Here is a 144,179-nt window from a genome sequence, read left to right as displayed (position 1 = left end):
CCTTCCACTAACCCCGATGTCTTCTTGGGAAAGGGCCCTCAGGAGCCCCCCTGGAAAGACAGCAAGACATCCAACCGTTTCACACGGCCGTTTAGACTAACAAGACCTGTGGGGCAGAGAGCGTAGTGGGCGCAGGGTGGGCCCCACGCGCCCTGGTCCAGGAGCCTGCGGACGCCGCAGGCCGGGGGGCAAGGCTCGGGCAACAAACGCGGTCTCCCAGGGCGGCGAGGCCAGTGCGTCTTTGAGGGACCCCAGCGTCTTCACCTGGCCGGGCGTCGGGGGGCGCTGGACCTGCGGGGCTCCGTGCAGCCCCGCTCCCGAACCCCACTCCCAGACCCCAGTCCCCGGCCCCCCGGGCGCCCCCAGTCCCGCCGCCGAGCCAGAAGCGCCCGCCTGTTCCTGGAAGCCCAGCAAAAGCCCCCACAGCCGATGAATAACTGCTCCGCGATTAGAAAGCACCGACCGGCAGCAGTCAAACCTCAGGCGGGGAAACACGGACCTTCTTCCTGCGACAGCCGGGCCCCACCCCCACCCCATCCGCACCCATCCCCATCCCTCAACTCCCCATCCCCATCCCCCTAACCCATCATCCCCCACCCCCATCCCCTCATCTCCTTAACCCCTTCCCTCAACTCCCCATCCCCCAACCCATCATCCCCCACCCCCATCCCCTCATCTCCTTAACCCCCATCCCTCAACTCCCCACCCTCATCCCCCGACCCCCCATCCCCCATCTCCCTAACCCCCAACCCTCAACTCCCCACCCCCACCCCACCCCACCCCACCCCACCCCACCCCATCCCTCAACTCCCCACCCATCCCTCAACTCCCCACCCCCCTAACCCATGAACCCCCCCACCCCCCACCCCCCATCCCTCTGACCCCCACCCCCGTGGCTCTAGGTCCCTGGGGGCCACGAGAGGGAAGAGCCCCCCGCCCCCATCTGAGGGTTCCGCACCCCCTCCGTGGGGGTCCCGCAGGGTGTCCACCGTCCCCCTCCCCCTCTCCTGGGATCGGGGGCCCAGGCTTTCTCAGGCCACCAGGCCTCCTGGGACTTCTGTGGGGCTGCAAGGCCCGTGGGGAGGGCCTGAGGGACCGGGGTGCTGGCCAGAGAGGGAGGTCTGAGGCAGGAAAGAGCGGCAGCTGGACAGGCCCCCGGGGTGCAGCTGGGCCGCCGGCTGGGCAGCGCTGGACACAGGGAGCCAGGTCCAGGAAGGCGCCCGCTGAACCGGAACCGGAAACTCCGGTCTGCCCTCCCAGGTGTGTCTCCGCGTGTCTCCAGGGGTCTCCGCCGCCTCCTTGCAGGGGGGAAAATGACTGCCACGAGAGGTTTCCTGTGAGTCAGAAGCCGGAGTGCCCTCTGCCCAGACAGCCCAGCTCTGCTGGTGCCGCCCTGAGGGCCCGGGAGGAGGAGGTGGAGGACACGCGTGGCTGAGCCCGAGCGGGCATCACTGGTCCAGCCTCCACCTCCTCCCATCTCGGGGCTGGGCTAGGTCTGCTGGCTCCAGGGTCATTAAACAGAGCCATTATTGAAAATTAAATATCATAAATTATAGTAAAAGAAAAAGAGCAAATTCTCATTATTTGCAAGTTACCTGGCTACTCTTTACCGCCATCTCTGCTCTGGAATTTACGGGTAGTGTGTGCTGTGGTACACGGCGCGGCCCCGAGTCACTTTCTGCGTCTGTGAGCACAGATGGAGGTGGGGTGTTCGCCCCACAGCCCCTGGCCCTGGGGGCATCCCCTCCAGCCCCGCTCAGAGAGAGGAAGGTGGAAGACAGGAACAGCCGTGGTGTCTCCTGAGGGCCCGGGAGGGGGCGGGTTGAGTGGGGGTGCTCCAGGCCACAGACGCTTCTGCATGCCCGACAGTGGCCGCCCCGCCCTGGACATTGCCGGCCTCCCTGCCCTGGGCATTGCCGGCCTCCCTCTGGGGCCTTCTCCTGGCTGCAGAAATGCACTACGAGTCTCTCCCAGGGTAGGCTCTCCAGCCCCCCAGGTGTTTCCTGGAGCCCCTCCCCAGGCACAGAAGAGACACCCCCCGGACTGTCACCCCAACTCTAGGAAGCAGGAGAGGGTGTGCCCCGGGCAGGGTGACCGAGGGCCAGCGGTGGGCTCTGCCCAGAGTGTGTGCCACTTTCTCTCCTTGACAGCGTCTGCTTGCCCCTGGTCCCTGGCTGCCTCACCACCTGGCGCCCACAGAGAGGAGGCGAGCTCTGGAGAGAAGGGGGGCAGGTGTGGATGGACACTGAGCCTCGTCCGTCGGGGGCGGGCGGTGCTCTGGGGGGTTCCCCTGGTGGCTGGGCGGAGGGCTAACCCAGAGGGCGAGTGTGGACCAGGGCACCGGCCGCCTGGGCTCCGCCCTTGCAGGGTGGACCACGCCTGGGTGACCTGTCTGGTCTCCCCCCACTTCCTGCTCCTGAGACGCTGATGGTCAAGGCCAGCTCTCCAGGTGCAGACAGAGCCTCTCAAAACAAGGAGGGACTACTGCAGTCCTGTTTGTAGAGGCCGAGGTTTTACCAAGTGTCTGAACTAACGTGCAGAGTCCCGTGCAGACAGAGGGGTCAGTTTCAGAGGGTGTGCATCTGGGGTCACAGGGGGTGTAATTTGTTTTCTAGTTTATTCCAGTGATGCTATTCTAATGTGGACACCTTAAGTTCAGCTGCCCACCCACACCACCGATATGTCATTATTAGTAATCCCAATTTCTTGCTTAATTTCCATGCAAGATAGGGCTTGCCTGTAAAATGCATTGACAGAGGCACATTCTATATTTAGTGAAAGAGATGTTATCTCCAGATTACAGGGAAATGATTACATCAAGGTCCTCTGTTGATGAAATAAATAAACCACAAGAAAGAAATAAACTGTATGAGTCGCTGAGAACCAAAGCGAGCTGGCTTTCTCGCATCTAAAGGTCCCTTTGCCCACAAGTGTCGTCCAAGTGAATGGGCCACGTGCCCTCTGTGGTTCAGGGAACAGCAGCTGACAATCCTCTAGGTCCAGAGGAAGCCTCGACCACAAGCCACTGGGGCCATGGGCCATGTTAGGGGCGGAGAGAAGCAGGTGTCATTTGCCTTTAGCATAAGACTCAAGGTGGACATCCTTCCGCTTTTCTGGACATGGAGACGGCGGTGCAGGGCGGGGAGGCCGTGGAGACTCTCGAGCTTGGGTTCCACTTCCGAGGGGTCACCTAGACAGCCTCGTGACCTCCTCAGGCTCAGTGCTCCCTGGTACAGAGCAAGGCGTGGGGGCCCTTACGGGGTGACCTCCCCAGTGTTCTGAGAAGGGTGTCGCTTCCTCAGACGATCAATCACTCCAAGTTGTTAAAAACATGTTATCAGAAACCTCCTGTATGTCTTTTCTCTGATAATTAGTGATGTCAAGCATCTTTCTATGTGTTTTTGGCCACCTGTATGTCTTCTTGGGAGAAATGTCTATTTAGATCTGCTCTTGTTTCGATTGGGCTGTTTGCGTTTTTGACACAGAGCTGTGTGAGCTGTTTGTATGTTTTGGAGATGAATCTGTTGTCCGCTTTGTTTGCAGATACTTTCCCCCATTCTGAGGGTTGTCTTTTCCTTTTGTTTGCTTTGGCACATCCAGACGAGCTTGGGTACGGCAGAGGATAAGGAGACAACATTGAATAAATGTCAGAGGTAGGAAGTGGGGAGCAGGTGAATGGAGTGACTCGCCCAGGTCTGCGGCCGCTGTTAGGGCGAGCTGAGGCTCAGCTGACGGGCTCTGGCCTGTGTCCAAGGGTGGAGGCTCACACCACAAGGGCATGTGAGCACGAGACCGCGTGCCTCTCCGGGGCGACACTAGGAAACGCCTTCTCTCCATTTTGAGTGTCGTCCCCCGCCCTCAAGCAGCCTTGAACCATGCTCTGCCTATGGGGCTTGCGTACAGCTGCCTCCTGACGGCCGGGCCTCCTCCCACCCGCCTTCTGCTCAGATGCGCGTGGACACACTCTGGGCCCAAGAGAGCTTATGGGCGGTGGGGGCTGAGGACAGACAGGAGGGGGAATGGCAGGGCCGGGGCTCGCCGGTCACCAAGCTCTCGCGGCCCTTTCCCGGCCCTTTCCCGGCCCTTGGCCTTTCTCTCTGGCTGCACAGAGTGCAGAAGGCCGGGATTCAGGAAATCAGCAGCAACTCCAGTCAGGTACCTGGAGCACAGAGGAGTCCAGGTCTGTGGGCCCTCCTCTCCTGGCCAGCACCCCGCAGGCTCCCTGAGCCCCTGGCAGGCCGTGCTGTGCAGATGCGGGTCCCTGGGTGTAGGTGTCCTCTGTCCACCGCGTCCTGGGGCTGTGGGCTTTGTCTGACTGGACCCGCATCCTCAGGGACCGACGCGTGGTTCCAGCATCGCTGACTCTGAGGACGTACGTGCAGGAAGAAAGCAGACAGGGCGACGGTCTGGCCTCCTGTCCTGGCTCTGCCTCTTCCAGGAAGGGGGAAACTCCAGAGGGGAAAGGTGAGCAACCTCAAATGAGTTCTTTGCACAGCGCCTCTGACCACACACACTCAGAATGGATATTTCATAACTGACATGAGAATTACCTTAATCACAGAACTGGCCAAGTGACACTAAAAGGGGTGCGTTCCGCTCCCCCCGGGCTGGGCAGGAGCACCCAGGGACCCTTTGTGTGCTGTGTGTCTGTTCTCTACGCTAGGGCGGGGGCTTGCCTGGGGGGGATGCAGCTAGGAGGAGCCATAGCCAGAACGAGTGGTCAGAGCAGTGACTCATCCCGCTCTGTAGGAGCGATCAACGTTCGCTTTCAGAGGAAAACGCCCAGGTCAAACGCAGTTCTTCAGTTATTGAAAACACTGTGTGGTTCCCCATCCTTGGCCTGAGTCACTGGCACGAGCCAAGTGTGCGAAGAGAGCTGCCCGCTCACTGGCCTCACTTGTTTTTGATTTAAGATGAACTTTGTGTTAGAAACGAGAAATAGCAGGTCTTTCTGAGGTTCTAGGGCCACGTCTGGCTCAGGACCGGCAGAGGCAGTTCTGACCCAGAGGCTCCCGCTCGGAGGTCTGCCAGCCACAGACGAGCCCCCACGACCGGCCTCGGGGCCTGCGGGCTGGCCTGGGCACCCGGGCTCAAGACGCTGAGATAGCCCGACGTATGAGCCGAACACTGCACCGCCTGGACCCTGAGTAATACTTGGCTGCCTCCCCAAATCAATCTCATAGACGACTGCTGTGAATTCTCAGAAGAACCTGCAATACTGTGCCCTGGAAAGACTCTCAGGGCGGGGACGTCGGCTCTGACCCCAGGGCTTTATACACAGAACGCCAAACCGACCGTCCTGACCGCTCTGACGTGACGGCTCGGTGACCAAACGCACATCCACCCTGCAGTGCGGCCATCACCACACAGAGCTCTCCTCCGAAACTCAGAGGGACGGCCTGCCCTGCCCCAGCCCCGGGCCCCCACCCTCCTGCCCTCCAGCTGCCTGGATCTGACTCCTCCAGGGACCTCCTGTGAGCAGAACCACACTGTGTTTGTCTCATGGCGACTGGTTTACTTCAATGGGCATCGTGTTCTCAGAGTCATCCACGGTGCAGCTTGGGTCGGGATTTCCCTCCTTTTGAAGGCTGAGCGATACCGCGCTATGTGGATGGACCACATTGTCTGTCTTTCTGCGGACGGGCACGGGGCTTGCCCCCACCTCCTAGCTGCTGTGAACGTGCGAGCATGAATAGCTCCTGAGTCCCCACTCTCCTGTCCTTTGGGTGCACGCCCAGCGTGGAATTGCTGGACCACGGGGTCCTTCCTCGTTCAGCATCTTGAGGAGTCGTCATGCTGCTGTCCGCGGTGGCTACGCTGTGTCACCCCTGCTCGTCTTGTTCCGTGGGCTGCTGCAGAGCTGCTGCCTGTTGAGAAAAAAGAAGCGTCTGCTCTGCACGGTTCTGGGGTGGGGGCTGAAGGCCAGAACAGCAGTGTGGGCAGGGGTGGTGTCTGGGAGGACCTTTCCGGTGCATAGGTCTCTGCTTGTGTCCTCACGTGGTGGATGCCCATGGTGCGGGAGCTTTCAGGGTCCCACTGACCAGGCTGCTAGCCCTAAGGGTTGAGCCTTGAGACCCAGCCCTCTCCCAGAGGCCCCTTGTCCTGAGACCATTCCCTTCAGTCAGTTCAGTCCCTCAGTCATGTTTGACTCTCTGCGACCCCATGGACCGCAGCACACCAGGCCTCCCTGTCCATCACCAACTCCCGGAGTTTACTCAAACTCATGTCCATTGAGTCAGCGATGCCATCCAACCATCTCATCCTCTGTCGTCCCCTTCTCCTCCCACCTTCAATCTTGCCCAGCATCAGGGTCTTTACTGGAAAACACCCTGAGGATCAGGATTTCAGCAGATGAACTCAGAGACATGGGCATCCAGACCACAGCTCCCCAGGACCGAATCTTCTCTAAGTTAGAGACAGGAAGGTGCGGTTTTAACCAAATGGAGCTGGAAGGTAGTTGTGGGGGAGCAGGAACCCCAGGAGAGCCGGCCAGCTGACCAGCATTTCTGGGGCCTCTTCAGATGTGTCCTTGTGAAGGAGGGCACTCTGGCAGGAGGTGGCGAGGGTCACCCGTGCACTGGGCGGCGTCCTCGATGGGATGAGGGAAGCCCGGGAGGTGAAGTGCAGCCACTTGAACCTGGTGAGACTGGGGAGGAGGACCACGCGCCTGGGGAACATGTGGGGTTTCAGATTTTGGGGGCCTTTTTGACCTGGAGGTAGTTCTTGGGGAGTCAACTCAAGGGACCTGCTGATAGGAGTTCAGACACTTCAAGGGTAATAATCACAGTAAACCTGCAAAGAGCTGTGATTTACGGGTGTCAGCGTACTCACTCCCTTCACAGCTCCACGAGGGAGGAGCTACAAGCCCCCACTTACCCAAGTGAAGAGTCACCCGAGGTCCCACGGGGGACGGGGAGGGGCCCGGCTCAGGCTCTGCGCTGGGCTCTGCCTTCTCTGCTTGCACCCGGACGCCCACCCCCAAGGAGAGCAGACACACAGCCTGGGGCGGGGCGGGGCGGAAAGCCCGGAATGTTCTGTCCATCCATCTCTGCCGCAGCTCCTCGAGGGCCCGCTGGGTGGGGACCGCGTCAGACAACACTGCCAAGGGCCCGGTGACCGCGGCTCCAGTTGGACTCTGTTTGTGGAAACTGATATTTCAAGTCTGATGAGTCTGGGCCCCCAGGATGGGGTGGGGGTCTTGTGCCCTTATTTTTGTCTCAGATGTGTCTCTACCAGGTACTATAGCAGGGTCTGCACACCACAGTCCGCAGGGCCGGTCTGTTTGACTGGGTTTGAAGTTTTCACCAGCCTTTAAAAAAAATGTGAAACACTTCTTAGACCTCATTGAATGTGATTTGACCTCATCAAACAATTTCCGTTATCGACAGCAGCACTAGGAATTGCTCTGAGGCCTTAAAGGACCTTGTCTGCCCAAAGTGTAAATAAAACGACTGTTCCGACCATTCCCAGCACACAGCCCAGGGCTCTGTGCCCGCAGCATCTCCGACGGGTCCCTGTGTGTGTCGGGGGGGCATCTTGCGCCATCTGTGACCACGCCACTACTCTCACTCCCAGGATTAGTGTGAAATGACTCCCAGGCATCACACCAAGAAATAAATGAGTTTTAAAAGCACATATGTCTTAGAAAACTTTTTATTCATAACATATCATGCAAATCAATTAAGGATTATATTAAAACTCCATGATTTTGTATTGTTCAGATTCATCTGGGTTTACCTTAACATTTCCTGACATAAATGTGCCAGAGACATCTTTCTAATCTAGTTGAACTGAAATCAGATTCCAGTGCAATTTCATTTTCCAAAAAAAAAACAACAAAAAAAGAATGGTCAAAGAGAACATCACGCAATATTAGAAACAGGAAAGGCTAATTTCCCTGGAGAGCCCTGCGGATGTGCGGCGGGGATGGAACAAGGCCGCTCCCTGCCGAGCTGCGTGGGGTCGGGAGGCGGCCCCAACATGGATGGCTGCCGCCCGCCCCCCGGAACGTCATGCTCACAGGCAACACAGCTCAGACCAGCATCATCCCTGATTGTCAGCGCTTTATGCCCGGAGCCCAGGGCGCGAGGCGCGTGTGTGATGCCCACGAGCGGGCTGGCAGGCACCCCCTGGCCCCGGGAGTCCGCCGCACAGCGGCCGTGCGGGCTGCCTGTCCCCGCCTGCGTTCCCAAGGCACCCACATTGCGTGACAAGAGCGCCTGGCGCATCCGCTCTGTTGGGGGCTTCCTCGTGGGCGAAGGAAGGTCGCTCAGCCCTGCTCTGAAGAGGGAGCATTTCAAAGCCCCCAGTTTCACCTTCGTGCCAGCTGGGGTCTCCCACCTCCATCTGCGCTGTGTCCACACCAGACACGGCCCGGATGTGGAGGGCGACCAGCCCCCCTTTGCCCAAGCCTGAGGGTCCCGGGATGCAGGCTGGCCCCCACGTCCAGGCTCTGGGAGAGCAGCCTCCTCACTGCTGGTGTGCCGTCTCCACAGCAGGACTGGGCACCCGTCAACCCCGTCTGGATGTTTGGGGCACAGGCGGGTTCAGAGCACCCGGAGGAGCGGGAGTGGGGGGTGGGGGGGAAGAAGCCCCCCTGCTGCCTCACTGGGGGCAGTGCCAGCCTCAAAGGGGCAACAGGGGGGCGTCAAGCCTGGTGGGTCTGGGGGGAGCCTGGAGGGTCTGGGGGCCTGGGGGGATCTGGGGGGCCTAGGGGGCAGTTTGGGGGGAGCCTGGGGGGAGTCTGGGGGGAGTCTGGGGGGCCCGGGGGGCACAGAGCAGGTACGAGGGGAGTCCATGTGACAATGTTGTGCTGAGTGTTGAATGAACTTGAAATCAAAGACGAAACCACAGCCCATGAGAGGAAGCTGAGAGGCTGCAGAGAGAGTGAGGCTGCAGGGATGGAAAAGTGGGCCTGCAGGGGGCGGGGCCTCAGAAACCCAGAGACACGCGGCTCTGCTTTTTCCTTCCCTGATGACAGCGGTGATTGTTTTGTTGTTTTTCTGGTTTTTCAGACTTTGAAGTGATCCGTTAGGGGATTCGTAAGAATCAGGGCAAATAAGCAGCCCAGCACATCTTCACGACCTGCCACTGGCCTCTGTGGTTTCAGAGCAGGTGTTACGACAGAGTCTGGAACAAACACGATTGAGGCGTGGAGCTTCGCCTGGAGCCCAGGTCTGGCCTTTGCAGAAGCTGTCGTGGGAACCGATCAAAGAAACTGCAGGAAAACGGCAGCAAGTGGATCAGCCATGATGAGCACACCTGCCCTTGGCGAGCACAGCCGGAATGAGTAACAGAATCAGAGACCGGTGGGGAGGCACAGCAGGCCCCTCAGGGACCCTGGGGCAGAGACCCCTGAGTCTCCAAGCGCACAGCCCTCGTGGGCCCCAGGGTAGGGAGGTCCAGCCCTCGAGGAGGTCCAGCCCTGGGTGCTGGACCCCAGCAGATCCAGCCCTCGAGGAGGCGGCGGCAGGGGTCTTGCTCACCGCACATGCAAGGGCATCGGAGGGCTCTGCAGGCTCAGCACCAAGCCACGGTTTTAAGGGATGTATTTGCGGCCTGTCCCTGAATGCCTGCCCGATTCAGACCCTGTGTCCCCTCTGGGCTGGGGCTCCCTGTCCCTCCCTGGCTGATTCCCAGGACACGGAGCCTGCCGGCCCCCTCCCCTGGCCTGCCTGGGAGGGCCCATGGGGCAGGGGGCACATGCCGGGGAGGGAAGGTTCTAGAGCAGCATGAGGAGGGGGCTGCAGGCGGAGTGACTGGAGGGGCCCCGCTGTTGTGCGGGGCCGCAGCCGCCCGCTGGGGGTCCCGGGCTCCCAAGGCTCCTATTGCCGCGGACGCAGGCATCACCCCCGGCCTGTCCAGAGCCGGGGTCGGGGGGCGCTCTACTGTGTTGGGAAGGTAGATGGTGGGTGAAGAGGAGCGCTCACCCCTGAGAACCCACCCGGTGCCTTTAACACAGCACTGGACAAACACAAACAGCCCCCCTCTCCTGAAGGTCCCAGGAGAGTGGCTGCCTCGGTGGAAACAGTGATGGAGCCGCGAGGTGCCCGGGCAGCAGAGCCGCGGCCCCGGCCTGACTCAGGGAGGAAGTCGTGTTTCCACTCAGCTCAAAACAAGTGGTTTCAGGACGGCGCGTGTGTCACCGGCATTTCCCTGTTGTGTTTATGAGATGAGGTGGGAATAGGCCCCGTGGTTACTCTAATCTTGTCTTTTACAAGAAACAAGAAGCCCCCAGTGGAACACTGGGAGGGGGCTGAGAGGCGGGAGGCGCTGGGGAAACCCAAGGACGCCCGCAGGGAGGGGGCGCGCTCCGGGCTGGAACTGGGCCGAGCCCTCTGTCCAGCGGCGCCTTCTCAAGATGGGCCGTGCCAACAGCCGACATCCAGGGGGCGGGGGACACAGGCCACCCCAGGGCCAGGCTGGGCCGGGTGCCCTGGAGGATGGTCAGCATGCAGCAGGTGTGTGGGGTGTGGGGACGCTTGAAAGGCTGGGGCTCGGGAGTCCTAGGGGCCCTGAGGTCGGCAATTTCCCCAGAAACCAGTTCAGAGGTCACAGCTCCTACTCTGTGGGGACAGGGCTGCACTGGTAAGGGCCAAAGCGAGAAAGTGGCTATTTCGGTGACATGTGAATGGTATCCGCCACCCTGGGGAGGCGGCCACACTCCTCGAACACAGCGCCCGTGGAGGCCCAGCCCCAGGCCCCGGCTGTGGAATGTGGACCATGGTCTGGGGGCTGGTGGCCGGGAACTGGGGGCCGGGGGCCATGGGCTGGGGTCCGGGGGCCATGGGCTGGGGGCTGGGGGTTGGGGTCAATGGGCTGGAGGCTTGAGGCTGGGGGGCCCGGCCTCCTGCCCTCGGAAGCAGAGTTCATAGGAGGCTCCAGGATGAGCAGCCCGAGTGAGCTGCCTTTGAAGTGACACGCTGGGTTCATGTCTATATTTAAACCAGAGTGAAAGACAATAAACCAGATGAAAGAATTCGCTGAAAACAGCCTCCTCAGCAGCGGTGACGCCAGGCAGCCACGCCGTCTGGGCGAAGCGCGTGTTCCACTCACCTGTTTGGGTGGTGATCAGGCAGCAAAACAACGGGAGGAAAAAAATCCCCACTTTTTCACAAGGAGGCTTTACTGGAAAATCTAATAAACAGAGTCGGAAGCACAGCAATCTTGAAACCGCCTTCTCTTCACCCAGTGCTGTTTTCATGATCGGCTCTCTCATGGCCGCCCTGAGGCCTGGGCACCGGGCCCACTCCGGTGGCCAGCGGTCACACGCTGCACCCCCGTCATCTGTCAGGGGCTGAACTGGTCCCCTGAAAATTCATGCGCTGCAGCCCTAACCCCGCACCTCGGGTCTGGAGACGGGCCTGTAAAGAGGTGAGGTGGGGTCACTAGGGTGGGTCCTGACCCCACAGGACTGGTGTCTCAGGCCAAGAGGAGGTGAGGACACTGGCAACACGGCACGCACCGGGCAACGAGCCCCTGGGGGCAGGGGCGCGGGCAGCATGCCCAGGCTCAGGACAGCGGCCTCCGGACGGACACCCTGGGCCCAGCCGGCCAGCCTCCAGGACTGAGTGCGGACAACTTTTCTGGCTTCAGCCGCCCCGTCTGTGGTACTGCTATTTGTGGCGGCCTTGGCAGACCCACACCATCTCTCTAGAGACTTTTTTTTAAGAAAAAGGATACTTGGAAGACAGCGAGTCCCCCTCATTTTATAGACAAGGAAAATGAGCCCCCAAATCTGTGATGCATCTGAGCTCAATCCACAACCACTGAGCAAGTTGACGGGCTCCCCCTTCCAGGAGGCTCCCCAGGGCAGCGTGAGAACTGAGGGTGCTGGGGGCAAGTTCTGGAAACACTTTAAAGGGAGACAACAGGATCTGCCAATAGATCAGATGTAGCGCCAAGTCCTGAGACCTGGCTGCAGAGACCCGAGGTCCTGGGCTCAGACAAGGTACCAAGGTCCCGGCTGGGCTAGGGGGGTTCTGGGCGAAGCCAAGAGGGAGCGTGGGGCTGGCAAGAGGGTCGCGGGCGGGGCGAGGATGCCGGGAGGGACCGAGACTTGCGGGTTCTGGGCCGGGACTTGCGCCCCGCAGGCGGCACACCCAGCCCTCTCGGTTTGGGAAGAGCTGCAGGCCACTCCTCCACCCCGGGCTCTGTCGTGAATCCTGCACCTGCAGGTTACAGACCCGTTTTCCTACTTTTGGTTTAGACAGGCTTTTAAAGCAATTAAAAATAAGAAAAAATGTCTTTGATGTATATTCTTTCTCATTTTTAAAACATTCAGTATTCTTCAGCATGTGTGTAGGTAATAATTTCCACCTAGCATCTTCCCCTTTGATTGAAAATCTTCCTTGAACATTTCTTATAACATAGGTCTTTGTTTGCTGGAAACGAATTGCCTCAGCTTTACTTTATCTGAAAACACCTATACTTTACCCCCTCATTTTGGAGAGCTACGCTGACTTGGTAAAGAATTTCAGAAGGGCAATTTGTTTCAGTACTAAAGATGTTTATCTACTGTCTTTGGCAAGGTTAGTCCTCCTATAATTTCCTCTCATTAAATCCACCTGTTTAGGCTAAAAATAAGTTCAATACATCTTCTATGAGATAGCCATCCAAATACTTGAAGACAAGTATTATTCAACAGTATATTAAAGACTCAGTGCCAAGGTGCCAGGTACTGTCACATGAAATCAGTGTAACTCTCACTTTCCAAGACGGTGAGGCAGGTGAACCTCCACAGAGCCAGCGAGGCCTGGCGGGTGAGGCTGTCAGGGGCCGAGACTGCCCTATCCGTGGGGAACCGCCACCCCAGCCTCACTCAGCATCGTGTGTCCTGCTAAGAAGTGGCCTCAGAGGCTGGCCAGGCCTTACCCAACTGGCTTGAGGCTGGAGAGGCTTAGAATGTGGGGAATTTATACGGGAAGCCTGAAAGTGAAAGTGAAGTCACTCAGTCTTGTCCGACTCTTTTGTGACCTTATGGACTGTAGCCTACCAGGCTCCGCCATCCATGGAATTTTCCAGGCAAGAGTACTGGTGGGTTGCCATTTCCTTCTCCAGGGGATCTTCTTGACCCAGGGATTGAACCCAGGTCTCCCACATTGCAGGCAGACGCTTTACCACCTGAGCCACCTGGGAAGAGCCACTGGAAGCCTGGCTGGAGCCTCTCGGGTTCACTGCCCTGGACTTAATGGAACAGGATCCCGGCAGGGAGAGGCACGAGGTAGGGGGAGGACTGGGGACCAATGTCTGTAAAGGGCACAGATGCTCAGAGCAGGGACGCCGTCATCCCAGGACGTGGGTCAGCTAAGGCGCCAGGTCTGAACACTTCTAAAGAGTGGACTTTGGTGTCACCCCTTCCAGAGCCCCTGTGTCCGCCGGGACCCCTGGTGCCTCCTGAACCTGCCCTGACCGCTGACCCAGGAGTTCTGCCCTGGACCTGCCGGACTTCCTGGCCAATGGGTCCCATCCCTCCGTGCCTTCCCGTGCTCACGGCCCTGGGGGCCCTGAGTGGTACATCCAGCTTCTTCAAACGCAAACAGAAGCGCCGGGCTGCTGGGCGCGAAGAGGATGAACGCTGCCAAGTGTCCTCTCAGGCGAGCCTGACGGGAAGGGCCCCTGACCACGGGGCGCAGGGTCTGGGGGGCGCAGGCCTTGCGGCCTGGGGCTTCTGCGCCTGGGCCCGTCCGTGCTGGCGTCAGAAGGTGGGCGAGCGGCTGGGCGCAGGTGGGGCTGGAGGAGAAGGGGCCGGTGCAGGACGCACACCTCTCTCGCGTCACCAGCAGGCGAAGACAGCTCGGTCCTTCACCACATGGCAGTTTTCCGAGGCCCCGAGAGGAGCCCGCAGGCGCCGTTTCCATGGTCGGTGCGGGTGGCTCCTTGGGCACCGTCTCCCGAGCGTGGGCTCCACGCTCTGAGCTGAGCCAGCCCCGGGGCCGGCCTGGGGACACTCTGCCCGCCGCTGCCTCACAGCTCTCTCCTCTGATGGGAGGAGGTTCTGGCGGAGGGGCTGTGCGCGCCTCCCTCCCCGCTTACCATCAAATCCAGGGCCAGGGGTCCCGTTTGAGTACAGAACCACCTTGTTTTTGAGAAGTAGCTTGCGTTTCCCATTTCCCCTCCATTTGGCTCCAGTCTCCACCGCTTCTCATGCCGCCCACCTCCGGGTCCGCCTCTGTCCAGCCTTCGGACCCGACTGCCCCTGTCGAATCTGTTTTTGATTCCTTTGGGATCGTTTTTCCTTTTTACCTTTGTGTTTGACGCTTAGCTCATGTTCAACATGTGAGCTGCATCTCACGTTTTGGTGTGGAATTATTATTATTCAGCTCTCGATTTTTTCTAATTTTTGTGATGGTTTCTTCTTGACCAATGTGTTCTTCAGAAATCGGGTCGAAAATTCACACGTGTACAGTTTTTTTTTTTTTAAAGTTACCTTCTCATCACTAATTTCTAATACAGTTTTATTGTGGTTAGGAAACATGATGCTGATTCTTCGTTATTTCTTGACACTTGGTTTGTGGCTACTATATGGTTAATTCTCTATCTAATAGATAGAGATAGTAGGCTTCTATAAATTTCTGCCAGATTGCATTCTAATTGTGCTTTTCAAGTTTTCTTTAAATTTTATAATTATTTTGCCTTCTTAATCCATGAATACTGAGAAGAATGTGTTAAAAAAAAAACAAACTACCAATCTGACTGTGGATTTCAGCAGTTTTTAAATTATATTTCTTGAGATTATATCATTAAGTGTACCCTAAGTTTAGAACTATTTTATTTCCCTTGAGAATTATTACTTTTACCATTACATAGTAACTATTTTTATTCCTGAGCACATTTTGCTTTAAAGTCTCCTTTATTTGATATCAAATTAGCACTACTGCCTTCATCAATATTTTCCTGGCATACTGTTTTATTTATTTTTTTCCCTGGCCTGGCATTCTTTTGCTTTTAATCTTTATGAATCTTTATCTTTTAGGACCGGTGTCTGTCTAGGCACTCAGTCATGTCTGACTGTTTGCGACCCTGTGGACTGTAGCTTGCCAGGCTCCTCTGTCCTTGGGATTCTCCAGGCAAGAATACTGGAGTGGGTTGCCATGCCCTCCTCCAGGGGATCTTCCTGACCCTGGAATCGAACCCACATCTCCTGTCTCCTGCACTGCCGGCAGATTCTTTACCTGGTGGGCCATCAGGGAAGCCCACTTAGGACCCAGAAATAACATATTTAAAAATACCATGTACATGGAATTTGTTATTGTTCTAATCTGAGGTTCTAGTTTATCTGAAAACATTGTAATATTGTTTTAATTCGTTTAAAAATATTTTTACTTTCATGTTCACATTTTCTATTTATTTTTTATACTTCACTTTCCCCTAATTCCACTGTTTAATTCCTCACCAACATACACTGATTTGAAAGTTATCTGTATTTTTCTTTTAGAAAAAAAGGGCAATTTTTCATTTTTAAATAATTTAAGACATAAAAAGCTTCAAAAAATAGTATGAAGGATTCACGTATTCCTTCTCTTCACCCAACTTCTCCAAATATTAGCCACTGCACAATGACCCAAACCAGGAAATCCCAGGCAAAGATTTATTATTAATGCATCTGCAGATCTTATTCCAGCATCACCAAGTATCCATGGAGGTCTTTTTCCTGGCTCAGGACCACCCAGGACCACATGTCTCAGGTAACTGTCATGCCTCCAGCCTGGGACAGTGCCTGGTCATCTTCCGTGACTGCACTCTGGAGATGATCCGTGCGGTACTTTGCGGACTGTCCCTTAGTCGTGCTTGTTTTGTGTTTCTTTTTGATTAAATTTATGAGTATTGCTTCTCTGACATTTTTGCCAAAAAGTATGTTAATGCTGCCAGTTGGCAAACTGGGTGTTTCGTTCCAAATACTGTGCTTATCACATACCGTTCTGACCGTACCTCCTGATTCAGTGGGACAAGGTCAGCCCCAGGCAGCCCGTGGCCTCCCACAGCCCAGAGAGGCTGCTGGGGTGGCTGTTGGGGCAGCCTCCTGGGAGCTGGTCTGGAGAATTTAACTTGAGATGGTCTGGTACTACTCAGAAGGGTGGTTTATTCAAGTGTAAGATCCAGTGAGGTGTGCTTCCTTCTAGACATTAAACCATATTCTAAATTGTTATTGCAGGAATCCAGTAACTTTGAGAAAGAACCTCCTTTAATGAGAGCTGGGGACAAATCAGAGATGCTCCTTATACCTGTCTCACCAGAATTTATTTTAAGGCAGAAAATTTTGACTTTGCTCAGGATCTGATTAAATCTTAAAAATCATGCAGGCAACTTATAAGGGGAAGATAGACCCAAAGAACAAAGACAGTGACTTTCCAAGGGCCTCAGGAGCAAGTCAAACAGAAATCAGCTTGGACCTCCTGCCTCTGGTTTGAGAACAAGTTCACTGGCGGAGAAGTCAACCATCTGGTGCTTGAGGCAGAACTGACTGACTGTGCCACGTCTGCCCCCGGAAAACATCTGAGTGCTGAGAGAACACATGCCAGGTGATCTTGTAGCCTGGAGACGGGATTGTACTTGGAGGTTCATTTATTTGGCATCTTCACTGAGCAACTATCAGCACTTGCTTACAGTTACAATTCCACTCCTGTTGCTTTTCTGCCTTGGAAGCACCTAGCAACCTAGAGCACTGCGTGTGTCGTCTGAGCCCGACCACGTGCTACAGATGAGTCAACAGAGGCATTGGGAGGTGACGCGCTCCCGGCTGCTGCAGAGCTGAGGCGGAGGCTGGACAGGGGGGCCACCTGGAGCCTCCCGTGCTGTCCTCACGTGGGGGCTTGCTCTGCTCTTCCCGACCACGGGCACAGAGAGCGTCCATCCATGGCCACCTCCTGCCTAAAACGAGCCTTTAAAGCCTGCAACCCTCCTCTAAGCACTCCCCTAGCTGCATTTTCTTTTTTCATTCAGTTCATTTCCTTTCCATTCCATTTCAAAGTATTTTCTGAATTCTCTGGTGATTTCCTCCTTGAGTTAGCTTCCAAATATTTGGAATGTGTTAACTTCCAAATACTTAGCTTTATTTTATTGACTTCTAATAAAAGTTAACACAGTTTATTGACTTCTTAATTCTCCATACGATGTACATATGTTGTGTGTTAGATCTGCCTGCAGCCCTGTGTAAGGCATGGTGAATGTTCTGTCCTGGTGAATGTTCTGTGGACCTTAACAGCGTGTATCCTACAGGTGCTGAATGTAGAGTTTCATGAATCCACTCAGGTTAAGATAGTTGGTGGTATTACTAAGAACCTACATCTTTCCTGATTTTTTTTGTTGTTGTTGTTCAGTTTTGTCAATTGCTAAGGAGTTTAACAGGAAAAGGAGTACGTCAAGGCTGTATATTGTCACCCTGCTTATTTAACTTATATGCAGAGTATATCATGAAAAACGCTGGGCTGGAAGAAGCACAAGCTGGAATCAAGATTGCCGGGAGAAATATCAATAACCTCAGATATGCAGATGACACCACCCTTATGGCAGAAAGTGAAGAGGAACTAAAATCCTCTTGATGAAAGTGAAAGAGGAGAGGGGAAAAGTTGGCTTAAAGCTCAACATTCAGAAAACTAAGATTATGGCATCTGGTCACATCACCTCATGGTAAATAGATGGGGAGACAGTGGAAACAGTATCAGACTTTATTTTTTTGGGCTCCAAAATCACTGCAGATGGTGACTGAAGCCATGAAATTAAAAGACGCTTACTCCTTGGAAGGAAAGTTATGACCAACCTAGATAGCATATTAAAAAGCAGAGACATTACTTTTCCAACAAAGGTCCGTCTGGTCAAGGCTATGGTTTTTCCAGTGGTCATGTATGGATGTGAGAGTTGAACTGTGAAGAAAGCTGAGTGCCGAAAAATTGATGCTTTTGAACTATGGTGTTGGAGAAGACTCTTGAGAGTCCCTTGGACTGCAAGGAGATCCAACCAGTCCATCCTATGGGAGAGCAGTCCTGGGTGTTCATTGGAAGGACTGATGCTGAAGCTGAAACTCCAGTACTTTGGCCACCTCATGCGAAGAGTTGACTCATTGGAAAAGACCCTGATGCTGGGAGGGATTGGGGGCAGGAGGAGAAGGGGACGACAAGAGGATGAGATGGCTGGATGGCATCACCGACTCGATGGGCATGAGTTTGAGTAAACTCTGGGAGTTGGTGATGGAAAGGGAGGCCTGGTGTGCTGCGATGCATGGGGTCGCAAAGAGTTGGACACGACTGAGTGACTGAACTGAACTGAACTGAGTTTAACTCTCCAAATATGGTAACATCAGAATTGCCCATTTCTTCCTTTCTCATTTTTTCTTCATGTATTTCAATGCTCTATTCGTTCTATTAGGTCAGACACATGCAGAATCATCTTTTTGAATGCTTTATAATTATGAAGAGTCCTTCCTTGTTGCTTCTGAGATTTTTGTCTTGAGATCGACTTTATCTCGTACCAGCAGAGCCACTTGAGCCTCCTTGCGCGTCACTGCATGGTGTACCTTTTCCATCCAGCTACCTTCAGTCTAGGCTTCCCCGATGGCTCAGCTGGTGAAGAATCTGCCTGCGATGCAGGAGACCTGGGTTTGTTCCCTGGGTTGGGAAGATCCCCTGGAGAAGGGAAGGGCTACCCACTCCAGTATTCTGGCCTAGAGAATTCCATGAACTGTATAGGCCATGGGATTGCAAAGAGTCGGATACGACTAAGCAACTTTCACTTCACTTTCAACCTATCTGTGGTTTTAATTATAAAGTACATCTTTTTTTCTGTGTCTTTAAATATAAAGTGAATCTCTGTATATAGCATAATTTGGATTTATGTTGCTTAATATCCATTTTGACATCCTTTTTGCCCTTTTAATTGACATTTAGCCTATTAATGTTTAATGAAACAATTGCTATGGTTTTGTTTGGGTAAACCACTCTATTGTTTGTTTTCTATTCTTTCAAACATTTTAAATATTATTTGAATACAAAATATTATTTCAATTGTAACTGAATTCTTCAGTTTTCCGATTGCTTTTCAGCTGTATTTCTCTATATAATTATCTTAGTGATTGTTGTGGGATTACAATGCATCCCCTTTGCACAGTCCATTTGCAATCAATATACTATTTCATGTAACTTGCAGAAATCTTGCAACTGTATGTCCATACCTTGTTCTCTCATGTAACATCTACAAATGTTATAGACCCACATGAAAAAAATTGTTAGTTTTTACTCTAAACAATCAGATATGTTATGTGTATGGCATATCTATTATGTCTTAACAGAAAAGGAAAAAAAACCCCAAAACCTTTGCATTTCCTGAGATGTAGTTACACGATGTATGCAGGTGTCTGTACAAATACTGGGCTGTAACCACCCCAGATGCCCTCCGTCCACAGCTGAGGGACTGAGGCCTCATCAGAAGTCACCTCCTCTCAGTCTGAAAAACTTCCTTTAGCACTCCTTATGGTCCAGTTCTGCTGGCAACACGTCCTCTGAGTTTTATCTGAAAATGTATTTTGATTTCATTCTGGAAGAGTATTTTCACTTGATGTGGAATTCTGGTTGACTTTAGACACGGCCATCTCACTGTCCTGGGTCTGTGGTTTTTGATGTGAGGCCAGAGTGAATCCAAAATTTGCTCGCCTGAGACACCTTGTTTCTCCGCTGCTGCTACTGGATTTGCTCTTTATCTTTTTGCCTCTCACTGTTATCCTTCTAGAAGTCCAAATACACATGGCATACTATCTGACAACATCTAACACTTTATCCCAAGTATTTCCCCCCCATTCTACATTTTAGATCAAACCCAGTGACCTGTAGACGTCGGTCTCAGTTGATTTTTCTGTTCTCTTGAAAATGTCCTCCATTTTCCTTGTTCATGTGTTAGGTGATTTGGGGGTTTTAATTATAGATCAGTTCAGTTGTTCAGTTGTGTCCAACTCTTTGCAACCCCACGGACTGCAGCACACCAGCTTCCCTGTCCATCACCAACTCCTGGAGATAAACTGCTAATAATCTGGATCAACAACCAACTGCAGCTAATTGGTTAGACTTACATTCAAAGAGTCTGTGCGAGTTTCTTGACTGTAGCTTTAATCTCAGGCTGCATCTTCCTCTTTAGCTCAACTGCTCTACTTCACTCAGGTGTTCAAGGATGTTGGCCAGAGAGTTAGGCAGCAGAATTTGGGGGTCTCATCTCTGGCTCCTTCTTTCCTAAAATCCCTCCTCTCTTTCCAGTAGGGGTACTTTTCCGGACACAATCTTCTAAGAGCAGAAACACATCAGTTCCCGCCGGCGCCCCTTGCCACCCTCCTCGCCGTGCCAACTGCACCTGGTTCCCAGCTACAGGCCACAGAACAGGAGCGGCTCCAGGTGCCGTGATCCTGAGTGGATGCCGCCTGCTCTGTCCACTCCTCAGGGCCTTCAGGGGGTTGCCTTATGGATGATGGCCAGAGTTCTTGGTTGTTAACCCCGAGAGTCGTCTGAGAGGATTTTACCCAGCAAGAATTAGAACTCTACCTTTTGAAAGACTAAGCTTCACTTTGACGGTAATTATTATGCCCTAAAACACTAATAATTCAAGGATGCATAAGAGAAATACCTGTTTTTTAATGTAAATTTGTCTTTCATAGAGCTCATCTTTTTTTCTGAGTCACTTTCAGAATATATCCACAATTTGGGAGAAGGACTGTTCCACCTGTCGGAATCTGTGACTGGTGCCGTGGCAGCAGCCATCAGCGCCCTTATCATGCTGAGGCAAGACTGCAGCTTTGACTGCTCAGGTCGTGACCCAGGCAATGTGCCTTAACCAAGAGCCTCAGCCACACCTTCTTGCTTGGCAGCGCGGCCCCTCCCTGGGTCTGAGGCCCCCTCACCCTCCAGGCATCTTTTCAATCACAAAGGGGCTTCCCATCAGTCTCCTCTCCCAGCTCAACTGATCGTTGTTCAGTCGCTCAGTCATGTCCAACTCTGTGACCCCATGCACTGCAGCCCGCCAGGCTTCCCTGTCCTTAACCATCCCCCGGAGTTTGCTCAAGCTCATGGCCATCGAGTTGGTGATGCCATCCATCTCATCCTCTGTCACCCTCTTCTCTTCCTGCCCTCAATGTTTCTCGGCATCAGGGTCTTTTCCAACCGATTACACTTCAGTATAACTGAGCTGGGCTACTCTGTGGCTATCTTTGTGTCTTTCCTGTTTAAAACTTTACTATGGACAATTTCAAATGTATCAAAAGTGAAGAGAATGCTATATATATATGTATGTCTCTCACTTTAAGCTTAGTGAGGAAGGCGCACTGAAAGGCAAGGTGGGCCTCTTGTGCCAGCTAGCCAAGCTGTAACAGTGAATGAAAAGTCCTTAAAGGAAACGAAGAGAGCTGCTCCACTGAACACACGGGTGATGAGAAAGTGAAACAGCCTCACTGCTGATACGGAGAAAGTGGAGAGAAGACCGACCAGCCGCATCATCCCCTTCAGCGGACGTGTGATCCACAGCAAGGCCCAGCTCCCTTCACTGTGAGGCGGCTGCCGGGTAGGAGTGTGAGACCAGAGGCTGGCTCGCGGGGTCGCCGGGAGGCCGCTGCCTCCGGAACGGGAGTGCTCCCTGAGGGCTGAGCCGGAGCACAGGCAGGTGCCCAAAGGACGGAGCCAGGGAGGCCGCGATGAGCCACCAGCCACTGTCCACTGGAAGGAGTGCTGCCCAGGACTCTGGTGGCCAAGTGAGGCCAGGGCTCATTTACCATCTGAACATCCCAGGGCCCTTAGAACCATGTTAAATCTACTCTGCCTGTGCTCTGTAAATGGAACAACAAAGTTGGGATGACAGCGTATCTATTTACTGATAGTTTACTATTTTAAAAAATTTCCTGGTGACTCAGATGGTAGAGGATCTTGCAGGAGACCCAGGTTTGATCCCTGGGTCAGGAAGATCCCTTGGAGAAGGAAACAGCAACCCACTCCAGTAATCTTGCCTGGAGAATTCCATGGACAGAGGAGCCTGGTGGGCTACAGTCCATGGGGGTCACAAAGAGTCGGACATGACTGAGCGACAAACACGTTTTGTTTTTTTTTTTGAACTATTTTAAGCCCACTGTTGAGACCTACTGCTCAGAAAACAAAATTCTTTCCCAATTACTGCTCGCTGACAGGTACCTTCTCACCCAAGAGCTCTGACGGACGATGAGGCTTGTGCTGTTTTCACACCTACTAACACAGCCCCAACCTGCAGCCCATGGAGCAAGGAGTCATCCTGACTTTCAAGTCTTGTCATTTAAGAAGCACATCTCACAAGGCTACAGCTGCCAGAGAGCAGTTCTTCGAAGGATCTGGGCAACCCTCTGGAGAGGAGTTGGCATTCCAGATGCCGTGAAGGACATTCGTGATTTGTGCAAAAATGTCAGAATGTCCACAGTAACAGGAGCTGGAGAAAGTGGATCCCAGCCCTCAGGGATAGCTTCTCAGGGCTCAAGATTTTTGTTCATGTATGACAAAAAGCCACAAAATTCTGTAAAGAAATATCCTTCAATTTAAAAAAAAGAGGGGGGGGGGAGAGGAAGAAGAGACTTCAGTGGAAGAAGCAGCAGTAGGTGAGGGGGAACAGCATGAGGACTGCAGTCATGCACGGAGCCTGAAGACGGGACCGAAGTGCATGGATCTCAGGATGAAGTCTGAACAGAGGAGGAGCTGCTTCCCATGGATAAGCAAAGGAAGCGGTTGCTTGAGACAGAATTTACTCCTGGTGAAGATGCTGTGAAGACTGTGGAAATTATAACAAGGGTTTAGGATATTCTATAAAGCTTAAAAGCTAAAACAGTGGCAGAGTTTGAGAGGATGGACTCCCATTTTGAAAGAAGTTCTACTATGGGTAAAATTCCACCGAACAGCACTGATACTGCAGAGAAGGCACTGGTGAAAGGCAGAGTCAATCCATGAGGCAAAGTTCACTGACTCATCTTAAGGAACAGCCGCAGCCACTACGACTTTCAGTGAACACCACTCGGACAGCCGGCAGCTGTCAACACAGAGGCAAGACCCTCCACCAGCAGAAAGACTGTGCTCACTGAGGCCTAGATGATATTCGGGTAGCACTGTCTAGCAATAAATCATGCTTTAACTGAAGTATGTACAGTTTTTAGGTATGCTATTGCAACTTAAGAGTGCAAACACACTCTGAGAACCCAACAATCTGTATGCTTGCCCCTTCTACTGCGGGGGTCTGGGCTGAGCCCACGGTCGAGGCCGACTGTAGCAATTCTGCTCATCGTCCATGGTGCGTTCTTCACTCCCCTGTATTTCCTGTAGATTATGAGGCAGACAAATCCAGACTTCAAGTCTCTTTTTAGCAAGAATTCGTCATAGTACTGTGAGATGTATTTCTGATTACGGGATAAAAGATATGTTGTGCACACTCTGTCTGACTTGGTACCATCAGCCCCTGGCATGGGGAGTGGGGTCGTCAAAACAGGAGGCTCATGGCTCCTTTTTCAACTTTTAAAAGTTGCCGTAAATGCTCACGTTTGTGAGCAAGAAATATGAAGCACGCACATGTAAGCAGTTTGGTGTTATGATCAAACAAAACAAAAAAACAAAAAGTTAACCTGAACTTTCAGTTACAGAAGGCAGATTGAAACCACACATTAACCTTACCTCTAACCAAAGCCCTACGAAAATGACAGAGCAGCGTGTGTATACACACAGCGTTCATGCCCAGGGCATTCAGAGTCCACCTTTTGCACACAACACAGATGTAATTATACAGACGGAGTTAACACCACAGTTAAACAGACACACAGGAGTTTAAAAGCTGCCGAGAATATGGGTGAGTGGAAACTGATGGGGTCAAACTTAGATCGTAAATTGGCAGCATGAGAACAAAGATGCAACCTAGTTCACACTGCAGAATTGAGCCCAAGAGTCAAGAACTTATGCTATGGGAACTCCCCAAATGGGGATAAAGTCCAATGGTCCATAAAGGCTGTTAAGAAAGAGACAGCTGTCCCCACCCCACGCCCACCAACCCACCACAGTGGAGCCAGTGCTTCCTTCTCCTCGACGGTGACGCAGGAGCCTGTGTGGCACCAGGGCCAGAGCAGCGTGGACACCTGCGTGAAAAGCTCTGCTACAGCCCTGCCAGAGAGCTGACTCGGGACAGCCACTTCACACGCGTATTAGTACATGAGACACACTCAACTCTACCTATTTTAGGAAACTTGTCTTCATTAAAAGTTGGTGGGGACACGTTTTGACCCTCAACCACCAGCCAATCCCTTAAGCACATGAGCAGGACAGAGGCAGGGGTGTCTGGAACCACCTCAGAGTAGAAGACAATCTCTTCAGTTCACCTTCAAGAAAACCAACTGCAGGACGGGGCTGGACTGCCTTGGGTACCACACCCACGGCAGTGACACTTGTCTTCCATGATGGGGTCATTTCTGGAATGCGCGTTCACGGACACCAAGGTCTTGCAAACCCAGACTGCTTCCAGGACTCTCCTCGCGCAGAAGGCCAGGCCGATGTGCAGCCCTGGCTGTGCCAAGCCCACGGGGCTCTGTGCGCCTCACTTCTCGGCAGCCAGGCCGATGTGCAGCCCTGGCTGTGCCAAGCCCACGGGGCTCTGTGCGCCTCACTTCTCGGCAGCCAGGCCGATGTGCAGCCCTGGCTGTGCCAAGCCCACGGGGCTCTGTGCGCCTCACTTCTCGGCACCTCTTTTTCCCTCCATGTCCTGCTCTACCTCTTGGCTTCCTCCACACCACCGCGTCCAGCCATCTCCTCTACTGAATTCCCTCCTGCAGCCCAAGCAGGTCTTCTCCAGGAGCTGCTTCCTCCGTGAGCCCGGCTTTGAGTCTGGAGTTTGTGTGTGCCCACGCTCCACTCAGAGCTGGAGATGCTGAGTCTCTGCATCACTGGCACTGTCCTCGGCCACCGTGTCTCTGAGCCCGACACTCTCGTCTGGCTACCAGGGGCCCGGCAGGGTGGAGCCACCGACGAGAGGACAGGTAGCAGGTGATGCCGTCCAACAACGATCAGAAGACACGGGGAAACCGGGGTTTAAGTATTTATTCTGGGTGTTAAAATTAGACATACAAAAAAATTACATAGCAAATGAAAGTGTTGAAATAAAGATGCTTAGGGAAAAAATATCAACGAAATTATTTTGTAGTAAAGACACCTTCTTTATTGGCTGAAGGGTCTTCATCATACACTTAAAATAAGACAAATGCTCAGGACTGTGGTTTTGTCATTTGAGTCACAGACGCAGGGGATACAGGGGTGAACATGCCTAGGAGAGACTACCTTCAGTGTATTTCTTCATAAGTTTTGTTCAAGACAAAACCTTCCTTGACACCAAATGAACAAACACAAGACTGACTTACTTCAAATGATGGACACAGCACATGGCCATGGAGGACCTCAGAGCTCCCTGTACTAATACATCAACGCCAGCACTGAAAACGGGACTGTGGCATCGGGGAAAAATCTAAAATCTGACTCAGTTTTCTGAAGCAAATGGTGTGACGAAGGCAGGTCAGGGAAGCCGAGTCTGCAGGAGGACACGGCGGCCTGACCTGTTCTGGTGACACAGACACCACCACAGCAGAGACTCCGAACCACCAAGCAGCACCCTGGAGAGGCCAGAAAGGTGGTGCGGGTGGGCAGCAGGGCTCCCGGTTCTGGAGGAGGCGCTGACTGCAGCCCCTCACGTGTGCGGGGCTCAGGGGGGCAGGAGGCCCATGTTGGGTTCAGGGCGAGTCCCACAGAGGAGGCCTGACAACGTCAGCGCCATGCACATAGAAGCCAAGCAGCAGAGGTAACTCTGAACCCGAGGCCACAGGCAGCCTCCCCCGCGTAACACCGTGGGGGGCGGGCCTCATGCTCTTCTCAAAGTCCACTTGGGTTAGGGCTGGGGGCGCCAGAGCCATCGGTGTGAAAGGAAGGCGTTCACACAGCTGCACAGCTCAGGGCAGCTCCAGGTGCTCACGTAACCCACGCATCCCCTCCCAAGGTGTCCTGGAAGCTGCAGGACACTCGGGAAGACACCCAGGGCCTGAGCTGCCCTACCTTCTGTAGCCTTCACCACGCAGCACGTAGCTTTGAGACGCTCCCTAATTTTTAGAAAGGTATAAAGTCATACTGTTAAAGTCGCTCAATCACATCTGACTCTTTGCAACCCCATGCACTGTACAGTCCATGGGATTCTCCAGGCCAGAATACTGGAGTGGGTAGCCTTTCCCTTCTCCAGGCAATCTTCCCAACCCAGGGATCGAACCCAGGTCTCCCATGTTGCAGGTGGATTGTTTACCAGCTGAGTCATACAAGAATGGCAAAGCAAATACTTCCTGGGCATTTTAAATCAGGTCAGTTTGGTTGAAATAAAACATACACCAACTTCTTTCTAAGCTCCCCAATGAGGGGAAAGAAAAGAGAGAGGGCCAGCTAGGCTTCCACGCAGACACCTGTGGGCGCTCAGTGGAGCATCGGCTGGAGGCTCTACGTCTTCACGGCAGGTGGGGGGGCAGCCTGGAAGCAGGCCAGCTGCAGGTGCATGCCACTCTTGACCCGGCTCAGCAGCTCCTCCAGCAGCCTGTGGGAGAGACACAGACAGCCACGTGGCTCCTGCCCCGTGGTGCTTCTCCAGCCAGAAAAGTCACTTTTCTATGGGCTCTGAATTCCAAGACAGAAGAAACTCAAATAAAGAAGGTCCTCTATGGGAACATCTATCTGTAGACATACTTACGTTTATACATGAAACCGTCCTTCTGCCCCTTCCCCTGGATTAACTGGACCCCTCCCTAAGCAGACTGACGTTTGCGGTCTAGCACTCCAGAGCTCTGACATGCACTGTCTGTGACTCTGATAACACAGCGCAGCGTCTCACGACCCCTACGTCAGGACAAACCCTCTTGTGCTGCCCATCTGTAGTCACCTTTGCCCTCACCCCACTCCTTGGCAATGACTGATCTATCTTCCATTCTCCTTATTTTGCATTTCTGCCTTTAACAAATATTGGAGAGGTGAACTGAAGGCATGAAGAGGCACCCACAGAGTTGGGGTAGTCCAAGCTGCAGCAGTGACTCCACCTGGCCCCTATGCTGGCCAGATACAACTGGATAACTTCAGGGCCATGAGGGGTCTGACAGCTCCCTGGGCTCAGATGACGCAATCAAGAAATGAGCTTGCTGGTACTTGGGTCAAGGGATTGCTTCCTGGTTTAACGATGCTCCCAGCAGACCTAAAACAGCCCCGTCTGGCCTTCATCACTGTATCTGTGGCTCTCAATCGCCCCAAACCACTGGTCTTCTGAGGAGATGAGTGAGCACTACTTGCATGGGTTGACGGTAAGTGAGGCTTTAAATCTTTCACTTAATTATATTAAAGGACAGAACAGCATTTGAACATAGGTCAGTGAGGAGGCGGGACTGGAAGCCAGGGCTGCCCAGCTCCTCTTAGACAGACCAGGTCACCCTGCTCTCCCAGCCCTGTCCACGCCTCCAGGGCCCCCTCTGCCTGTGCAGGTCCGCCACACTTCCCTACGCCGTCATAGCTGACCCTGAGGGCTGCACGCGGTCGGGGCTCCCTAACTGTCCACGACCCGTCCGGCAGCTGCAGGGTGGGGGACCTCTGCTGGGCTGGGGAAGGAGCTCAGGCACGCTGACATCTGCCTGGCCTAGATTTTGTTACATGAGTAGCAAAGTTGAAGATCAGGCTGAGACTATTAATACAGTACTAGTGGAACATATGTAACTTCATTTTGTCACGTGTGCACATTTACTCTTAATGCTTCACATCACCCGGAGCACAAATGTACACTGCTGACCTACTTGAAAGACAAAGTCTCTGAGTCCTGCATTTTACTCTGCTGTCCTCTCTTTTACATTTCTCTAAGTATTGTTTTCTTACAAATTTCAGATAATAATAGTTTTCTGAGTCAAAATAAACTTTCTCATAAAAAAGTTTAAGTGACTAGTATAGTTACTTAAAACAAGGAAAGAAGTAATTTCTGAAACGTCATAAACCAGGTTCCACCTCCTCCTGCCACGTGGGAGACGGGCTAACGCCAGGCACGCCCAAGGGCCACCGAGTCCCACCTCCCTCCAGGCTCCACCTGAAGACGTGTCCAGGTGACAACACGTCACCCGAGAACAGCACGAGACTTACTTTCTATCTGCTCCGCTTGAGAGCTGAGGCAGGGCTTCCAGGGCCTGCTTGAAACTGGATCTGTAAGAGACAGCATCCCAGGCAGAGACACGCCGGCCCCACCGGGAACAGGGACGTTAGAGAAGAGCATGTCTTATGTTCAGAGGAACTCACAGGCCGGTGAAGCAAGTAGAGCAGGAGGGAAAGTGAAAATGAAAGCAAGGGTTTGCAGAAGCAGGGCCAGAAGAACTAAAGCAGGAAATAAAACATGACTTGAAAAGCAAAGGAGAAACTGAATTTTACCCAAGGTGCTTCTAATAGTAGATGAGAGCTTGGTGTGGAGTTGTTAAATTAAAAAAGGTTTTTACTTTCAAAACAAAACTGAACTATACAGATAAAGCAGTTGCTAAGAAAGGAAGAGAGCTAGGTAGGAACAGGGGTGATCTTGTGCAAAATGAGACAAAGGGGCACTTTTGGAATTGACACATTCCAGGCCTGATGTACAGCCAACTTCTTATAATAATTGAACATGTCTTAAGAGCACTTAGCTATTATATCTAAAATTTGTATAATAATGGAGAGGTATATGTATATATACGCATAACTCGATATCATTTCATTTCAAATATGGAAAAGGGAGAGAATTTAACAAATGATTTGGTATGTCTAACTTTCTAAAGTAGGAGGTGCCAGCAGAGTAACTAAATCAAGTAGTAACGCGGAGCAGACGGCGGCGGGAGCCGTCAGAAAGGCTCCTGGTGAATATCCTCATGCGTTAGGAAGAAAAGGAAGTCTTCCCAGCCACATGGTGGCAGTCAGGTTGAGGGCCTGAGCTCGCCATCCAGAGCTGGAAACAAACGGCAAGTGCATCGTGGGACACGTTTAAACAGCTTCCTCGTGGACCCGGCACTTCCCAGGCGGCACTGCCAATGAGGTAAACAGTCTTGTGTAGGCAGAGCTGTTTCAGTTCGCCTAATGATGTTTCAATGATAGGAAATCCTGACTTTCATTCAAAACAGCTAGAAATTATCATCAAATTTCCACTACAAAATTTTGCAGAGAAACCACAAGGCTTCCTCTTATGCTGACATTCATTAAGAGTCTGCGATGAGTAAACTGACTCGATTCTTATTTTCTCCTTTTCAAAGGAAGTACAGGATGCTCTGTGACAGCGCTCACAGACCGAGGCTCATCTCCACCATGAGGAAGCGCCTATGCACCCTTGGCTTGGTGTCGCTCAGTGCTTTTCAACAAGACAGCTGGTCAGATGCAAACATGACGTCACCGAGTCACGAGCGCGCGTGCGGGACCACCACCCATACCGAGAGCCTCGTGGGGGCTCTCGGGGCGCCCGGGACGCAGCACGGAGCTCCTCACCTGCTCTCCGGTGTCAGGTGGGCCGCCACAGTGTCCCGCAGGGTGCAGATTTCAAGCCTGGCCTGGAGGTGAGAAAGGGACAGGTGACCACGGGGAACCATGCCGACTGTCCAGCAGAAAGCAGCAAGGGTGAGCTCCAACCTGCTCCCCGCAGAGCAGACCGCCACGGCCACGGCAGCAGCTCCTTAGCGCAGACCTTCTAAATCAGCCCAGGGAGACCAGCCGTGGAAACGCTCCCTGTTACTCAACAAGGGTGTGAGCTGTCAAGTCTGACTCCATAGAGGCAGGGGTCTTGCTCTGAAAGGTACAGACTGTGCCAGGGCCGTCCAGCCCCAGGCCTCACCATTCAACAGCACCTCCCCTGGTCTCCTCGGGGCGGAAGCGAGGTCTCACTGCCCCGAGGCTGACGGGGACGGAAGCACACAGGCTGCCTCACGGTCCCCATGCTGCCCTCCAGCACCGTGGCTCCCCCTGGCGCTAAGTGCTGCAGGCTCCGTGCCGCGCTGTTAAAACTACAGCTGACTTTTCTCTTTTGTTTTTTCTTTTCTTTTTAAAAACAAAATATGACAAGTTGGTCCCAGACAAACAACATTGAAAAGGAATAGCACAGTCAGAGAAACTCAGACCTTCAGACTTCAAAATGTCCTGCAGAGCTACAATAATTCCAACAGTGTGGCGCTGGCACATGGCCTGACACGTGGAACAGGACAGGACTGAGTGGCAGAAACAAACCTTTACATTTACAATCAAACCACTTCCAACAAGGCGCCAGGGCCATCTGGTGGGGGAGATGGTCTCTCTAATACATGGTGCTGGGACAGCAGGGCAACTGGATGTCCACACTCCAAGGACTGCAAGTGAGCCTCTTCCTTAAAACAAAAACTGACTCCAAGGAGAGCACAGACCGCGTACGTGATAAAACTGCACAATGCCTGGAGGAAAACCAGAGTGGGCCTTTGTGACGTCAGGCTAGGCCTGCCTTCTTAGGAATGACAACAGAAGTACAAGTGACAAAAGAAAAAAGAGAAAACTTGGAATTCCTCAGAATTAAAACATCCTGTGCTACAAAGGACATCATCACAGGTGTGATGATCACACAGAACAAGACACCCTTGGCAGACATGGGCATGGCCACGACCAGCCAGTCACACACTGCCGATGAGGATGTGGGAAATCTGGGTTCTTCATACACAGCGGTAGGAAAGCAGCTGCACCTCCTCTGAAAGCAGTCTGGAGTTCATCCAGTGATTCCAGGAGCCACCATAACCCAGTGATTCTAGTCCCTGCTATATGCGCAAGAGAATGAGAACATGTGGCCACAGAGAATCTGCACACAAGTGTTCACAGAACCATTCTTCCTATCAGCCAAAAAGTGCAAACCCTAGTGTCCATCAAACGATGGGCAGACAGACACGAGGCAGCAAACCTACACAGTGGAATGCTAGCCACAAAAAGGCGCGATGCAGGCTACAGCACCGAAGGGCCTGGAGCTGCCCGGGAGGCTGTCTAAGACACACACAGGCAAGGATGAGTGCCAGGCTGGGTTTAGATTCGCCCACAGAGAGGAAGGCTGACTTACATAAGATACATGTGCAGTCTAGAAAGCAGATGTTTGGGCCCATTTTTCAGGGGGTCAGAAGCCTGAAACAGCTCATGATGAGAAAGTGTTCATGTGACTATCTGTCTTTACTGTTTATGTTCTATATATATAAAAACGGACCTACAAAGAGAATATCAAGAGAAAAAATAAGGTAGAACTTTCAGCTCACTATTTTAGGAGATGGATTAAATCACTATAAAATTAATCTTTGCTAGAAACTTTATTCAGACAAAGTGACAAGGTGTTTTAATTAACCTATGAATTATACCTATTATAAGAGCTGTGATGATTCACACAAAACACATGGGCTGTTGGCCAGCAAACGCTCCTCCTGGCCGGCTCTTGGGAAGGTCTGAGGCTGGTGGCCACTCAGCTCTTCATGCTAGGCCCTCTCTGTTACCTGCTAAGGTGGAGGTCACACACGGGCAGCTGCAAGGGCAGTGGGCAGAGGTTTTCAGAACAGAACTGACTGTCTCCAGGGAGCACAGGGCATGGGAGACCAGGCAGGTATGGAGGCTGGGCCTCCAGCTGATTCAGACATCTCTTCTGGCCCCTTCCTGTCAGCCATGAGAGAAACTCAGCCATCAGCTAAATGGGCTGCAGAGAAGGTGTGGGGAGGGGGGATTTTGTTCTAATTCCAAGACCCCTTGGGCTTCCCTGGTGGCTCTGCTGCTAAAGAATCTGCCTGCAATGTGGGAGACCTGGCTTCGATCCCTGGGTTGGGAAGATCTGCTGGAGAAGGGAACAGCCACCCACTCCAGTATTCTGGTCTGGAGAATTCCATGGACTGTACAGTCCACGGGGTCGCAAAGAGTCAGAGACGACTGAGCAATTTTCACTTTCACTTTCAAGACCCCTTAGGCCCAAAGCAGATACTGCAACTTCCCTTTAGTTCATCTTCACACACACAAGGTTCCTGTTATGAGTCTTCAGGTTTTTCTTTTTACTGATACATTTTCTTATTTTTATTATTACTCAGGTTTAAGTTGTTATCTGTAGGGGGTTGGCCTGAAAGTAGGGCCTCAGCCAGTACTAGAAGCAACACTTCCAGGACTTTTAGAAAAACTCTCACGAGGCCCTTGCCATGAGGCCCATGGGTGGGGCTCAGGCCCCCACAAGTCTGCAGTCCTGGCTCCTACAATCTGGCCACATGTAAACTCGGACCCATCTGACTTGGATATCCAAGTTACATTTGTTACTGTAATTATGCAATTCCATGAAATACAACATAAACCAATGGAGTATGAGTAGAAAGAAATAGCTGTCATTTCTATGCAAATCGCACTGATTGCTCTGGAAAGACTATTTACAAGTAAGTTGCTAAAAATTCCCTGTTAAATTAGATGTAGTGAAGACATCTGTAAAACAAACAACAAGAAGAACACGACAGAGCGGCAGGACTCTGCATTCAGACAGGCGCATAAGCACCGCCACACTCTGAAGGGAGAGCAGCTCTGGGGCCACTGACGTCCTGGATGTGGTCCCAGGGGACGGTGCACCCCGCAACTGGCAGAGCCACCGGGAAATAACACAAAGCCTGTGTGGACCTCCTGGGGCTACAACCGACACATGTCTCCGTGGTTTAAAAACTGTGTCCAGATGCACAGGACTGGCGTGGTACCTGTAAAGCTCCATTTTTGCTGAAGGATGAGACGCACTGCATGAGCCGACTCAGCTCCTCAGAGACCGCCTCCACCACCCTGGACAGCACCCGGGGCACCAGGTCCTTGGAGACAGTGAACACCTGACGGAAGGTTGAAAATACGAAGAAATGGTGTGTTAGGGGGACTTTCCTTGACCTGAATGTGTTAGACACAAAGGGATGCGCGAAGCAAAACCGCCCCCAGGCCTCCTGAGCCAGGAATGGGAGGGAGACGCGGCCGACTCTCCCGAATGGGAGGGAGACGCGGCTGACTCTCCTGCCGGGTTCCCCGACCCACGATAAAAGGTAACCTCCAAAAACAGATCGGCAGAGAGAACTCTGAAAGGTACTGCTGCTGATGGTGACAAGGTGAAACAGTTTTAAGGATTTTTTCCTCCTCTTACCCTTTTCACAAGAAGAAATGTGATTTCTAAAGAGGAAATTGTAGACACAAAAACATACTGGGTCAGACTCTCCTTGGATCAAAACAACTGCTACTTCATACTGGGTACATAACTCTGTATTGCACAAGACTTTCCAATTTTACTATTTGCTGAATTAAAAGTATATTTCCTTTCATTTGACAAAAACACCATTTTCAAGTTTTGAATTTTGATAGTTTCAAACTAAGAATTACTATATTTGGTGAAACATTACTATCCTGACATATATTAAACTAAATCATATTTTCTTTTTAGCTTTTCCATTTTTCAGATTTAATCACTAGTCTTAAACCTTCAGATCAACCCAAACATAACCTTAGCATTGAAGAAAATTCTGGGCAAGGTAAGACTGTTTGGGAACAGTAAACAGTAAATGTTACGTACAGAATTCTACTTTCAGCCCCTGGGATGTGTGGAAAAGGGACCGGAAAAGCCTCTTTTGTTTGTTTGTTTGTAAACAATGACAGTGGGTGCCTCAGTAGGAGTCACCACCATCACTCAAAGGCCCACGCACCCTGCAGCGCCCTTGGCACCGCCTGCGACGGGCTGTCTCCACCGCCTGAGGATCTAATGCCGCACTGACTTTTCCAGAAGCTAACCTAACAGAAGAGCGTTTTTATAAAGATCTCTGATGTATAAAAAGCATCAAAGTTTAAAGTATGCCACTCATCATAAAAAGGTGTATGTGGTAAATTCCCGCCTGAGCTAAACCATGTAAAACTTTATCTCACGGAAAATGAGTGTACCATGCCACACAAGGACCTGAGAAGGATGGACACCACGGCCCGCTCTCTGCAGAGGCTGCTGGACGTGGCTGCCTCGGCAAGCAGGCAACTGTGTCCTTCGCTCACGCTCTGGTTCAGCCTCCATGACCATGTGTCTCCAGGTCACCGAGGTGACCCAGACAGCACGTGTGGGTACAGAGGGTGATGCAGACCTCACCCCCTGATGCACCTGCACAGAGGAAGACACTCAGAAGGAGGTTTTTTGGCAGTGGTCACTGCAACAGCAGTCTTCTACTGAGAACCTCTTTGCTGGGCGCACCTCATCTACTGGACGATGGCCCACGGGCTGCAGCTGAGCCAGAAGTCCACAACTGTGAACTGCAAAGGCAGCCACAGTGGGGACAATGGTGGATGGGACACTAGCGGAAAGCTCCCTGGGGAGCGGGCCATGCGTGACTGGCAGCACCGGTGTCCGGGAACCCTCATCAGTCACAGAGGGGAGGCCACCGCCTGCGCCCTGCCACAGGCTGAGCCTGTCCCTCCAGCACGCCCCACGGCTGCCAGAGTAAGATGCCAACGCTCACTGGTACCTGGTGTAAACCAGGGCAACGGGTACCCAAGGTGGAGAAAACATCCTTTCACTCTCTAACCTCTTTACCTTCCAAATATCCATTAGTTTTAATTATGAGAAAAAAACATACCAAATTTCAGAAAAAATACTCTCATAGTTAAAACACGCACATATGGGCATTGAAACCAGATACTGTGTTTTATTCAGTAAAACTCAGTAAAACACTCAAATCTGTGTTTTAGTCAGACTAAAAATACATTCTGAAGGAAGAAGACCCCCTTAAGAACCACTGAATTTGCCCCTGCTTTCTTGCCCAGTTACCCACACCCCTTAGGAATAGTTAGCGACAGCTTACCTCTGCATGCACGGCGATTATATTCACCAATGCTTCTTTCAAGTAGTTTCTGACACCTGCAATCAGACGGGGGAGGGAAAGGCATTCAGTGGAGACGCGAGTGCCTCGCACCTTCCATGAGGCAGATGGACAGCACAGGCCCAAAGCTCCTGGGGGCAAATGGCCAGAGGGCTACGCTCATACAAGTCTTTAAAAGGGCGGAACTGCAAGTTTTCTTTCATAGTTCTTCCATTTCTCTCATTGTTCTGTCCTCTGTAATCAGTCTGCTTCAAAAGTGAAATTTAAAACTGCCCGTCGATGTCTTCATACACGTTCTTCATATGTATGTATGTAAACACACACACACCAGACCAAGACCAAAGGAGAATATTTACCAGAGTTTATGAAACACCTGCTACACACCTGCTGCAGCATCGGCTTCCAAATTTAAAGTCAAATTATGCAGAATAACTATTTTGATCTTAGAAATGTAAGTTCTGGGAGAAACTTCTGAAAAAGATACATTCCACCTGATTCTGTAAGCAAGTTAGAGACTGGACAAACCCAGGACTTGAGGCTGGCAGGGCTGCCCTCCAGTGCGGGCACACGCTGGGGAGGGGTGGTCAGCAGGTGAGAGCATGGGTCCAGCCCCATCTCCTCCCCACAAGCCAGGACCTGCGGCAGGAGGGCTGGGAGACCACCCCAGCCCCCACCCACAAGTGTGAGGTTCACACCCTTTGTGGGGTTGCAGTGAGGAGGCCCTGGTGCTCACAGGGCTCCTAAGAGCCCCAGTGCTATTTTGTAAGAAAAAGTATAAAAACAAAATACTGCTCTAGTAACTCCAAAACAATTACTTTCACTTGGAGGAGAACAGTATTTCAGGACGCCTTCCACAGTTAACAGCATGAACTGAGAATTTCTTCTGTATGAAACAGAAAATTGTGTTGCAAAGTCACTTTCCCCACAATCTGCCCAAGCTGCTGATGAGTTAGGAGGGCTGAACCACAACCCTCGTGAGGGCCCGGCATGTGTGGATTCTAAACACACAGCTGCGTCAGAGGCCGTTGTGTTCCGGGCCGTGTGTGGATGCTCACAAATTTTGAGGAGCCAATCTCATAAATATTTCTTTGGTTCTATTTTGCTGATGGAATAACTGAGAAAACAGATTGAAACATAATTAAATACAAGTATGTTGATTCTTCCTGAGAACAAGGACAGCTGCAGGGTGGTAACAAGTCCTATTTAGGAGGAAACAGCCATACCAGTGAAGGTTAAAGGTGAAATGTGTGACTAGTGCGATGACCAGCAGAGCTGGCTCCCCGAGAGGATGCCCCCTAGGCCAGGCAGGGGCTTGTGGGCCTCAGCGCTGTGCTCTGGTCAACCCGACCACTGGGCTTAAGACTCGAGTCTTTAAATTGAACCGTGTGGAGGGCTGGCTTCTGCACACCCAGAGGTAAAAGCAGTCCCTGGGCCCGCCACAGTGACCACACACACACATGCATGTGCACACACAGAGTCCTCGGGAGGCTATGAGCCCGCCGGAACTCTCTGCTCACACTCTGCACGGGTTTGGGAAGGATGGTGCATGTCGCCTGCCCCGTGGAAGGGGCGCCTGGCTCCCAGGTGACATCGGGGAGATGGGCTGAGTGAACGAGAACCGCAGCCGGCCCTGACCTCAGGCCTCCCCGGAGCTCCTGGACGGCCCTGACTGGTGAGCTGCAGCAGAGGTGCTGCCTGCTCCACACGGGGCATCTCTCAGAGGACAGCGAGGCAGGGAGCTCTCCCCGGTGCGGCCGGGCCAGCACGCAGGCTCCACCAGGCCTCCCGGCCAAGTTGGCTGACGCCGTCTCCCTGCTGGACTGTCAGCTCCGTGGGCATGGGGCTTGCCCCCTTCACTGCACCTCTGGGGCCTCACACCCACCACACAGGCTGGGCGGCAGCTCAAGAATGTTTACGCATAAGAAACAAGAGGGCAAAGGCAGCATGTGCTTACTCACGATGATGCTCCCAGGGTTGAGTCCTCTTAGGCTAAAAAGTGAACGCGTGAGTGAACAAACGTGAGAGAAAAAGCACAGGCAGGATTCTGCAGTATCCACAAAGAGGGTCAACGCTGGGTGTCTGTGTGAAGGGGATGTCTGCTAAAGCAAGTCTCTCCCCTTTCACAGGATTTAAGAAAACAAAGGCAGCCTTCTGAAGTTAAGTTTTCAGGATCCATTTGGAAAATATAACTTGAATAAACAAAGTACAGCAGAATACAATACTGCTGAGGCTAAATACATCTGTTTTTCAGCCTGATTTTTCCGGCTGTATCCCTGAGCAAACGGCCTGCTCCAAAGAACAGAACATCAACACGGCCTGAACGCTCACTATGCCAGGTACCTAGAAGACGCCCGCCTCCTAGAACCGTGAACACTCGGGATGGGTGCTGGCTCTCGGGTCGGCCCAGCAGAGCGGGTCATGAATGCCAACCTCGCGGGCCTCGAGCAGGCAGGCACGCACACAGGAAGGCAGAGCAAGCACCGCTCTGTTGTGATGCGGCAGTCGGTGTTGTTTGTAAGAAGGTTCCTCTTAGATGAACGCCCACGACTTTCCATGTTCTTCAGACACAGAATGAGAAGAGCTTCTGAGTATTTACAATCTTGCCTCCTCAACTCCGAACGTGGAATCAGAGTGTGTCATGGTATTTGACGAGAGAAGTGTCCCCACCCACACAGCACCAGTCCAGACTGTCGCCGAGCAGCGTGCCCAGTGGTGCAGCGGGAATTCCCCACGGAGTGGCAGAGCCTAGCTCTTCTGGGCAAGAGTCCCCGGGCCCCCCGCAGGATGGGCTTCTCACACGGGGGCCTGGACCTCAGAGCATCTTTGCCAACAATGAAGGTCTTGTTTTTCATACATTAAAGTGGAAAAGAAGTCTCTCTTCTAGCTGTATTTATTGGTTTCCTGTTTTAATCAAATAGGGAGGACACCATTTTGGAATAACTAGCAGAATTTTTATTGAATGCCTATTACTGTTACCTGCCAGACTCTGTTCCACGTGCTGGGGACAGGGGAGTGGCCTCAAGAACAAACTCACAAAAAACAAAGCCCCCTCCTCACAGGGCTACATGCCCCTCGTGTTTCCCCACAGGAGAGAGCCTTACCGGGTCTCGGAAGCAGCCCTCAGAAAGCAGGCTCCAGGGACAGAACCGTTCGCAGCAGTAAAACGGCGCTTCTGCTTGACAAGACCCCTCAGCGCTGTCTGTGGAGAAACGGGCCCTACCAGCGGAAAAGCAAGCAGAGCCGTTCTGTGCCTCCCTCAGGAACGACACCCAGCGACAGCCTGAAACACAGGTGCACCGGGGCACACACTGACTGAAGCTTCGGGTTTTCTCCTTGAAATACGGGACACTGTTTTTTCCAATTAAAAAGTGTTATTCAGGCAGACTCGAGTTTTCCTATGATAATTTGGACAAATGGGAAACTGTCTATTCAGTTCAAGAGTGCTATATAGGCAGACTTGAGTCTTCCTATAATAATTTGGACAAGTGGTTAGGCAGTCCTCTCTAGAGAGTATCCACATTAAAGACCAGAATAGTGAAAACTTTGGATTGATCAAGACTATATTCTTGTTTTGAAAATATTAAATGCACACTGAAAAGAAGACACAGAATTGTAAGTTTTCCTAATAACAAATAAAAGTCCAGTAAGCTTCCCCTTTATCTTTCTCCCTAGCATGGTGTGTCTTCTACGAATATAATTTTTTTTCCTAAAAAGTAAGCTGACAGTGCTCATTCCTGAGTCTTGCGTCTTTCCCTGATGTCCATGCACTCTTCAGTGCTGGTGTGCACTCACTGACCTTATCATCACTGGCTGCTGAGGGTTTTTTAGCATGGATGTGCCGTAATTTACTCATCTTATTTATTCTAAGTTGTTTCATTACTTCTACTCACTCATAACTTACCCTACTACTCAGCAGTCACGCTACCTTTCAGTATACAACATCATAAACAACACCACGAGGCTACCGGTCCTTACACTCTCATAGAATAATTTACTCAGATACCTTCCAGAAGTGAAATTGCTGAGTCAAAGATTTTGATCCATTCTGCCAACTTGAAATTGAAAAGGCCACTCAAAATTAAACCCCCACTTCCTCATGCTATTTTACTTTCTACTTGGATTCTCTACTTACTATAATTAATAAAAACCATAATATACGCTTCTCAACTATGATGATGACAAAACTTTCCATCAAAACACTATAAGAAAAATTCAAGCAAAATGCAAAGGTCAAAGGAAATTTACTTTGTTATACAAGACTTAGACCGACAGAATAAACTGTCTGAGCGAGAGGTGGACAGAGACACTGCAAGTACAGAAGACACTGGTCCCCCCTCCCCAACACCCAGCTTTCCTCCAAGGCACTTCCTGCTAAATCCTCCACACACGGCTGGTCTCAGGCACCCTGCCTCTTGTTGTTCTGAAACACTGCACTCAGTAATAAAAGTCTGACTCTGGAAACTCTGGAGAGACTGCCTACTTTATAAACCACATTTCCTGTTTTTAACCCTTGTGCCCTAAATCAGTTACCAGTCCTAGTCTACAGATAAAAATAGATTGAAAAATACTATAAATATCCCACAATGTACTTTTTTTTTGGTCAAACTGAAACACTACATGAAAGAACTTTGGGGTATTTCTTTTCAAGTAAATCATCTATTCAATTACAGTGTGAAGACACATTATTGAAATTACGGCCTATTAAAGGCAACCAGAAACGGCATCAACACTGTCAGTTAGAAAGGCTTAAAACTTCTGCAGCAAAACCACTTGTGCTGGAGCAGAGAACAGCTTCAGGTCCAGGTCTTTATGTTTAATTCACTCTTTCTTGACATATCTGGGATTTGTAAATGAATGCTTGGGGTCAAAAGAACCCATTTCATATGTAGTATATGAATGAATAAATAGGTCTCTACAGTTTTCTATTTTCTTTCTCAGAATCCTTTTTTTTTGGGGCTTTAATTAATATATCTCAGATCATGAACTCCTTATTGCCAAATTCAGACTTAAATTGAAGTAGGGAAAACCACTAGACCATTCAGGTATGACCTAAATCAAATCCCTAACGATCATACAGTGGAAGTGAGAAATAGATTTAAGGGACTAGATCTGATAGAGTGCCTGATGAACTATGGACGGAGGTTCGTGACGTTGTACAGGAGACAGGGAGCAAGACCATCCGCAAGAAAAAGAAATGCAAAAAAGCAAAATGGCTGTCTGACGACGCCTTACAAATAGCTGTGAAAAGAAGAGAAGCCAAAAGCAAAGGAGAAATGGAAAGATATACCCATTTGAATGCAGAGTTCCAAAGAATAGCAAGGAGAGATAAGAAAGCCTTCCTCAGTGATCAATGCAAAGAAATAGAGGAAAGCAATAGAATGGGAAAGACTAAAGATCTCTTCAAGAAAATCTGAGATACCAAGGGAACATTTCAGGCAAAGATGGGCTCAATATAGGACAGAAATGGTATGGGCCTAACAGAAGCAGAAGACATTAAGAAGAGGTGGTAGGAATACACAGAAGAACTGTACAAAAAAGATCTTCACAACCCAGATAACCACGATGGTGTGATCACTCACCTAGAGCCAGACACCCTGGAATGTGAAGTCAAGTGGGCCTTAGGAAGCATCACTACGAACAAAGCTAGTGGAGGTGATGGAATTCCAGTTGAGCTATTTTAAATCCTGAAAGATGATGCTGTGAAAGTGCTGCACTCAATATGCCAGCAAATTTGGAAAACTCAGCAGTGGCCATAGGACTGGAAAAGGTCAGTTTTCATTCCAATCCCTAAGAAAGGCAATGCCAAAGAATGCTCAAACTATCACACAATTGCACTCATCTCACATGCTAGCAAAGTAATGCTCAAAATTCTCCAAGCCAGGCTTCAACAATATGTGAACTGTGCACATCCAGATGTTCAAACTGGTTTTAGAAAAGGCAGAGGAACCAGAGATCAAATTGCCAACATCTGCTGGATCATCAAAAAAACAAGAGAGTTCCAGAAAAACATCTATTTCTGCTTTATTGACTATGCCAAAGCCTTTGACTGTGTGGATCACAATAAACTCTGGAAAATTCTGAAAGAGATGGGAATACCAGACCACCTGTCCTGCCTCTTGAGAAATCTGTATACAGGTCAGGAAGCAACAGTTAGAACTGAACATGGAACAAGACTGGTTCCAAATAGGAAAAGGAGTACATCAAGGCTGTATGTACGAGGCTGTAAATAAGTCACCCTTCTTATTTGACTTATGTGCAGAGTACATCATGAGAAATGCTGGGCTGGATGAAGCACAAGCTGGAATCAAGATTGCTGGGAGAAATATCAATAACCTCAGATATGCAGATGACACCACCCTTATGGCAGAAAACAAAGAAGAACTAAAGAGCCTCTTGAAGAAAGTCAAAGAGGAGAGTGAAAAAGTTGGCTTTAAGCTCAACATTCAGAAAACAAAGATCATGGGATCCAGTCCCATCACTTCATGGCAAATAGATGGGGAAACAGTGGCAGACTTTATTTTTTGGGGCTCCAAAATCATTGCAGATGGTGACTGCAGCCATGAAATTAAAAGACGCTTACTCTTTGGAAGGAAAGTTATGACCAACCTAGACAACATGTTTTTTTTTCTTTTTTTTTTTTATTTATTTATTTTTTTTTTCCAGTGGGTTTTGTCATACATTGATATGAATCAGCCATGGATTTACATGTATTCCCATTCCCGATCCCCCCTCCCTCTCCACCCGATTCCTCTGGGTCTTCCCAGTGCACCAGGCCGGAGCACTTGTCTCATGCATCCCACCTGGGCTGGTGATCTGTTTCACCATAGATAGTATACATGCTGTTCTTTTGAAATATCCCACCCTCACATTCTCCCACAAAGTTCAAAAGTCTGTTCTGTATTTCTGTGTCTCTTTTTCTGTTTTGCATATAGGGTTATCGTTATCACCTTTCTAAATTCCATATATATGTGTTAGTATGCTGTAATGTTCTTTATCTTTCTAGCTTACTTCACTCTGTATAATGGGCTCCAGCTTCATCCATCTCATTAGGACTGGTTCAAATGAATTCTTTTTAATGGCTGAATAATATTCCATGGTGTATATGTACCACAGCTTCCTTATCCATTCATCTGCTGATGGGCATCTAAGTTGCTTCCATGTCCTGGCTATTATAAACAGTGCTGCTATGAACATTGGGGTGCACGTGTCTCTTTCAGATCTGGTTTCCTCAGTGTGTATGCCCAGAAGTGGGATTGCTGGGTCATATGGCAGTTCTATTTCCAGTTTTTTAAGAAATCTCCACACTGTTTTCCATAGCGGCTGTACTAGTTTGCATTCCCACCAACAGTGTAAGAGGGTTCCCTTTTCTCCACACCCTCTCCAGCATTTATTGCTTGTAGACTTTTGGATAGCAGCCATCCTGACTGGCGTGTAATGGTACCTCATTGTGGTTTTGATTTGCATTTCTCTGATAATGAGTGATGTTGAGCATCTTTTCATGTGTTTGTTAGCCATCTGTATGTCTTCTTTGGAGAAATGTCTGTTTAGTTCTTTGGCCCATTTTTTGATTGGGTCATTTATTTTTCTGGAATTGAGCTGCAGGAGTTGCTTGTATATTTTTGAGATTAATCCTTTGTCTGTTGCTTCATTTGCTATTATTAAGCAGAGATATTACTTTGCCAACAAAGGTCCATCTAGTCAAGGCTATGGTTTTTCCAGTAGTCATGTATGGATGTGAGAGTTGGACCATAAAGAAAGCTGAATGCCAAAGAATTGATGCTTTTGAACTGTGGTGCTGGAGAAGACTCTTGAGAGTCCCTTGGACTGCAAGGAGATTCAACCAGTCAATCCTAAAGGAAATCAGTCCTGAATGTTCACTGGAAGGACTGATGTTGAAGCTGAAACTCCAATACTTTGGCCACCTGATGCGAAGAACTGACTCATTTGAAAAGACCCTGATGCTGGGAAAGATTGAAGGTGGGAGGAGAAGGGGACGACAGAGGATGAGATGATTGGATGGCATCTCTGACTCAATGGACATGAGTCTGAGTAAACTCCGGGAGTTGGTGATGGACAGGGAGGCCTGGCGTGCTGCAGTCCATGGGATTGCAAAGAGTCGGACACGACTGAACAACTGAACTGAATATATCTCCTAGTTTTTAAATATGAATAGGAAAACTCTGTCCTATGAAAACAGAAAATAAAATATCACCATCCATGAAAATAACAGTAAATTTATTTCACGGCTTACTTTTTCCATTTCTAAGAGGATTTATATTCATAAGAGTTTAGCTTTCATAAACTTCAGAGACAAACTTTACCTTTGAAGATTCTAATACAGGCAAGGGAGTCATAATCTCTCCGATTTCAAAGTCAGAATCTGATGTGTAAAATAGTCTGTGAACTTATTCTAACCTAAAATATTATAGAACACGATACATTTAGCATGAAGTATCAGTTTCAACATTCAAAACTGATACTGAATTTTAGACTTAAAGGTATAAAAATTTAATTAATATTAATATAAATCAATTTTATTTGCTTCAATTTCTTCTTTTGGCAGGAAAAAAATGTTTTCATTAGAAGGCAACTTCAATTAGAAAAGTAAAAATGAATGAATCAGTTGGGCGAACCGAGAGCCTGTCATACAGAATGACGTAAAATAAAAAGATACTGTATATTACTGCATAAATACGGAATCTAGAAAAATGGTACTGACGAGTCTATTTGCAGGGCAGGAACAGAGAGGCAGACATGGAGAACAGACTTGTGGACAGAGCGGAGGGCGGGCAGGGTGGGACGAGTCGAGACAGTAGCACTGACGTGTACACACAACCACGTGTAACAGCTAGCGGGGACCGCTGTGCAACCCGAGCTCAGCTCAGGGCTCCGTGACAACCTCCCTCCCCGCGCTGGATGGGAGGGAGGCGAAAGTGGGAAGCTGATACACGTTGCTGCATGGCAGAAATCAACACAACATTATAAAGCAATTACCCTTCAATTAAAAATAAAAAATATAAAGGTGACAAGAAAACAGAACTCATTCTACATATGCAAATGTGTTTGTTTCACACTGTGAGGTGTTACAGTTATATATATACTTCATAAAGGTCTGTAGAATCTTCAGATTTCACAACCTCTAGGAGCCCGGCCCCAGCCCTCAACAAGAATGACCTCAAAGGAAATCAAACTAATAAACGCTTGTGAGGGAAGCCGGACTGCAGACCACAGCTCTGGAGCCTGACGGCCTGCTTCAGGACGGCAGCCCCACTGTCTAAGCCGTGGCCGTGGCAGAGGGTGCACGTGTGTGGCCGCTGCAGGTGGCCTGGTCCTGTGCAGCTCTGCTTCCAATGCTGGAGCCGGCATGGTGAGCAGAGCACGGAGCGTCCACTCTCAGGACCAGGTTCCACCCACAGTGTAAGCAGCAAGGTTCAACTAGGCCAAGCTTCTGCTATTAAACCAAAGAAAAGGCCTTGGAATCAAAAAGAGAGGAGTTGTAATAAAATCAAAGGCAGAAAAAACATGAAAGCCAAGAGTTAACCTGGAGCTTCGTCTTCATGTATATCAGAAGGGATCTCTGGAGTCAGCACATGGAGAAGTATAATTGTGAGGAGGGGCTGCAGGCCTGGCCAGTTGCAGTGGAGACCTGGACCTTGCGGCTATCAGAGCTGAGAGACTGCAAAGCACCACCACAAGATGTGAGCTTGGAAACAGCGCCAATGGTCATCCTTGCTAATTGTGATGTTCTGCTGTTAAGGTTTCTAAGTCTGCAAGTAGGAGTTGTCCCCTCTTTTCCAGTTAAACAGAACTCTCAGCTAGGAAAGCACATATATCCTGTTTCCTGCACACACATGTACCAGCATCTCAGTGGAGACACGGCAGCCTGCTCCCCACAGGCGCTCCTGCACCTCGTCCCTGTCGGCCCAGGACTGGGAGGTGGCCCCGCCTGCCCGCGCCTCCCCGTGCAGACTGCCCGCACTCCCCAGCAGAGGAGGGAGCAGCGTGCCGCTCTTCGGGCTCTATCCAACGTCAGGGCCTGGCCTCGGGTGGGACAGGCCTCCCTGCCTGGATGAGCATGTCACGCTCACATGCCCACTCCATGCTGTGGGCACTAACTGGTCTCCAGCTTCCAGTTACTTCAGACAGAGCTGCAGTGGAGACGCTGTCTGCTGGTGCAGAGACGCTTGCTCCCCTCGGGGACATCCTGGGAGGGAGTGGGCCCCCGCCAAGCGCACCGCTGCCTCTGCCAGCCTTCTCCAGGGGAAGGCAGAGCAACCCTGCTTCCCAAACCACGTCAGCAGCAGTCTACATGCTATCTAGGTGGATATGGACCCATCAATGTGTCTAAAAGGAGCACTTGCTCTAGTTTAAAAAAAAAAAAAAGGATTTCCACACCTATTTTCCTCAGCATAAGATAAAAAAGTCACAGCACAGCACAGAGGAAAAAAGAGAAAAGTCTAAGAATGTATACCAATTTTTCTTTTCACTAACACAACCCAACTGTGCAATACAAGAAGGTGCGTGCCTTTCATTTCCATCACGTCTGAAGTCCCTGAAAGTACCTTTGTGGTTTCATAAAGCCTACCATCATCTCTCCTTCAATACACAAACTTGCTCAGAGTGACATGCACTCCACGTACAATCTCAGGTCCTTATTACTGCAATCACAGGCTGCCACAGCATTTGCAATCAGAAGTGAAAGCAACTGCAAAGCTGAAAACTGCGTTTTCAAATGTATCATGCTTGGGAATATACTTTGGTTGTCACTCAAACATTTTGATTACTAGTATGAGATATTAACAGAGAACTGAAGTAAAATGACCCAGAAGAAAACTCATACTCAAGCACCCTCCTGCACAACATGAAGGCTCTATTCACAGTCTCTTCCATTTGCTCCTGTGGGGGACACCTGCCCTGCAGCTGTGGGTGCCCTGTCACCAACACCTGGTCCCAAACTGACTGCGGGCAAGCTGTCCCGCTGCCCCACATGAGTGGAGGAGACGGGGGGCTGCCGGAGCACCGGCTCACGGAGGAGCCGAGCCACAGGGCAGCCCAGCTTCTGTCAGCCACACGTCCTCGGCTTCAGGGAGGGAGGCCAGCCTGAAAATTTCCTTTCTGTCGTGGGCTTCCAGGAAATTCTCGAGACGCTGCTTTAAAACACACACTCACAAGTTTTCCACCAGAATGTGCAGAATAAAGGGCCATCCAAATGGCTAACTGTTAAGCTATACTCAGAATAGCCAAGGGTTGGCTTTCTTGGCTCATTAAGAGAAGACGGTCACGAAAGTTCACCTGGTGTTGGGAGAGACACAGAGAGCTGGCATTTCTGGTCTGGCTGTGACAGGTCAGAGGAGGTGAAACATCCAAAGATCACGCCGTGGTTTGGTGTTCTCACAAGATCTGGCAGGTGTGCGTGCTCTGCTGGAACCAGTGAACTTGGCAGTTTCCGAGTGTGCAGTACACTCAGGTAACGACACTCCCCAGGTGCACAAGACTCCGGGCCAGGTTGCAAAGGCTGGTCTTGCAGAGGAGGAAGGGCCGGAAATGCCAAGCGAGGGTGAAAAGGCGTCCCCAAGCACGCCCTGCGAGAGACCTGAGTGGGTGGGAGCGTTGAAGCTAAGCGTAGCAGAGGCTCGGGGCCGTTCTCCCCCAGCCTACGGTGGGGAAGGTTCACGGATGCACAACTTAAATGACACGACACATCCTGGGGTTCACAGCAAACCCTCCGAACAGTCACCGCTGTTCCAGCACAGAGAAGGGCAGCTCTGCCTAGAAGACAGCAACTGGGGCCCTGACTGACCCACCCCATTCCAGAAACCAAAGTGAAATGTGAAGTTCAAAACAGAACATTTAGGAAGGTAGGTGAGAGAACTTCCACGCAGGCAGTGGAAGTGAATATGGAAGTATGAAAAAAGTTCTGTCCTTAACGTCTCTCTACCCTTTCTACACTGAGTCTTCAGACCTGTCTACCCATGGCTGTTCTGTAATTTCTCCTACTCCCTTTGAAATCAAAACTCCTGCACCACGGTTGGAGGTAAGCTGTCTTGGGAGGCGGAAGTGGTGTGCTGACAAGGCTCACTAGTCCTGGGGGAGGGGTAACAACTACATAATGTCATTAACAATGATTGTCAGTAAAGAGAGGAGACCATGTGCACATACACAGACACGCACGCACCTGTGCGCCGTCCTCGGGTATCTGCCCTGAGCACAAAGATGCTTCCTGGGTTTCCGTTAGACACAGTCTATCCTCAGTTTGACTACTGTGACTTCAGTCCTTTAGAGTCTGTTAACCGCTAATTTATTAAAACACTTTTGATGGTGACCTAATTTGTTAAGAAGTCAAAATACAACAACTGGAATCATCTGAACTTCACCCTTCCCATTGTGGTGCATGTTTTAAACAACTGGGAAAGTGAGCGTTTGCCACCGTTTTCAGGTGAAAGCAACAATTTGGAGCCGTCTTGTTACCATGCCCCTCAGGCACCCCATGCCCCCAAATCCAGGGGCACTCCAGCACTCTGAGGGAACCCGCACCCGACGCTGGGCACGGGGACCAGTGCTGTGCAGCGCCAGGAGGACAGGGGCATGCCTCTGGTTCTGAGGAGGAATCCGAGTGCAGACAGCGTGGCTCCAACAGCCAGGCCAGACTTGCTCAATGACGGGCCAGCGCCTCCTGGGCCAAGCCGCGGTGTCCGCTCCGTGGACGCGTGGGGTGCCTGCCTGCTCGTGGGCTGGGCTTGTGGACAAATGGAGGGGCCAGTGCCGCTGTCAGCTTAGCATGCTGGGCCACGGCCTCCACCAGCCTCCAGGTCGTGCGCTGAGCTGGAGACCAGAGCCGGGGCAGACCCTTTGGCGCCCTTTCAAACTCCTCACCCAGAACCGTCTGCAGACAAACACCTGTGAGTTCGGAATGAGCACTAAGCTCACAGCAGCCAAGGTCACCGGAGATAGCAAGTAGCTGGGAAGCAGAACGGAGCGCACCAACGGCAGGATGTGCACGAGGTTCCCCCGCTATCTCCCACGGCGCACACAAGTTTTAGAAAAAGACTCTTGGTCATAATTAGACAAAATCAGGTGAAGTGAGTGAAAAAACCTCGGATACTGTTCACAGGACCTAGAAACGGAAGTTCTGCAGACTCACAATTACGAGATGTCCACACAGTTTCCCGAACACCAGAGGGGACACAGCCTGGCAGGACCATGTGGTTAAGGAATGGGCCAGCTGATGTGACTGAACAGAAGCGATGGTGCTGCTGAGACGTAAGAAACCAAAGGGAACGCAGTGCTTGTCCAATCGTGCAGGACTTCTGGGTGCGGTTTAACGAGAGCAAAAGGGATTACAAAAGGCAAGGGGGGGATCTAGGGAGGACAGACACATACATGGAAAGAATAAGACAAATTTGACAGAGGGAAGTTTTTCCGTATTTCGTATCATTTCATACCCGACTGATGGCCGGCTGCACATCTGAGGAGAGAAGGGACTCAGTGGGTGTGGCACCTGGACACAGAGAGCAGGCAGGCCTGGAGCCCCTGTGGAAAGACTCCCAGCCAGAGAGGGAACAGTTTGATTACTATGATAATGAATTGACACTCAATTAAATATGCTCAAGCTGAGTTAGAAAAATATGCTCAAGCCATGATAATTAGAAAACATCTCCACAACTTAGCGACTGAACAACAACTAGGAGATAAAAGATCATGGCAACAATTACCAATGGTGCTAAAACTACTGATGAAAAGCTTGACAGTTTTAAAGGGTGGAGAGAGCTGATAACACTTGAATCCAGTTTTCAATCTCAACATCACAAAGAGGGGAACAATCAAACATTACGGACGTCCTGGTGACAAAATCCAAATTAAAATCAAGCCTGAAACTGATAAAGCTTCATTAATCATAAGTTCGGAAACACAAGGGGCAGAGAAACATGGCAGATGACACAAGGAGGAAACAATATGAAAACTCCAGAAAATGAGAGTATCTATAGAACCGTCTGATTTATTCAACAAATAAGCTGAAGAGAGGGCCATCAGTCAGTTCAATCACTCAGTCGTGTCCGACTCTTTGCGACCCCATAGACTGCAGCACGCCAGGCTTCCCTGTCCATCACTAACTCACGGAGCTTGCTCAAACTCACGTCCATCAAGTTGGTGATGCCATCTGATCATCTCAACCTCTGTGTCACCCCCTTTTTTTCCTGCCTTCAATCTTTCCCAGCATCAGGGTATTTCCCAGCGAGTCAGTTCTTTGAATCAGGTAGCCAAAGTATTAAGAGTTTCAGCTTCAGCATCAGTCCTTCCAATGACTATTCAGGACTGATTTCCTTTAGGATTGAAAAGGCCCTAGAGAAGGGAAAAATTACTTCAGAGACACGCGAGTAAAAAGCAACACATAGACCCTGACAGGAGCCCTGATCTGACCGAACTGTCTAAACAACATTTATGAAAATTCTGGACACTGACTGTGTTCTGGAGTCTAAGCTCAGACTGCTTGCTGCAAAACAGGCCAGTAACTGAGAGGTGAGCTGTCAGGACAAGGAACACAGCTGAATTCGGAAAGCTGGCAAACGAGAGGAGGGTGGGCTCGTGCCCCAAAGGGCCTTCTTGCCTGAGTCAGGACTCAGGCTCCTTCTACACTGAAAAGGGAGAGGGCAAAGCCAAACACGTCCCTGTTTCCGTCAGCCTCCAGAGGGCATGAGTGAATTCCTCCCTGCAGCCACTCACAGGGGGCCTGGTCAGGAGGCTTTCTGTGAGCTAAACCAAAGCATTTTACTAGCTCGATGCTCATGACCCAAGAGGCAAAATTCCCAGAGATGAGCCACGTACAATCTAAGCTTACAGGCACCATCCCTTTAGTGATTAATCTGTAACAGAATACAAAAGGTTCTTTCCTATTGCAATTGGATATTTGATAAAATTAATGGATTGTTACATTTTTTTCCAGATCTGGTAATAGCATTGGGACTGTGTTTTCAAAGACATCATCCTTATCTGATCCGTGTGTGGATGAAATGACCCTTCATCCAGAGAGGGCAGGGGACTGGCCGTGAGCTCAGGGCTGCTGAAGCCGCCACGAAGTCAGCTCCGCACTTCCCTGTTCTGCTGTGATCAACCTCTAGGAATGTCCAAAATAAGTTCAAACAATGACCTTTTGCACAACAGCACATTAATTCACCCTGGTGCCAAATAGCTATCAGTTTAAGACACAATAAAATAAATACTTCAACAGATAATACATGCAATGATGAAAGTATGTAGGCCATAGGTCATCTTAAGGTTAATACATTTCACATTGAATACCATCAGAGCCAACACTTAGCTTTACTGAAAATGCTTGGCAGACACTCTGCAACCAAATGTCCAAAGCACTGTACAGTTTTACAGCACTGACAGTGATGCAGTAAACTGCTTATGAAAAAGGAAAAATGGCTGGGAAAAAAGTAAAGTTAAATAATGAAAGTGCAATTTAAAAAAAGAGGACTGACTAGGGTCATCCTCCTTTGAAAAATGTAAAACTGCCTTTCTCCTATAAATAGATGAAATACAAATTTATTAAAATCTTCCTGACAGTATTTTTGAAATGAAATTAGGAAAAACAGGTCAAGAAATTGATAAAACTACTCTGAGTTCAGCACCAGGAAAGACCACTGAGTTGGATGTCTCTTCAAAGGTGGAATTCACTTGACTGGGATCTCTTTCAGTTAAAAGCAGAATCAGTAAGGTGGCAGACTGGTCTGTGAGTAGGGCACAGGAAACCTGTGGAGGATGATCAAGAGAACGGCAGGTCACCAGGCATTACCACTTGGGTTCCACGTTAAGAGACAAGAACAGATGTGCACAGGGTCTAACAAATAGCACCAGGAATGTGATGCTCATAAAGGCGCCCTCAGAATTCTGCAAGGCTCGGTCTTCAGAATAAATCTGGAAAGGTGAAATGACACTCAGAGACCTTTGGGTTACACCTATTTTGTAAAAATCTAATTACTTCTAAATGAATAGTTCACATGGTGTTTTTGGTAACTGTTTTCTTATTTAATCACCCAAAATTCTCTTCTTCAACATTAACTGAATTAAAGGATAATTCAATCTGATATTCTGTTGAAAATACCTACTAGGGTAAAAACCAAACTTCAAATTAGTATTTTACTTGGTGTGTTTTCCCTGTCATCTCCGGCCCGAGTAATTTATGCCAAGGTGTTTCTCACTAATCAACCACCTGGTGGAGGAAATGTACTGGGGACGGCTTTCTCCACACTGGCACCCAGGAGGGCCACGGCACGGAGATGGAGACGGAGGAGGGAGGGCTGGAGACGGTGGGGCGGGGCCGGAGGGGAGGGAGAGGTGGTGGGAGTGGCGGGGGAAGCCACTGCTGGGCCCCTGTCTAGTTCCACACATGCTGTGAACTGACCCTTGAATGGCCGGCTCGGGTATTTTATAAAACACAGAACTAATATTTGGATGCTGAAATAACTCCTCTTCTTTATTAATGGGACAAAACAAACTTTTTATTTGCTCAACTCAGCTCTTATCTTTTGCCTGCACACCTGGAGCCAGCCCTGGCGGTAGACTGGGTTTAAGGAGAATGGTGTCTCCCGGCACTGCTGGGTTTCGAGTGGGGCTTCCCTGCGGGAGGGAGGAGAGCCTTCGTCCACCTCTGGGGGGATGGCAGCGCACGGGCTCTGTGCCCTTCTCCACTCCCCGCCCGGCCTGTGGGAGGCGGCGAGAGGGCAGAGCAGCTACTTGCAGGAGGAGCTGGTGAGAGCTGGGCTTGCTCGGACCCCGCAGCCCCCGCTTTCCCGCAGCCCCCACTTCCCCGCCTGCTGGCGCCTGTGTCTTTTCCTGCGATTGGTGTCAGATCGGGAGAGAGGACTGTCCTTCACCAGTTCCCGGGGCCCAGAGATTCTAATGGTGTTTCCTGCCTTTCCTTCGTGCAGGCTGAGGCAGCAATGGATGAGAGTCCCTCCGACGTGGGACACGACCACTCCTCTCTTAGGAGGATCCAAGGAGCTGTCCTCACACTTGGTAAACCTCCCCACATGCTCCAGGAAAGCATTCTCCCTAGGGGTGTGCACAGTTTGACAAGGAGTGAGATGGGTGTTTCCATGGTGGTACTGATTTGATGAGACAAATGGCAGGCAGCCTGCCCACCAGCCCAGTGTTCTTCACTTGAGGTAAGTGCAATTAGCTCACTGGAATACAAGGGTCTGGTTAAATCACAAAAGAGTATAAGAAAAGTGTTGAGGAAAAAAAGAGACATACAACAGGCAATCAAGATACTCTTCACATGGCAGTGGAAATGCATTTACAGGCAGGAATAGGCGATCAGCCAGGATGAAGAGCGTGACTGCAGACTGGTCTCAGCCTTCGCGCCGGATCCACAGCGACCGAGGGAAGCACAGTGCATCCCACGCGAGCCGGCTGCCCTCCCCATGCACCTGGCCCCCAAGCTCACAGCGTCCACCACACAGATGTCTTCCCTCCTCACAGCATCCACCACACAGATGTCTTCCCTCCCCCGGTACTTCCAATGACTACAGTTAACAGGAAAGCATTTTGAGGCAAAAATCAGTCAAGTACTTATTAAAAAATGGTTGATTTTAAATTAATCTTTTACCTTTACGAGTATATGTAAACATATATGTTCTAGATAGAAAACAAATATTTAAGTGAAAATTTAAAGAAAGATTACTTTTTTTGTTTAGTACGTTTTTAAGATTTAAACTTTCAAGTGTACTTGTAAATGAGATTATTTTTAACTGAGCTAAAACTTATCAAATGCAAATACTCAGAGCCCTTAATAACTGAGGATAACAGAAAAATGACACAATCAGTTAAGTGACTCAGAACTAACCAGAATAATCTTTCCTGATATATATATACATAAAATTAAAGAGGTGATCAACCGGATTTTTTTTAAAAATTAGTACAGTGTCAGAAACTATATTTTTTTAAAATTTATTTCTAACTACAGCAATACACAGGTAGCTATATGATTTGCAAAATTCAGCTCTGAAATGAAAAATGAAATTGGAGATGAAAATTCTAAAGATAATACTAAGGTAACTGAAATTCTTTTGGAGGACTAAAGTCAAACTACTGTGGCTGCTCAGCTAGGTCTCAAAACTTCAGTCAACTTTAAAGAAACGAAAAGTTGCTCTATGACTATAAGAGACTGAGGTTCAGCTGGGGATCCAGTCAAAACCACACTGAGAACAGAACTAGATACAGCTTAGAAAAGTGAAACCGACATCGACAATTTCTAAGAGGTTTTGGCACCAGAGGAATGGCGCGTGAATGGCGGGCGGGGCAGTGGTGTGTGCACATGCCGAGGAGAGGATGCTAACCTGAAAGAAAGCACCACGGGCCTCCATGCCACACAGCCAGCAGCACCTCAATTTGCACAAAAAGCTCCCTGGGTAACCATGACGTCACTCTGCATCCATCATCACTCACACTGTGGGCTGGGAAGACGCGAGGGGCAGAGAAGGACCCCAGACCTGGACACTGAGTCAGGCCACACCTGGCAGCAGGGAAGACCCAAAGAGCCTGGCGATGCCCACCCCGCCCCCTTGCCCTCCTGAGTCCTCACAAGGACTGAGCAAGATGCACCTCAACTGTCCCTGAATAGCAGGTTATGTTGTGCACAGAGATGCCATGCAGAAACGTGCTCACATCAGGTATCCCTGACACTCATGTTTAAATCAAATGCAATTACTTATGACTGAGGGATTGCACATAGCTTCCACAGGGCACAAGCGCTAAAATGTTCACCTCAATTAAACAAATGCCAACATTCACTGTGTACTATTTGTTAAAAAGTGAACAAGATTAATGGAAACTAGAATATCACACGATTTACTTTCCTATCAAAAAACAACAGAGAAAAATCACTGCCGAAGCACAGAGCAAATACTCGAAAGATAAACTAAAGCATGACACATGTTTGCTGAGACTTGAGAACTATGAATTCCCACTGCACGACTGGAGCTTGGTGGACAGGTGGGGCCTGGGAACCAGGAGAGGCCCTGGCTGCCTGGAGGCGGCGTGGGAGGAACCAGGAGCAGGATGAGCAGGAGCCGTGCCCATGAGTGAAGGGGCATCTCTCCCAGGGGTGGGACCAGCCTGGGAGCACCCCACAGAGCACCAAGGCCAGCACGTCCATGGACCCCAGGATGGCTAGAGACGTGAGAAAGACACGAGAGGACACAGGGGCCTCAGGCGGAATCTCTGAGGCGCCGCCCAGACAGCTATTTCATGCCAGACTGTAAAGTGGAACCTGTCGGGCTGTGAGTAGTCAGAGTGACAGGAGCTCAAGGGGTTCTGAGCCTGATGTCCTGGCCACCTCTCCCCCACCCTCCGGAGGGAATGAGGATTTGTCTTAAGACAGCTGAAATTTAGGAAATTGTAATAAGTTGGCTTAAAGCTCAACATTCAGAAAACAAACATCATGGGATCCAGTCCCATCACTTCATGGCAAATCGATGGGGAAACAGTGGAAACCGTGGCTGACTTTGTATTTCTGGGCTCCAAAATCACTGCAGATGGTGTCTGCAGCCATGAAATTAAAAGACGCTTACTCTTTGGAAGGAAAGTTATGACCAACCTAGACAGCATATTAAAAAGCAGAGACATTACTTTGCCAACAAAGGTCCATCTAGTCAAGGCTATGGTTTTTCCAGTGGTCATGTATGGATCTGAGAGTTGGACTATAAAGAAAGCCGAGTGCTGAAGAATTGATGCTTTTGAACTGTGGTGTTGGAGAAGACTCTTGAGAGTCCCTTGGACTGCAAGGAGATCCAACCAGTCCATCCTAGAGATCATCAGTCCTGGGTGTTCACTGGAAGGACTGATGTTGAAGCTGAAACTCCGGTACTTTGGCCACCTGATGCGGAGAGCTGACTCATTTGAAAAGACCCTGATGCTGGGAAAGATTGAGGGCAGGAGAAGGGGACGACAGAGGATGAGATGGTTGGATGACATCACCGACTTGATGGACATGAGTCTGAGTAAACTCCAGGAGTTGGTGAAGGACAGGGAGGCCTGGCGTGCTGTGGTTCATGGGGTCGCAAAGAGTCGGACACGACTGAGCGACTGAACTGAACTGAGTATTAAGAGCTAAGTATACATGAGGCACATGCATTACAGGCACACAAATGACTGAAACCGCAAGGAGTTAAAGCACTTGGAGTGCGTATGAGTGTGCATGTGCACAGGTGTGCAGGGCCTGCTGCGCAACAAGTCCTTCATTTGTGAACCAGGGATTGGTTACCTGTTGGTACAAGCGTTCGGTACAGCTGGGCCCAAATCATTTGTTTGTGAATGTGCAAACTCCCAATAAACCTTCATGGTGGCACATGTCACCTGAACTGGTAAGGATCTTGATATCTCTCCTAATCTAATTTCACCCATTTCCCTGCCGCAATCGCTACTGGGATGTAACATGAACTGTGGCATATGCCATTATATTACCTTCCTAAAGCTCCCAAATGTTGAAATTCCCAAAGTCACCTAGCCCAAGAGTTTTGAAAAAGACTGCAGATCGAAAGCTCCAGAGGCTGTTGACAGACCGCCTTGAGACCAGTGATCCACCCAGGGAGTTAGGTTTGCTCATGCGAAGTCAGGAACTCAGCTTACACAGAAGGTGCATGTCATCAACGGCCCTGGATAACTGATCACTACCCCTGAGCTCATGGACTGGGCTATAAGACACTCCACCAACGTAAAGGGCAGTGCTGGGAACTAATGGACAGGATACTCCCTCGTAGATAATTATCTTGCACATAAAACACATGTAATTCCCATAGGTTCCATCTAAAACACCACGCCTACCCTCCAGTGGCCATATCACATATGCAGAGTAGACGGCTGGAGTCTTGACACTTGAGCAGATGCCTGAGGACAAAGGACTCATGACCATATGGCAAAGGGAGGACCCTGCAGGGAGGATGTGGGAAGTCTTCCCTGTGCGCTGTGGGCAGCTGGTGAGGCCATGGGGTAGAGTGTAGGGTCAGTACTGACCACGTTGCAGATTTTACTGTAAGACACTACAAAAATTTTAAGCAAGTTTCTGACAGGATCTGACATACTGTAAAAGGATGTATTTGGGATGTGAGCTGTCATCCAGTCTGGACACAGAAAAGAATGTATACCTGAACGAACCTAATTCCCAGGGTGGATCACTGGTCTCAAGGTCATCTGAACAGCCACTGGAACTTTTGATCTGCAGTCTTTTTCAAAACTCTTAGGCTAGGTGACTTTGGGAATTTCAACATTTGGGAGCTTTAGGAACGTAATATAGGAAGGAGCATTTAGGAAGGCAATGAATGGCCTTACGGGAGAAAGATCAACTATGATCAGCTTTAGGCAGGAGGCTCAAACGTCTATAATGATGGATGGAGACTTCAGGAATTAAATACCTACAATAACATAATGATTAATCATAATAACTTAATGATTCTGACTCTCAGCTTATCCTTCTGGCATCACTGTATCATTACCCCTAATATGAACAACTTGATGCTTTCAAATTGTGGTGCTGGAGAAGACTCTTGAGAGTCCCTTGGATGGCAAGGAGATCAAACCGGTCAGTCCTAAAGGAAATCAACCCTGAATATTCATTGGAAGGACTGACATTGAAGCTGAAGCTTCCATACTCTGGCCACCTGATGCAAAGAGCCGACTCACTGGAAAAGACCCTGATGCTAGGAAAGATTGAGGGCAAGAAGAGAAGACGGCGACAGAGGATGAGATGGTTGGATGGCATCACCAACTCAATGGACATGAGTCTGAGCAAACTCTAGAAGATAGTGAGGTACAGGAAACCTGGCGTGCTACAGTCCATCGAGTTGCAAAGAGTCTGACATGACTTAGTGACTGAACAACAATATGAACAGTAACAATAAAAAAAAACATATTTAAAGAGTAAATGATGCTATCACCATCTAATAAAAGCATCACACAACAAAAAATGACAGGATATCACAACAAATCGTTGAACGAATAAAGGTAACACAACTTTCCAGCAGGTCACGGGTGCAGGCACACGCGCCCCAAAGACCTGGTATCTAATAAGAACAGAACCATGTTCACACCAGGCAACACCAACATGTTAGTAGGTGGCCTGGCTTTATGTATTCCATGGTACTTCATACAAAGAAAGAAGTATCTGATCAATCAAAAATGTATTTCTTTCAATGAGCAGGTTATTTCTAAAACATACAATACCAAGTGATCTAAGTGACATTTATTTGACGTCACACGATAATATTGGAATTGTCTGCCATCTTTCCACAGTTGAGTTTTCTCTGCTAAATGATGATGATCTTACTCCCATACCTTCTCCTTGGATGTTTCACCTCTCTGGCAACCATAACTGGGTCTTCCATAGAAGCGACCAAATGTCTTAAGTAAATTTTTTGATGAAGGTCGTAAGGTCATTGCATAAAACTGCACTCAGTCTACTGCTTCTATGCAGGTAAGAAGCACCCCAGGAAGCAAGTGTGCATTACTGAGATGATCACACACTCTGAGGTGTAATTAATTATCCTCTGGAATTTACGGTTATCTGTAAGCCATTTTAAGCACTAATAATTTAAAGTCTCCTAATCTCCAAACTATCAAAAAGTGCGTTTAAGCTAATAAAGATTTAAAAATCAAGCCAATCTCTTAGTTAAATATGAAAAGAATGGGAACAAAAAGAAAAGCATCTTAAGCATGTCTCAAGAAAAGCAAATCCATATTCATGTCTCAGGATGCATGGACCTGGAGACCAGTAATCTGAAACCACCCACCTGTCGGGGGCAGGCAGTCCCTCCAGTCGAAGTAGCCAGCGTAAATGCCAGGTTCCAAGGAGCCCACGATGGGGTCTGCCTTCAGCTCAATGTAGCTTTCAAACAGCCTCTGGTCCAGATCTTTGAGTGAGGCCATGCTCACCTGTGAGCACAGCAGGAGCACACCAGTGAGACCATGCTCGCTCAAGTGGGAGCACGCACGGGCGTCTACTTGCGGGTGAAGAAACGGCAGAACAGTGTAAGTAAACGCTGAGCAGGTTTGAACATTACTTACCGGCTTTCCCACAAAAAGGCGTGACTTTTACTTCGCCGCTGCTAATAAAGAGCACTCTAGCACGGCAGGTGCCCTGCTTCCCCACTGTCTACACAGGGCTCTGAAGCTCACTCAAAACAGTTACAGAAACATAAAATCATTGTTTTATTTTAATGTCTCCAACTTAAATTTTCTAATTTACTATTGAAAAAACTTTTTTGGTAAGAATACTTTGTAAAAATTAGAACTTCTGAGGAAAAAAAATTACAGAAAAAAAGCCCTGTTATTTTCATTTCAAAGATGACAGAAAGAGCACTTTTAACTGAGCCAGTGCTATAGAAATAAACTCATCAAACTATGGTGTGTGTGTGTGTGTGTGTGTGTGTGTGTGTGTGTGTGTGTGTGTGTGTGTGTGTGTGTGTGTGTGTGTGTGTGTGTGTGTGTGTGTGTGTGTGTGTGTGTGTGTGTGTGTGAGACAAACTGCTGGGTAAGACAGGCTCAAGGAAGGACTGTACAAGGCTCTAAGACGAGGAACAGAGCCACTATTTTGTAGTTGTATTAAAAAAACAACAAAATTTTAACTAGAATAAATAAAAACAGCAAAAAAAATTATATACAATTAAGCTAAAAATAATCAAATATGCAAAACACATTGCCTATGGTTCAAGTGACTCAATCTTTAAAACTGCTTGCTGTAAACGAGCTTCCCTGAACTTAAAAAAAAAAAAAACCTGTCCTTTCTCCACCTCCATGCTGAAATATTGGAAAGAGATTTACAGGTGTCACAGAAAACCTCACTCAAGAACTGAATGCCACACAACTAAAAGATTCCACAGGCCACAACTAAGACATGGCTCGGCCAAATAAGCAACACATAAATAAAAATAAATATACATGTATAAAAAAGAGAGTCTTCCCTCCCTGGCCTGTGAGTGTCTCAGGAGATAGGAGAGGTTGGGGCTGGGGGCCCCATCCCATCCATCTCTCTCTAGGCATTCGACTTTAAAAAAAATAGTAATTTAACGCCAGACTTTAATGGCTATTATAACATTCTTGGGTAGATCAAAAATATGCAACTATCCAAACTGTAAATTAGATCATTCTTTTAAAAAGACTGGCACAGAGTATAACAGCTTTTTATATATGTAAGGATCATTCTTTGGATTTATGTAATTACAGCTACTGCAGTAAAATTATAAGCCAAAGTTTATTAACCATACAGCTCTGGTTTTCCCTTCTCAAAGGGCTCAGAGACTGGCCTGCAGCCTCTGAGACCCTTTAAAGAGAATGTTCTCGCCAATGAGCATCTGAGAAAGTGTTAACCTGCCAAGCAAGGAAAGACATGCAAAAGAAAACACCACAAGGGGATGTTTCCTATCAAATGCGAACTAATCAGCAGTGACAGCCAAATGTAAGGGCGCTGCTTCTGAACAGCAACCTGGCAGGCAGAGTCTGCCAGGAGGGAGCCTCTGCAGCAGCAGTTCACTTCCAGGAATTTACTGTGAGGAAGGGAGGAGGGTGATGTGGCCAGCATCCCCTCTCAGTGACAGCCACAAAGTCACCTGAAGGTTCCCAGCAGGAAAAAGTGAAAACAAGAATTTTACAATGGCACATCCAACAGTAACAAATACTATAAAGCCATAAAAGTCACATTTATAAAAATGGGAAAGTGCTCAAACAGAAGAGCCAATACAAAAAGATATATTCATTATAAACTGAATTCAGAATATTGTTTCATATTTTAATGACATATAGACACAGGTCTATGTAAGATACTAATTACTATATATTCTAAAATAAGAGTGTTTATCTTTCGTGGATTACAGGTGATTAAAAAAAAACTTTTTTAGATTTGTATTTCTCCTTTTAAAAAATGATTAGGTCTTAATTAAAAAAAAAAATCATTTATTTTTGGCCGTGCTGACGTTCCCTGTTGGGCGGGCCGTCTCCAGTTACGCTGAGCGGGCTTCTCGCCGCGGCTCCTCATACTGCACAACATGGGCTCCAGAGCGTTCCAGCTTCAGCAGTCGTGGTACACGGGCTTAGCTGCCCTGAGGCACGTGGAATGTTCCAGACCAGGGATTGAACCTGTGTCCCTGCACTGGCAGGTGGGTTCTTAACCACTGGACCACCAGGGAAGTCCAGAGGTCTTACTTTTACAATAAGGGGAAAAAAAATGCACGATAAAAAACATCTCCAACACTTGAGACTGGGAGGCGCTGGCACCGCATGTGGACACGCACGGGCACACGGGTCTCCACAGCACAGCCCAGCGGAGGCCTCCAACGGGGCTCATGCCAAAGGAGTGTCTCGCAGCGAAAGATGGTTTGGAAATGCTGACAGTTTCGTGTTTATTATTTAATGCTGTTTTATGAAGTTCAAAATGATATACATTTAAGCAACCAGCGTCTGATCCTATTCCTCTGGTGTCTTCTCATAGAAACAATTTTGTCCTTTATTTTAGCACAGGCATGATGCCAGAAGAGCTGGCACTCTGGACTCAGCCTGAGAGGCCTGCTTTGTTAACTTCCCTCTCTCTGAGCATCTTTCTGGATGAAAAACAGAAAGAAATTAATTTCCTTAATTACTTCAGAGAGCTATTTTCATCAAACAAAACTGTGTAAAAAAACCATTCCAGTTTTAAAGGATGAAAAGGGAAAAAGTGAGTTAGTGGCTCAGTCGTGTCCGACTCTGCAAGCCCATGGACTGTGGCTCACCAGGCTCTTCTGTCAATGGGATTCTTCAGGCAAGAACACTGGAGTGGATTGCCATTGCCTTCTCCAGAGGATCTTCCCAATCCAGGGATCCAGCCTGTGTCCCCTGCACTAAAGGCAGATTCTTTACTGCCTGAGCCACCAGGGAAGCCCCAAGGGATAAATGATCATTAAATTTTAATGAACTCCTAACAAGCATGATTATTTATGTAAAAATTAATTCCATTCTTACAGATGAAGAGTAAGATTAAGGGAACTAAAAAGGCCAGTGAAGCTCTTCATGAAACAGAATGCAGAAGGAACTGTGTCTGGAGAAACTTTGGCCAAGTCCCCGAGCACGGCTCAGGGGAGACCTGCGAGAGGCGGGGTCCGGGGGGAGAGGACGCCCAGCAGCAGCTCCGAGGGGCCTTCCCTCTGACCGCAGAGCAGAGCACGGATGACCAGTGCTCAAGGTATCTGAATGCCCTGGACTGCTCTCGGATCTGGGCCTCCGGAGTTATGTTACCTGAGAAGGGAACCATGAAAAACAGGGGCAGCTGGCAGCTTTTTTACCTTAATGCAAGAAACATGTTTTACTTCACTGTCATCATGAAATTAATAAATCCACTCATAAAAAACAGAAACAGCACAAAGACTATAAATCTAGTTTACTGTCTATTCCTTTAATGCTCAGTTGAATGCTTTCAAAATATTCAATTCCAAATTCTGAGTGCCACAAATAGCACCGCCCAGATCCTCAAATCACCTTGGTTTCAGAACACAAGAGCCTGGACAAAGACTGGGAAGGACACAAGAGCCCACCTGCATGTCAATTTCCTTCTGCTTCTTACTGACACAGATTCAATCTACAGAAAATCCCCACTTAAAACTTACAAAAAATGCTCAAAATTCTCCAAGCCAGGCTTCAACAATACATGAACCATGAACTTCCAGATGTTCAAACTGGTTTTAGAAAAGGCAGAGGAACCAGAGATCAAATTGCCAATATCCACTGGATCATCAAAAAAGCAAGAGAGTTCCAGAAAAGCATCGATTTCTGCTTTATTGACTATGCCAAAGCCTCTGACTGTGTGGATCACAATCAACTGTGGAAAATTCTGAAAGAGATGGAAATACCAGACCACCTGACCTGCCTCTTGAGAAATCTGTATACAGGTCAGGAAGCAACAGTTAGAACTGGACATGGAACAACAGACTGGTTCCAAATAGGAAAAGGAGTACGTCAAGGCTGTATATTGTCACCCTGCTTATTTAACTTATATGCAGAGTACATCATGAGAAACGTTGGGTTGGATGAAGCACAAGCTGGAATCAAGATTGCTGGGAGAAATATCAATAACCTCAGATATGCAGATGACACCACCCTTATGGCAGAAAGCGAAGAACTAAAGAGCCTCTTGAAGAAAGTCAAAGAGGAGAGTGAAAAAGTTGGCTTTAAGCTCAACATTCAGAAAACAAACATCATGGCATCTGGTCCCATCACTTCATGGCAAATCGATGGGGAAACAGTGGAAACCGTGGCTGACTTTATTTTGGGGGGCTCCAAAATCACTGCAGATGGTACCTGCAGCCATGAAATTAAAAGATGCTTACTCCTTGGAAGGAAAGTTATGACCACTAGACAGGCTATTAAAAGGCAGAGACATTACTTTGCCAACAAATGTCCATCCAGTCAAGGTTATGGTTTTTCCAGTAGTCATGTATGGATCTGAGAGTTGGACTATAAGGAAAGCTGAGTGCTGAAGAACTGATGCTTTTGAACTGTGGTGTTGGAGAAAACTCTTGAGAGTCCCTTGAACTGCAAGGAGAGCCAACCAGTCCATCCTAAAGGAGATCAGTCCTGAACATGCATTGGAAGGCCTGATGTTGAAGCTGAAACTCCAATACTTTGGCTACCTGATGCGAAGAGCTGATTCTTTTGAAAAGACCCTGATGCTGGGAAAGATTGAAGGTGGAAGGAGAAGGGGACGACAGAGGATGAGATGGTTGGATGGCATCACCACCAACTCAATGGACATGAGTCTGAGTAAACTCCAGGAGTTGGTGATGGACAGGGAGGCCTGGCATGCTGCAGTCCATGGGGTTGCAAAGAGTCGGACATGACTGAGGGACTGAACTGAAATCTCTCCCTGCTTTTATATGCAATTCCTAATCATTTCATATATTTTTAAAATGATAAACGACTTCTCCAATGATAATGTTAGTGTCATTATTATTATTGCATAAAAACAAAATGCCCACTTTCTACAAATACTAACTTTTTACTACAAGAGAACACCTTGTAATTCTCAACCAAAAATTTCTGGAAATAAACTCGACATTTGGCCCTGAAGTCTTAAGTCACAACATTTCTCATCAGGATGATTAATCTTTACGAAAAGGCAGGAAAAGAAGACACAGCCACCCACTCTGACATTTTCTATCTTTAAAAAAAAATCCCAATCAAGTTCATGAACTGGAACCATCATTTGTAAAAAGTATGCAATCCATCAAGAGCACTTTTTGATTGTAAGATTAACAAGATCACTATCTTATTCTGTGCACTAAGAAAACTGTACTGACATTAAAAAAAGTGGCTCCAGCTTGCTTTACTTAGAAATCTGATAAACCTCTGCCCAGGAACCAAGCAACCTTTAATAATAACAAGATCACTGCATCTTTTTCTTTTCTGATTACTTGAAAAATATAAACACTAAAGTGCAACATCATTTAAAAAAAACAACACTCCAATGATTTATTTATGCAGGATTCATTTTTGTCCAGTTCTCCACATGCAGCACTGGGGAGGGGAGGTGGTGTGCTTTTCAGGAAAGACAAAGCAACCTAGAGCTGCACCTGTGCAAATGCTTCAGCAGGCACGCAGAAGCTCCGCTGTGGTCCCCGGAGCAGGAGAGAGGAAGGAGAGGTGATTGTGAGGTTCAGGGTTTGCTGTTGGCTAGTGACAGCTCTAACCTGAAAGGAGACGCATCTGAGACGCCTCTGGAAGCCTTTCTCTCCTTTCCTACCCTCAGTTTTGGGAAGCTTGGGTGAGAAATATGCCAGCTCTAGTCCTGCAAGGACTTTGCTCCAGAGAAAGAGAAGAGCATTAACTCCAGGTGAGCTGTGAGAAGGGGCCGGGAGGTGAGGGTGAGAGGAGCAGAGGGCGGAGCGAGCAGGGTGGGGCGGCATGGAGAAAACAGCTGAAAATAAGCGGGTGACAGGACCCCCGTCCCTTCACAAGTCATTACCTGTGTTATTTTTTCTATTCCCTGGAAGTTGTGTTTTTCAAAATGGTCTGCTATGTTTAGGAAGGTGTGACGTTCTAGGTAGCAGCAATTACTTAGGACTATCAAAAGTCGCTGTTCCTAAAACCAAAACAAATTTTTAAAAATTACATTTACAGTAACAGATTGAAAATTTAACAGATAACATTTATCACTTGCTAGTTACAATCTTAGTATTTCATATCCATATTCAGCACTTTGTTTATCTTGGTTCCTTCTTTCCAGTAACAGAGAAACATAATACAAATCTGTAATTCTACTAACTAATCACCATGACCTAATACACTGAAGAGTCAAATCATGTTTAACTCAAATTCCTTTGGAAATCTAACAGCTGTATGGAAAGCAGGCGGATGGAGCACAGGAAACCAGTGAGATGGAGTCAGGTGCTGTTCTTAGGAAAGGGGTTCTACTTTGCTGTTTATTTTACATGTTTTGCACCCAAAATAGCTATAAAAATGGATATTAAAAATAACTACCAAAAAACGTTGAAACTTTTGGAAAATAACTTCTAAATTTTTCATAACTTGGAAGAAAACTGTAACGGCACCTACAGACGGGCTCCCTCAGCCACGAGGCCGTTGCAGCCCTCCTCATGGAGAGTCTCCTCCTTGGGGGAGCGAGGGGACAGAGGCTGGGCACCTGCCCAGTCAGCCCTAGAGAGGGCCACGCTACACCCCCAGGCTTCTGGCTGCTCACGGTGATTTCGCATCAAAGTGACCAGACCCCCAGGGTGACGAATCAATCCTCTTCGTAGAGTTCAGAAGAACTGGCTTGTAAGGAAAGTTCTAGGAAGGGCTCTGTCCCACCTCCTCAGGGTGAGGGTTTCTCTAGAACAAGTGTGACTAATCCGAGGCCTCGGTTTAGATCCTGACTGAACTCAGGGCAGAGATCCTCCCTAGGAGACACTCCCACCTGTACTGGGCTCGCTGTGGTGCACTCACCAGTGACTGAGGTCGGGAGGGAAGGGCAGGTGCACAGACCACAGGGCCGCCCTGGCTGGGCCCGCACTGCCCAAGAGTCCCATTCAGGGCCTTCACAGTGTGCAAACTGCTAGGTCTCTATTTAAAGTTTCATTATTTAAGTTCTGGCAGAGTGTGGTCTACTTGTTGTCTTTTGTGGTCGTCAAAAAATATAATTAAAAGGCCCAGAATTATTATGGTGGTTTAAAAGTAATGAAACGGCCTGAATGACTCTATGGATGAGAAGTGGAGGTTAAAACAAAGAAAATGAGCTATCATCTACCCTCCTCCATGCTCCACGTTCAAACCTTGTGAGATGGCCACTGTGAGACTGGGGGTGACAGGCAAGGCTGGGGGAGGCCGGACCCCTGCCATCATGTGGCCCTTGTAAGGCACTTGACGTGCAGTCACGTGACTCCTCGGCAGCCAATCTGATCTCAGCTGGTCTCCCAGGCCCACAGTCCATCCTTAATCGCCTTCCCTGGGGAGCCGGCTGCCAAGCACCCTCCCGCTGCCCCGCCCTCCAGTGGCCTGCTCCAGCCTGCCCTGTCTCCTCTGCCCTGTTCTGTGGCCCATCTGCGGCAGGATCTGCAGACTGAGGACTCCACGGTCTCAGGCACCATCCTGGCCCTCCACAGCGTCTCTGTGATGCAGGCATCAGGCCACCCTCCGTGGTGCCTGAAGCCCTTCGGTCAGTGAACAGCAGCCAGAAGAGAACCAGCAACAAGCCCCCTTTCGTCCCATGCTGCCCTCTGCTGGGAACCAGGACAAGACCCTGCAAGGACCTGAATCCCCGGGGTCAAATCTAATGCAGTATCATCCAGTGGAGAAACGCACAGGGACTGAGCTTGGCACCAAATCTGGAACAATCTCAGGAGAGGGGGACAGGAGACAGTGTGACCCACTCAGAGTTCTGGCTGAGAGCAGGCAGATGGAGGCTAAGGCGTGTTTCGAGGCGGGGTCCAGGCTCTGAGGAGAACTGGGCCCAGTGGGTGTTGTCAGTCCAAGAAGGAAGATGCTGAGCATGCGGCAGCCGCCTCTGCACTGGGAAGACTGTCGTGTGCAAACCGGGCCTGTCCCAAAGACCGGGAAAGGGGCAGCCCTCCCTTCCACTGAGAAGGACGCTGCCTCGGCACGTGCTTAGCCTTCTGTTCGTGTTCACGGGGGAAACACGGTCTGAACTCACCAGACGGCCTCCACTCACCCTTGACCCAACGCAGGCAGTGCCCCACAGCCGTCCACTCGCCCCCACAAGCCCTGGCTTCAGTCTGACCCGCGGGCACTCCAACAGTCTGCTTTTCCGTCTGGATTTCTTCCTCTCTGATGCTTCCTTCTCTGGAGCTCCCAGGCTCTCTCTTCAGGCCTCCCCTTGGATCCTGAACCCCAATATGATTTCTATATACGTGGTCTCCTCTCTATCCACTAGGACTGTCCCTCGTATCCTCATCCCATCCCAGGCCTCACACTGCTGATTTACAAATCTGTACCTGGACTTCTCTCCTGGGGGCCAACTGCCCACTAGACATCCCATCTGAACACCTCTCATTCAACACATCTGGTCCCAAACTGATGTTTTAATCTTTCTGTAGAACCAATTTTCTTTCTGAATTCTCTCTGTGAACAAGTACTATTATCTGCCTAGTCACACAGTAATTAAATCTACAACAGAGTTTTTAAAAAAATTACTTTGATTATACTTTTCCTAATAAAACAAATCCTTATTTCGGAATTGACACTTATAACAACTGTAGAAATGATGTGTGTGTGTGTGTGCTAGTCACTGAGTCATGGCCAACTCTTTGCGACCCTGTGGACTGCAGCCCACAGGCTTCTCTGTCCATGAGATTTTCCAGACAAGGATACAGGAGTGGGTTGCCATTTCCTTCTCCAGGGGATCTTCCCAACCCAGGGATCGAACCCGGGTCTCCTGCACCACAGGCCAATTCTTCACCAACTGAGCTACAAGGTTGGTACTTATAATAACTGTAGAAATGATATATGGCAGGAAATTTAGGTCATATTTCCTTTCTTGAGAGAAACATACACACCCATCCTTCAAGCTAATGACAAACTGGAGAGGGTTACTACTAATTTTCAAGATAACTGGAGTCTGAATTTTAACAGCTAAATTAACATACAGAAAAAAGCATGTGTGTGAGTCATTCCTAAACACACGCATGTGTTTAAAATACATGTGAGTTTATAGGAAAGGTGATTTGGTTTTGCCATGGAATTTTGAGTTTAAATAAAATGCTAATAGGGAACTTACCGCCCTCCCCCCAAAAAAAAAGAAAAGAAAAGCAGAGCTTCTCTGATTAAAGAGGAAAACAGAGAAAGGGTGCTTGTCCTTTGCCTCCTTCCCGCCTTTCAAGCACTAGAGCATGACGTGCTGCAGAGAGCACACGGAAACACTCATGCTGTAGCTGTCAGCCAGTAAGTGTGGAATACACACAGAACTGTATCTTTACCAAAACTTTCCAAAAACAAAGCACCAGAGTAAGAGTAGTGTGTTATGGCAATAATGCGGTAACAAAGAAATTTTAGGCTGAGTTATGAAACAGTCATTACGCAGTTTTCAAATGACATGTTTTACTTTCTATTTATCATCTCTTTACGATCTTACTTACAGAAGTCAAACTGAAGTCTTCATGGATACTTCCAAACAGATCAGGAGAAGAAACATCAACGGAGAGACTGAATAGAGAAGTAAGTAAGAGAACAGTTATAGTTAAAGCACTAAAATTAAAAACATTAATATAATGTTATATGTCAATTACACCTCAGTAAAAAATTCCATAAAACCTATGTAAATTTGACTTTAAAATCTTTGGGTTAAAAATCATATAATTTTCTGCTTTTTAATATTTAACACCTAATAGCTCCAAGTAGAAACTGTGAACTATCTGTTACATGGGCCATATAAAATGTGTTTCTGGGATCTTCCCAATAATTTAATTTCTAGGTATAGACTCTCATAATTGAAATGTTTTTGCCCATCACAATCTACAGGGAACTTGTTGAAGCCCATGTTCACAGTAAATGACTAACAGGAGAGCTGAGTTAGGAAATTAGTTACTAACCCACAAGTGACCAGACACACAGAACTGTAGGGGAAGAGACACCAAAGAGCCACCAGTCAATTTACAGACACGGCAGGTGACAAGTGACATCTCGGCAGGACCTCTTTCTTTAAATTTAGCCAACTGATTTTAGAGTTCATATGGAAGATGAAAAAGATATCAAATAATATTTTAAAATAGAAAAAGCAATAAAACTATAGCAATCTGAAAAAAACATTAAAAATAATGATAATTAAAACAATAAAAACTGATAGGAAAACATCTGTGAATGAATAGAGCAGAAAAAGTTTAGAAATACCTTCACTGCTAGAATTCAATGATGTGTGGAACAGAAATGGTAACAAAACAAGACTTATTTAATCAAAAATATCAGGAAACTGCTAACAATATAAATTCCTAGTAAATGAATGTGCTAAACATATAAAATCAAAGACTAACCAGAACTGAATATTTATTAGGCCTCAGAGGAATAAATGTCTTATACAGTGAGAGGCAAAAAACAGACAAATATGGGAAAATATCCAGCTATCAGTTATGTTACAGCTTTAATTAAGAGGCATTGATTTCAGTATTATTTGTGTGCAAGCAGAAACCTCAGGTACAGTAAGTCCCATGTGCCAAATATTCAGAAAGACGAGGTTTCAACAACCACAGAGAGCAGTACGATGACAGAACTCTCTCTCGGACCTAGAAACGTCAGGACTCAGGTGTGCCCTGGGCTCAGGTAACTAAGCTGGCCGGGATATCACCCCACCCACACTGCGGGCCTCTAATAGCAGCTGCGACAACGCCCAACACAGAGCGGCATGGCTGCCAACGATGAGGAGTCGTGCATTTTCACTCTCTTATTACAGACCCTGCTCCTCTGGGTAGTGAGAAAGCTAATCGTGTATTCAGTTTGCTCAAAGTGCCTCTAGTAAAGCTGAGACAAGTTCAGAAGATGAAGAAACTGTGGAAAGAATACAGGCCAAATACAGAAACATAATTCACATGAACACTCGCTCTCTTACTCTAAGTCTCAGGATACAAGCCCAAACACAGAGCAGGAGGCCCTATTTTCAGTCTGCGCAGACGCTCCAGCAGGGCTGCTCTCAGCCCAACTTACTGTGCAGTGTCCACATCGGCATCCGGTTTGGTGCTCAGCTGCTCCAGACAGTGTATAAAAACCTAGGTCAAAGATGGGGCATTTCAGTGATTAGGAACCCTCAGATGCTCATCTGTTTGGACAGCAAAGATAATTTTCCATAAATGACCAGAAATACAGCGTGTACCCTGCAAGTGGTGTATATGTGTATATACCTTGTGAGGGATGAACTGTGCATCCATATACAGAGCACATCTACACGTGCACACGTGAGAACACAAGTACTGGGAGCACACGTCTCCATGTACAACGCTCAGTGATGAAAAAACTTACAGCACCTGTGTTTTGATCCCACTATTAAGTTCTTGAATATATTTTACATATGTATTTTATTGCCTTCCTCTCACTCACTCATGTGTTCAACTGTGTATATGTGCCCATAAGGCACTGGTCCCAAAGAACTTGGGGCTCTAGACAAAATGTGAATCAGTCATGTCATTTAATCTGTGCTCCAGCAGATAAATACACACACACGCACAACGTGTGTACACAGAACGGGCAGCATAATAAAAATGAATTACTGGGGGAGGCACTGCTAAGCAAGCTGCAACTATTCTTACCTTGAACTTACCTACCATAAACTATTATGCACTCACACAAAATGAAAAAGGGCACACATGATTGTCGGCATCTGCTCTACACCAAGTAAACAGCAGGGAGACCAGCGGTCAGCACTGTCTCAGGTCTCCACTGCTTCTACAAAGTACCTGCATGATATTGATGCTCAGTTGGCAAACCTCCTCCTGGGTTTTAGGGTGCTGGAAGACCTGTAAGGAGGAATGAGAATTTTTGTACTTAGCTAAGAAAACTTTTTGTTCATGAAGCCTGATGTGAACAGGGAACATGTGAACAAGGGCATCCAGGGTGGGGAACCCGATGCTGAGAGGGATGCAGACAGAGACACGGCCTCGGGCCTGAGTGACGGGGCGGCAGTTCCGGTGCCGCAGTGACCCAAACCCGTGTGCTGGGCCCCCCGCCTGGGGCTGCTCCCCGACACTCACGCTGGGCTCTCCAGGCTTGGACTCCAGGACACCACGCAGTGACTGCAGGGAGAGCAGCACGCAGCGCTCGAACTGGCAGGGCTGCGGAGACAGAGCAAACAGGCCTGGGCACGCGGCCCCGACACCTGACTGCCCAGGCGAGCGGAAAGGATGGGGCCACACGTGGTGCCCCTGCCCCGGGGCCAGCAGTCTGCACTGGGTGTCAACAGACAGTCACTCCCAGCAGTGGAGAGGATGTCTAACTCAACTAGAACACAAGTCAGGTAAAACGAGAACTCTTCAACATTCTACTCTTCTGGAAGAGGGCAGGGGCCAGGATGAGGCACAGCTGTGACACATTCTGGGAGAAGCGTGAGCTCCGGGCCTCACTCGTCTCTGGACCCATCGACACAGGTGTGTTGGCAACCATGACAGGATGAGGGCTGGCACCTGTCATTCAGAACTGTCTCTACAGTCACCTTCTGTGTCCATCAAGTCAGAAAATGAAACTTGAAAATATCTCCAACAAATGGCCTATGAGTCTAAACAAGCCCCAGCTGCTCCTCTGGGGTTCCCTCTGTGCGCGTCCACTTCAGAGGACAGCAGCACACATTCTTGTTATTTGTGCATTCTTGTTATTTGTACATTCTGGAGTGGAATCAAAACTGTCACTTTTTACAATAAAAAGGCACAGAAATAAAATAGTGGATTGCAAAGCAGAGTAAATGCAATGGAGAGAAGGACTGGGCCCTCAGAAGAAAACAAACGGAGGGGTCTGTCTCAGCGGGAGAAGCCCCTGGGACAGCGAGACCTCAAGGACACGGGCGGCTGCCATGGACAGAGTCGGAGGGGCCGGGGAGGAGGTAGCAGAACCTGTGGGGACAGCCCCGTGCAGAACCTGCAGGCAGAACTCTCCTCCATACATGCTTCCGTTATTAACAACTTGGGGGGAACTGAACAGAAAAAGGAGACATCGTATACAAACCAAAGAAACACAAGTTTATACTTTCTCACAAGAAGGAATCCAGGCATAAGAAAAGCTAGTGGTGGTAGTAGTGAAAGTCACTCAGTCATGTCCAACTCTTGCGACCCCATGGATTGTAGCCCGCAAGGTTCCTCTGTCCATGGGATTCTCCAGGCAAGAATACTGGAGGGGGTTGCCATTTCCTTCTCCAGGGGATCTTCCCGATCCAGGAATCGAACCCATGTCTCCTGCATTGCAGGCAGATTTTTTACTGACTGAGCTACCTCAACTGGATGTCATTTTAATACTGCACTCTGGAGCCGCCAGAGGGCACCAGAGAGAACGCGCCAAAGTCCAAGTGAAAAAAGAAGGTTGGGGGTGGATACAGAATGAAAGGCCACCTACACAAAGTATTTAAAGAGTGAAAAGCCTCTTAGAGTTGATGAACCCACCTACCTGCCCCAGAAGGCAGGAAAATCTAAGACGTTACCACAGTAACACTGGGAGTTCAACCCCAAATTTCAATGGCAGGCAGTTCAATGCTGCTTTCCTGTGTGGTCACTTTGCTCTCCTGCACTAGGGTCAGGGTTAGGGTCAGAAAGTGAGCAGAGAGCCCCGGGGCCCGAAGGCACGGGAACAAGTGCGTCCACATGGCTGCTACTTCTTTTTTTCTGAAAAGAAAGAAAAGGCACCATCTCTGCATTTTGTCAGTGAATCACCCAAGTTAGCGCATTGTAAGTTGTCACATTATCATTCCAGTTACTCTGAAAGAAGAAAATTCTCAGAATTATCCAAACTGAAAGCAGGCAGAAAACATCTTCAGCACTTGTAGAAAACAGGATGCTCTCCAGCGAGTGTTTCGGGCACAGGCCTGGGGCAAGGCTTGCGAGCACTTCCTTAACTCGATAAGGACTCACAGGGAAAGCAAAACAGCCTCATGTCAAACAAAGGGGATCAGTACTACAAAATGCTAAGATAAGAAAGTGACTCTCCGTTCAAACCTGTGAACTCCAGATGTGCTACAGGTCAACACTCATGACTGGACCCTGCCTGTGGCTCCAAGCCGGGATTCATCTTCCATCCCGGGAAGTCTGTGCCCTGGGCTGACAGCCGCTCAGCTTCCGCAGGCTGACGGGGTGAGCACGCTTCTTCAACAACGGTCATGAGACATACTGGCTGGCGCCAAATCACCGTAAAAGGTTTAGATCTCTGGCTTGTGTGTCACGAGACATGAAATTAGCTATTCTACGGTTACAATCTCTGACCACATTACGGTTTAACTTGACTAGAAACAAGTCTCTACAGTAACCATCTCAGAGGACCTTCCAGGGCATTCATCTTCTACAAACCTCAGACGTGGCCACCTCTCACACACTGTGGACCCAGATGTGCAGCCACCACACACACTCACGTGTGCATGAAGGACACTGACCTGCAGAGGGACCTGAAGCCAATGGTATTTTATGACTAACTTGTTTCATTTCTATTAGGCCTTTTTTTTTTTAATGAACATAAATCCCTGAAGGCAGATGCTGTGTTTTCTCAAGATGAACATACATCTTTTTCTTTGTACAACATGGTCTGAAGCTGGAACCAAGACCCAGGGTCAGGCCTGCACTATCTGCTCTGCCCTGGCGTGTGTCATTCAGGGCAGGTACTCAGTGGGGCTGGTCCAGTGACGTGTCTGTGGTCTGCCAGGCTCGCTGTGATAATTAGGGAGGACAGGAGTATAGGAAGAACTTTGATAATGGTAAGGCTTCATGTAAATGTAGGGTCCTTTGATTATAGTGGTCCTAGTGACATAAATATAGGTTGATAAATTAAAATCCTCTGTATATGTATAAAGCTTTGTGGGTTACAGCTTATTTCTATAGCATCTTGTTTAATTGTAACCAACAATACAGTGAAAAAACATTCTGCTGCTTCTTTAGCTAGAGGCAGAGACGTTACGTAGCTTCGGAAGATGCACAGCACTGAGACAGCCGAGGAGAGCCAGGTCAGACGCCGAAGCTGGGCTGTGCCTCCTCCTCACCGTGCCCGACACAAGCACAGCGCCAGCCAGACACACGCTGTGGGTGAAATATTTTACTTTCCAGGAACCACAATATGGAAAGTGAAAGAAAAACAAATTTTAATTTATAACATGCAATATATCAAAGTATTATTTCAACATGTAGGCAACATAAAAACTTGAGACGTTTTTCTTTCGAGTTGTGGGGTCTGAAGCTACGTGCCAAATGGCTGCAGTGTGAGCGGTACAGGTCGGTCCCACCTCCTCCTTCTAATAGAATCTCTTAGTTATAAGAGAGTTTGTATTTAAACACAAATAATAGTGAAAAATAAACCAAATAAATTAAAACAAAATTTTAAAAAAATCCTTTAAAATATAATTGTAACAGAGTTATTAAAAATAAATTTCCTAATTTCAGCATGATTTAATTTACAAAAATTCAGAAGTATTTTTGGTATTCCACACACACACTTGCCTATCTTTGTATTAACTTAAAAGCGAAATTTTGAAAAGAAGTAAAGAATTTCAACTTGTCAAAAATTCCCCAACTGTCAGAGAAAGACTGTGGACAAGCACACAAAAAAATTCAAGGACATGAAGGAACATTATAGGGGATGGCTGCTCCTCACCAATCTGAGCCCCACTACCCTCTAAGTGTGGACAAGGCAGACCATTTTATTCTAGTGTCCCTGTCTACTAAGGTAAGACAAGTTATTGGACAAGCAATGTGCTCGGCCGAAAAACTACATTTTTCCCCCAGCATCTGTTACAGATAGTGGTAGGCATGTGGATAAATTCTGGCCAATTAGATGTAAATAGCTGTCAATTATGGCTCCTGGGAAAATGCTGGACTTCCCTGTGGACAGGAATAAGGCCTGATGTTATGGCTGGAATTGCAGTTGCCATCCTGTGACCATGAGGTATCTTGAGAAATAAGCCACACTAAGGATCACAGAGCAGAGGTCAGAGGAGCCCTGGACCCTGCCTGCATTGCATACTGCAGCCGCCACACCAGTCCCACATCTTCAGTGCGAGAGAAGGAGGACATGCCCCCTTGTTTAAGCCACTGCATGCTTAACCTTGCCTAAAACCCACCTACAGGGCTGCTGTGGATCCATGAGACAGCTGTGAAAACACACAGCTCACGAACCCTGGTCTTCTTTTCAAGGGGACTCTGAAAAACCTCAAAGTCCCATCTGAAAAGATGGCAGCTCTAGAGTGGAAGACTATAGTTTTAACTGCCCACCTGACCTCTGTATGTATCTGGAGAAAATTCTTATTGTCCTCTGTTTTGTCTTAGGGTCTAGCAACAATATTTTGTTTTTTTCTGTCTTGCTGTTCAGAAAAATTCAAGTTGCTGGGAAGCTTAGAATTACATTAAAAAATGTTAACACAAACAAAAAGCAGGAGTTACAGGATGAAGAAAGATCACTCTATTACTAATTTTTAAGCATATGTGGTTAGTATTAACCAAAAATGACTATGAGAAGGAAAACTTTGAGAAGTTTGTTTTTCCATTTCCAGAAAATTTTTAGGGTTCCAATAGTGCACTCGCTCATTATTATCATAATAAATCAACTATTCTGAATGTAACAGACACTAACGACTAATCATCTAGAGGAATTTAAACTTACTAGAGATGTCAGGCCTTCGCTGTCGACAACCCAGTCTTCCTTCTCCGCCAGTCTCTTTATGTCTGCAGGGAACACAAGTGCACAAGCATGTCTTACTACAGTTGCCTCACTGAGCTCCAGAGACATAAAATCCATAAAGGCTATGGTCTTTAACTGTTTTATATAAGTTTGCAAAAAATTAGTGAAAACAGGGATAGGCTTCCTCGGTGACTCAGTAAAGAATTCACCTCCCAATGCAGGAGTCCTGGGTTCAATCCCTGAGTTGGGAAGGATCCCCTGGAGATGGAAATGGCTACCCACTCTAGTGTTTGTGCCTGGGAAATTCCATGGACAGAGGAGCCTGGTGGGCTACAGCCCATGGGGTCACGAAGAATCGGACACGACTGAATGACTAACACACACCTAATTCTGGAAGACTCAAGGATTTAAATGTGTGTTACTCACTGGATTTTTCTAATAAAACAATGTAAATAAAACTGTCTACTATGCAGCCCAATCTGAAGAATGCCAGGCCAGGTTCACTGACAACTTCACACTTATTCAGCACTCCTGATAATATTCAACAGGTACAATATAAGACACAAGGCATTCCCCCCAAGATTTCTAATAACCAGTGTGGACTCTCTCTGTCCTGCACATTCCCTACAACAACAGCACGATGCCCATGGCAGGAGAAATAGATCTGGGCACACTTAAGGGCCCAGCCCTCACCTGGGCCAGAGGCCAGTTTTATGCAGACACAGCCAGCCTATGATAAAGTCCTGAGGAAAGACAACAATGGTCTGCACCATTCATAACAATGTTCTTGTTTGTTTTTGAAATATGTAATACCCGAAAGGCTGCTTTGTAAAGATAACCTTTATTGTTTATGACTATATGCAAAAATCCTGAAAACTCTAAAAGTATTAAGAAAATGAGCATCACCTGTAACTTCTGTGCAAAGAGAAACTTAATTCTTTTGACTTAATGCTGTTTCTAAATAAAACATTTTAAATATACATGTATATTTTCCAAATTAAGATCATACTTCATACACACATTTTATAGTCTACTTTTTACACTTGACATTTTCCATAAGGATGTTCTTATATCCTTAAGCATTTTTCAAGAGCATCCATTTAAGTTCTGCATGGCCCGGCATCTCAAAGCAAACAGGATTTGAAAAGTATTCAAAAAAGAAAAAAAAAAAAACTACATTGAACAGTGACAGATGGTCTGAAACATTCACATTTCTCTAAGAGCATCTGTCCTGCTTCTGAGGATTTGGGGACTGGAGAGCGGCAGCGTGTGTGGGAACTGCTGCTGAGCCGACGTCACCAGTTCTCTCGACACACCTTCGGCTGTGTGCTGCAGTGTGACCACCACGCAGCGCACCCGGAGATCCAAGACGAGGTCCTGGATGGTCTGCAGCAGGTCACTAGGGATCTCAAGGGCGGCCAGCGATTCACACGTCAGCCTGCGGAACAAACACAGCGAGACAAAGGTGAGCACGGGGGGCCTGGAGTGGTTCCTAACACAGTTTTGGCACCCACCACGCTTCGCGGTGGCACCGACAAGCTGCCGCTTTACGCTGAAAACAAGGTTGGTACAACCCATGACAAGCACTGTGACGTCACAGGGACACTGACTGAGCAGTGGCGAAGGTGACGCTCGTCAGACCCAAGCGCGAGGAAGGCTCGGGAGCTGAGTCATCAGACGACACACAGGGAGCAGTGGACACAGAAGGACAGAGCAAGATTCTTTGCTGAGTGTGTCTTTTTTTCCCCTAAAAAGACAAAAATATTTGCCCCTTCTCCAGAGAATGCGCCCACACTTACCTGAGAGTCTGGATGACGTGAGCCAGCCACTGGCCAGAGAGCTCGGCCTTCACCTCCCAGCCTCCGTGCTGCCGCCCTCCGCCCTCCGCCGCGCCGAGTGGGAGCAGGGCCCCGCGGACCAGCTTCACGAGACACTGCATGACTTCCTGGATCATTTTCTACACGTTAACAAACAAGCAGAACTGCATTAAAAGACATCAAACTTGACTGAATCAACTGGGGGGAGTCAGCCTGCACAAGACAAGTGTCTTGAATGTAGATCAGGCCTTCCAGTCACTTTAAGAAAACCCTACCCCAAGAAAGAGTCTACATACTTATCCTTAACTTACCTTAAAATCATTTTGTCTTTGCCTTACATTCTTTGATCTCTCAATGTGGCCTGACTTCTCAGCGGTCTGAAAAATGAAAATAAAAAACCCCAAAAACCTATTAGTTGTCTCTAGAAATAATTCATAAAAATAAGAAATGGCTTAGCTGCTGTATGTAAGGAGAGCGAGAAATATGGTTATAACTTGATTAAAAGGAATGTACAAGAAGTAGTCTAAGTCTCTGATTAAGGGATGACTAATTAGAAAACCCTCCTTATTCCAACAAGAAGCTATTTATCTTTCCAAAAGCTTTAAGTACAATTCCCATAAATAAACCTAAGTATTAAGCTGAAGCTATCCTTTCTGTAGGTGAATTTCACATGCCGTTCTCATCCACAACTTTTTACGGTTAAACCTACAGGCACGCAGCCCACAGTGCTGCTCCAGCACCGCTGCCCGGGTGTGGGTGTAGAAGCGAGAGCACAACAGCGCTGGGCGGGTCCGGCCATCTGCGGTCCCCGGCCCACTGCCCCCTCCCTCAGTGTGTGTGCTCAGGCGTGTCCGACTCTTTGTGACCCCGAGGACTGTAGCCCACCAGGCTCCTCTGTCCATGGGATCCTCCAGGCAAGAACACCTGAGTGGGTTGCCATGCCCTCCTCCAGGGGATCTTCCTGACCCAGGGATTGAACTTGCGTCTCTGGTTATCTCCTGCACTGGCAGGTGGGTTCTTTACTAATGCACCACTTGGGAAACCTATCCCCACACTCCACCCACAGAGACTATAAGCATGAATGGTGGCATTTTATTTTTTAAAAAATTTCACATCGGCAATCTTCTTCCAGGGATTTTTGTCCAGTTTGGAGGGAATGTATTCTAGAACTGACTGTAGAACCAAGTTTTCCTCTGATTTCTCTTTCTCCTTAGAGCAATGTGTAGAAGACTACTTTATACTGATTAAGAGAGAAATCTGTTTAACTGGATTTCAGTTAACTTTTTATTATCAAATTTTCTTACAACCAAATATTATTCTACAGAATGTCCTATCAGGACAAACTTGGGACACTTTCCAAAGGAACATCATGAAATGGCATAATATAAAAAAACTCACCACCATAACCTTAAAAGGAAAAACACTGGTATATTTAGGTGGAGAACTTTAAGTTAGGAATAACTGCATTATAAATGCTACAATACTGACACCAAGGTAATTTTAAAATACTTCAGGTAATGTCATTTTTTAGGTATAAGCCAGAGAAACTGTAGAGAGTCATCTACATGATCAACACTACTGACCCGAAGGAGGAAGACAAGGATAAGGATGCTGGTGTTTTCACCAAGAGTCAGACACCCTGACAGACAAAGCCAGCACACGCAGACACACACCCTTCTCTGGCGGTAACTCACACTTCTTGCGCAACTTTTAATGTTTTTTTCTTTGTAGTGATGCTTTTTTTGAAAGAATGAAAAATCATGATAATAATTCAACAAGCGAATTCCTAAGTCTCTTGGCCAACAACACTCAAAATTCTTTGTACACCAGGATTTACAGAAATTGATGCTCTTCTCCCTTTATTTTTAAGACACTTGAGAAGTAACTGAAGTGACGCAGAGCCGTGGTGAGATGTGACCAGAGAAGCTCATGTTGGAATCTGACCACCTGGAAGGATAAGAGGCACAGGGTGAGGTGGCCCCTCCCCAGGGCTCCTCCTGAAGCTTCAACGCGCAGACACAACTGATGAGATCACTGGGGACTGAACTCAGCCTCCCGCCCTTCTCTCTGGGGTGGCACTGAAAGTTCCTACCCTCTGAACCCACGGCCGGTCCTCTGGACAAGCCTGGCCTCAGCGGGGATGAGACACTCACTAACATGCCTGCACACTTAGGAAGTCACAATATCCGAAGTGAAGATCAAATATATACTTCTCAGTACTTACAATAAGTCACAAGATCACAGTTCCAAATTCACATCTCCAGCCCAAATCTTTCCTCACAGAAAGATCTCCTTTCCGAATCTGAATTTCAGATTGCCTTCTTGGTGTCCCCAGAAGGCCTGAGCAGAACAGGATGAAAGGGTGGCTTTCTGGGTCTGGAGTCTGCTGGCCTGCAGCTGGGAACCACAAGGGTCTCCAGCATGCTGACTGTGGATCTTGGGGCTATTAATTCCACAGTCCTGGAAGACAGTTTCTTGGAATAAATCCATTCCCTCTATATATATACTGCTGAAAACAGAGCCAACATCCTGGTAGTTGTTTTTCTGAGCCCTGCCCATAAGACCTGGCTTACTGTGCTGTGGAGGAAGGGGAGGGACTCTGAAAGAAGGCGTAATTTGTCTCCGTGAAGGGTCGTGCCCATATAAAACTAAGTATCCTGACTGTCAGATGACATTTTTCTTGTTGCATCTGCCAGCACTAAATGCTTGTCCAATGGGAAGATTACTTCAGAGTCCTCTGTCCTGTGAAATAGCTTTGAATCAAAGGAAAGAATAAAAATCAACTGTTAAAAACATCATACTAAAATTAAGGTTAAACTCTTCCACAACATTTTGCCCACCAAACAGGTGCTACTGCATGCATGAAGACGCCAACTGGACAGAATAACTGTTCGGGCTCCAAGGGCCTGTCTCTAAGCATGTAAAGAGGTGAGCAGGTGGAGTGAGTGGGCGGGGGAACCAGTTGTAAGGCCTTCCTCTTCCAATTGTTAAAAAAAATTGTTACTTATTATTTTTATTTGATGAAGAGTTGAATATCTCCAACATGCTGAATTATGTGCAGTGTGCCCTTTTAAAGTTTTAAAAGGAAAACTTAATTTTGAAACAGAACATTTTAATTTACATTCTATGAGTTACACAACTTTTTAAAATGCTGATTCCTGATATTTAAAAATTTGGATACTTTAAAAGTTCTCACCTGAAAATACACCATATTTAAAATATATCTAAAGGTGAGATCTTACCCTACTATTAACCATTTCACTAGCTAAAACCCTTAACTCTTTCCTGCACACACAGACCAAAACTACTTTGTGGTAAGACCAACGGTTAGATTGCACTGTTTTGATTCACATATGTCACTTCACATGGCCGTGACTAGTCTGAAGAACTATCTGTTAAACTGCTGGAAACTCCATCTCAATCTTTTAACGGATGAACTCTAATAAAACAAAACAGTTTTACAACAAGAAAAGATAAGAAATTTCAAGTAAGTTGTAACTAAATATTTCAGAGCTTTCTTGTATGAGATTCAATACCAAAACCCCTGGACTTCTTCCCAAGATTAATTTAATGAAGTCTCCGGTTTTCACTCACAACAGTACCCTCTCCTAACTCCATTCCCACCACTGTCCTCTGAGGTCTTACTCGTTTTCCAGTAGAGGATAACTTAATTTAAAAACACACCCAAATCTGTAGAGTAAATTACACTTAATTAATAATATTACTACAAACTTTTAAGAGAAGTTTATGACTATAAATAGGTAGAAACTCCACAGGCAAATCCAACTCATACAACTAATTACAGTGATTTTTTTTCAGGGCTAATATTATTCCTGAGCTCATTTATTTTTCATCTGCAATTAAATACTTCTTCTAGACATTTACCACAACTAGGTATAACCTGTAAGGCAGGAAAATACAGTCCCTTTTCACTACATTATTCCAGATCAAAAACTCTAAAAAGACTCAAGATGAGATAACTACTGTCCATGTTGGGGGAGACCACCTTCAGAAACTGATACAACTGGAAGGAAAAACACTCTGCTGGAAAAAAGAAAAAAAACAACAACAAGTTTCAGGCAGTTTCCAGGGCTCTGCTCCCCTAGGGTGTGAGCACCGGCCTCAACGTCGTCGCCCCGCGTGCCTGGTCAACACCATTCCCTCACTGCTTACAGCTATGAGACACCTCTGTGTGCCAGGCCGACGACACTTCACATACTGGAAAGAACACTGTCTCCAAATAGTGAGAGCAACACCTCACTCATCCGCCGGATACTGGCGTGAGCATCTCACACACCGTTACCTGCCACGTCGCAGCTAGTCAGCTGCACACACTGGATGTTCAAACGCTGACACTCGGCAAAAGCAGCTACGAACACACCTGTCCAGGCACTGGTGTGGAGGCACCTCCCCTTTCCAGTCTCAAGAGGGGCCTGCTTTGGGGGGGCAGGTAAGAGGGTGAGGGTACGACATGGTAGGGGGGCCGCTGCCTCCCACAGAGGCTGCCGCCCTCACGGCCGTGATGAACAAAGATGTGGGCTGGTGGGGCCCGTGTGTAGTGGAGCGCTGACAAAACCCACTTCGGGACACTTGAAAGCATGCTCCTCCTTGGGCAGCAACAAGCAGGTCTGCATGTGCGAATGCCAAACTGTGTATATGCTGCATGGGAGACTGACCTCTGCACAGTTAACTTTCAACAGAGCTTTCTCATAACCACTGATAAAAGGCCTCAGAGTCTACACCCTGGGACCTGGGGGCCTGTCACGGGTGAACAGGACTGGAGACAGCAGAGCTGCCTCCTTACGTCCCTAACTTCTGTGCTACCAAGTGTCTACGATCAGGACGCTGAGCACATGTGCAGCTTGTGAGAATGTAAAGGCTTAAACAGCTTCTCAGGCGGATCACACAAGGGCCAGGAACCAGGGTCTTTAAGTTCTGTCCAACCAGGAAATTCCCACTCACTTCAGACCCGGGTGCAAGATGCAAACACTTTTTCCTTGTTTTATCATCGTTCCCTGTCAACTGCATAACAGTCTCACCCACAACACGGCCTGACTGGCACTGTCCTCATCCAGAGTCTTGTTCTCTGAGTGGCCATCTCCCCAAACCCTCACCCGCCTTCCGGGAGATACTCACTGCTCTCTCTCTACAGTCGAGGGCACCGAGGCCAGAACAGGGAGGTCGCTTGATCAAGGCCACATAGCTATTAGTGTTAGGGCTGTGTAGAATTTTCAACTGATTTTAAAATGTCTGACAATAGAGGCTCTGGGCTTCTGAGGTTTTAAAAAAGTCACTTCAAAATCTAAAATGATTAAGACTAGAAACTCACAATGACTGAGCTACATCTATAGTCAAATCTGCACACATACCTCACTGAAAAGGCTTCCATTAACATATGAAATCCAGAGTTTCCAGAAGTTGGGCAGCTGACTTAAAACAAGCTTGGTCAATTTTTCAACAAATGCCACCCGATGGGGAGTTCTGCATCTCCACGCTAAAGGGGAAAAGAAGGTAACAGCATTAATATACTTTTGAGTCAAGAGTGAAAATCTCTTTAAACACAGTGCTGTGCCCACAACTACACAGCTGGGCAGTGGTGCAGCCAGGAGCCCAGGGAACCTCAGAGCCGGGCCCTGGGGAAGAAAAGGGTGCGGGAGCCCCACAGGCAGTGGGGAGCAGTCCTTCTGCCCAGCCCAGTCCTTTCAGCAGCGGCTCCAGAAGGCAGGCTACTGCTCCAGCAAATTAACCACAGGCCTTGCAAGAAACACACTTATTTGCAAGTAACTGATAAAGTCTCACACTCTTTAATGGGAGACAGCAAAACCCAGACACTCAACATTGAACATTCTCAGTGTCTGAGAAGCAATAAAACATGATTAGCCAGGATGAAAGGCAGGGAAAAGAGAATGAGAACAAGAAAACTGGGAGAAAACTAGTTAAAAGTAGTTAAGAGTAAATGACAGGGATGGAATTAACCCACAAGGACAATGTTTAAGTAAAGAAAAACACAAAAATGATGAAGAATGAAAGGGAAGAAATTCAAAAGAACCAAACGGACTTCTAGAGATGAAAAAACAATGTGAAATGTTTAGGTTAGTCACTGAAAATAAAACATCAGAGAAGCTGAAGGCAGAGTAATCAACTCTATAATGAAGCAGAGTGGAAAGACGGGTGAGGGTCAGACCTCCACAGTCTATGGATAACCCACTGGCTCAACACACATGCCACTGGGGTCCAGAAAAGAAAGCAGAACAGAAAGATATCTGATAAAGTGATTGCCCAGAATCTCCCAAATTTGATGAAAACTTTCAGAATTTGATAAAGTAGATGCAAGAGGCCTGACAAAACCGAGGCAAGATAAATTTGAACTACTCGAGATGGACCATGGCAAACTAAGACCATGGCATCTGGTCCCATCACTTCATGGCAAATAGATGGGGAAATAATGGAAAGAGTGAGAGACTTTATTTTGGGGGGCTCCAAAATCACTGCAGATGGTGACTGCAGCCATGAAATTAAAAGGAAGCTTGCTCCTTGGAAGAAAAGCTATGACCAACCTAGACAGAGTATTAAAAAGCAGAGACATTATTTCACTGACAAAGGTCCATCTAGTAAAGGCTATGGTTTTTCCAGTAGTCATGTATGGATGTGAGAGTTGGACTATAACTAAAGCTGAGCACCAAAGAATTAATGCTTTTAAACTGTGATGTTGAAGAAGACTCTTGAGAGTCCCTTGGACAACAAAGAAATCCAAACAGTCCATCCTAAAGGAAATCAGTCCTGAATATTCATTGGAAGGACTGATGCTGAAGCTGAAACTCCAATACTTTGGTCACCTGATATGAAGAACTGACTCACTGGAAAAGACCCTGAGGCTGAGAAAGATTGAAGGTGGGAGGAAAAGGGGACGAGAGAGAATGAGATGGCTGGATGGCATCACCGACTTGATGGACATGAGTTTGAGCAAGCTCCAGTAGTTGGTGATGGACAGGGAGGCCTGGTGGGCTGCAGTCCATTGGGTCGCAAAGAGTTGGACACAACTGAGTGACTGAACTGAATTGGACTGACTAGAGATGGAGATGATATAATTCAGTCAGCCTCAAGTGTCACTTCAAGTTAAGCCTGTTAGAGGGTCAGCTGGCGGCAGGGCAGCGCAGCGCAGCACAGCAGGGAGAGGTGCACACAGGGCTCATGGACACCGTCACCCTGGTCATGGAAGGAGGTGTGCTCTGACACTCGGCAGTCTGTCTGGGTCAGACCCCGGGAGCCTCTGCTCACCAGGCTACACGGCACACACTGGACAGCAGCCGGCAGCGATGCTCCTCCCGATATTTACTCCAGCGTCTTAAAGGGGGACACTGACAGTTACAGAGAGAACCTTCCACTTAGCACAAAAGAATCATCTGATTTTAAGTTGTGCTTACGATGGACATTCATTCATATTATTATCTCTACTCCAATACTTGAAAGAATAATATGAAATACTTTGAAATAATCTTCAGAGATATTTGAAATTAATAAGAAGTATTTCTGTTACCTTATCTGCATTCCTTACATTGATTATTGAGGTTATAAGTAATCAGTGACTAATAGCATCTGTTACATGAATGCACTATAACCAATGTGTTTTGTATTTCACATATGTAAACAAACAACAGACAAATGTCAACCTCAGGAAAAAATGTAACACAGTTGCAATTTGAGATGCCTTACCCCAGGAAAGACGATTACCAATTTATGATTAATATTAAATGAGCAACTTTTTTCAAACCAAATTTTAAAATTCAGTAAAAAGTTGTCTACTATTTTTCTGTACTGCCTACAGAAATTAACTTTTGTTGCAACATTCATCCTGAAGATGTTCTCAGAGAATTTTTTCTGTGACATATTTTGAAAAACTCAACCACAGAAACGTGAGTAACACTGACCTATGCCCAATGATTTATTAAAAAATCAAATGGCATTTCTTTAATGTGCAATGTAAAATACACTGTGATTATCTAAGTTTAATTTCTGGGCTGTTAACAAGTAGAAAGCATGATGGCTGGTAACAGCAGCAGGAACACAAGTAATTATGGAATTTTCCAGGAGAAAAATGGCAGCTACACAAACACAAATCTGAAAGAAAAAGTGGAGGGAGACACGCACCGTCATCCCGACCAGGCTGGAAGCTGCTGCCCCTCTTCAGCGACGCCGTCTGCCCGAGGTGACCAGGCGCGGGGGCGCGCACCTCAGCGTCGAGGTCCACTGGGGCGCCGTGAAGGCCCGGGGGCCCTGCAAAGAGACACAGTGTTTCCTTGGACTCCCGGAAAGTACTAGGTGATTTAATGGACCGAAATTTAGACCTCGCTCTAAATTTCCATCTTTTAAATAAGATAGCAACTAAAGTAGAACTAGAAACATTTTGTCTAAATAGCTTTTAAAAGTCACTCCTACCATACAGATTTGGAGGATTAAATCTGTTACTCTGGCTTAGTACAGACACAGAACTTGTATATCATTTCAGAATGAATGTCTGGCAAAACAGAGGGGGAGGGGTCATAAACATACAAATCAGGATGAAAAATCATTTTTTGAAAAGCAACTTGGCACTGGGAAAGGAAGGTACAGAGTCTAGTGGGGCAGACTTGCAGCATACACCTCTGCCTGCTCCCTTTAAGCCTCTGAATTCCACGATTTCTTTTTCTGGGTCATGGGGCCTGGCTTCCCATTTTTCTTACCGCTGCCAGCCGCCTGGCCCGGGTCCCTCCCAGCCCACACTCTGAACACCCCAGAAGCTAACGCGTCACTGACGGGACCGCGAGTAGACGCTGCACTGTCCCAACAGTGAATCAGATGTTCAAGAGCTGGTGTACTTACTACTAGTCTCCATTTTAATTTGGAAGCTAATTTTGTCTTTTCAAATTAGATTAAGAAACAAATGTACAATCGTGTAAAATCCTACTGAGCTGCATCTAGTATGAAAACAGCTTAAATAAAGTTGCACTGCTTACCCACAACAGCAGCAATTTCCAACGGGATGCACTGTGAATCAGATTCACAGCACCCTAAATATCATCTTGATATCTTCTCCTGAAGAAAGGACAAAGCGAAAGGACAACCAGACCCCCACTGCGCTAGAGAGAAGGCTGCTGCCACTACAGCCACAAGCTGGTACTGTTCTCCAATCCCTCTCTCCTGGATAACTTTCTTCTGTATATCCTCTATGGCTTACAAATCTCAAAGCAAGAGAATAAAATCCTAGTACAAGAGTCTGGAAGCACTGTCTCTTCTAAAGCCACTGAAACAACGGTGAGCAGGGAGGGCACAGCTACGCGGGACTCAGGGTGGGGGAAACACGACCAGCACTGCCCACCTGGACTTGCCTTTCCTCTTTAAATCAACATAGATCATTCTGGGTTCATGTTGCTGTGAAAAACATCGAGGAGAGAAACTACTTTTTTAAATCTCCAAAAAATAAACTTTAGAAACTTCCTAATATATATCCTCATTATAACAACTTTAAAATAAAACTTATTTTATTAAGATATCTAATATATGTATAACAACACATTTACTGTCTTTTCAAGCACAGACCTGTTTTTGTAGTTTTGCAGAAAACTTGAGGAATCTCTAGCCAGTCTTCTAGTGGAAGCTACACCTAACCTGCTGCCTGGGGGCCACCTGAGCCTACGTTACGGAAACACTGGAATTAAACTTAGTAATCCCACTAATTGTCTACATAAAGGTCCCAGTTGTGTTTTTTAAATATCAAAATAAAATATAGTTTAGTTATACTGTATAAATTCACAAAACTGCACATAAATTTGAAATGTAATTTATGCATGTATTTGATGAGCCTGAGTTGAAAAATACAGCCTTTATGTATTTTAAGACAATTGGATAAACAAACATATTTATTTCAGCAAGTAATTAACCTAATAATCTGCTCAACATTTGAAATATTTAAAACAGGAGATATTTAGCACAGTCTCTATGCTTACTATTGTCCCTCTGTAATAGATCCATACTGTGACGGTTCAGATTAAACCTCTCAGGCGTGATGTATCAATCTGCATTTTCACACAGAACCGAAGCCACACAGAAATGTATCTCCTTCTGTCGTGTGACTGTGTCGCGTGGCTGTGTACAGACCCTCCTGCTTCGATCTATTCTAGAAGTGCTGGCCTGCCTCTACCCGGCCACGCCACTGGGAATGACCTGGGAGGACGCAACAGACTGATGCTCCCTGGAGTTACTAGCTTGTATTTTTTAAGACTTAAACTCATTTTCAGAACAAAGGAAAAAATGCCTTTGAAGGCTACCTTTAAAAATCCTGTTTGAGAATGTCGGTAGGGGGTTAAACCAAAGGTTTTTCCTGACAGGAAACCTGAAGATTTAGTCTCATTTTGGCCCTATTTCATAGGAATTTTAAGAGACAAATGACACTTCTTATAAGGCGGTAAAGTTTCGGAAGAGAAGCCCAACAGTTAACTAGCCCAGGATGGAAGAAAACAGACTTGTCCACAGGCATTTACGCTTTAAAGATGAATTCTTTAATGCTGATCTTTATTCTTGCTCTTTCTCCATCTTTGTCTCCCCTTAGAAAAGCCAAAAGTTCGCACGTGGGCTACAGAGGCAGGCCACGAGGAGCAGCGACACGGGTGACCGGCTGGCGGTGCTGAGGGGCAGCGGTCACCTCCTGTCTGAGTCCTGGTGTGCACCATCAGGCACCACTTACCAGGCTGGTATGTGCTATTACCATAAAAGTGGCATCCAGAGAAGGTGCTGCTGCAGTGTTCACAAGAATAGCACCCTGGGACCTACCTCTGTGGACAAAGCTTCATGTGCAAAACAATCGATCCTGGAAAAACGTGGCTTTTATGGAGGATTCAGTTCAGTTCAGTCATGTCTGACTCTTTGCGATCCGATGGACTGCAGCATGCCAGGTTTCCCTGTCTCTGAAAATCTACCACCATCTTTGCTCATGAGCTTTTCTTGAAAACCACAAGACAAATACAATTGGCATTTTTAAACCAAACCACCATGTAAAACTTAAAAAAAAATTATATTAGGGTCCTTAAAGTAATGCATAAAAACCAGCTTTACCTACGAAGACATCTTCTCCTGTCTGAAATATTTACAGTCTATCTTTTAAAACTGTGTTTCACATGACAAAGACTGTCTCAGGTCTTAACTCTTCTGCCTGGGGGTGAGTGAATCAATTTCTCTTCTTTGGTGTTAAAGTCCAAGTGCAGATGTCACAACAGAAGAACTCACAATCTATATTTTAGATTCAGAACCCAACAAGCCTTTGGTTTGAAAACAGGTTCCTGAGAGGACCTGAATGAAAGTGAAGAAGCTTCACAAGAAGTGACAAGTGTTCGAAGAGACGCAGGCACTGCCATCACCACGCCATCAGCTCATCAAGTTCAGAAACCCATGTGATGGTGCACTGGCTTCAGGAACAGAACAGAGAAGTCTGTGGAACTGTGTGCCTGACTCGGAGAAGCCGAGCAGTCCTGTGGCTCCTGAGGCAGCTCCCTCACATGCAAAACGGAGACCTAAGTCATGTCTGAACCAGACAATGTCCCAGGTTTCTACCAGACCCACAAGCTTGTGATTATGAGAGGATGCCAACAGAAAGTCCAAATGATATTTAGGAACCCTGCCCCGTACTGACCTAATTTCTGTTACACATAACTAGGATATCTATAAGCGGGAGTCCATTAGAACAACTAGTTGTGAACTAACAACAACAACAAAAGCTACAGTTATTGCCAGCAAACTTATAACTAAGGCCAATATTTTATATAAACACCCCCCCCCCACACACACACGCCTTCACTACATCATTACAGCACCCGCGCAGAGCAGACAGATGCACAATAGAGCTGACGTGTCCAGGGACACTCACACTGATGACGACAACCAGGAGAGCATCTAGGGGCCAAGTGGCCACAGTGGACACTATGTCACTAGCGGCTACTTCTTGTAAGAAATACAAGTTCTGTCTCCATCTGCCTGATGCCTTTGCACTGCCATCATCTGCCTTTGCACTGACCATTGATTAAAAAGTCACAGTATCTATGTACTTAGCTACTGGACACATTAAACTGCTTTTGAAATTGACAGTTAATTGAATGCTTGATATCAAGAACGTACTGGTAACACTTCAGGTAATGATAATAGCTTTCAAGAAGTTCAAGTGATATAGTTTTCACAAAGCATGTTTATCTTTGAAAATTACATATTGAAATAACTATAGGTGAAATGAAGTGACCTACTTCAAAAATAATTCAGGGTGAGGGAGGGGTTGTAGGTAAAATGAGACTGGCTGTGAGCAGATAACTGTCTAAACTGGGCAGACACAGAAGAGGTCATGGGATCACCCTTGGTGCTCCTAAGTATGTTTGGAATTCTCCAAAATAATAAACTCCTTCTGATGTGAGCTCAAAGAATATACCAGCTTTGCAATTAAAGAGCATGGACTTGTTAGGACTGTCTATATTGTTTATATTAGATGTGTTTACTGACAACAGGTGGATATGGCTCAAGATGTTCTTCTGAATGTCAAAGGACAGTTAAAATCATAATCTATAAACATCTGGCTAATGGATTTAGGAAACTTACACTGTATTGTCATGAAATTCGTGGAGTAAATTCCAAGAGCTAAAACTGTTATGTTGCACTTTTCAGTCAGAAAGACCAACTTATGGAAATAACTTTACATAAACCTCATCACTAACAAAAAGGTTCCAGTCAATGCGCATTCCTTCAATTATGCCGCCAGCAAGGAGCAACCTCGACAATAGGCTTGGTCAGAGCAAGTAAAAAGGCAGGTCTCCAGTCACACAGAAGCGAGTGTCATTTTCCCTAGAGATGTTGACTTCCAGCAGTGCTGGATAAGTAAGTTCAGAGATGCTGACTTTCAGCAGTGCTGGGTAAGTTTAAGTAAATACAAAGGCACGTCTCCAGTCACACAGTAGCAAGTGTCCTTTTCCCCGGAGACGCTGCCTCTCGGCAGTGCTGGGTGAGTTAAGTTTAGCAGTATGAAGTATCCAGATGACAAGGACTCCACCAGGTAAGGCTGCATCTCCATTTACCTCCAAGAAGGACCCAGACTTTAGTGACGGGATTTTGGGTATCAGAGCTTTCAGGTACTGATGTAATGGTAAGCATGAAATTTCCTGTGTGGTCTTTATAAATTACACACGTTTTCCAGAAATCTGAATATTTTCATAACTAAATCATGCAGTCGGATTGTTTCTTACAAGCCTGAGCAGGGAAGGCTTCTGACGGACCCCAGCCCTGTCTGTACTCCTGGCCATCTGACCACTCTTCTGCGGCCCTTCCCTGGAAAACCACACTCCTTGAGGCTCAGTGGCAACAGGAATGTCCCGGGGTCTCTGGTTAACCAGGCTGAGGCAGAGTTCTGTACTCTCCTCTTCGGAATACCTCTCACAATTATACTCACGTGACAAATAAACACCTATGTGACTTTTTAAACCATGTCTCTCTCGCTAGGGGACAAGCTCCAAGAGGCCGGAGACACATGGGTCTGCTCAGCGCAGTACCTCAGTCCTGAGCACGCACCCACCACAGCGTCTGCCAGCCCTGCTGCACCAGAGTCACCCGGAAGCTGTGAAACCACTGATGTGTGGACACCACCACGAGAGTCTAACACAGTGGGAGGGGAGGGGAGGAGGCTGGGGAGTGACAGTCTTTAGAAACACCAGGGGACTGTGTCAGGCAGCCCTGGGTGAGAGCCTGCCTGACCGAGCAGACTCCAAGCACAAGAAACTGAGGCCTCCAGAAATCCACATGGACCTCAGACTGTGTGTGCTGTCTGATATTTTCACTTGTTAAAACTATAAAATAATTAGTGACACAATAGGAGTTTGGATATGGCATCAGGAAAGAGATATTTGGGTTTTCCTAAACATTAAGAATAGAAAAAAACTGATTCACAGCTAGAGAACACTCAGATCCAAGCCAGCTAACCCACGACAGACTGTCAACAAACGCTGCGGCCTCCCCGTGCGCCGCCTTCTGTGCCAGCACCGCTCCCTCGCCGCCTCACTCTCCTCCCAAACCCAGCGTCACCGAGACGGGAGGGCACCCCTGGACTCGGCTCAGGGCCTGGTGAGCAGAAGAGCTCAACAGGCAGCTGATGGAGTGACGAAGGCACGCGCCTGCCGATGGACACAAGTACCATCCCTACACGCCGTGTCACTTCCGCTGGAGCTCCTGTCCCCTGCCCAAAGCTCTGCCCACACGGCCAGTGCCCCACGAGACAGGTGTGCTGAGGCTTACCCCAGGCCCCTCAGTCCCCGGCCCAGGGAGGATGCTGAGGTGGGGGTGGGGAGGGTGGCACAGGCACGATGAGCGTGAGCCCCCCCAGTCGAGCCCCCCAGGGCGTGCGAGTGACCGAGGAGGACGCGGGGGGCTTGCCTCTGAGGTCCCGCACGCAGCCCTCCCGGCAGCCGTGCATGAGCTGGAGGATCCACCGGTGCTGGGCCCCGATGCACTGCCACGCAGGGTCGCCAGGCGCGTGGAGGTCGCACAGGTACCTGAAACGGCAAGGCCACGGCTGACCGCGTCGGCGTCTGCTGCACAGCCATACAGTCAAAACGAAAGCCAGCATGTGTTAAAGTCACAGCTTTTAAGGATACCTAAAACTTTGTTAACTAGTAAAGCATTTGTCAATCCTTACTCTTTAATATTCAGTTCTAAATGAAACGTATTCAGATTTCCTTGCATGCAATTAACAATAAAAGTACATTTTAAAACGCTTGACTTTATAAGAAGATGACCAAGATGACAAAGACAAGTGTGTAGTGGTCCTGATCACAGTGCTCCGACTTAGTTCTCCGTCACACAAGAAACACCAGCAGAGTCCTCCGCCTGATGGTTTTCTTCTCTGGTCTGAAACACACGGCCACGAGATGGCAGTGTGACCCTGCTTTCTATACCCTTTAAACAGGGCAACTGAAACTTCAGACCACCGTATTACACAGAGGTTTGGTGACAGCAAACACCGACCTATAAGTCTCAACTCTAATTCATGAGAAGACAGTCCTCCAAAAAATGCAGTATAGATGGGCACTTTTCTTAGTTTTAGAATAGGGTGAAAAATATTTAAAGTCTTCTTTGTTTGTGAAAATTCCCAACCCAGATACACAACTGAAGTAGATTTCTGCTGAAAAATTGACAAATATTATTCAAAACTTAGCCCTCATGAAATACGTAAATATAACAAGTTAAAGCAAATTAAATCAACTCCAAAAGCTGGACTTGCTGTCTTAAAATTAAGCTGTCTATTGTCTTGGGGCTGAAGTTCCGTTTAAGAATAAACGGTAACTAATGGTGACAAGCGTGACCTCTTGCAGGGACACATCTGGGCCTCTCTCCCAGGTCCTCCAGCGCCAAGCACTTCCTTACCCAGTCTTCTCAACCAGCAGTTAATCAGAGGAGGAGTCAGTCAGTGACCAACAAAACCTGGCATTCGGGAACAGCCCCCTCCCCGCTGCAGGATGAACGGGGGCGGTGGTTTTCTGCGGGGTTGTCCTGTGTGGGCCCTGGGCCTCTGCTCACGGGGCCGGGAGCCTACTGAGCTGAGCCTGTGGACTGTCTGTCTGCTGGGGCTTCTCCTCAGACAGGAGGAGCTGCGTGGGCCCCAAGGCTCCTGCAGCAGCACCTCCTCCTGCGCTCACACTGCACCCTCAGAGCCGCAGCAGCGGCAAACACAGCACCCCCCGTCCCCCCCCCCACCTTCCTCTCTGATGCACACACCTCCCTCTGCTCAGTACCCCCTCAAATTGTAAGGCTCTTCAGCCCTTCCAAAATTTAAGAATAATCCTCTTTCTACCATCTTGTTAATGGGTATTACACAAAAGTTTTATAAAGAAAGATAAATTTGTTGTCTCAGAAACTCTACAGTGTTTCAGTTCAAAAGTACAACTTGTGTTAAGCTTTCCCCTGGTTAAATGACTTAATCCAGTAACTTTCATTTTTTTAGGATGTAGATTAAAAACATATAGTTTCATTTCAAAGATCTTGGCTTAGAATATGATACGGATTATTGCTACTTCCTTTTAAACTTCGTTACCAAAGAATACTTTTTAGAAAGGCCTTTTAGTGGGAAAAAGGTAAGGAACGTTAGCTATGAATGAGCACAGACTCAAAATTTTAAACTTTAAGAATTAGAGCCATTAGGCATACTTAGACATGATTTTTAACAATGACCAAGGAAAGAATCACACCGATATGGAAAGAAGCAGTGATGCGTGGTACTCTGCTGCTTGGTCAAGCTGCTAGCAGCAGCAGAGCAGGGAGAGAGGGAATCGCGAGAACGCCCTGACCTAGAGTCAGCAGTGAGCAGCCGCACGGCGACAGGCTGGGCCACACGCTCGGGCCCTGCACAGCTTCCAACACGTGGGAACTGAGACTGCAGTTCTGCTGATAATAAGTTGAGGGCCTCCACCCCCACTTGGTGCTCACGGGATGGCTCATCATAGATTCCAAACTCCAACAGATATTTAACCTGGTTGTGATGTTTTTCCTATTCTTTAATAACTAAACCCTTAATTTAAAAAGGATGATAAATTGCTCCATGTAGTCTCAAAGTGTCAAAAATAAAGATTAAAAAGTAAATAAATTACTTGACATTTTCAGTGACATTCTTGTTCTTTTCCTTTTGAAAGGACAGGGAATAAAGCATTAAATAGGCCATTTAAAAGAACCTTTTAAAATATCACTATCTTTTAAATGGTATCTAGTAGGTAACCAGTCACGGGAACTGTGCATGAGTTATCTACACAATGGCAATTCACTACATAAAGAAATCCTGCACTCCATAAGGTTTAACATCATTTTCCTACCAGGAAATGTAACAGAATAACTGTAATTATTAGTGAAGCAGCATGGCAGAACACAGACAAGACGCTAAACAGCTTCGTATCCTCAATGACAGATTAACCTTCTTGGAACTCTGTTACTTTGCATGTTAAAAAAAAAAAAGAAAAAGCAGTTGGATAACAACACACAGTTAATTAGCAGCATTAAATTTCTATGATTCTACAAACCAGAAAAATTCCTAAGTGCACGCTTTCTTCTGGGGACACTTGGAGAAAAGCACAGACAGGCTGTGAAGGCAGACAGCCGGAGGCCCCGACCTGTGGAGCAAGTGTGGCCCAGGTGCCGCACGGCGACTGCGTGGCTTGTTGGGGGATAGCCGGCACCCCAACTCCCCACGCCTGCCCACGTTAAAACTCCTTCCCTCTTGAGCAACACGGTTCCCACCACGTTGTGGGGTGCACATTTCTGCTGCTACTGCCATCCTTTCCAAGTAAGCATTCCCACTTCCTTTCCAAGCCTGGAAGCTTTCAGAGCCCTCCGCTGCTGAGCCCCACCCTGCCAGCAGCACTGGAGCCTTGTGGGACAGCGCCACCCCCAAAGCCAGTCAGGGAGCAGCCGCCCAGCCAGGGAGCAGCCGCCCAGCCAGGGAGCAGCCCCCCAGCCAGGGAGCAGCGCCCCAGTCAGGGAGCAGCCCCCCAGCCAGGGAGCAGCGCCCCAGTCAGGGAGCAGCCCGCCAGTCAGGGAGCAGCGCCCCAGCCGGGTTAGACCCTGCGGACAGGAGGAGAGGGCAAAGAGGCTGCTTTCCCTTCACCCAAACCGGCAGCATTCTCTTGCCTTTAAAGGGTGACTGCTCCCCAGTCTCTGAGTGCACACAAGAACCTGGTGTCCTACATGGGTCCCCAGACTTCTGCTGCTTGTCTTCCCTTCTGCCATCTCAGCATTCTTCCAGTTTCCCCGAATCTCTGTAAGAGCGACAGGACGTGTCCAGCATCACCCAGATATACGCGATTCGTCAAAACTCTCACAGAAGGTTTACCTTATATAACGTTTCTGGTCATGTAAAGTCGATGGTGTCTCAAGCAACTTCTCTAGAAGTAATTCTCTTAAAGCTTCAATCCGTGTTTCTACTTCAGCATAATCTGATTAAAAAACGAAAAGAATTACAAGATTTACAGACTGAAAATTTAAAATCAAAGTATGGAAAGCAGACTGGCTGTGTGGGGCAGAGGGGCTGACTGAGAAGAGGCAGGAGGGGATCTGCCCCAGCGATGAAACATTCTCTCCAGGGTTCAGGTTACAGGGTGTGTGTACCTGTCAAACTCACTGGACTGCAGGGTGCGAGCCTGTGCATATGCTGCATGGAAATTTATCAAAATAAATAAACTTTTCTGGGTCTTTATGGATTTCTTTACAAATTTAATCAAGTCCGGTGATAGTTCTCCCAGTTAATAAGGCATTTTAGGCTTTTATTTTCTGTAACTCTACCATAGAGATAATTTCAAAACTTGCTTAAAGTAGGGTTAGAATTCATAAATATAGTAGTTGTCTTTCTAAATAGGGAAGAATAAAATGTAGATTTCCATTTCTGTAAAATATCTGTAACGATTCTTTTCAGTAAAAGAGACCTAAGTAGCATCACAATTACCAAGCATCAAAGAATGTCCAGCCATCCTATAGTTCTCTCTCCAGGTCAGCAAGAAACTCCATTATGTTACTTCTGAAGTACCCGTCTTACACTTGAAAAAGGGCACCATATAAACAAAAGCTAAAATGCACGTTAACATTCTTTGCAAAATACATTCCACAATTTTCCTATAAAAGCAAAGTAGAAAATCTTAAAGTAATAAATCTTACATTTCTTGAAAACTTGCACCTCTGTTTTCCCAAAAAGTGACTTGGCCTTTTCATAATCATTAATAACCACATCATAATCACCCTTTAAAATAAAGAAACATTTTGGAGATTGTCAGTAAAGTTTAATTAATTTGGTTAAGATAAAAAACATCTTAACAACTCTTTAAAATGTAAGACATCTAGGACCACAGGTACATAAATAGGCGCTGTACCTTTTGGATGTTCCTTTCAATATTTAGAGGGAGGTTGAAAAGAAACTTGAATCGCTGGAGCACATTGAGTGCATTTCTAGTGGAATCTGCCTTGTCCTTTCGACCTAAGACTTCTTGAAATAACGTATCTGCAGTGTTACTGGCTCCTATTTTAAAAGGAGAAAAAGAAATTTAGATAAAAACTGATTTTAGTCAGAAAATGTGAAACTGGACAAAAAAAACAAAATGTTAGACTGCTATTATACTTGATACTTAACTCAGCAGACTTTTCTAAAAGTCAATTATATTGGAGTTTTGGGTTTTTTTTACAGTTTGCTAAAACACAATTTCCATCTTGCTTGCTAAGTCTTTTCATATGTGTATACCAATTAATGGTATCCAATTAAAAATAACCATACTTACCAGGCCCAAATAAATTCTCTAACTTGAATCTACATTTATTTTAGCTTCTTTTAAGTTTTACAGCATTATGGACCCTTAGGTTATTTCATTAATTCAGACAATAGGTTAAAACACACACATATACATGATGCATGCACACACAAGTACACTAGTTAAATTCTCTGGATTCAGTATCTATATATTCATAGTAATTAAAAAAAAAAAAAGGAAGAAAAATTTTTCCGAAAAGTTATTCAAAAGAAGTATTTTAAACCTAACCCTATTTCTATGTAAAATTATCTATGCAGCAGGCTACATAAGCAATTTAAAACATCAAATTTTAACACATCATCATTAATGAATATTTCTTAAATCAGCTTAATATATCTTAAAATGATAAACTGGACATTTTATATTTACATATATATATGTATTTTTTTTACCTTAAAGGCCTCAAATTATATGAATCACTAACGAAAGTTCATCTAAAACAAAATTTACTGTATATAAAAATACTTAAGCTTTTTCAACTTGTGAATAAATATTTTTAATTAGTCACAAGGAAAGGGGAGAAAAAGGATAAACTCTTTTTGGCTGTTTGATCACTGCTCATATACAGTTTCTACATTATCTGGTCTAGTGACTATACTTTAAGCAAAGATGAAAAAAATGACCTCAGTCTCACTGGGTGGCTGGCATACCGCATTCTCTAGTCCACACTGTGGGTGGCCTGAGTGTGTTAAAAGTTGTCTTTGTAACATAATTGTTTTATCTAAATAATGTTTAAATTCTGTTGAAATTTTAAAGGCCTGATATAAAAACTTTGTTTTGTCAGTATAGCTATTTTCACCACATGTTCTTTAACGTAGAATACTAAATTTCTACCATGAGAAAAGTATATATATTCCCTTACTACCACCAAATCAGATAATGATGAGTAAATGAGTATTAGAAATCTGATTAAGGTTAAAACTATTTTTCTTGGAATACTTATTATTAAGCATTTATCATTTAGAAATAGACTTCATGAATTGAGGCTTCATAAATGAACAGATTTGTGAATGAGGACTGAATATTTTTAAAGGCTGATTACTTAGGTGTGTGCTGTGAATGTTAAATCCTCAAGCACTTTCTCTACAATGAAGGAGCACAAAACATCAAAATTAGATTTTTTTCATCTTGAAGACAATAAAACAATACTAACTAACAATTTTAAACACCCCTAAAAAGCATGAAAACAAGCACAGGTAGAAAATCCACTTAAAATTAAATAATACAAATATTTGATACAGAAATCAAAGAGGCAGAAATTATAAGCTATCAAATTATAATTATACAGAAATATATATAAAATTTTAATTTATACACAAATTTTAAGTTATGAAATTATGATTTTAACTTATAAAACACTTTGTCCATACATTATCATTCTGCTGTGAACTTTACTGCATTCACAATAAAACTTTGGGAGCTCATAACTGATAACTGGATGATTATATACAGTAAGAAAATAATGAAAGCAGTGAAGCCAAGATTTGGGCAAGCAGATAAAAATCAGCAGCAGCTCACCAGCCACTTGAGGTCTTAACTCTGTGGGGCAACTGAGAAGACAAGGACAGGCTGGCTCTGGGAGCTGAGGCAGGAGGCCCTGGAGCAGCCACACCACATACAGCAGCCCCAGGCCCGTCTAGACTGAAGGCCGTCCCTCCCCCAGGCAGGGACAGTGTGTCCTGCTCTCAGGGACGGACACCCCCAGCAGGGACAGCAAGGACAGAGGCCTCAGCTGGGCTGGCAGGGCAGTGACATGTCTCTCGGCCTAAGACAGGGCGACAGGCATGGGTCTGGAGGGCTCCACGCACATGGAGCCAGAGGCAGACACTGCATGGCTCCTGGAGCCGGAGGAGTGCAGACGGGCAGCCTCAGGGACAGAGCTGACGCCACTGCACGGCAGCCGGGTAGAGAGAACAACACTGCCGTTGGGAAAACCTCACGCCCTCTCGCCACAGACCACGCGCGGCACTCCATGCGGCGACAGCACTGGGGCGACCACACGGCATCACACACAGGTATCCAGCCATCACGCTGCGCGCCTTGAGCTTACACAATATCCGTGTCAACTGTGTCTCAGCAGAGCTGGAGGAAAAGATGGGGAGATGGGCCACTGCAGCACTGCCCCCGGAGCTTCGGTCCTCAATGATGGGAAAGCCTGAGCCTGCATCATGAACCGTCACCCAAAGAAAACACCAGGTGATTCTGAGGTGCCTGGTCACTTCGAGAGTGTCTATCAAAGCAGACACGCGCTCTCTGTGGTCCTGCTCAGGCTGCTGGCACCAGCACAGACCACAGCCCAGGCGACGGTAACCTGCGTGTCTGCCTGGTAGGAGCTGGGGCTCCCCCACAGACCCATGACACAATCTGTACCCCAGGAACAGAAAAGCTAACGAAATTTAAGGTAATTTTTCAACATACAGTTAAACTCATAGCAAAACTCCGACACAAAGAGACTGAACAATCTGCCACGTGTCTTGTTTCTCCTAACAAACTCCAGAAATGGACAGACAAGCAGACATCACAGGGCGACACGAGGTGACAAGGCCACTCTGAGTCACCCAGCGCTTGTCTCCAGCCCTCCTGAGGCTGAGCCCCCACCAGCCTCACGTCCCCAGTCACGCATCTCCCTGGCTCCTCTTCTGTCTCCACCCAGCTTCCTTCCAGTCCATTCTCAACAAATGGCAGAATGTTTAAGTTCACAATCTGACTTCTCTATTTAAAATCCTTCCGGGGCTCACTAGGAGCCTCAAAATAGACAAACTCCAAGACATTGCATAGAAAGCTCCTCACAAGCAGACCCCTCAACCCACAGCCTCACCTCTCATATCCTGCTTACTGAACTGCGGTGGCTCCCCCGACTGGGGGCGCACCTGGGCCCGCTGAGGGCAGGACAGCGCAGGGTCGCGTGCAGGACCGCGTCAGGGATGGGGCAGCTGAGCCCAGCAAACAATCCTAACAATCAACTGGAAGATGACGCTTGTTCTGTGACTTCTAAAACTTTTTGTTGAAATGTTAAAAACTTGCTGTTGGTTATAAACCACTAAGAAATTTTTTTTAAAGAAGAAAAAAACAGTAAAACTAATTTTTATTTAGTACACTATTAATAATAAAACATTAGAAGCACTGAAAATTCAAGTGTTTAATTTCTTTGTAAACAACATTATCAAGATAGCCTGCCTTCTCTTCTTGTCATAAAATCTGCAGCATGTATCAGGCACCCTTTCTAAGCTCCAACAAACGATCACGCTCGTGTCCACAGCTGTCTGCTGTGTTCCAAGCACCCCAGGTGAGCCTCTCGTCATACCCTCCTGGTTTCCGTGGGGACACACACCCTCACCGAGCTCCTCGGGGCTCCCACGTGGTGACAGCACCCCAGCGCAACCTGTCTACACCCCCAGCTGATGGGTCTGAAGCCCGCTTTCCCTGTGCAGGCGCACGGTCATCTCTGTGGACCACGTCCTCCTGTGAGTTTCTCTCTGGGAGACGCGGAGGCCACACACAGGCATGCTCTGTGTCTGAGCGTGACTGGCAAGCGTGGGAACTGGGCACCCCCAACTCTACCACGAGGGCAGCTGGGCGTCCCTAACTGGTGAGCGATGGGTGGATGGGGAGCCAGAAACCAGGCGTGCACTGACGCAACGTGGTGAGAATGCTGGCTACTGAGAGCCGCGCGCTCCAACCCAACAGAGGCTGCCTGCAGTTCACGGCACAGACTCGGAGTCAGATCTCCAGACACAAATGCCACTCACTACAGAAGTGACTTGGGAAACGCATGTCGTCTTTCTGAGCCTCAGATTTTTCATCAATAAAATGAAGATAACAGAACAAGCTTCCCAGAGTAACTGCAAGGGCTGAGCACCTGTAGGATGCGGAAGCAGCACCTGGGCCTGGCTGAGGGGTGCCGAGGTCTGGCTGTCACAGCTGCGACTACAGACGCCTGGGCCACACCGTCCCTCCCTGCACCCGGCGCTATCTAACCCGCAGCATCAGACACGTGGGACTGTTTCAAATAAAGTTAAAAATTACGTTCCTCAGTGACACTAGCCATGTTTTAAGTGCTCGACAGCTTCACCTCCGCTGCCACAGAAGCTGCTGGCGGTACACTCCTGGAACAGGCAACACACAGAGGAATGCAGATTCTACAGAAATCAACAGCCATCACTGCACACAGAAGCAGTACTGGGCAGCGTGGCTGTACACTCCTGGAACAGGCAACAACACAGAGAGAGGAATGTGGAGTCTATAGAAATCAACAGTCATCACTGCATCACTGCTTTGAAATTAAGAAGGAATTATTAAGTACCAAAGCAAATATGAGAAATGTATCAGCGAGAACATGTTTTCAAGCATTTCAATGAACAGTTTCAAAACTGGTAAATTCTGAACAAAATGGATTAAATTTCTTATGGCCAATGTCACCCTTCAGAAACTTAAAGTGAAAAGGATTTCCCAAATCTTAAGAAGTTTCATTTAAAATCACTCAGGAAAAGCACTTGTAAGTTAGTACGTAATCACGCACCAGACTGCACCCACTCTCCTGCATAATCTCTGCACAGCTCCTCAAGAGCAGTGACCAGGTCCCACGTTCTGGGCAGGGACCTGCTGGAGGGCGGCAGTCACACGCCTCCCAGGTCTGCGCAGGACGCTGGACCAGCACGACACTAGACACGACCAGCCTTACCAAAGTTGGCCAAGTTCACCTGAGCTACAAACTCACACTGCAATGCAAACATCAACATACAGCTGACAGAAAGATACTTCTAGGAAAAAGGGACTGCTACAAAGGAATATATTCTACAAAAAATGTTTACCCCAGGAAGTCCTGAATCTCAAAGGACTTCTCAAAGAAGTGACATTCATGTTAAGCCAATTTACTCAAAAAAGAGCAAACTTTCAGTAGAAATTTAAAAGGACACATTTCTAGAAAAAGTTTGTGCTTATAAAGGAATAAAAGTAAAACAATTTCTCCTACAAATTTTACTACCACACGTCTCAAGGGAGAATTACCTAAAGAAAAAAGTTATGTTATACACTATGCTGGGCCTCACCATGAAACAGATCTTAATTTTTTTCAACCTTAACAAATATCCATTTTCTTCTACAGATACAATGAGATACTTACTAAGACAGCTTGTTCTCACTAATCACCTTTTCAAAGTTACCATCATCATTTTTTTTTTAAACAGATATCATGGTTTGATGGCAATTTCCCCAGGGAAAATAACATCCCCAAGTAGAAAACAGCCTTCCAAGCCCTTAAAATATCTGACTATGTTAATACAGAAACAGCTTTAGTAAATGCTTATTTGGGCTGAATTCAGACTATATTCATTTGAACAAAGCTGGTGACTGGATACTCAGACAAGAAAAAGAAATGAGGTAAAATCTCAAGGCAAAATGACAATAATACAAAAAAACAGAGAGAAAAATATTTAAAGTGTTGTAAAACTCATACATTTTGAGATGAAATCGAAGTACTCAAATTCTACTACAGGAAAGCCTATATCAAATTAAAACTTCTTTCTAGAAAACACTTATTATCAGAGATCCCAAGGTTTATGAACAGATTATTACCAAAAAGCCCAGAAACTTCTGCTGATGGGACTAAGACAGAAGTGCAAAACTGACTTGTTATCACAGTCCTACATTATAGAATCACTGAAGGGCCGATGTTGGGGGTCTTCAATATTTTAGTTATTCTCGACTCTACTTCCTGGTGAAGTTGTATGCTCTACATACTTATGCTTGACAACTAGGAAAGTCCCCTGGACATTACTGCTCCTTGTCAAGTGTTTCACTATATCTGTGAAGACAACAGTTTACTTTCAAGCTACTAATATGATAACAGGGACTGATTTATCTGCTGAGTTTCTTCTAAATCTGTAGGGTAAGTAGCTGGAAGTTCATATGTCAGCAGAAAGAAGGAGAGGTGGATACAGCCTTGAATTCCATGTATCAGTTTCTCTAGGCCTACAATTCTTACAAAATGTCTCAGAGTTAGAAGCACTCAAGAATGCAGCTGTCTTAAATTTGTTTTGGAAAAAGGCATGGCATAAACAAATAGACAGCTCGGTATCTGTCCTTCCAGCCCTGATGTTATTTGTGTTACCACTGGCAGATGCTTGAAGATGTTGTTCTGTGCTGTTGGTCAGTAATGATCCTAGCTACTGCCACAGCAATTTTTTACCTTTGATGATGTCATTTATGTACTAGCCTCCTTTATGGTAGCAAATTTTACTTTTTAAGAAGCATACTGGCTTGATCTCAAATGATGATTTCTCATAAACAAAATGCAAACAGAACCAGAACATTCATTTTCAATATTTTTACTCTCCTCTACATTCATTAAATCACTGATATTTAGAAATAAATACCAAAATACAACTTAACTGCCTTTTTCTGTGAAACCAGGTCCAAAAACTATATCAAAGCTTGTTATAAAGTCCATAAATAAGTTTGGGTAGTAGGACAAAACTTACTGTTCAGAACATTCTCCAGTTTCTGCGTCATGGACCCTTCTACTTTTTCCGTTCCATCTGCTTCTAGTTTTTGATGGATAGCTAGAAAAAAAGCACCAAGTTAAAATGTAGGCTATTTTAATGGGTGGGAAAATGGTACATCAAAAAAGACATTTTTAAACAGCTCAAACAATGGTTCTATTTTCACTGCTAGAAAGAAGCACAAACACAAATGCTGCACAGTGACAGCGGACAGCAGCCTAAGTCCCGGCAGGTCAGCGCTGTTAAACAGCTCATAGTGCGTGGACCTAGTCATCTGATCATGGAGGCTGAGCAGTAAAGATGACTGAATTAAAAAAGAAAAATAAGGCTTAAATTACTAATATGTTTGGCATCTGGCCACAGGAAAGTCATTCTTATTTCTCAGTTCCACCATCTACAAAATAGAAATATTACTGTTTGATATCTATCAACCTCAAAATATTTAATTTCAGCTGTGGGACATAACATGGCAATATAGATATTATTCATGTTCTACTCAGTCTATAATTATTTCCCTGGAGGTTCTCAAGAAATATCTAGTAACATCTACCAACATGTCAATTTGTGGATGTGCAAATTACATTAGAGCTTTTTTGCTAGTATTTATATATGTCTGAATGATTCTGATAAAGTATCAAGAAATCATTAATTTATATTTAAAAACTTATACCTACTGATGAGAGGTAGTTTTAAAAGCAAATCAGGTTTCCTCAGGTGAATCATTAAGAAAACTTTCAAAGTAAGTCTCCAAAATTCAATTTCAAATTCAAAACTGTGACACAGTTAAAGTAATAAAAATAGCAAGGTAAACATTCCTGAGACATGACTTTAAGCAGAGCACCATAATAAGTTTCTAACACATGATGTGCATCCAATAAGAAGCTAGTGATGAGGCTCTAATATTATTTCTATTTCACAGATGGGGAAACCATGGCTCAGTGAAATTAAATAAGTTGACCAAGGTCATACAGCCAAACCCAAAATTTGAGCCGAGGCAGTGTGATCCCAGGACAAAAGCTTCACCCCATCCTACCCACACTGCACGGCAGGTGACCCAAAGCCCTCAGCCTGCTTCCACGTCTGTACATTGGGAACAGAACTATGTGCATGGGAACAGCGTTCAGTCACCAAGAGGAGACTTCTCTCACAGTAACAGCCGTGCAAACAGCCCCAGTATCATAGCCTGTTAGCCCTCTGCAAGCTCAGGACTGGAGTCAGCGGGGACGCCCCACAGACACCAAGGGCCAGCTACCTGAGAGGGCGTCCTGCGCCTCAAAGAAGGTGCTGAGCCCCCCTTTCACGTACGCCAGGCTGCCCTCGCTCTTCTTGTTAGCCTGTCTCTTCAGGTGCGTGATCGCCATTTTGAGTTGTTCAAAACTGGAGTGAAATGAAGAAACCACAAGAAGACAATTGATAATTGTAAAATACTGAAGCCTACACTGGAGACACAGACTAATACAATATGTAATCAGATGAAACCAAGCTTTCAAATTCTTACCCAGACCTAAACCTTCGCACGTGACAAACGCCAAGTTACAGCAGCTGTACGACAGCTCTGCGAGCCCTCCCGCATCAGACCCGGGAAGTGACTACACACGCAGACGTGCTTACACCTAACCCAAATCAACACAGGATTTGCCAGGTAAGGAGTTCTGAAGAGCACCTCCAGAGGCAGAGGCCCGGACCACCCGGGGGTGGGTGGCAGGACCCCCGGACGTCCCCTATGTGCACGTCACCACCAGGCCCCACCATTAGCAGTGATCTCACAGGACTCACGGGGGCAGCTCAAAACTTAAGTGAACAGACCGTACTATTGCATCTTTATAACTCAAGCAGAGAAAAATGGGCTGGTCTCTGCATTTCAGAAGTTTTATTTCCACTAAAGCTAAGAAAATCTGGCCATAAACTGTTGACCATATTCTTGAGTGCCAAGATGGTACTACAAAGAGAACAGAGATCAATCCTGACTTACGGTAACAGAAAAGCACATCTATGATGTAAAATCAGAACCATCTTCCCCAAAGAAAGACTTCAGACATTTGCTCTAAAAATTTACCAGGCCAAATTGACTCTAAGTATATACCAACTTTTCTTGTTTTCTATGATGGTTTTGACCCCAATAGGTGGAGGAAGAATTTCTTCTAAGGTGTATTTTAACAAGTTGGGATGTTTCAAGGATACAAATTTTAAACAATAAACCATTTATTCAAACATTTCTAGTACACAAAAGTGTTCTAGCTAGTCTTGCATTAAGAGTCACAGATCTACTGTTGCCCAGAGGGTAGGTAAACTCTTAAGTAGTATAAACAGAGGAGCACTGTAACTGGATATATGACCCTTGTTTATTTTTTGGCTAATTTTAAGTCAAGTCTTTGCAAAATGATAAACAACTCATCTTCCTTTGCTCTCTGGTCAGGAAGCAGGTACCTTCCTTGTTTTAGACCAGTACTTGAGAACTCTTGTTACCTGAGCAGGGAGGGGGTCACACGCAGACACAGGACAGCAGCTGAGACTCCGAAGTTTTACCAGGTGGCACAAACAATGAAACATACAGAAACATCAGGGTAGAAGGAAATAGGGCTCCTCAAATTAATGATCCCATTTAATAAATAAGGAGCCAGCTACTCTGATGTGTTCACAAGCACCTGAGGTCGAGAGGGCTGCTAAGCAGCACAGGGAAACCCGCGCTACCACATCTGATGAGCTGCACCCCGAGAAGCCACACGGCACGGCCCGCACCCTCACCTGGTGTTGGAGTGGTTCTCGATTAGGTACCAGGCAGCTGAAAAGTTCTCACTTGTAAAGTCAGCACTCATTCCAGGGAACAGCATTTCTAAGTCCTTCTGGGGAAATTTACCTCTGAGGGAGGAAAAAGGCTTAAGATGTGTTTAGGGTGCTATTACTACAAAGATGTAACCAAGAGTAATAAACATGGACACAAATCATTACAATGATACATGAGACATTACAGAGTCTAAATCTGTATGTGTGAAAAATAAACTTCCTACACCATATAAACTGTATATATAAACTTTGTATATATGATAGAAAATTAATTAAAATACAGAAATCATATCAATAAAAGAATATAAAACTTAAAGAGGCTGAGTTGATACTTCATGAAATCTATCCAAATAGAAATCATTTCCTATCCAAGAGACAAAATTTAGGTACACTGACATTAAAAACAGTAAATCAACCTGTTAAAATGCTTTCTGTTAAAGACCTATGTGAAAGCTGGCTAAGACACACTGGTGCCAACAACAGTTGCTGACCCAGGCAGACTCGTACGGCACTCACGCTTCTATGAGCAGGTCTAGATCAAGCTCAAGGAAAGCTGATGCTGATGAGCAGTCCCTTATCTGCAGCCCCTCTGCAGCTACGAGGAAATCTGTGCCGCCACGGGCGAACGACGGCAGAGCCAGGCTCCTTACAGCTCGGTGACGCTTCTGGGTCCTGACTCAACCAATTGTGGAACCCACCATCTCTGGACTTCGTATATTATGAGAAATAAAAAATATCTTCCTTGCTTACAGCACAACGGACTTTTGTTTTCTATTACTTACAGCTGAAGGCATCCTGAATCTACCCTAAAATAAGACATGTTACATGAACACCTCAAAAGGAACGTGAGAGAGAAGATCCAGAGAAAGCTGACAAGAAGTGACGCCCCTGGAAGCAGAGATGCCCCGTGGGGAGCAGAGCCACAGAGGCAGCGCAGGGCTGTATGCAGGGTTTACAGAGTTTCTGAACAACCTTGAGGAAGTTATTTTACCTCCCTAAGGCTCCATTTATTCATGAGGACAATGGGATCATAATACCTTCCTCAAGAAAATGCTGAGGATTAAAGTAGGTAATGCATGTGGAAGGCTGAATAGTTTTTGACACTTAGTAAATGCTCAAAACTGTTACTTTGTTACCTTTATTCTTTACACTTGGTTCTCTATATTGAATAGATTCTTTCATTAAGAACCATTTTATCTGATTCTCCTAACAACATGATGAGTTACATGATCCCATTTCAGAGTCAGGAAATAGCTCCAGTACTTCTACTGTCAAATAAAGAACCAGAGAATCTTATGAAAAATGTCTCTCTCTGTCTCTCGCTCTATATATATATATAGCTATAAATCTAGAAAAATAGAAAGTGGGGGAGAGATTCAGAATGCAGAAAACTGCTAACGGTCTTGGTAATAAGGAAGAGCAGAAGCACTGTGTCAGAGGATCATGAAGTCTGGAGACTTAAAGCTCTGTCCAGAATAACTGGGTCTTAAGGTCTGACCCTCTAAGTGAAGTCATAGCTTACCAGCAAGGCATATTCTAAGTGACCGACTAAATCCACACTTTGAACTCACTAACCAGAGAGTGCGAGCAACAGAGTCTAACGTGTAACACATGATGTGATTCCACTAAGGAACCAACCGTTTCTGTAGCTGACAACCTTCGTGCCCCCACAGTGCACGCTCCCCATTAGATGGCAGTGTGAACTCAGATTACACCTTCCGAAAGGGTTTAGCCATGAGGACCCAGGTACAGTGGTCAGGTGCAAAACTACAGGAATGTCCTCAACCCAGCAGCATTCACTTTCAAAGAGGAAACTGACCTGACGACCCCCAGTCAGCAGAACAACAAAAGTCCTTCTGAGAAAAGTTCGCTGGCCCCACAGACAGGGCTGGGTGAGCAGCCTGGCTGAGCCCACGCCCCTTTGCTCCAGCTCCCAACTGCAGGCAGAAAGATGGGGGAACGGCGGAGTGCGGCTCTCCTGACGTGTCACAAGTGGTCCGCACAGCTCTCACTCCAACCCCGTGTTACTCTGTGCGTTAAACACCGTCAGCCTGTTGGGGATTGTGTGTGTTTTTCCTTTTGGTCTCACACAGTTTCTGCACGCAGACACTGTACCACAAGTACACAGTCCACAAGTCTGTTTTTAAAAAACTTCTAAAAGGTATTCTTTTCCAATGCGCTTCCCTTCCACACTCATACTAAGAACTACTTTGTCACCTTTCCTTGTTTTCTAACTGGAGCAGGAAAACTGGTCACCTCTTCTTTCTACTGGAAGGCAGCCTGATGAGGGGCAGGCCAGGCTGCGCGGCTCATGAAGCCTCTGTGGACATAACCCAGAGGTCACGGGGCATCAACTCACTGCTCAAGACACTCTTCCCAGGTAGTAACTCCCAACAAAAGGTAGATCATACAAAAGCGGGGCAGGGTGTGGCGGGGAGAAGCTCCACCGTAATGCCCTTACTCCCATGTCAGTCAGTCCAGCCACTCAGTCGTATCTGACTCGTTGCGACCCCATGGATGGCAGCATGCCAGGCCTCCCTGTCCATCACCAACTCCCAGAGTTTACTCAAACTCGTGTCCATTGAGTTGGCGATGCCATCCAACCATCTCATCCTCTGTCATCCCCTTCTCCTCCCGCCTTCAATCTTTCCGACCATCAGGGTCTTTTCACATCAGGTGGCCAAAGTATTGGAGTTTCAGCTTCAGCATCAGTCCTTCCAAAGAATATTCAGGTCTGATCTCCTTTAGGATGGACTGGTTCGATCTCCCTGAAGTCCAAGGGACTCTCAAGAGTCTTCTCCAACACCACAGTTCAAAAGCATCAATTCTTCGGTGCTCAGCTTTAGTTATAGTCCAACTCTCACATCCATACATGACTACTGGAAAAACCATAGCTTTGACTAGATGGACCTTTGTTGGCAGAATAATGTCTCTGCTTTTTAATATGCTGTCTAGGTTGGTCATAGCTTTTCTTCCAAGGAGTAAGCGTCTTTTAATTTCATGGCTGCATTCACAATCTGCAGTGATTTTGGAGCCCCCAAAATAAAGTCTCTCACTGTTTCCCCATCTATTCACCATGATGTGATAGGACCAGATGCCAGGATCTTAGTTTTCTGAATGTTGAGTTTTAAGCCACCTTTTTCACTCTCCTCTTTCACTTTCATCAAAAGGCTCTTTAGTTCTTCGCTTTCTGCCATAAGGGTGGTGTCATCTGCATATCTGAGGTTATTGATATTTCTCCCAGCAATCTTGATTCCAGCTTGTGCTTCATCCATATATGTACCATCTCCAAAAGCTTCACTTACAAATACTCTCTTATTAGGTAGAGAGGACTTTCAAGAAATAAAACCTAGGGAAGGCTTTTACTTATTAATATGAACATGTTTTTATCTTCTTTTTCCAGTTTAAATAGTTTGTCTCCATCATAATTTAAGCAGTGCAAAAAGTGCCCATTTGTGACAATCAGTATATTAGAAATACAGACTTTTTACAAGCAAATCCTAGTCTCAGTTCAAAGTAAAGTTATTTTTTTTCCAAGTAATTAGTAACATTTTTATAAGTTTCAAGGCACTGTGTGTGCAAAATATCTTAAAAGCCTAGGAACATGAAGGCCTTTAGCAGCTGAAGGAGGCCCATAAACGCCAACTGCTAGGCCTGTGGGCAGAAAGACCGCAGCACCCTGACGCGCACACAGGGAGACGCGCCCCTTGCTGCCTCTCGCTGGCGGCTCACACTCAGAGGCACTGCAGGGCGCCCTGGGCTCCACCCCGCACGTGTGGCTGTGGGACAAGAAACTCCGTAAGCGTTCACGCTGCCATAGGCAGGAGCCGACTCCTCCTCCACAGACGACCTCAGCACTTCAGTCTGGGAGTAAATCAGGACCACAGCAGTTTACAACAAGTAGTTGTAATTCTTCAAATCTTCTCAATTAATATATTTCAACAAGCAAGTAATTAAATCCTGTTATTCCTTCTCTGATGACATTTTTTAAAAAATTAAAAATAGGTTGTCTCCCATCTTCCAAGTATAAAAGCAGCCCCAAATAAGATTAATAAACAGAAATAAAAGACACAGTAAGAGGAAATGCTCTCAGGGATTCTAACCTGAGTTCAGCCCCATTCTCTACAGGGACCAAAGCTTTTATCTAAAAAATATGAAGTGAGTCAGGGAAATAAAATCCATACCCATATTTTAACATCTGCTTTTCCTTTCCCATCCTCTTTTTCTAAAATAAGGCTTCTCTATTTGAGGTCAGACTTCAATAAAACAAATGCAGCTTTCCTGACAGTATCTTTAAAAGCTAAGAAGGAACCTGAAAAGCATTTTTCTGGCCAAAACTACTCTCTTCTCTTGGTTTCAATACATTTTCCTACTTTCACCTTCCATTTTCTTGCTTTCTGGAATCTCTATTCATTCTTCCTTTTGATGAGAACACTTGTGAACGGGCCGTCCTTTCATTGTGTGCCAGGGCCCCCACGCCGTCCAGGTGCGCCTGCTCTCTGCTGTCACAGAAGCGGAAGTGGGGGCTGACAGAGACCAGGGGTGCCCGGCACAGAAACACCTGTCAGATGAGCGTGCCCCTGGAAAACCACCGGGCAGAGAAGGGACCGGTGGGGCAGCTTCCAGCACTCCTCACTGCCCACCCTGCCTGCCCCCTGGAATTCCCTCTCAACTGGTTTAACATTTCACTGGTTTTCCCATTAATGAATGAATTAAATAAAAGCTTGGACATGTCTGCATTTTGTTTTTGTATGACAGTCAAGCTTCTACCTTTTCTGAAACTATCCTTTAGTTATTCCATGACTGAGCAAATTATTATTGAAACTTTCAAGCAACAGCTTGGAAGAAATATTGTAAATTTTATCACCATTTGAGCACTTCTTGAATGTACATATTACTATTTTAAGATTTGAATACAATTTATCACCCTGAAATCCTAAGTCATGAAAAGGCTTTTCTCCTGGGCAGCAGAGCACTGACTAATACGCTGTGAGCGCACACCCGCCCCCCTCACCCCGCCCGCTCAAACACACGCCCCAACACAGGCCCCTGCCTGCAGACTCCAAGTCACCCTGCAGGCAGCAGGAGGGCCCGGAGCCACGTGAGAGAAGGGCTTGGACCCAACTCACTCCTTCAGAGGAGAAAGAAAAACCATTTCCAAAGAGTCGGGCACTTTCAGTGCCTTCTGGCTGGTCACCATTACATAAGGATTACTCTGAAACCTCTTCAGAAAGAGGGCTCTACAGGATGGGAGGGGGTTTGGGGAAGAACAGATACATGTATATGTATGGCTGAGTCCCTCCACTGTTCACCTGAAATTACCACAACATTGTTAATTGGCTATACCCCAATACAAAATAAAGTTTAAGGTTTGAAAAATAAAATAAAGGAAGAGGGCAGTAAGAGAGAGCTCAAGCCCCCTTCACGGCTAGTGGCAGCAGCACTAACAAGACAATCAAAAGGTGAGAGGACATGAAAAGGTAAAGAGATTAAACCGCGGTGGATTACAAGACAAACTAAAACTCAAGGAAATCATTTTATGATAGTGAGAGTCGCTCAGTTGTGTCGGACTCTTCATGATCTCTTGGACTATACAGTCCATGGAATTCTCCAGGGGATCTTCCCAACCCAGGGATCAAACCTACATCTCCCGAATTGCAGGCAGATTCTTTACCAGCTGAGCCACAAGGGAAGTTCATTTTATGACAGGAAATAACCAATTTAATCCTAACTTTGATTGTTCTGTCTAGTTCAGTTCAGTTCAGTTCAGTCGCTCAGTCGTGTCCGACTCTTTGCAACCCCATGAACCGCAGCACGCCAGGCCTCCCTGTCCATCACCAACTCCCGGAGTTTACTCAAACTCATGCCCATCGAGTCAGTGATGCCATCCAGCCATCTCATCCTCTGTCGTCCCCTTCTCCTCCTGACCCCAATCCCTCCCAGCATCAGGGTCTTTTCCAATGAGTCAACTCTTCGCATGAGGTGGCCAAAGTACTGGAGTTTCAGTTTTAGCATCAGTCCTTCCAACGAACACCCAGGACTGATCTCCTTTAGGATGGACTGTCTAAGGCTCAAACAAAAGTCACAATGTATTCCTATACTCCCGTGGGAATCTTTTTCAGAAGAACCCCCCAGAGGGCCCTTCTGCTCCACACTGCATATGGCGGACCTTAGAAAGAAGCAGAATCCAGGGCACTGAAGCAGGCCACTGGAGGATTTACTCTCAACCACAAGGTCCCCTTATGCAGGAAACCCTGTTCAAATAAAGACCCAGCAATTACCTTTCTTTCCTGGATGTTCTTAATCCTTAAACTCTTAATTTATCAGGCACCAAAACCCTTAAAACAGCTCCAGAATGACCCATGGTGGCCAAAGAGCTTCACAGCTGTGACCCAAAACAGTCCACGCTCACTAAAACCTGACTTTTAAAAACCTCAGGGCTTTTTCAAAACAGGACAACCTCCCAAGACACAGATGTGCTCCCTCCCTCTCAGCTGGCACAAATGCCAGCAGGGAAAAGCGCCTGCTGGTGGCTTACTGGTGGTCTTCAAGTGTAGGCTCAAAGGTCAGATACATAAAGGTTAATGGACAACCTTCCCCATGCCTAGAGAAACCTAAAGAAGCTATGGCTAATGGGCTAGGGATTACTCTGTCAGCGGCAGAAGTGTTTATAGAGCAACACTCAGTATCATTATCACCAACAGAGTCGCCAAGGCCAAGAGACAAATCAGACAGGACTGACGTGCAGGGGAGCTCGGGCAGGAAGACGCAGGGACAAAGGCGCCAACGTGGAAGCTGTGAGCACAGCACTTGGGATTAAGAACCGGGAATTCTGGATCTGGTCCAAGACATTTGGAAAGATACCATTTACCCGCCATAATTCTGGTAAAGTAAGTCTGAATTAAGTATGAATTACAGGTAGAGAACGTAAACAAAATGACAAGACTACGCTGGGTCTAATTACTGTCAAATATTTCCTGAAAAAAATCAAGCACATGGAAAATTTTATTTTAATCTCAAATACCATCTAAATATTTAAACTTACCAGCTCCAGACAACAAACTAACTCTCGTATCATTAGAAGTATTCGTTATTAAAAATTTCAAAATACATTTTTCCTTCACAAAATGAAAACTCAAAAACTAAAGAGGTAGGTACGTTTTGCCAACATTTTAATTGGAACATTCACTCTAGCAGGCTCCAGAAATGACACCGATTCCCAACGACAGAGGCATCTTCAGTCGTGCTTCCCTGCATGTTTCTGGAGCCTGAACACATGAAATGCTTCAGCACGTGGAAAGCAAGACAACTGAGGTGAGGCAGTACTCACTTTTCAATCTCGATGCCGAGTGGGTTGGCAGGACGCAGGGACAAGGGAGGAATCCCTTTATTCCTGTCGGTGCGCATGTCATAGTAATTCATCTCATCAACCCACACAGCGGACTGATCCAAAATGCCTACCAAAACAAGGAGCACAGACTTAACAGGATACACACACCCCAGGCACTGTCTAAATCTTACTATACTGCTTTCCTGTTTTAAGACCTAACACAAAATGAATACCAAAGTAATTTTTTAAGACCTGATGGCATAAAAGCTTTAATTTTTTTCTTAATTAAAGCACTAAAAATACATAAAAAGGCAGAAACAACAGCTCTTTATTGTAATGTACATTATTTGATATAGAAGATAAATTAACATCTGAGAAAAAGCTCTGCTAAAACACATGTATTTTACAAATAATAAGCAGTACAGTTAATTTGGTGTATCAACAAAGTATCCGACAATTCCTTATATAAAGAAATCAGTCAAACACCTTCTAAGGACCGCATAGCTTGTGTGATGGAAATGACTGAGCCGTTTAGGAAAAACAAAACGTCATCTCTGAAACCAGCACCCTCTCTCATGTGACTGAGCCCTCTGTCACTCTCCCTGGCAGGCACTTCCCAGGGTCCCCTCTCAGACCCAGAGCATGGGCAGGGAGCCGGGTGAAGCGGAATGCAGGGCGGGGCCAGGGCCCCCTGAAGGAAGGGCTCTTGGCCCAGGCAGCCTCCAGTGGCAGGACTCCTTGTGAGCCCTCTGTTTCAATCAGCACCACATTTGCGCCAGGACGCAAGAAGGCTGTCAGAGAGAAGTGCAGGTCCAGGCGCTCCCAAGTGCGGTTTCATAAGCCTTTCCTGAGCCTGTACATGCTAAGTCCTGGGCAGAGCATTTTAGAATAAAGTCAATACTTGATAATAAGTTCTCTTTATCTGCTGTATAAACATGATACAAGATGGTACTAGATTCTGTCAAAATGTTTTGACAAAATCAAAAAGGTTCCTCCAGAAAACTGAAAACAAGCTCCTACTTTGTAATTTCACAGTTCAGTTTTCAAAGATATTAAACAAAATTAAGCAAAAATAAGAATATTGTGCATATAAAAATGTGTACATGTATTTGCATACACATTTGTATACCTATGTACAGGTCTTCCCTGGTGGCTGAGACAGTAAAGAATCCGCCTGCAATGTGGGAGACCTGGGTTCAATCCCTGGGTTGGGAAGATCTCCTGGAGAAGGGCATGGCAACTCTAGTATTCCTGTCTGGAAAATTCCATGGACAGAGGAGCCTGGTGGGCTACATCCATTGGGTCACAAAGACTTGGACATGACTGAGCAGCTAAGCACAGTACAGCAAGTATCTATACGTAAATCACATTTTGAATTTTCCCTTAAATCCCTCAAATTTTTATTAAAAAAATTTAAAAATCATTTATGTATTAAAAACTTTAACGATATAATGGTAAAGAAAGGTTTTATGCTCTAAGACAGAAAACAATATTTGCCAAATTCTTTGCTTTCCGCTGTGAGAGAAGTATGGCCTGGGTGTAATTATGCCTGTGACAGCTCCACATTATTTAAGTATTTATCCACTGACCATGTACCAGCCACTACAAGACCACAAAGACAAAGCAGGGGGGATGCTGTGCACACGGAGAGCTAGAAGAAGTAAAACGATCATTTCCAGAGCACTTACTCCAACTCCACTAAGCACTTCCCTGAATGTCCTAATCATCAGTCCTCTGGCGTAGGTGACCCTGGGACTGCACTCCCACCCACAGCTGGGGCCTGTGTGTATGAGAAGTCGTGTCTGACTCTTTGCAACCCCATGGGCTGTAGCCCGCCAGGCTCCTCGGTCCATGGGACTCTCCAGGCAAGCACACTGCAGTGGGTTGCCATTTCCTCCTCCAGGGACCATCCTGACCCAGGGACTGAACCTGCGACTCCTGTGTCTTCCGCTTTGGCAGGCAGGTTAGGTAGCACTGTGCCACAGCTGAGGGCTGCCCCTAGACTATCCAGTCCTGTCTCACACCAAGCTCCGCCCCAGGCAAGGAAGTGCAGGTAAGTGCACAGAGGGAACCCAGAGCTGCCTGGGGCACGAGCAGCAGGCTTTTCTAATCTGGAGGCGAGAGGCACACCTAAGCCATCAACGTCTTGTCCAGGCCAGAAACGCAGGAAGGGAAGAAAAATGAAACATTATTTAGATGATATTACTGGCTAATTTGTATCACAGAAAGAAATGTCATTATTGTATTCAAGATCAAGAAACTAAAACTGGAATTTTGACATGTTAAATGTGCAGACTTTATAAAGAACTTAAAACTACATTTCTTCTAAGGATTATCATCCTTAGGGTTTATTGTTAGCTCAGTAAACTACTTTTTCAAAAGTAACACAAAATTTTAACCAATATCCTATTCCTAAAGAAAGAAATAAACTGAATCTGAGAGTAAGTAAATTTTATACTAATTTACCAATTGTCAATTTTAAAAGACAAAACCCAATTTCAGTTTACTCTTGAGAGAAAAGTCACAGGAGATGATACCTATTTTCTCAGGTTTGAGCAACTTGAAAGACACTGTGGAGGTTCCTTTGCCACCCGACTTGGTCGTGACGATAATATCTCCTTTGTCATTCTTGGCCTGTCCCACTCGACACACTATTTTACTTGCAGACATCCACTCTGCTGTCAGGAGGCAATTATGCCCACAAATTGTCAGACCTGAAAGTAAAAGCATGCACTGTAACAAAGTCCAAAACAACAACTATGTCCATGAAAAGACAATTTTGTTAGTGTCACTAGGCCTTTTTCATGAACTGAAAAGCAAATACAGAAATAACATATCCTGGTTCATTAGTTATTCCCATTTTTTTAATATACCCAATATTATTTGCAAATAAACTACGGTCTCTACTGAATTCTGTCTAATCTGTTTTTTCTCTAATATTTAAGACTTCCTTTAGATTACTTTTAATTTTCTTCAAACATCAGTGGAATGAGGAACTAATAACCATAACAATGGCTAGGCATTCCAGATTACTCTATAAGAATCTTAAATTGCTTTCATAGGAATTAGAAAGGAAATTATTGCTATTTTTAGAAGCCTAAAGTGTATTATTAATAAATGTGTACATTATTCTCTAAAAAAAATTTACCATTTTCCTAATAACAGTCTGCACACACTTTTCCTGGTGTTTAGTTACAGGTAATATTATAGAAGGAACTAAAACAAACCTCATGTTAAGCACAGCCTGGAGTCTGCTGAGTCGATAAGCATTCCCAGGCATTACTGGATGACTAGAGCACTTTTCATACCTGCACATCACTCCTGCAATGGAGTCGGTCCACGCGGCCTCAGTGTTTTCCTAAGGGTCCTGTCGCTGCACTACTACACTCTGCCCATGCCTGACATCTCTGCCCCCACGTGAACTGTGGGGCAGCAAACACACGAGGAAGACGGGGCTCCGGCAGGGCACCAACACCCCCACGCACTTCTCCACAGAACACACACCCGTGTGGGGCACATTCAGGGGGAAGAGAGGCCAAAGTGTCTTCTCATCATCTGACCTCTGATATTGCTTAGCAGTCAAGTGTGGCAAATGTAGTATTTTTTTTAAAAATCAGATACCAGGAACACCTCAACTTATGCCAAATTCAGTTTAAAAAAATGTAGCGAGGGATTCAAGTCATCTTTTGTTACAACTTAAAGCACTATTTAGTAAGAATGCTATATTAACCATAAAAGAATCAAAACAACTCCATTCTATTTATCGAAATAATTACTGAAAATAATTATAAATTATAATAATTTATTGAAATAATATTCAACCCTGAATATTCACTGGAAGTACTGATGCTGAAGCTCTAATACTTTGGCCATCTGACTCGAAGAGTTGATTCATCAGAAAAGACCCTGATGATGGGAAAGATTGAGGGCAGGAGGAGAAGAGGGTGGCAGAGGATAAGATGATTGGATGGCATCACCAGCTCGATGGACATGAGCTTGAGTGAACTCTGGGAGATGGTGAAGGACAAGGGAGCCTGGTGTGTTGCAGTTCATGGGGTTGCAAAGAGTCAGATAAAGACTAAGTGAATAATAATTGAAATAATTAATTTCAGAGATTTTCCTACAAGATCTATTATTATTTATTCATGTAAGAAATTTAGTTTTTCTTAAAAGTTCCTTTAGAATTAAGTTTTCTATTTTTTTTAATGTGATGACATTTACATATTTTAAAATGCACTCGTAACTCAAAATTATTTTTCAAAATGGGAGTGTTTATTAGTTTTCCTGATACTTAATTTCTATTATGAAAAATTTAAGCAATTTAAGAAGTTGTAAGCACTCCTGGAACATTTTTCCATCTCCAAGATAAGCCTGAAAAACACTTCAATACATATTTGCTCAAATACCTTTTGTGCACACATTCAACAGGCTACGTATTTAAATAAATGGAAAATGTTTTAATTTATGAACTGTTTAATTACAGATGCTGGATATTTTGGTATCACTCTAGGTCAATACATAAGCTGCTATTTTTAAATTTTATAATATCAAGATTTTGTGATTTAGATAACTTCAGAAAGGAAATAACCCAATGATAAATATCAGGTCTCAAAGTATTAAAGTTCCTAATATAAGTTCACTGCTGGGGAGCTACCTTACATTAAAACTGAGAAAAGGGAGACTTCAGATATACAGACAAAGTTGTAAAAACACACCCAGATGAGAAAACACATATGACAGCCACAATGGTCCAAGTTTGAAGGAAAGGAACCACAGTAATAGTTTGCTCATCTGGTTGTAGCTGTTATCAAGGTTCCTCAGATTTAATATGCTCTGTATTTCAACTAAAAAAAAAAAAAAAAAAGAATAATCATCATATAATTTAGACCAGATTTAAACAGGTCATTTTAAATGTTGTGGAAATTAAGTAAAACCATAAGATCTATTTCTTAAGCATATTCTGCTAAGAAATCTGCTTCATGAAATCTAACATTTTTTAAAAATACCTTGTAGAATTCCAAATAAAATATTTTTAAAGTGTTTTACTGTATAAATGTCATCAGAGTTAAAAATGTTTAAATTATTTAGTAGGTTAAATCTGCTTTTTAAAAAAATGGTTTCTTTGCAATACCTGGACAAGCTGAAAGCTGAACTAGCAGGTTTATAAAAGTCCAAAACACTTAATCCAGCAGTAATCACACTCCCGAAGCTAGCATGAAATCAGCACCCACGCAGGTCTGTAACAGCCCCCTGTGGGGGCTCAGGGGCCACCAGTGAAACTGTAGGACAGAACTTCCAGCTAGATGGTCATTTCCAAGAATTCTAGGTATGTTTCCACTTTTACAAAGAACAAACTGGAATGAGTTTTGTCAAGAACCAAGACTACCTTCATGAGGGTAATAAACTTTAAGTTTTATTTACTTAACAATCACAAACTATAGCTAAAGAAAACAACACAAAATGAGACATATTTAAGTAACACTAGTGAAAAGAACAAGCTGGGAAGGGCAAGACTCAATAACTAAACGTGGTACCCAACTCCAGTCAGCTTTCTCCTCTGCGAGGGATTTCTGGGCAGCCAGAAAACAACGTCAACAGAAACAAGCGCCAACTCATAACCTCTAGTATTTACCCACATTGCTGTTGTTCAATTGCTAAGTCATGTCTGATTCTCTGCAATCCCATGGACTGTAGCATGCCAGGCTCCCCTGTCTTTCACCATCTCCTGGAGTTTGCTTAAACGTGTGTCCATTGAGTCAGTGATGCTGTCCAACCATCTCGTCTTCTGTTGTCCCCTTCTCCTCCTACCCTCAGTCTTTCCCAGCATCAGGGTCTTTTTCCATTGAGTCGGCTCTTTGCATCAGATGACCAAAGTGCTGGAGCTTCAGCTTCTGCATCAGTCCTTCCAATGAATATTCAGGCTTGGTTTCCTTTAGGACTAACTGGTTTGATCTCCTTGCTGTCCAATGGACTCTCAAGTCTTCTCTAGCAACACAATTTGAAAGCATCGATTCTTTGGTGCTCAGCCTTCTTTACGGTCCAACTCTCACATCCATGCAGGACTACTAGAAAAACCATAGTTTTGAGTATGCAGACCTTTGTTGGCAAAGTGATGTCGCCATTTTTCAATATGCTGTCTAGGTTTGTCATAGTTCTCCTTCCAAGGAGCAAGCATCTTTTAATTTCATAGGTGCAGTCACTGTCTGCAGTGATTTTGGAACCCAAGAAAATAAAATCTGTCACTGCTTCCACTTTTTCCCCTTCTGTTTGAGATGAAGTGATGCGACTGGATGCCATGATCTTAGTTTTTTGAATCTTGAGTTTCAAGCCAGATTTTCCACCCTCTTTCACCCTCATCAAGAGGCTCTGGTTCCTTCATAAATTAAGAAATGAGTCAACAGAATATCTGAATCCAAATAAATTAAAGTGGGAAATCAGAATACATATTCAGAAGCACATACTGAGGTGCCTCCCTTCCTCACCCTGAATGTATATGCACAACCTCAGAGAGTTCACAACTGACCTCACAATGACATCGATGGTTTGCTCTCTACCCACAGGCGTTAAGTTTACAGACAGCATGTGGCTGTAAGTCTGGAGCCTTGGTGATCCCCACCCTGAAAGGCATCTTCATGTAGACAGGTGGCCTGCAGGTCCCACGTGTGGCCAGGCGGAAAGTACAGGCTCCTCCAGGTAGAGGGAATTTAAATTTGGTTCCAAGAGCCCTAAGGACCAGAAGAGGCTAAGCTGACCTGAACCGGAAGAGGAACACAGACGGCCATTTGAGGAGAGGGAGCAGAGCTGGGCAGCTGCACTGGGAACCCAGGCAGGAGAAGCCAACACTGAGCAGTAAGACAGTGCCCCACGGCCGGGGTCTGTCTCAAGGACCAGGAGAAAGACAACACAGGCAAAAGTTGATAAAATAATGATTTTAACAAAAAATCAGAAAACCAAACAATTCTTTCATTTCCATCCAGATAGCCCTGCACAGACCTCAGGGGTGTTTTTCTGTCACCTTCATTATTTCCAGACAGTGAACTGGCATCTTGCTTCAGCTGCCAACATAAAGATGCCTTTACCATGAACACACAGCATCGGCCCCGCCCTTACCTATGAGGTCAGCTGGCCCAGTGCCCAGGTTTTCTCCTCTAATCGTGACCTTCGTCCACGGGATGCCTTCATTTGGAGAGATGCCTGTCACAAGAGGGGGCTGTCGGGATCGAGACATTGTGCTTGCTGAAGAAACGAGGTCAAGCTACAGAAGCAACCTATTAAAAGAAAAGCAAGAGTTAGTGCCGGCTGAGGCCAGCATCCACCAGGAATGCCAGAGGCGCACGTGCAGTGCCAAACCCAGCCGTCTTCTTCACACACGGGAGCTGGGGTCCAGCTGCGCGTTAGCCCACTGGCCACACCTCCTGAACATGAGTGACCCAGGACACGAGCTTGTGCAGGGCGGGGAAAGCAGGCATATGGACTTCCACGTCCACAGGAAAGACAGACTGAGGCCTCCTGAGCTCCACCTCTGCCCCCCAGGTACATGCTGGAAGCGCCTCAAGGAGGACGTTCTGATCTAAACAGATTCATAAAAGTTAAAGAATGTCTCCATTCTCATAGGTGTATGGAATTTCATTTTGTTTTTGTATTAGACTTAGCATAGCAACTTTTAAATGTGTTCAGATCAACACAGTGACATTTTCAACACACAGGCAGGAGCAGCGACTTGCCGACTGTCCCAGTGTGGGGCAGCAGAACTGAAGCTCCTGAGGTCAGATGCTCTGCTCTGACTAGTGCTCCGACAGGCTAATTTCACTCCGTTTTCAGATACAGACACTGCCGTCAGTAAGAGAGCTCTCCACAGGGCTGCAACTACAATCAAGAAGATAATCCCAGCAAAGCAGCACACCTAGTATACAGTACATGTGTCCAAGCTGGTCACTCAGTCGTGTCCAACTCTTTACAACCCCGTGAACTGTGGCCCGCCAGGCTCCTCTGTCCATGGGATCCTCCAGGCAAGAATACTGGAGTGGGTTGCCATAGCCTCCTCCAGGGGATGTTCCTGACCCAGGGATAGAACCTGGTCTGTCTCCTGCATTGGCAGGCGGGCTCTTTACCACTAGCGCCACCTCGGAAGCCTAGTAAATGAAGAGAACTCTTCAAGTGCTGAAGACTTTACATGTCCCACAAGACGAGGGGAGGGTGGGCTCAGAGGAAAAGCACTGAGAACTTGCTGGATGCCTGTCTTTTTATGGGGTAATAAGTTAGACTGTGGCCCCTGCCTTTACCCTGCCATCAGCCAGGTGAGAAGTTCAGTCTCTGATGTGACCAAACAGAGAGGACCAGGACTCAGGGACATCAGGCACGGGGGGAGGAGGGTGCCCACCCTCTAGCCTAACTCCACCCTGTTCGGGCAACAACAGCCACTCTGGAGAAGCTAAGGGGCCCTGAGAAGAGAGAACCAAAGACTCCAACATGGAAGGTCCTCCCGAGAACGCCTCATGCAGTCACATCACCCAGAGAAAAGCCAGACATAGACCAGTTCTGCCCACGCACAGACGAGACGAACAGCTGTCACAGCCTTGTCCTAAAATACTCAAGGACAGACAGAAACTAAGGTGGTCAGGGAAGATGCGAGAGGTGAAAGATCTAAAAAAAGGCCCAGAGGAAACAGAGATAAGGCTGGTGGCGTGGGCTAAAGTGCTTCCCCCAGACTTGTGTTGAAGTCTGTCTCCGTGTCTTACTGTGCACACTGCTTGTTGAACCCACAGTAGGCACGGCGCGAGCCAGGAAGCTGGAAGGCGGTGCGAGGAGCTGCAGACACGCTTCTTCCCTCCCGGCTGATGCAGCAGCCGTCAGCAGCAGCCGTGACGTAACTCTACGCGCTTTCCAGGTGGCGCTCATATATGCTTACAGAACGAAAGCAGCCTGTGGCCAAGCGAGCACCTCATGACGCGCACATGCAGTGTGCAGTGCTGTTCGTGATCTCAGCCGTTCAGTCATTATTTACAAAATGTGGGGCGAGCAGGAGAGGCCCTGGGGGACAGAAAGCCTGACCGTGCCGTCTTGGATAATCTGCTCTTTCTCTACCAAGTCCTGATGCAGGACCTCAGAGAGTGATTGTGTTTAAGAGTCAGGACTCTAAAGACCGTCCTCTTTAGACAAGGTCACCAGGGCGGGCTCTGATCCCACAGGACCAGCGTCCTCATGAGAAGAGGAGTGAGGACCACACGAGGACACAGGGAGAAGGTGGCACCTCCGGGTCCAGTAGGAAGGCCTCCGGAGAAGCCAGTCCTGTGACACCCTCATCTTGGACTTCTAGCCTCCAGATCATGAGAAAATAATGTCTGTTGTTTCAGCCTACTGCACCCTGTTATGGCATCCCCAGCAAATGAACACACTGGATAACAGGAAAAAAAAAAAAAATCACCCTTCAAAAGTACTGTAAACTTTGATCCCAAATTAAGTGTATGCAGAAGAAGAAAACTCTTAGGCTTAAAAGAACAAGATGCCATGAAAAGGAATCAATCCAAGAATAAAAGCTCTTGAAATCTTCAAAAGGGGCAAAAGAAACAAGATTTATATTGTCCTGTTAATGTAGGAACTGACTGTCGGTTTAACCAAAGTGGTAATAAGGCTGCAAATAAGCAGGTGTGTTTCTGGGAAAAGGGGGAAGGAGTTTTAAACTTCATCCAGAAGTGACCATCAAGATACTGGCAGATTAGTCGCGGCTTCTGGAAACATGGAGGTGGTGCTGGCAGAGAGCTCAGCAAGTCTGGGGTGTGGGGGACAATAAGGAGATGACGGGCCTTTGCCTCTAGGTTCTGGTAGGAGACGCAAAACCCAAGGAGTGTCTTCACTTTCCACAAGCCCTAGTACCATTTGTACGTGCTCCTCATGACAGCCCAGCATCAGGGCTGCCAAACCAGAGAGAGCAATCCTGTGAGTAGAGGGCTGGGCTTCTGAGCCAGATGCCATCAGCTTGTCTCCTCTGGAAAAATCGAGGGGGCTGGAGACTGGGTTTAATCACGCCTGTGTGACTCATTTAACATAATTAAAACAGCAAACAACAGCAGCAAAAGGTGTAGGGCTAGAGGACTTTACCATTCATCCAATAAACCAAATATGCAAGCCGAGGTTATCTTGCACTCCCCTCCCTCCCCTCACACACTGTGAATCAAGCAGTCAGAACCCCCTGCAGAGCGCTAGGTCAACTGCTTCTCTGCCTAGATACCAAAGCCAGCCAGAGCCTACCTGGTCACTCTGTCCCTACTAGCCCTCCTATGCAATCCATCCTTAGCAAACACCAGAATCAATTCTCCAAATTACAGGTCTAATCATCACTCCTGATTAAAAAACCACCTCCATGACATCCACTGCTCAGTGGTCTCCAGTGCACACAACACCCTCAGCACTTATTAAAACCTGTTGCAATCAGACTTGTCTACCCTGCCGGGCATCCTCATCTTCTCTGTCATCCATCTGACACTAACTACACTAGCCCACTCACTTCTTATGAACTACCAAGTTCTTTTATGCCTTCCTGATTTCATTTACCTTATTTCAACTAAATGGAACGTCTTTCCAAGTTTGTTAAATCCTTACCAATATTTTAAAGTCAAGTTTAAATGTTACTGTCTCGCTGTGTCATCTACCAACTACGCCAATTATCTCACTGTTCACTGACCCCAGGGTAGGCAAGGTGCACGGAGAAACTGGAAGAAAACCTGAGAAGCTGTAGGAACTGCCGACACGTTTATTCTCTCCTGACTGGTGCAGCAGCTGTAATGCAGCCGCGAGGGATTTTCAGGTGGAGCTCACAAGCTCACAGAACAAAAGCAGCCCGTGGTCCAGTGCACACGTGCGGTGCTACATCAAGACGTCCATGTGCAGTGCCATGAGTGATCTCAGTGGTCACATAACCATGCGTCTACAAAACAAGGGGCGAGAGCGAGGGCTATGGGGCAACAGAGCCTGACCACCACCCTCTTGGCTGACTGGCTCTCTCCCTCAGGTTAGTTTCTCTAAAAAGTCTCCCGGATCCCTCCTTCCACAGAGCTTCATCCTGCTGTGAAACAGACCTGAAATTAAAATACCTCTGGACTCAAAAAAAAAAAAAAGCATGTGCATGTGCACACACACACACAGAGACACATACAAAACATGAACAACTAGGACAGACAATTCAGTTTACTCCCAATTTTCTAAATCCATTTTGAAGGCATTTACAGAGGATCATAATCTTACTTCTGGCATCCTCAAAGTTTGTCCAAGTAAAACAAAGTGGTATCTGCTAATAATAGGTAATTATCTGGGCCACAATGGACAGTCATGAATTACAAGCACAAAATCTATTTTCTTACTTATGACTGAAAAAGTACAGCTCTATTCCAGACACACACATCAGAGGCAGCTGAAAATCCAGTGTTCATTACATTGGTTCATATGCAAAAATTAAATGGCATTCCCTTACCCTGATGCATCATCTACATATCTTCAAGCATGGACAAACCATTACCTCAGGCAGATCAGTAAGCCATTTGACTTACAAGTACAAGAGTATCTGCTTCTACACTCCAACACCCACAATGTGCATGGCAGTACCCACCCACAAGGTTACGTACTCTGTAGTTATCTGTTGAATGAATCCTGGAAGATGTCTCTTTTCAACCCACCCCCAATTAGAACCATCTTGCATTACAGATAATGTTTTTATATTTAAAATCAGAAATATATGAAATACATTACTATCATTCTCAAGAAGGACTAAGACTCAAGAAAACAGAATTTAGTTTGTGAACATTTTCAGTTTCATAACTCATGCTAAATTAACAGGGATATTTTTAAAAGGAAACTTTCATCTATAGTTGTCATTAAGCGCCTACGGATTTTCCTCACAAGGATTTTACAAACGTGATAAAGCAAGTCTGAAATTCTGTCCTAAGATCTTTCTTATATAAATACACTGAACAGAGGTTAACAAAAGTCTGACTTTGCTGTCATAACCCTCATTTTTTAATTAAAACAATATCTAGCCTTTATAATATACAGCCATATAAGAGTAAAAGAGGTAAGGAATAAAAAGTGAACCTATCTAAAATTACACACCACAAGCTAATTTTATCTTTTGAAAGCAGAATGACAGAGGCAGGAGGTAAAGGAGCTATTATTACTCATGTAGGGAAAATTATTACAGATACAGAATAAGCCATTTTTAAGGCAATATCCTTACCCAAGCACACTAATAATAAAGGATTCAGTGATACAAATAGACAAATGATAAAGGCTGACAGCATTGGAGCAGAACTTCACACACACACACACACACACACACACACACACACACACAGAGGCATGGGCAGAGGAGTCACAAATCATTACACACTGACTCTTAGCCTTAGCTCCACACTTAAAACCTGTTAGGTACCAAACAGGGTTATAGGTTTGCTAAAAAGGAATCATACAAAAATCTGCTGTGTTGCTAAACAGAATGTAGTTTCTAAACATTTTTAGTTTCACAACTCATGCCAAATTAACAAGGGTATTTTTAAAGGAAAGCTTTCATCTATAGTGGTCATTAAGTGCCTAGAAAGAAAATAACCCCATTTAAAATCACACCAAAAAGAATAAAATGCTTAGGAAAAAGCTTAACTGAGGAGGTGGAAGGCCAATATTCTGAAAACTATAAAACATTCATGAAGGAAACTGAAGATGATACAAAGAAATGGAAAGATATCCCATGTTCATGGACTGAATGAAATAATTTTATCAAAATGTCTGTACTATCCACATCAATATACAGATTTAAAGCCATTCCTATCAAATTCCTATCCATGACATTTTTCATAGAATTAGAACAAACAATAATAAAATGTGTATGGAACCACAAAAGACTTCATATAGTCAAAGCACTCTTGAGAAAGCAGAGAGATGGAAGAATCACGCTCCAACTTGAGACTGTACTACAAAGTGACAATACTAGCATAAAAACAGATACACATGTCAACAGAACAGAACAGAGGGCCCAGAAATATACAGTTATTCATGACACAGGAGGCAAGACTATACAGGGGAAAGACTGCCACTTCAGTAAATGGTGTTGAGAAAACTGGACAACTACATGCAAACAAACAAAATCATGTTTTCTCACACCATAAACAAAAATTCAAAATGGATTAAAGACCTATATGTAAAAAAACACAAGAATTGCACTCTTTCACATTGATTTTAGCAGTGTTTTTTTTGTCTCTGTCTTCTCAGCAAGGGAAACAAAAGCAAAAATACACACATGGAGCTACATCAAAACAAAAAGCTCTTGCAAAGCAAAGGAAACCATCATCAAAACAAATGTGTAACTTACTGAACATAAGATGTTTGCAAATAATATGTCTAATATGGGTTAGTATACAGAATATATTCACACAACTCAATATCAAACAAACAACCGGAATAAAAACTGGGGAGAGGACTCAAACAGGCATTTCCCCAAAGAAGACATGCAGATGTGAAGAGGCACGTGGAAAGATGCTCAATGAGTGCAAATCAAAGCCACAACGAGAGGTCACCTCACATCTGTCAAAATGGCTATCCTCAAACAGAGGAGAAGTGAGTGTTGGCCAGGATGTGAAGAATCCTCATGCACTGGGTTGGTGGGAATCTAAGTTGGTGCTGCCACTACAGAAAACAGTATAGAGGTTCCTTAAAAAAAAAAAAAAAAAACAAAAACTAAAAATAACTACCATATGATTCAGAAAGTCCACTCTGGGTATATATCTGAAGAAAACAAAAACAATAATTCAAAAAGATACACGCACCTTGCCAAACTTTATGGCAGCTTTATTTACAATAGCCAAGATATGGAAACAATCCAAGTATTCATCAACAGATGAACAGATATACAAGATGCAGGGTGTGTGGGTGTGTGTAGATATACACACCATGTACACACAGACACACACACATTCACACACAATGGAACACTACTCAGCTATTAGGCAGAATAAAGTCTGCCATTTGCAACAGCATGAATGGACCCATAGGGTATCATGTTTAGTGAAAAAAGTCAGACAAACAAAGACAAATACTGTATCTTTTCACTTGTATGTGCGTACTAAGGTACTTTAGTCGTGTCCGACTCTTTACAACCCCATGGACTGTAGTCCACCAGGTCTGCTGTCCATGGGATTCTCCAGGCAAGAATACTGGAGTGGGCTGCCATGCCCTTTTCCAGGGTATCTTCCCAACCCAGGAATCGAACCCACATCTCTTATGTCTCCTGTACTGGCACATGAATTCTTTACCAGTCTTGCCACCTGGGAAACCCTGACTTATAAGTAGGATTTAACAAAGAAAGCAAATGAATGAAAACTACAAAACAGAAACAAACTCACATATACGGACATCAAACCAGTGGTCACCAGTGGTGAGGGGGGGATGGGATGAGTCTTATCAGGGATGGAGAGAAAGAGGTGCCAACTACTACATATAAATCACAAGGATGCAATGTACAGAACAGGAAACACAGAACTATTTTATAATAATGTTACATGGAGTACAATCTATAAATACTGAATCACTATGTTGTACACCTGAAACTAATACAATCAGTTCAGTAGCTTAGTCGTGTCCAACTCTTTGCAACCCCATGGCCTGCAGCACACCAGGCCTCCCTGTCCTTCACCAACTCCCGGAGTTTACTCAAACTCATGTCCACTGAATCAGTGTGCCATCCAACCATCTCATCCTCTGTCATCCCCTTCTCCTCCCACCTTCAATCTTTCCCAGCATCAGGGTCTTTTCAAATGAGTCAGTTCTTCGCATCAGGTGGCCAAAGTATTGGAGTTTCAGCTTCAGCATCAGTCCTTCCAATGAATATTCAGGACTGATTTCCTTTAGGGTGGACTGACTTGATCTCCTTGCAGTCCAAGGGACTCTCCAGAGTCTTCTCCAACACCACAGCTTAAAAGCATCAATTCTTCGGCACTCATCTTTCTTTATAGTCCAACTCACATCCATTCATGACTACTGGAAAAACCATAGCTTTGACTATACGGACCTTTGTTGGTAGAGCAATGTCTCTGCCTTTTAATAAGCTGTCTAGGTTGGTCATAATTTTTCTTCCAAGAAGCAAGCGTCTTTTAATTTCATGGCTACAGTCACCATCTGCAGTGATTTTGGAGAACCCCAAAATAAAGTCTCTCACTGTTTCCACTGTTTCCCCATCAATTTGCCATGAAGTGATGGGACCGGATGCCATGACCTTTGTTTTCAGAATGTTGAGCTTTAAGTCACCTTTTTCACTCTCCTCTTTCACTTTCAAGAGGCTCTTTAGTTCTTCTTCGCTTTCTGCCATAGGGGTGGTGTCACCTGCATATCTGAGGCTACTGATATTTCTCCTGGCAATCTTGATTCCAGCTTGTGCTTCACCTAGTCCAGAGTTTTTCATGATGTACTCTGCATGTAAGTTAAATAAGTAGGGTGATAATATACAGCCTTGACGTACTCCTTTCCCTATTTGGAACCGGTCTGTTGTTCCATGTCCAGTTCTAACTGTTGCTTCCTGACCTGCATACAGATTTCTCAAGAGGCATCTAATACAATACTATAAGTCAATTATTTGTTGCTGTTTAGTTGCTGAGTCATGTCTGACTCTTTTATGACCCCATGGACTGTAGCCTGCCAGGCTCCTCTATTCTTGCCTGGGATTTCCCAGGCACTGGAGTGGTCTGCCATTTCCTTCTCCAGGGGATCTTCCTAAACTGTGTCTCCTGCATCAGCAGGCAGGTTCTTTACCATTGAGCCACCAGGGAAGCCCTGGAAGTCAATTATATTCAACTTAAAAAATTTGGAAATTTTAAAAAGCAATAATTCTGACATGTCTCCAGACTCATGTTAATTTACCAAGAAGTTTTCAACTACCTGAACCTGAATGGGAATAAACAGGACTAAGAGGACCCATATGGGAATTAACAGACAATTCTCTCATTTCTTTTTATGGTGTTGATATGTTTACACTGAAAAAAAAGTACACTTAAGAGTGATTTTTTTTTTCAGTAATGGAATAAAAAATTCACTGTATCTTATAAATTGCTAGTCTAGTTCTTAGCGAATTATATTTAGTGGGACAATAAAAACTACATTGAAACATTTCTGGATATAAGGAAGCACTATAATACTACATTCTGTCAATGATTTATTCTGTAGATACAATGAAAGTTAGAGCCTAAGTGTTTCTTTGCTTCTCAACACTGTTTCTCTAAACTAAAGAACTGGAAGAAGCTGAAATAAATTCTAAACTTGATGCCTTTTTTTTTTTTAATGTGAAGTACTGGTTTACCACAGAGTTATCATTTTGTGGCAAATAAATTCCTTCCTACCTATAAGAACAAAGGACATCACACAAGAACAATAAGGGTATCTTCAAAAAGGTTTCAGACTGTCATTTAAATTTTATCTTTTTAGGTAAGTAATAGATCACACGGTAATCTAGATATATTTTAATAAACCAAAAATATTCCAAGCTATAGGTCTCTGAATGAAGCTTTGATAGAACCACCTCAAAAACTGAACATCTATTAACAGTTTGGAGACCTGGGCTCTGAGCTGGGTTCTGGCGCTGACGACTAAAAGCCCTGGGTTACTTTCATGTGCTCTCAGTTTTCTCATCTGTATAAAAGGTGGTTGAATGAGATTACTCTGAAGGTCACTTTTTAGCTCTTGATTCTATGAAAGTCTTACTAATTAGGACAAAGGTTTTAAATTCAATTACTAATATAAGACTATAGAAACTGGCTTTCTTAGCTTTTAACAATTAAACTATAATAAAAGCATGTTGTTATTCATTTAAAAATCCTTGGACTTATTATAAAACATTTCTATATATCAGAAGAATCTGAATTTTTAAGATCATTAATTTTCAATGTTAGGGTATTTGATAGCCTAATTGTCCCTTTCATTTCTGAAAGTTATATTGCAAAGACTCCAAAGTTATCTTTGCAATATAACTTTGCTGTCTAGGCTGCAAAGCTTTTACAGATACTTCTAGAAATAAATTATTAAAAGTAAACCATTATAATGGGCTTCCCTGGTGGCTCAGGCAGTAAAGAACCCACCTGCTATTGCAGGAGTCATAAGAGACGCAAGACGCCAGTACAATCCCTGGGTTGGGGAGACTCCCTGGAGAAAGACATAACAATTCACTCCAGTATTCTTGTCTGGAGAATTCCGGGGACAGAGGAGCCTGGCAGGCTACAGTCCACGGGGTTGCAAAAGAGTAGGACACAACTTAGCAACTGAACAACAACAAACCATAATAACAGTTACCACAGATTAAAATATACAATTATTTATTTTTAAAAACAAACCACAGGTTTTTTTTCATTTCCCCAGTTTCATTAAAGAAGAAACAGAGGAAGAGATGAACAGACAGAGGGAAGGAAGGATAGGGGATGTAACATTTAGGTAAAAAGAGAGAATTTAATTATAGCTTAGAAATTCTCATTTAATTAATAAACCAAAGGAAAATGTGGAAAAGATACTAGAAACAAACATGATATGTCATTTCTGTGTGACGGCACAATAAAAAAAAAATACAGATCTTATAATTTTCTGTGTTAAAGATCTGTTTTGCATTTTTTATCTTTCATTTAAGGTCTACAAAAATGCCCACAAGGTCAAGGAATTTTAAAGCATTAAAAGTAGTTTTTAAAACAATCTTCACAAACAGCTTTGAAAATATTCACCAAGCACCTGAGTATAACTCAGAAATCAGAAAGTAAACAGCTTCACAAAGCTTAAACTTTAACTCTGAAATGGTTATGCATTATTAATTTTAAGACACTACTTTTGAAAACAACTGTTTAATTGTCCTATATTATAACCTGGAGAGAATCAGAATCTATTCAAAACCAGAACAGACTGCAGGAGCCAGACTTTATGGGACTTGCCTAGGTCTTGTGTTTCTGTGTCTTTTCAAAACACCAGGAATGGAATTCAGAAATTAGCAAATAAAATAAATTAACAAAGTATTTTATCAACAAATCTAGTAGGAAATTATTCATTACTGATGGAAATAGAGTTGTGGGAATTTACTGAGTATGCAAAAATAAAGGCTGCCAAGTTAGTGCTTATTGCCTAAGTTATTAACAAATGAACATTCAAAGTCAAAGAATATGAACAAGATTCATAACTCCCCTCTTCACAAGATTTTAACTCACTGTACTAGCCTTTTATGATCTCTTCTTCCTCTTCCTAAAATAATAAAGCAATAAGAATTATTTTCTAAATGGAATACTGGGATACAAGTGGGAAAACAAGGGAATTTGGTTTACATAAATTACCCATAAAAAACATCTTGCTCCACATCAACTTGACTGTTTCTTTGAATCCTTGTGTGAATAAGCGGCACTGGGCCCCAGCTCTGCCCACCACGGGCCAACACCAACTTTGGGATCTCCTGGAGCCTGCACCCAGCCATGTCAGTCACGGGCCTCACCCAACGGTTGGCTGGCATCAGCTCAAGGACCCCCAGGATCCTGCAGAAGATACTCAGGAACCTGTTCTACCCATCAGTGAGCTCACTGGGTCCAGTCTCCGCCCATGTCTGTAAATACAAATCTACACTAGTTTCAGGCTCCTTAGTGTTCCACTGTATGGATACATAATCAAAGTGGCATTCAGATGGCTTCTGATTTTTTGCTATTGGACCATAACAATGAACACTTGACCACAAAAGATTTTTGAACATTTACCCAGCTATTAATATTTCCTTTCAAAACATTCAAAGAGGGCTTGCTGGCCAAAGGATGTAACATGAATACCAAACCGGCCTGCAGGCTGTCAGCACACCCTCCCACCAGCAGCAGTGGGCGTCAGCAACCTGTTCAATCTGCAGCTGTCAGACAGGCAAGACAAAACCAGTAGTTTCAACTTGCACTGTGTGTGATCCCATTTTTCATCACCTTTGCATCTTTTTATTAGGTTTAATTTCCTTAATTATAAAACCTCTAATGAGAATGTTCACTCTCTGTCCACATTGTCCGAATCTTCCCAGTTATTACTGTTTTTCACATTGCTTATGGTGTTCTTGAGGGCTTCCCAGGTGGTGCAGTGATAAAGAATCTACCTGCCAAGCAGGAGACGCAGGTTCGATCAATCCCTAGGTCAGGAAGATCCCCTGGAGAAGGGAATGGCAACCACTCCAGTATTCTTGCCTGGGAAATACCATGGACAGAGGAGCTACATACAGTCCATGAGGTCGAAAAAGAGTCAGGTATGACTTGGCAAATAAACAATAACAACAGAGCTCTTGGCCCTCCAGAAATTTTTAGTCTTTTAACATCAAGCCTACTGACCTTTTCTTTGCTACTCTACAGTCACACATTCAAAGTCAAGTCCTGGTATTTTAATGCTGTTTTACCTTTAAGATTATTTAACTCATGTGGAATCCATTTGGAGTACTGTGAATAGCTGGCTGACCACAATACCATCTCACCAAATAACCCAGTTTCCTCCACTGATCTGAAATGCCACTTTTATCACTGACAAAAGTTCTCATTTTGAGTCTGTTTCTGGACCGTCTATCTTTCACCCTACTGATCTAATTTGCACCGATGACATAATTTTACGTTATAATCAATTGTCTGATAGTACGATTAATCTTTAACAAGTTATCTTAACCACAGCACACAGGTACTGGTCGAGATGAACTCTAAAATATTTTATTTCATTGTAAAACTAATCCTACTAGGATTTGGATGGGAAGTATCACCACCCTGAAACACTTTATTATTTTTTCGTCTGTGTCTACTGACTAAAGTTCATGTAGAGAAGGGGTTTTGTCTGCCCCATATACTGCTGTACCCCCAGAAAGCAGAACAGAGTGTCATACAATGAATGCTTAACACAGACTTGTTAAATGAACAAATGTATCAATTACACATAATTTCTGGGTAATTTCAGAACAGTTAAAATATCTACAACATTCAATCTTCCCACATACTCATTTTTTTTATGACTGTCAAGAAACTATTCAGCTCTGTTCACAGGAAAAGTTCATGGAATTAATCTGAAACCACCTTACTGAGTCTTTCTCAATGGAAACCATTTCCCAAAAGGTCTTTTATGTTTTCTCTGCAGAAAATCTTATTGCCTTCAAATACTGTAACAGCTCTGGCTCTTACTCATCAATCTTTGCATCATTTATTTCCATTGCTTTACTGTATTTGCTGTAAAGTCTCAAACAATGCCAACCATGGTATGTGCAAGCAGACCGACCATAGCAGGCGGGCCTCAAGAGCACTGCTTCTCCACCTGTCTTATCACCCCAGTAGAAGCCTTTTTATTTAGGTCTTTTTCCTAACCACCCCAAAGAAATTTTAACATCACAAATACACCATAAAACCTGCATTATGTACTGCATCTATGCCTATCTGCACATTATACACAAGGATTTAAGAATTTTTGGTCCCTTCAAGAGCTAATTCTCAGTTACTGTGCTGGTTGAGAATACATGCGCTAGCATTTTACCACTAAGATGTCTGCTACTGATATTATGTGGTTATACTGCAGAAAATCTTTATTCTCATTTACTGAGAGTTAATTTTTTTAATTAGAAATGAATTTTATCAAATACTTTTTCAGCATCAAGATCATTTTTTTACTTATTAATACAATGAACTGAAATAATTTCCCTATTAATGAATTACCTATGTTCTAAGAATAAGCATACTTGGTTCAGTTTTGCTAGTCCTTTAGGCATTCCTGGATTTGACTTGCTAATTTAGGAGTTCTGCATCTTCAATCTCATTAACAATTAGTCAGAAACTGCCTTCTCTTCTATTCCATTGCCTGTCTGTGGTAGTATCAGGAAGCATGCAGCAGTTTACAAGCATCATCGAGAACTCACTGTGTCCAGAGCGCCATGCTGGCTTACAGAAAGACGCTGAAGTTTTCACATTTGTCATCTTATACATAGTACAGGAATTTTCTATTCCTTGTAGGTTCCTGTTACTGGCCTATAACACCATCTCATTGTAGTATCACATTGGGTATAATTACTGGGTGTGATTTGGGTTTTATTTGGGTATGATTATTTCCTTCATGATTATGAAAGTGAAGGTCGCTCATTTGTGTCTGACTCTTTGCGACCCCATGGACTACACAGTCCATGGACTTCTCCAGGCCAGAATACTGGAGTGGGTAGCCTTTCCCTTCTCCGGGGGGATGTTCCCAACCCAGGGATCGAACCCAGGTCTTCTGCATTGCAGGCTGATTCTTTACCAGTTGAGCCATAAGGGAAGCCCTAATCCTAACCATGATTCTGGGTCTGTAGTTTATAAATCTTAATGATTCTGGGTTTACAGGTTTATAAATCTTAAGACGATTTTAGTGTATTTTTCAGAAAGTCAGTTATTTTGTTCTGATTTTCAAGTTGAATATCATACTGCTTTCTCCCATAGCTATGATTTTATTATGTTTTTCATTGCCTTGAGTATCTGTAAACATCTCTTCATGGCTAGACTCATCAATACTTTCTTTTAACGACCTTTTATAACAACAGTCCTGATGTAGGCCATACATTCTATCTTCTTTTTCAGGAGCAAGCTTACTAATTCATTTCTGACAACTTCAACGTGTCAATTCCTCTTCCTTGTATTTTATTTTGCTTTTCTATCTGTCTGGACTGAACACTTAGTTAATTTGTTCTAATCCAATATAATTCTCACTCTTGATCCCCCACAGATAAGGCTTTTTTCCTCTGGCTTATTTTAAGATGTTCTTTGTTATTTTCTGCGGTTTAAATATAACATGGTCAGATGCAGATTTTCTAGCATTGATCCTGCATGGTCTTCTCCAGGCTTCCTGGATCTGCGCATTGTTGTCTAGTGTTAATATTGGAAGAGTCTCAGTCACTATTGTTTCACGTCATTCCACAGAGAGGCCCTAATGCACAGGAGACTCACCCACCTGCTACCTAGACCCCGCTCCCTGTGTTCATCCCTCCACCCCTCCACCCTGTCCCCTAAACTGTACATGGAATAAGAAAACAATGACAACAACAACAACAAAAATCCTTTAAAGTAGTTTCTAACAGTAGTTCCTTAGGAGGTCACAGCGAGAAACAGGCCAACAGTAGCTGGAGATAATCCACAGTGGTTTTCTCACTGTTTTGGTCGCAAGACCCCTTAAACCCTTTTTTAAGAAGAGAGGGGTACCCCCCCTCAAAGGGCCTTTGGTTTATGTAAGTAATAGCAATTAATATTTACTTTATTAGAAATCAAAACCTGTAGGATGCTTCAGGGCTTCCCAGGTGGTGCCAGTGGTAAAGAATCTGCCTGCCAGTGCAGAAGACTAAGAGATGTGGGTTCAGTCCCTAGGTTGGGAAAATCCCCTGGAGAAGAAAACGGCAAGCCATTCCAGTATTCTTGCCTGGAGAATCCCATGGACAGAGGAGCCTAGCAGTCTACAGTCCATGGGGCTGCAAAGAGTCGGACATGATGGAGCACACACACAACATAGGATGCTTAAGTGGCTTTTTTACTTCTAGTGTGAAAAACTGTAAAAAATTTTATCCTTTAAAAAGCTCATAATGTCTACACTCTAACTCCTTTTCTTTAAGCTCTCTAAGTGATTGGTCCAACTTTGCCAACAAAGGTCCATCTAGTCAAAGTTACGGTTTTTCCAGTAGTCATATATGGATGTGACAGTTGGACTATAAAGAAAGCTGAGCGCTGAAGAATTGATGCTTTTGAACTGTGGTGTTGGAGAAAACTCTTGAGAGTCCCTTGGACTGCAAGGAGATCCAACCAGTCTATCCTGAAGGAAATCAGTCCTGAATATTCATTGGAAGGACTGATGCTGAAGCTGAAACTCCAATACTTTGGGCACCTGATGTGAAGAATTGACTCATTGGAAAAGACCCTGATGCTGGGTCTTTGAAAGCAGGAGGAGAAGGGGATGATAGAGGATGAGATGATTGAATGGCATCACCAACTCAATGGACATGAGTCTGAGTTAAACTCCAGGAGTTGGTGATGGACAGGGAGGCCTGGCGTGCTGCAGTCCATGGGGTCGCAGAGTCGGACACAACTGAGCGACTGAACTGAACTGAAGTGATTGGTCTCAAAGTGATGCCACGAATTAGCTGACAAGGTGATACTCTAAATGTTCTGAAAAGAATGCAAGACCAAGAGAACACTTAAACAAAGTGGTTAAAAAAAAAAAGAAATACAGGCGCGCGCGCGCACGCACACTCACACACACATATATATTTAGCTAAATATTTGTCATTTCAGAATACTTACTGCCAGAAACTTTTTCTATAAATTTTAAATCATTATAAATATTTTTATATATACATATTATAGGTACTTATAAACTTTTATAATACATATATTTAGCAACTAAATACATAAATTTAGCAATTAAACAACCAAAAATACCTATACACACATATATATGGATGTAGGTGTGTATACACATAAAGCTTCCATGGGACAGCTTCCTGAGCAGATGTTCAGAGAAGCTGCAGTCTGAACAGCAAGCGACCTCCCTGGACAAGACCCTATTGTGAAGAAAGAGCAAAACCTGCCCCGCTGGCAGCAGCTCAGCACAGGGAGCCTCCAGCAGAGCCTCCAGGGAAGCCCCAGAGAGCCTCCAGGAACAGGTGAGCCTGGCCCTGACCTTGGAGGCCTGGAATCCCCAGGAGTGACGCCAGGCAAGCACCACAGTCCCTCCTGCCCCCTGGGGCCACAGCAGACCTGCAGGTCCAGATGCAGGAAACAGGCCGGCCACCTCAGCCAGCTGTGTTTGAAAAGTATCAGCTTCCTCAAAGAGGGCGTAGAAAGTCCTAGAAAAGGGCCCCAAAGCTGGCAAGAAGTGACTGACTCTTGTTTCCTGCAATCAACTAAACGGAAATTCAAGCTCTGAGCTAGTAATTTATATAGGCACTTTCAACTTTTGCAAATAAAAAGATATAATTCCTTTAAAAATAATAATTAGATAATCTATACACTGATAAATATGTTACTATATAGTTTATATATATATTGATTTTAGGATGTACAGAAAAAGTTTAGCATTCTAAAATGCTGAACAGTTTGACTAGTAATGGTAAGACATCAGAGATTAGCTTGTCCACAGTCACAGGTAGAGAGGAGCAGAGCTGAGATTCAAAATCAGGCCTCAGGGCCATGCTGTTCGATTCTCTGTGTGATTTTTTAAAATTTTTATTATGGAAATTTTAAACATACGTAAAAGAAGAGAGCCCAGCATAAGGAACCTCCACGTTCCCGTTTTGTCTGTTTTCAACCACATCTCCTCCTCAACATATGTTTATGCTGTGTTCAGTGAGCACTTTAAAGCAAATCCCAGGTACACCGTCTCACCCATAAACACTTCCGTGTGTGACTCTGTAAAGGGATACGCTAATTGTGCTTAAGAATTCCTGGGAGCATTAGGTTATCACTATCACCACAAACACAGAACCCCTCAGAAAAGGACACCAGAGAAAATACAGGATGACAGCACTTAAAAAAAAAAAAAAGCTTCTGACATGGCTAACTTCTAAAATCTTCTAATTGTGGCTCAGATGGTACAGAATCTGCCTGCAATGCGGGAGACTTGGGTTTGATCCCTGGGTTGGAAAGATCCCCTGGAGAAGGGAATGACTACCTGCTCCAGTATTCTGGCCTAGAGAATCCCATGGACTGTGTAGTCCATGGGGTCACAAAGAGTCAGACATGACTGGGTGCCTTTCATTTTCAAGGCCAGGATGGAAAGTGAGCAAGGGACAGGAGGGAGGCTTTCCCTCTCAGATCATTTACAGAAGCCCAGGGTTAACATCAGCAGGAAAAGCAGAACAACCAGCCGCCTACATGAGCTCCTCTGCCAAGTGTCAGTGGCCTAGCCTTTCCCTCCAAACAGACATTGGCCACACTAACTCCATCCCAGCAAGACTGCTGGGAAGACGGGAAGAGGAAGAAGTCAAAAGTGGAAAACCCAATACCATCAACAGTCTACATGTGCTCAATTAAATCACAAGACACTTAACCTTCTCTGCGAGAATGTTCGGAAGGAGAGAGGAATGCAATCGAGAAACTACTGCTAAATTATTTACAATGAAAAAATTAGGGGAAAAAGATATTGTCCTAAATTTATATTACTGCACAAAAACAAAGTTTCATTTGTCCCATGGTGACATGGGCTCAGCACAAGCGCTTCCATATGGGGCCTGTTATCTTTTTTTGATAGTCTTGACTTGTGGAATCTTTACTATGAGTAAGTCAATATGACTGTTAACAAATATAACTACAGTAAATGGGTATGCCAAAATCAATGTAGATTTTCAAAAAAGGTCACGGAATCAACTGTCAGTTTAAATTGGTCACTTTTATTGAAATTGTTCAACATGACAGAATGTCACTTAACTACCAGATTCCTTTACATGAGCAGAGCTGGATTAATTTGACCCAAATTTTACATAATAGCTTTCCCAATTTCTAAAAATGCATCAACTTTGTCGCCTACCTTAAAACTTCTGCTTTAACTGCCTAGCCCTACCTCAAAAAGAAACTTCCCCAAGGCCACAAATCTTGACACAGTGAAAGCAAAATCCCGCCGCACTCAGCAGCGCCATCACTCCTGAGCCCGGGGATCAAACGGGGAGACGCCTCCGGAGGAGGCTGCAGCCCAGCTGTGAGGGATGAAGCTGCTGCAGCGGAGCCGGCTTAGGAGGAACTCTGGGCACAGTCCCGGCATCTGAAGTAACGTAAACAGTCGTGCTCCCTCCCATCCAGCCTGTTAGCAGCCTCACGGCTGAGGGAGACCACACACTCGGACCACACAGCGCCAGCTCAACTCGCACGCAACGTCCACCAGCTGTCATGGGGTGGGGGAGGGGACGGGGGGTGGGGAGGAGAGGGGAGAGGCAGGGAGGGAGACGGAGGGGGGAGGGGAGACGGGCGGGGCGGGGAGGGGCGGGGAGGGGGCCGTCCACCCTGTGTCACTCCGGAGGGAGGGAGGGGAGGGGAGACGGGCAGGGGGCGGGGGCGGGCGCACAGCCACCGAGAAGTGAGGTTTCCTGAGAAAACAAGCCGCCAGGCCCGGTGTGGCCTTGACCTGCACTCCCCTAACCAATTTAGTAGCTGATGAAGGATTAACAAAGCATCCATTTAACATCAATTAACCTCCTGTCCATCACAGGTCAAAAGAGAAAATTACCATTATACAAGCCTTTCATTAAGATAAAGACAGATACGTTTTCTTATAATCTATAATAAATACTTAAATAAGGGCACACATTCTTTTAGATTTATATTACCGTTGATTTTAACCCGCATGCCTCTTTTCCTTTAATGAAGCACACAACACGAATGTGAAGTGTTTCTACAACAGAGGTCAGAAAATTTTAATTCTATACTTTTTCCGTATTTCACTGTGGCACAATCTTTAATTTTCCAAAAGACTTACTGGTAGAATAAAAGACGGTAAATGGTTTTTTACATAACTTCAGACTAGATGTACATAGAAAAAAATAACAAGTAATGACATTAAAGGAGAAAAAGCAGAAAATGTAAGCCCAAAAATAGGATTAAAAGGATTTAAATCAATTTAAAAGGATTACATTTTTTTTTTAACTATTTAGTATGGAAGAATTTTTATTTGAATAGCAGATAAGAAATGTGAACAAAAGAAGGGATCAGGTGATCTTTCCCAGTCAGGTACTGAAACAGAGAAGGGGGCAGGGCACAAACTTTAGAAGAGAGGCTCAGCTGAGGATGCAACATAAACATCCGGTCCCATCACTTCATGGCAAAGAGATGGGGAAAAAATGGAAACAGGGACAGATTTTATTTTCATGGATTCCAAAATCACTGCAAACAGTGACTGCACCCATGAAATTAAAAGATGCCTGATCCTTGGAAGAAAAACTATGAAAAACCTAGACAGTGCTTTAAAAAGCAGAGACATCACTTTGCGGACAAAAGTCCACATAGTCAAAGCTATGGTTTTTCCAGTAGTCCTATATGGATGTGAGAATTGGACCATGAAGAAGGCTGAGTGCCAAAGAACTGATGCTTATGAACTGTGGAGTTGGAGAAGACTCTTTAAGAGGAGAGCAAGGAGATCAAACCAGTCAATTGTAAAGGAAATAAACCTGAATATTCATTGGAAGGACTGATGCTGAAGCTCCAGTAATTTGGCCACCTGATGCGAAGAGCCAACTCATTGGAAAAGACCCTAATGCTTGAAAAGATTGAGGGCAGGAGGAGAAGGGGACGACAGAGGATGAGATGGTTGGATGCTATCGACAACTCAATGTACATGAGTTTGAGCAAACTCTGGGAGATAGTGAAGGACAGGGAGGGCTGGCGTGCTGGAGTCCATGGGGTCGCGAAGAGTTGGACACAACTGAGCGACTGAACAACAATACAACAAAAGTTAACATCACACACCTGCTGCCAAATCACAGCACTTTACAAGTGGATATGGTCCTAAACAATTCACAGAAGCTTCCAGATGAAACTAAAGGCCAACCTTGCCAGAAACAGACCATTGGCAAGAGGCAGAGGGCCAGCTCTTCAGGGTTGCAGGACTCCCGAGAGCTACCCTGTGGCAGGCACACCGTAGACCGGGCCGAGGACTACACTGTGCAGCTTACACTCGAGCTACAATCCAGGCTTCCTGAGACCCACTGCCCCCATCCTTTCCATACTGACACCAAGTTGTAAGGGGGAAAGAGCAAGCAGAAGGAACCACTAACACCAAAACCAAAACCTAAGGCAAACCGTATAGTCCACCCCAGTCTTAAACGCCACCAACAGTACTAAAGGATGTTAATGAAGCTTTTGAACAAACCCAGTACAATTTTCCAGGAAAAAAAACAACACACAAACAGCCTTATTAAGTCAGTTCCAAACTCCTTTGCCTGAACTCCAGGCATTCCATAATCTAAAATGCACTCACATCTCAGCCCTGGGCCTCTGTTCCTAGTAAGCCAGGCAGACATTCACATGCCTTCTCTCCAGAGGGCCACATCCTCCCCCATTAAAGTCTGATTCCATGAAGCCTTCCCAGTTCCTCCAACCCCAAAACATCCTCTCCCCTCTCCGAATTCCTATTATATTTACACTGAGTATTGCAGCTTAGTTCTTGGCTATTTAATGGAGAAGACAAAAATATCCCCTTATGAATCCAGACCACTTTTATTGCTAACATGTGTCAGGCATATGTTAAAACTGGGAGACACAAAAATGACTAAGACTAATCCCTGTCTGGCAAGAGCTTCTTCTTTTGACAGACGTGTAAATAGCTACAACCCCTAAGATAACACAGGACAGGACAAGTGCTAAGTGGTTACAGGATCCCCTGAGTTGGAAACTTTCAAAGCAGGAAACTCTGAGATGATCTAGTTTTCTATATTCTCGGGAACAAGGAAACTGAGGCCCAAAAAGACTGCTGAACAGCTGAGCCCAGCTACACAGCAGGGGGCGGCAGCACACGGACCAGGAGGCGGAGCTTCAACCCTGTGCTTTCCAAACTGAAGTCTAAGGACGCCTGCAGGTGTGTCCACAGCTCCAACGTGCGTAATTTCTCCACAGTCACTGTAAGTCTGTGTGTGTGTGTCAATAATTCTTTTAAGCTAACATAACAGTGTGGAAAATCACGTGACTGAAACTCAATATTTCCACCATGCAGTCTCACCAGGCGCTCCAGGGGACCCAGGAACATCTTCCTGGGAATCTGAGAACAAGCAAGGCCCCAGCACATCTGCATTATTTCCCATTCCAGTCAATCTAAAATCCTCTCTGCTCAAAACTGGCCTAAAACTCACCCACTCAGCAAACATGTAAGCTCCACTCTGTGGGAGTGCTCTCCACTCTGTGGCAGATGCTGATCTAGGAATCCTGGCTAGATGAGATGAGTAAACTAAAGAAGGGGTGGAAAGTAATGCAGACACTAACTGTACAAGCAGCACTTCCTATGTTGCCTAAGGGTGCCAGGCCTGACACTAGAAATTGTTCTATATGTATTAAAGGAGTATTAAAGGACTGCCTGTGCAAAAATGTTAAGTACTAATTTCATTTCCCACTAGGTTTATCCATAACAGGCTCTCAAATTTTCGTGGAATGAATGAAAATTTAACTTGTCAGGTTAATAATCATCTTTTAGAGAGGTAATTTTCAAAATGATATTCGGCTTAGGAAATTAAATACCTGAAAAGAAGAAAATATCATTTTCTGAAACTTCCAAGCATTGTTCCATGTTACACTGGGGGATTCTCTGTTTAAAAACCACTAAATTTTTACTTAACCAGACAGAAGAGAAGATTTCAGTACTAAGCACAGGTCACCCTCTTTCTATTGCCTCCCTTTGGGTCAGCAACTTTTAACACAGAGGTTCCTTAGGAAGCTTTCTGCTTCCAGTTCCAGTGCCCTGACACCAAGCCTGCCTAGAAAATAATCAAAATATTATGCATTGGAAAAGGAATCCACACAGCCTCAGCTAGAATTAGCTTTTCAAAACAGTACACCCAAATGAACTCTTTAAGATTTTTAAAATACTTAAAAACATTTTTTCCTTATAAATTTACTCAGATTAAAAAAAAAAAAAAAGACACGTTTCCTCATATGTATTAGTAGGAGCAGTCTTCACCGATATAAGCAAAGCTTACTTCCATTCAAAGACAGCTGTTTCCTAGGAGAGAACACAAGAGTTTGGGCCCCAGGGCCTCACTGCAGGCTGTCACTGGCAGATAAAACACTGAGTAATTACACGATTTCAGGCTACTTACACAAGCACTCTGAGCTTCCGTCTCCCCATCTGTAAAACGCGGACGATACCTTCAATCCAGAGAAACACTGACGGGCACCGAATCAGTCTCAGTATAGATCTCCAGTGACGCAACCGAAGGGAACAAGCAAAACCTGCCTCTGGGATTCGTTCTTCACCGATAAATATTCAAACTTTACAGAGTAACAGGTAAGCAGGTGCGCCGAGGGGCAGGAGAGGCCAACTGCAACCCTTCCTCGAGCGTCAGCCCGCTCCAGGGGCGCTAGCAGAGAGGAGGGGCCGGACTCCGGGACCCCCGCAGCTGCCCAGGAAGCTGGGCCGGGGCTCCAGGACCCTCTCGGTCCCCGGGTCAGCGGGGCTGGGGCTCCGGGACGCCCGCAGCTGCCCAGGAAGCTGGGCCGGGGCTCCAGGACCCTCTCGGTTCCCTGGTAGGCGGGGCTGGGGCTCCAGGACGCCCGCAGCTGCACTCTAACAGTCCGGGCTGCAGAGTGACACGGGCCTGACGGCAGTTGCCGGCCCTCCCGCCCTCCGCCCGCGCCCCCGGAGGCCTCTCCAAGGCCTTGGCCCGCACACCTACCTGCAGGACCGCACGGACAGGGCCCCGCGCCGCGGCGGCCGGCGGCCCGCACCCTCACTTCCGCCGTCGGAGCGCCGAGGGTGTCGATCGGCCGCGCGACCGAGCTTCGAGCGCCCGACGACCGGGCCTCAGGGGCGGGGCGGGGCGGGGGCAAGAGTAGGGAGACGGGTGGGAGCCGAGGACCCGGCCGCGACCCCGGTCCTTCAGAAGCCGCGGGCTGACCCGCGTCTGGGCAGCAGCGACACGCAGCCCGCGAGGCCGCGGTACTAGCGGCCAGGAGCCCTAAGCGCGGACACTCGGGCTCGGCCGCCGGCCCCGGACACGGAAAGAAGACCCTTGCGGGCCTGGCCAGAGGAAACCGGCTGCCTGACAGGGAGCGGCGGCCGCGGGTCGGCCGGAAGTGACGCGCCGCCCCGGACGCGGCGGGACCGGAAGGGAGCGCGCTTTTCCGGCCGCAGGGCTCTGCGTGCGTCCAGGGCTCAGTTTTGGCGTGGCCGGCCAAGGGCCGCGCTGCTGCCTGTCCGGTTCTCGTATCCACGCGGCTGTGTGGTCACTCCAGCGGGTGCCCCAGCAGACGGGCCCGGGTGTCGCCCCGGGCTCTGGGGGTGTCGCGGTGCTGACCGCGGTAGAACGGTGCGCTGCGTCCGCCCCGCGGTGCATCCGGGGGACCGGGCCTCCCTTCCCAGAGGTCAGGCAGCAGCTGGTGGCTGGCGGTTTCCTAAGAGCCGGACACGGGCCCAGGTTCGGGTTAGTCTCCTGTGACGGCAGGGCTCGAGCAGGCGCTGAGCATCGCTCACGGTGTCTTCTATATCATCCCGAGAGCCCCGGGTGGCACCTGGGACAGGCCTTTCAGAGGGAAAGCGCTGTGACAGAGGGGCCGGCATCGCAGACGCACTGCCCTGCCCCGCATCGCGCACCCAGAAGCCGCCATCCCGCTGGGATGGTAGAACGGCCTCAACGGCACGGCTGTGGCTCCGGCCGGGAACAGCGCTGTGGTGCAGTGCTGTGTGGCCGCAAGGGCTCCTGTGGACCTCATACCACACTGGTGCGGTGTCTCCAGTAGAGCCCTGGCTTCCGCGGCAGGGAAGGATGCTCTGCCAGGGCGTAAGAGGGTCCCCTCAATCCTAAGACCTCTCCTCCGGGCTCCTCATACAGGCGACAGAGAAATGACCCTTCTCATTAGGGGAAAATCGGGGCAGGGAGGGACACTTCTGGACTCAAGGCGCTCCCTGGGCATCTTTTCTGTGCCTGGTGATTCCAGCAAATGGGTAAAGCAGCACCCCTGGCCTGGCAGGCATGGCAGCCAGGAGCTCAGACCCCACAAGGACAAAGGTCTGGTCTCATCGTCAAGGAAGCAGCCTAGACCGGCTGGT

At 46.2% G+C, this 144,179-nt stretch overlaps 1 protein-coding gene across 3 annotated transcripts; it reads right to left on the bottom strand.

Moving 5' to 3' along the window:
• Positions 1–25,037: 25,037 nt before the first annotated feature.
• EXOC2 (exocyst complex component 2) lies at positions 25,038–143,213 on the bottom strand. Of its 3 annotated transcripts, XM_043908683.1 has the most exons (29): positions 142,807–143,212; positions 126,002–126,134; positions 119,553–119,710; positions 114,980–115,156; positions 112,443–112,569; positions 105,074–105,187; positions 103,581–103,705; positions 102,308–102,388; positions 95,397–95,542; positions 95,185–95,266; positions 94,367–94,469; positions 90,925–91,043; positions 84,640–84,765; positions 81,861–81,985; positions 76,803–76,868; positions 76,474–76,631; positions 75,991–76,112; positions 74,657–74,718; positions 70,069–70,149; positions 69,775–69,834; positions 69,029–69,090; positions 67,471–67,537; positions 63,846–63,962; positions 57,652–57,793; positions 34,847–34,902; positions 32,732–32,854; positions 29,511–29,572; positions 28,155–28,214; positions 25,038–26,580 (listed from the first exon to the last, which is right to left on the bottom strand). In XM_043908683.1, the coding sequence occupies exons 3-29, from the start codon at positions 119,668–119,670 to the stop codon at positions 26,487–26,489; spliced, it is 2,775 nt and encodes a 924-aa protein (XP_043764618.1). In that variant the 5' UTR covers positions 119,671–119,710; positions 126,002–126,134; positions 142,807–143,212; the 3' UTR covers positions 25,038–26,486. The 3 variants fall into 3 exon arrangements, with proteins under 3 accessions (XP_043764618.1, XP_043764617.1, XP_043764619.1); XM_043908682.1 differs by lacking the exon at positions 126,002–126,134; XM_043908684.1 differs by lacking the exons at positions 25,038–26,580; positions 28,155–28,214; positions 29,511–29,572; positions 57,652–57,793; positions 126,002–126,134 and having other exon boundaries at positions 142,807–143,213.
• Positions 143,214–144,179: the final 966 nt, after the last annotated feature.

This window comes from Cervus elaphus, chromosome 7, assembly GCF_910594005.1.
Source record: "Cervus elaphus chromosome 7, mCerEla1.1, whole genome shotgun sequence".
Lineage (NCBI taxonomy): Eukaryota > Metazoa > Chordata > Mammalia > Artiodactyla > Cervidae > Cervus > Cervus elaphus.
Note: the sequence above shows the minus strand (reverse complement) of the source record. Positions and strands in the feature narration are given on the sequence as shown.

Excerpts from the sequence above, each read along its gene's own strand:
- EXOC2 (XM_043908683.1), bottom strand. The coding sequence starts at position 119,670 with ATGTCTCGATCCCGACAGCCCCCTCTTGTGACAGGCATCTCTCCAAAT. Across the intron at positions 112,570-114,979 it reads GCTCAAACCTGAGAAAATAG|GCATTTTGGATCAGTCCGCT; the intron begins GTATCATCTCCT and ends TTGTTTTGGTAG. Across the intron at positions 57,794-63,845 it reads GAATAGAAAAAATAACACAG|GTGAGCATGGCCTCACTCAA; the intron begins GTAATGACTTGT and ends CTGTGCTCACAG.